Source organism: Oncorhynchus masou, chromosome 9, assembly GCF_036934945.1.
Source record: "Oncorhynchus masou masou isolate Uvic2021 chromosome 9, UVic_Omas_1.1, whole genome shotgun sequence".
In the NCBI taxonomy this organism is placed as follows: domain Eukaryota; kingdom Metazoa; phylum Chordata; class Actinopteri; order Salmoniformes; family Salmonidae; genus Oncorhynchus; species Oncorhynchus masou.
The window spans coordinates 57,261,601-57,385,165 of record NC_088220.1 but is presented as its reverse complement, the minus strand read 5'-3'; the positions used below and the strand labels follow the sequence as shown (position 1 = coordinate 57,385,165).

General features: G+C 43.5%; 2 protein-coding genes and 1 long non-coding RNA gene across 4 annotated transcripts; 2 read left to right on the top strand and 1 right to left on the bottom strand.

Moving 5' to 3' along the window:
- The first annotated feature begins 23,628 nt into the window (after positions 1-23,628).
- Positions 23,629-31,711, top strand: LOC135546303 (carotenoid-cleaving dioxygenase, mitochondrial-like). Its single transcript, XM_064974633.1, has 13 exons — positions 23,629-23,716; positions 23,976-24,177; positions 24,297-24,508; positions 24,629-24,744; positions 26,284-26,386; positions 26,565-26,702; positions 26,943-27,103; positions 27,274-27,441; positions 29,233-29,367; positions 29,729-29,911; positions 30,054-30,164; positions 30,264-30,386; positions 31,345-31,711. Exons 1-13 carry the CDS (start codon positions 23,695-23,697, stop codon positions 31,348-31,350), a joined length of 1,680 nt encoding a protein of 559 aa, XP_064830705.1. The 5' UTR covers positions 23,629-23,694; the 3' UTR covers positions 31,351-31,711.
- On the bottom strand, positions 31,387-32,909 carry LOC135546304 (uncharacterized). Its single transcript, XR_010456561.1, has 4 exons — positions 32,812-32,909; positions 32,341-32,440; positions 31,669-31,720; positions 31,387-31,423 (listed from the first exon to the last, which is right to left on the bottom strand). It is a non-coding gene; the product is annotated as an uncharacterized LOC135546304 (long non-coding RNA).
- A 5,348-nt stretch (positions 32,910-38,257) lies between these two features.
- On the top strand, positions 38,258-111,488 carry LOC135546302 (sortilin-related receptor-like). Of its 2 annotated transcripts, none has more exons than XM_064974632.1 (48): positions 38,258-38,637; positions 51,566-51,682; positions 53,142-53,276; positions 56,285-56,446; positions 56,912-56,979; positions 57,832-58,012; positions 72,747-72,848; positions 73,204-73,373; positions 74,627-74,819; positions 75,954-76,071; positions 79,521-79,594; positions 80,488-80,576; positions 81,077-81,255; positions 81,515-81,701; positions 82,705-82,833; positions 84,297-84,382; positions 86,126-86,298; positions 86,519-86,650; positions 89,632-89,723; positions 89,976-90,222; positions 90,758-90,896; positions 91,133-91,306; positions 92,713-92,826; positions 93,149-93,271; positions 93,470-93,589; positions 93,778-93,903; positions 94,117-94,227; positions 94,568-94,699; positions 97,409-97,540; positions 97,663-97,797; positions 98,830-98,982; positions 99,288-99,458; positions 99,770-99,898; positions 100,287-100,413; positions 101,283-101,452; positions 102,479-102,591; positions 103,052-103,153; positions 103,285-103,351; positions 103,697-103,779; positions 103,871-103,961; positions 104,115-104,305; positions 104,800-104,919; positions 105,159-105,323; positions 106,365-106,539; positions 106,854-106,960; positions 107,097-107,289; positions 107,599-107,811; positions 108,514-111,488. In XM_064974632.1, the coding sequence occupies exons 1-48, from the start codon at positions 38,260-38,262 to the stop codon at positions 108,579-108,581; spliced, it is 6,756 nt and encodes a 2,251-aa protein (XP_064830704.1). In that variant the 5' UTR covers positions 38,258-38,259; the 3' UTR covers positions 108,582-111,488. The 2 variants fall into 2 exon arrangements, with proteins under 2 accessions (XP_064830704.1, XP_064830703.1); XM_064974631.1 differs by having other exon boundaries at positions 99,285-99,458.
- Positions 111,489-123,565: the final 12,077 nt, after the last annotated feature.

Below are 123,565 nucleotides of genomic sequence, written 5' to 3'. Positions count from 1 at the left end.
TTTAAATTCAGAAAGGATGTTTGCGACAAATCTGACACATTTTTTCAAAGCTTGAAAAAAATGTGCAAATGTAAGTTTGTTCCAATTGAGCGAGTCTGACCACAAGTCAGAGACCACTATGATAACACACCAAATGTGTTTGATGGATCACAGGGAAAAAGAGCAGGTATAGACTTTTGTAGGCTACAGTCCAAGCAATGTAGTTGCTACATCCAATTTTGGATTTATAAATTATATTAATTGAAGATTAAATTTTATCATATTACATGTAATAGAAAGGGATGGGTTAGAAGCCTACATAATCAACCCATAAAGTAAAATGTAACATCCATATATGGCCAGCTATGTCAACTTTAACATTGATTTATCCTGCAATAGATGTTGTTCCATTGGTAACATGTGTCTTATTCTAATGCCTCTTAAGGGGAAAGTAATCTAAAAGTAACTGAATGTAATCAGATTACGTTACTGAGTTTGGGTAATCCAAAAGTTACGTTACTGATTACAATTTGGCAGGTAAAAAGTAACTAACGGATTACATTTAAAAAAGTAACCTACGCAATCCTGTTTCTGTGCTATACTTTGAGGGCCAATTCAGGGGTTAAAGCCCCCCAAAAATGCCATGATTTGAGAGGCAGACTCAGCTAAACCCTTGTGCAGACTACCAACCCTTGTGCATTTGAAATGCACAAAATTCAAGACTTCAGTCACACAGAATCTGCACATGTGCAAAGGGTCGCTTTGCGCTGTTACAGCAAGGTAGCCACTGGACCAGAACAGAAGAGAAGTTGAGCCACGCGCTTCAATGCTCTTAGTTGTTGCGGAAATTTACCCAGAATGCTGCTTACTTTCTGCATCTAAGTCATATCGCTGTCAATCTCAGATCGATTGTCTGTGGAGCCAAGTTAACCTCCCCTTTCATGTAAAAAGTAATCACAATCATGCTTTTAGGGAAAGAGGATAATTTTGTACATGCATTAATCTGCCAATTTGGCCAAATCCATGTGACGGAGAACTTTAAACCCCAGCAAATTGGGTTCACTGGGTACATTTACCTGCTTTGCATTGCTCCTTATTCCCCTCTTCAAACTTGAGACATTCTTCATCTACAACCAGGAATTGGTGACATTTGATTTGAATCATTTTTTGGAAGCATTTATTAGTCTTTTTCAAAATCATCTGACTACAGTTGACAGTGTGATACACTGAGTACTGATATACACTGAACTTTTACTTCCATTTCACTACATTCCTAAAGCAAATAGTGTCATCATTCTTACTCCATACATTTTCCCGACACCCAAAAGTACTCATTTCGAATGCTTAAAAAGGTCAAATTCACACACTTATCAAGAGAACATCCTGGGTCATCTCTACTGCCTCTGATCTGCTTCCATTTGTAAACCAGAAGCCATGGACCCAACCAGAAGCCATGGATTACAGGGAACATTCGCACTGAGCTAAAAGGGTAGAGCTGCCGCTTTCAAGGAACGGGACTCAAACCCGGAAGCTTATAAGAAATCCCGCTAAACCCTCCGACGAACCATCAAACAGGCAAAGCGTCAATACAGGTCTAGGATCGAATCATACTACACCGGCTCCGATGCTTGACGAATGTGGCAGGGCTTGCAAACTGTTACAGACTACAAAGAGAAGCACAGTTGAGAGCTGCCCAGTGACACGAGCCTACCAGACGAGCTAAATAACTCCTATGGTTGCTTCGAGGCAAGTAACACTGAAACATGCATGAGAGCATCAGCTGTTCCGAACGACAGTGTGATCACGCTCTCCGCAGCCGATGTAAGACCTTTAAACAGGTCAACATTCACAAGGCCGCTGGGCCAGACGGATTACCAGGACATGTACTCAGAGCATGCGCTGACCAACTGGCAAGTGTTTTCACTGACATTTTCAACCTCTCCCTGTCTGAGTCTGGAATACCAACATGTTTCAAGCACACCACTATAGTCCCTGTGGGGTGTGCCTCTTAGGGGTGTGTGCTCAGTCCCCTCCTGTACTCCTCCGCCTTTAGGGAGGAGGTCAGAGACCTGACCGTGTGGTGCAACGTCAACAACCTCTCCCTCAACGTGATCAAGACAAATGAGATGATTGTGGACTACAGGAAAAGCCGGACCGAGCACGCCCCCATTCTCATCAATGGGGCTGTAGTGGAGCAGGTTGAGAGCTTCAAGTTCCTTGACGTCCATATCACCAACAAACTAACATGGTCCAAGCACATCAAGACAGTAGTGAAGAAGGCACGACAAAACATATTCCCCCTCAGGAAACTGAAAATATTTGGCATGGGTCCTCAGATCCTCAAAAGGTTTTACAGCTGCACCATCGAGAGCATCCTGACAGGTTGCATCACTGCCTGGTATGGCAACTACTCAGGCTTCGACCGCAAGGTACTACAGAGGGTAGTGTGTACAGCCCAGTACATCACCGGGGCCAAGCTTCCTACCATCCAGGACTTCAATACCAGGCATTGTCAGAGGAAAGCCCTAAAAATTGTCAAAGACTCCAGCCACCCTAGTCAGACTGCTCCCTCTGCTACCGCACGGCAAGCAGTACCTGAGCACCAAGTCTTGGTCCAAGAGGCTTCTACCCCCAAACCATAAGACTCCTGAACAGCTAATCAAATGACTACCCAGACTATTTTCATTCATGTGACATGTGACTTCTGATACTTAAGTATATTTTAGCAATTACATTTACTTTTGATACTTAAGTATATTTAAAAGGAAATACTTTTAGATTTTTACTCAAGTAGTATTTTACTGGCTGACTTTTATTTGAGTCATTTTCTATTATGGTATCTACTTTTATTCAAGAATGGCAATTGGGTACTTTTTCCAGCACTGGTAGTAGGTGCCAGGCACACCAGTTTGTGTCAAGGACTGCAACGCTTCTGAGTTTTTCCACACTCAACAGTCCCGTGTGTATCAAGAATGGTCCACTACCCAAAGGACATCCAGCCAACTTAACAAAACTGTGGGAAGCATTGGAGTCAACATGGGTCAGCATCCCTGTGGAACACTTTCGACACCTTGTAGAGTCCATACCCTGACGAATTGAGGATATTTTGAGGGTAAAATGGAGTGCTCAATATTACTCAATATTAGGAAGGTGTTCCTAATGTTTGGTAACCTCAGTGTACATGTTAAAAGTAATTGTTCAGTGTTTACAGATTTCTGTGAGATATGACCTATAATTAATTACAATATGAGTGAAATAGTTTTCCTTCAAAATAATGGTAATTAAGGTGTTGGTGAGAGAGAAAGGCGAAGCGAGAGGGTCCACTCCGGTCAATCTATCCACATGGGAATAAGGCAATAAGCAGACCGCCTGCCTTCCCGCCTTTGGGACAATTACTCCCCTTGTTAGGGCGAAGACCATTGATTATTATATACAGCATCTGATGGCATCATCCTCTAAGAGGAAATAGCAAGTATTTTTTAAATGTTCTGTTTGAGATACAAGTTTGAGGTTTTTTTTTTAGTTTTTTTTTCTCCAATTTATGCTTTGCCACAAATACAAGTATAGGATGAGTCAACAACATTATTTGGGTATGAGTTAACAGAACGTGAGACTTTCTCTGGACAGTTACATTAACATTCTATTATTTAAGCTGGACCTAAAAAACACACGGTCTAGGTAAGACGATCCACATGACTTGTAATTGTAAGAAATGTATATTACCTTTATTTTTGACATAACAAGGAATCAGTGCACACAGACAACATGAAGAAAACACAAAGACACAAGGAGCAGAGGTTGAAATCTCTGTCTGAGAAAGCTATGGACATAATTCACATTTAAAATCAGTAGTTTACACGTTGATATAAAAAAAACAAGTTGTCAACCTTTCAAAGCACCACTTTACCTTGAAAAAAATAATGTCCTCCTTGCCTACTACCGCAAACTCAACTAAAATTCTAAAATGGATTAAAAAAATTAAAAAACATCCTCAGCAATCTACACACAATACCCCATAATGACAAAGCAAAAACAAGTTTAGAAGTGTTCAAACCCCTCGCTCTGAGACTCGAAATTGAGCTCAGGTGCTTCTCGTTTCCATTGACCATCCTTGAGATGTTTATACAACTTGATTGAAGTCCACCTGTGGTAAATTCAATTGACTAGACAGGATTTGGAACGGCACACACCGGTCTATATAAGGTCCCACAGTTGACAGTGCATGTCAGAAAAAACCAAGCCATGAGGTCGAAGGAATTGTCCGTAGAGGTCCGATTGTGTCGAGGCACAGATCTGGGGAAGGGTACCAACATTTCTGCAGCATTGAAGGTCCCCAAGACCACAGTGGCCTTCATAATTCTCAAATGGAAGAAGTTTGGAACTACCCAGATCCTTCCTAGAGCTGGCCGCCCAGCCAAACTGAGCAATCGGGTGGTCACTGACTGAGCTCCAGAGTTCCTCTGTGGAGATGGGAGAACCTTTCAGAAGGACAACCATCTCTGCAGCACTCCACCGATCAGGCCTTTATGGTAGAGTGGCCAGACGGAAGTCACTCCTCAGTAAAAGGCACATGACAGCCTGCTTGAAGTTTGCCAAAAGGCACCTAAAGGACTCTCAGACGATTGAGAAACAAGATTCTCTGGTCTGATGAAACCAAGATTGGAGGAAACCTGGCACCATCCCTACAGTGAAGCATGGTGGTGGCAGCATCATGCTGTGGGGATGTTTTTCAGCGGCAGGGACTGCGAGACTAGTCAGGATCGAGGGAAAGATGAACAGAGCAAAGTAGAGATCCTTGATGAAAACCTGTTCAGGACCTCAGCCTGGGGTGAAGGTTCACCTTCCAACAGGACAACGACCCTAAGCACACAGCCAAAACAAACCAGGAGTGGCTTTGGGACAAGTCTCTGAAGGTTGTTGAGTGGCTCAGCCAGAGCCCGGACTTGAACCCGATCGAACATCTATGGAGAGACCTAAAAAATAGCTGTGCAGCAACTCTCCCCATCCAACCTGACAGGCCTTGAGAGGATCTGCAAAGAATGGGAGAACATCACCAAATACAGGTGTGCCAAGCTTGTAGCGTCATACCCAAGAAGACTTGATGCTATAATCTTTGCCCTAAGTTGCTTCAACAAAGTACTGTGAAATGGTCTGAATACTTATGTGAATGTGATTTATTTTTCGTAAATTAGCAAAAGTCTAAACCTGTTTTTGCCTTGTCATTATGGGGTATTGTGTGTAGATTGAGGTGAAAAAACAATTGAATCTATTTTAGAATAAAGTTGTAACATAACAAAATGTTTAAAAAATCCTTGTCTGAATCCTTTCCCGAAGGCACTGTATGGCCAATATACCACAGCTGTATCCAGGCACACCTTGAGCTGTGGTATATTGGCCATATACTACACCCCCTCAGGCCTTATTGCTTAAATATGGAGCCCTCCGCAATGTAACCAAATTTGGGAGACGCACTGCGTTGCAATATGGAGCTAAATTTGGGTCCTGCATGCCTCCGGAGGCTTCGCCATTGCATCACACCCTCCATAGGGAGCCTCCGACCACATTTTTGGATCAAGAATATATTTCCATTTAGTAGGAAACAACTTTGCCATCATGTTGTCAAATTTACTTTAGACAGGTGGCAATTTTGCCATTAGCTTGCAAAGTTGGTAAAACAAATATCTAGCACTGCTAATGCTAAGGTAGCTAACGTTATACTATACCTAAAGTCAATGTGGCAAAATCAAAATGACAAGGTTTTCCTAAATTTCATAGTATTTTCAAGCCACAGTAATGCACTTTAGACAAATCACTGCACAATGAGGATGCATTGAGTAGAATGCTCAGTTGGGCATCAGTCCTAAAACGAATGTTCAAAAACAATATTGTGACGCATAGTGCAATTTATTAATAAAATGATAATGACTGAGAAATCAGTGTCAGGGGGATATTGGCATGGGTGTTCGTCTCGGGCCAGCAAACTGCGCCAATATACAGTATCCTCTAAACACCAATTGAGGGCATTTTCTTTAAATTTATTCATATTATTTCATCCTTCCATGAGATATTGTCCAGACACAAATCTAGGGTTGCTACCCAAGCCGTTCGGTTGCCAGATACACGACCCAGTCGTTCGTGCTAAATGTTCTATTGTCATACTGGCTGGCAACTTTCTTATCCCTTGCTTGCGAGCTAGCCAATTACAGCTCATTTACAGTGCATCCAGATTATCGGCAAAGTAGCGGCATTTGCATTCATTTAAGCTGTTTTTAAAACATCCATAACGAGCTAATGATGCACGATTTCGCTTGGCATAGAAAACGTGCTCTCTCTTCAGGACACTGTTCAGAGGAGCTAGCCAACTACACAGTTAAATTCACAAAAGTAGTGCCATGGGCCTTTAATAGTCTTGTATTAGCAGACCGATATAGACGTCTGCAGCGCAGGCAAAACGTTTTTTTCCAGATCGAATTTCAATATTGAAAGTATGTTGCAAATTTCGAGTAACAGACAGCAACGTTTGTATACTGAACAAAAATATAAAACGGAACATGCAACAATTTCAAAGATTTTACTGAGTTACAGTTAAGGAAATCAGTCAATTGAAATTAATTAGGCACTAATCTATGGATTTCTCATGACTGAGAATACAGATATGCTTCTGTTGGTCACATATACCTTTAAAAACAACTAGGGGCATAATCAGAAAACCAGTCAGTGTCTGGAGTGACCACCACTTGCCTCATGCAGAGCAACACATCTCCTTCGCATAGAGTTGATCAGCCTGTTGATTGTGGCTTGTGGAATGTTGTCCCACTCCTCTTCAATGGCTTTGCGAAATTGCTTGATATTAACGGAAACTGGAACACGCTGTCATACACGTCAATCCAGAGCATCTCAAACATGCTCAACGGGTGACATATCTGCAGAGTATGCAGGCCATGGAAGTACTGAGATATTTTCAGCTTCCAGGTATTGTGTACAGATCTTTGCAACATGGGGCCATGTATTATCAGGCTGAAACATGAGGTGATGGCGGTAGATGAATGGCACAACAAGGGGCCTCAGGAACTCGTCACGGTATCTCTGTGCATTAAAATTTCCATTGATAAAATTAGTGTTTATTATCCATCGCTTAGGCCTGCCCATACCATAACCCAACCCCCACCATGGGGCACACAGTTCACAATGTTAACACCAGCAAACCGATCACCCACACTATGCCATACACGTGGCCTGGGGTTGTGAGGCCGGTTTTACGCATGACCAAATTCTCTAAAATGATGTTGGCGGTGGTAGAGAAATGAACATTAAATGCTCTGGTGGACATCCTTGCAGTCAGCATGCCAATTGCACACTCCCTCAAAACAGTGGCCTTTTATTGTCCCCAGCACCAGGTGTGGAATGTAATGATCATGCTGATTAATCAGGATCATGATATGCCACACCTGTCAGGTGGATTGATTATCTTGGCAAAGGAGAAATGCACACTAACAGGGATGTAAACAAATTTGCGCACAACATTTGAGAGAAATTAGCTCTTTGTGCATTTGGAGAATTTCTGGGATCTTATATTTCAGCTCATGAAACATGGGACCAACACTTTTCATGTTGTGTTTATATTTTTGTTCAGTGTACAAACAAAATGGTAGGCTAAAAGCAAGGAGAAATAATGTCTAGATGCCTTTTACAGTGGAGATCAAGTTAATGAATTGGCTGGCTGGGCTGATGGGGCAGTGGATGACCAGGGATTTCTCAGATGGAACAGAAAATAAGATTCCCATTTTTGAGTCACAGGCTTATTTATACGAAACATGCTTTTTAGTTTGGCCTAGAATGCGTCTCAACCAATCACAACGTTTGTTTTGACCAACCCATTGTAGAAATATTTATAGGTCGAGATAGTTGCCAAAAAGGTTGAAGGTAAGTATCGTTAGGATCATAAGAAAATCCATATGTAAATTGTTAGGACGGTAAGAAAAGCCATGCATGAAACATGAAATATACACGTTAAATGAATGAACATTTACACATTAAATTCTTACTTTAGTCTCCCTTTACTCGGTTACAGGTATTTTTCATATGTACAAACTTTTGTCAGTAATGTGGCACCTGCAAAGGGCATGAACCAAAGTTATCTAGTCAATCAAGCAACTCTAGCCCAGACGTTAGTTGTTTTGCAGCTTCTGGTTTTATTTCCAAAATAAAAGTCTCGAGCTTGTTTCAGATGGCATTCAATAACAACGTTACACCAGTAGATGGCGTAGTATAGGCTTGGGCCTTCAGAAAAGGACTTGTGTGAGAATGATACCATAAAGACACAGAAGAGCCTGGTCTAGAATAAACACTTGAGCTGAAAAATAGAAAGTAAATATGATTTAGGCTAGGCATATTCCGCTATCTAAATATGCCATGCTGTTGTGTGTTATTTAATGGCCTTATAATTGCATAATTTATTTTTATAACCGCTTGGGGCTACTCTGCACATCATGTAACCTAATGAAATCACACTTTTTCCCAATATTTGAGAGCACGGACTGCAGGCCTTATATTACTCATTTTGACTGTTGTATTAGTGAATTCCACTCTTATAGCAATTTGCATTGCACAACCCCATCATGCAGAGGCTATATCAATATGTGAGACAACACAAAATATTGATTAAGTCTTGGCTATAACCTGTCCTGAGTGAAATAGCCAAGGGGTCCCAAATGGTCAAGACTATCTATAGGCTATTCTTACTGCCAGGTATGTTTCTCTATCAGCCACTGCATGTGCTTCTTCAACTATTTTGTTAGCCGAAATTGCAATGCCTACAAATTGAAGGCCTATTTTTTATTTGGATTGGCCTAAATTAAACATTGAATTATTAAAGTGATAGGCTAAAATACTTGAGCATTTAGATAATTTTGAATACACACATGATTTCAATAAACAAATGGATAATTCAATAAACAAATGTTCTATTCTCTTTAATTTATTCTATTCTCTATTGCAACTTAGACAAATGACTGAATGGATGACATATTGACTGAACTGAATGAAGGATGACTTGAATGTTAAAATATGTTGGAATTTAACATATGCTCTGTACTTTATTTGGCAAATAGGCCTATATTAGGGTATAATGACTATGGCTGCATGCCCACAGAAGGGCATCTCCTGAGGTTGAGGGTCCCACCTGTTTAGCAAAAAAAGCCTGTTTTACATATTATTTTGGCATTAATACATGTCACATATCAGTTTGCAAACAATGTAAAGAAAAATATATATAATTGAGTTAATAAAGCTGCATTTAAACATGGTCTCCTTTTTTATTTCTTGAGTAAGGCAGTTCCAAAACGCAGGTGTTTCAGCCGAGCTCAGTGCTTTTTGTAGTGATGGGGCAGCCAGCGGAAAATACGGAGCGGAGGTGTTGGTAATGTTCTCTAGTTGCACCATGATTGGCTCAATGTTGGGAACACTATGTCACCACAAAATCTACGGGGAGAGCTCGAAACTTCAAGCCCCTTGGGTGCTGTCATGGATTTACATTAGACGTGCCCATCCAAGAAGGCTCAAGGAAGGAAGGAATCCGGTCCAAGTCTGGATTTAAGGGTCTCCTTTCCAACCTTAAAAAGATAACCATTCAATATTGGCCATGATGTCAATCCACCATGACTTCTGTATCATTTCAAAACAACTGGAAACTCAGAACTAGGAAATCTCAGACTTCAGTGAGTACAAGACAACTGGGAACTCTGAAAGAAGCAACCGACTGGGAAAATACATTTTGAATGATCATCTAACTCGGAATCTTTCTAGAGCTCCGACCTGAAGATCACTAATGTCATGATTCAACCTTGTTTTTTGAAAGTTCCCAGCTGTCTTGAAAGTACCATAAATCCAGAGAATGCCAGACTTTGATGATAACATTTGCAGACGAAGGACTGCCGCACCACCTTCCTTTTCAAGTGAGCACAGCACAATTCAACGGCTCAGACACGAGAGGTATGTGGCAGGGTCTACAGTCAATCACGGACTACAAAAGAAAAACCAGCCCCGTTGCGGACCAGGATGTCTTGCTCCCAGACAGACTAAACAACTTTTTTGCTCGCTTTGAGGACAGTACAGTACCACTGACACGGCCCGCTACCAAAACCTGCGGGCTCTCCTTCACTGTAGCCAACGTGAGTAAAACATTTAAACATGTTAACCCTCGCAAGGCTGCAGGCCCAGACGGCATCCCCGGCCACGTCCTCGGAGCATGCGCAGACCAGCTGGCAGCTGACATATTCAATCAATTCTTATCCCAGTCTGCTGTCCCCACATGCTTCAAGAGGGCCACCATTGTTCCTGTTCCCAAGAAAGCTAAGGTAACTGAGCTAAATGACTACCGCCCTGTAGCACTCACTTCCGTCATTATGAAGTTCTTTGAGAGACTAGTCAAGGACCATACCACCTGCACTCTACCGGACACCCTAGACCCACTACGCAATCGCCATCACACTCCACACTGCCCTAACCCATCTGGACAAGAGGAATACCTATGTAAGAATGCTGTTCATCGATTACAGCTCAGCATTTAACACCATAGTACCCTCCAAACCCGTCATTAAGCTTGAGACCCTGGGTCTCGACCCCGCCCTGTGCAACTGGGTCCTGGACTTCCTTACGGGCCGCCCCCAGGTGGTGAGGGTAGGAAACAACATCTCCACCTCGCTGATCCTCAAATATCTGGGTCACCATAAGGGTGCGTTCTCAACCCTTTCCTGTACTCCCTGTTCACCCACACCTGCATGGCCATACACGCCTTCAACTCAATCATCAAGTTTGCAGACGACACTACAGTGGTAGGCTTGATTACCAACAACGACGAGAAGGCCTACAGGGAGGTGGTGAGAGCCCTCGGGGTGTGGTGTCAGGAAAATAACCTCACTCAATGTCAACAAAACAAAGGAGATGATCGTGGACTTCAGGAAACAGCAGACGGGGCAGTAGTGGAGAGGGTGGAGAGTTTTAAGTTCCTCGGCATACACATCACGGACAAACTGAAAAGGTCCACCCATACAGACAGTGTGGTGAAGAAGGCGCAAAAGCGCCTCTTCAACCTCAGGAGGCTGAAGAAATTTGGCTTGTCACCAAAAGCACTAACAAACTTTTACAGATGCACAATCGAGAGCATCCTGTTGGGCTGTATCACCGCCTGGTACAGCAACTGCTCCGCCCATAACCGGAAGGCTCTCCAGAGGGTAGTGAAGTCTGCACAATGCATCACCGGGGTCAAACTACCTGCCCTCCAGGACACCTACACCACCCGATGTCACAGGAAGGCCAAAAAGATCATCAAGGACAACAACCACCAGAGGCACTGCCTATTCACCCTCTATCATCCAGAAGGCGAGGTCAGTACAGGTGCATCAAAGCGGGGACCGAGAGACTGAAAAACAGCTTCTATCTCAAGGACATCAGACTGTTAAACAGCCATCACTAACATTGAGTGGCTGCTGCCAACATACTGACTCAACTCCAGCCACTTTAATAATGGAAAAATTGATGTAATGAATTTATCACTGGCCACTTTATATAATGTTTACATACCCTACATTACTCATCTCATATGTATATACTGTACTCTATACCATCTACTGCATCTTGCCATCTTAATTTACTGTATCACTAGCCACTTTAAACAAAGCCACTTCATATAATGTCTACATACCCTACATTACTCATCTCATATGTATATACTGTACTCTATAACATCTACTGCATCTTGCCTATGCTGTTCGGCCATCACTTCATTTATATATTTTTATGTACATATTCATTCCTTTTCACTTGTGTGTATAAGGTAGTAGTTGTGAAATTGTTAGGTTATATTACTTGTTAGATATTACTGCACGGGTCGGAACTAGAAGCACAAGCATTTCGCTACACTTGCATTAACATCTGCTAACCATGTGTATGTGACAAATACATTTGATTTGACAAGGTGATTCCAAAAATGTCTTGTATGCTGCTGCATAAATTATGTAATATGCCAGGGAGACATGTATACTGTAGCTAAAAAAGTAATACTAAGTATATGCTGTGTAATAAGCTGTTATTAGCGCATGTGCCTCACCCTAATAATTTGGTATCTTTTCCTCTCATTTTGACCACTGTTCTGACTTGGTGGTGCACATGTAGCCTATAACCTGTTTTAAAGAAATGTCATCATCGAATATTGTAAGAGCTTTCATTATTTATCCTACAGTTCTGACTTGGGGTACAGGGAGAACACTAAGAATGGCCCATGTTCTGAATTCTGTCGCTGTATATTTCAAAAGTGCTGAACAAATAGTTACTTTGACTACGTCCCTCCTAGCTCGCTCATTAATGTCTTAATCGAAATTACGGATTGCTTCTTATCCACTCGTCGTCCCCTTATGCCATAGTTTGCACATCTCAATTGTCAGTAGAAACCACATTTGTTTAAGCAACTTAGCCATATCGGCTATGTGGGCACCGTTTGTCACAGTTATAGTGCAATTCATATATTGTTTAGTATGGTGTAGTGGCTTTGCTGGCATGTATCTCAACATTTTGGGGGGAGTTTACCCCACCAAGATTTACATGCTAAAATTGCCACTGCTTTTCAAATATTCGCAGGCAAGGTGAACTTTGTACAATATGTTGCAAATGAGATTACAGAACATGAAAGAGAAGATGTATCAGATGTTGGTGATAACAATGTACATGTTACCATTGGTGTTCCTGTCAAAGGTGCACAAGGTATTACACCTATGATGGGGCGGGGGGCTCAGTTGGCAAGCATGGTGGAACATTGTGATAGAGCGAGTCCTGTTACATACCCAGCAGTCAGTAATAGAGGACCAAGTGTTAGCAGTAGACAACCAGAGAATGATAACAGTGAAGAGTCTCAGAACCCCACAGGGCGGTGAACATGAAAACCAAACCCAGTTGCGAGTCCATAGGAGTTAGTCAAACAACTGGGCAGTTAAATAGGATAGCTGTGGAGTCACTCTTCATTTCTTGGTGGTTCTGTGGTACCGATAAAGACCGCTAAATATACTGTTAATTGAAATGACCATTAAAAGGAATTAAATATTGCCGATTGTACATCAAATCAAATGTTATGTCACATGCGACAAATACAACTGTTACTTACAAGCTCTTAACTCTATTTCTTGAACTGCATCGTTGGTTAAGAAAATTGACTAAACAAACAAAAGTTTTTAAAGTTTTTTTTTTTAGTTTGAATAAAATAAGACTATATACAGTGGGGCAAAAAGTATTTAGTCAGCAACCAATTGTGCAAGTTCTCCCACTAAAAAAGATGAAAGAGGCCTGTAATTTTCATCATAGGTACACTTCAACTATGACAGACAAAATGAGAGAAAAAAATCCAGAAAATCACATTGATTTTTGCACATTCTTGGCATTCTCTCAACCAGCTTCATGAGGAATGCTTTTCCAACAGTCATGAAGCAGTTCCCACATATGCTGAGCACTTGTTGGCTGTTTTTCCTTCACTCTGCGGTCCAACTCATCTCAATTGGGTTGAGGTTGGGTGATTGTGGAGTCCAGGTCATCTGATGCAGCACTCCATCACTCTACTTTTTGGTCAAATAGCCCTTACATAGCCTGGAGGTGTGTTGGGTCATTGTCCTGTTGAAAAACAAATGATTGTCCCACTAAGCGCAAACCAGAAGGGATGGCATATCACTGCAGAACGTGTTATTTCACAGCTTTGAGGTCTTCACTATTATTCTACAATGTAGAAAATAGTAAAAATAAAGAAAAACCCCAGAATGAGTAGCTGTGTCCAAACTTTTGACTGGTACTGTACATAAAAAAATAAAACATGTTGACAGCCCAATATTATTTATCAACCAGGTTGTCCACGAAATAATACAATAGTAGACTTTATTTTATTAATGCCAAAACTGATTTCTATGCTTGTTTTCCCTTAATACTTTGGGATACTGGTGCACTTGTAGTCATAAAGGCCCTATTTTGTGTAGGCAACAGTAGGCCTACATGATATTCTTCATAAGGTATTTCATGGAGCCGACATTACGCAATTTTCTTCGTAATGCACTTAATACAAGGCTCTACTTTTTTTGTGCATTACACAATTTCTTACATAATGCAGTTTGTACAAGGCTACTTTGAATGTTATGAGGGTTGCCAGATTGAAGGTATTTGGATTGGTAATGGGATTGGTAATGGGGGATGGGGGATACATTTTATGATGGTTATGATGATTTTTATGATGGGAAATTATAATACACACACTCACTTTATTATACTCATGACTTATGTATGAATTATTTGTCGTCAAGTATTTATTATCTTTAACTGGTTAAATGTTTGTAGTTTCAGTAATGATTAAACAGTCGGAAATGTCTGCTGATTTAGCTTTTGGTATATATTTGGCACTTTTATATATATTCTGTATTTCCACTGAAGAAAGCAACAATTAAATCAACACTACTGTAAATAAATGGGCACTACCTGTATAAAACAGAAATTGCTCTCTGTAAATAAATGGTGAGAAACACTCAGTCTGAAGCCATTCAGCTATGGGTTTCACAGCCCTATAATAATGATACAAGTTATATCAGCTTTTAAAAGGTTTATTTACAACCTTTGGGGTATAACATGTTGGGAAAAGTGGTGTTGGAGAGTCTGACATATAACCCCTAACTTCAGTTCAGTCTTTGCCAATGAGAACCAAGAGGGGCCTAGTTTTGTCCTTCATGACTGGGAAAGGCCTTGATTCTAGGCCCTAGGAAATCCTACATCCATCTCATTAGATCAGAACAGGATGGATCAACAGTGATTCATGTTACTGGTTTGCATCCTAAAAAAAAGGATAGTTGTGTTTTGCTGCGTAACACACTTACATTATTTGTCTATTATTTGTCTTACATTATTTGATATACAAGCTTCCGTAACAGTAACAATAATAATATTGGGTTGTTAACATTTTTTGAATGTAAATAAATGTGGGACACAAAAAAGCCAATGTAGAACACCCTTGCCTAAAATGCATTGCTCCAATAACTTTCAAAAGATTGTTCTGAAGTTTGCCCCCCCAAAAAAGTTTTTTTCCCTATAAATGAAGTCACACAAATGTGTATTTTCCTACGAATTAGGTCGCACAAGAATGTGAGACAAGATCGAAATGACATTTGATTGTTTTATAAACTCTAAAACAGTAATATGGCAATGAAATGGATATTTACATGTGTTAACCTTAGGATCAACTAATTCATTATAAGGATGTGGGTACAAGTTACACCACACTTTCAAAACAAATGTGCCTTGTTTAGAGAAAAATATTGTGAAATACACAATGTTCCTACAAATTGCTAATATTGTATGTACAGTACCGTTCAAAAGTTTGGTGTCACTTAAAATGTCCTTGTTTTGAAAGAAAAACTTTTTCGTCCTTTAAAATTACATAAGATTGTTCAGAAATACAGTGTAGGTATTGTTAATGTTGTAAATTACTATTGTAGCTGGAAAGGGCAGATTTTTTATGGAATATCTACATAGGAGTACAGAGGCCCATTTTCAGCCACCATCACTCCTGTGTTCCAATGACACGTTGTGTTAGCTAATCCAAGTTTATCATTTTAAAAGGCTAATTGATCATCAGAAAACTATTTTGCAATTATGTTAGCACAGCTGAAAACTGTGCTGATTCAAAGAAGCAATAAAACTGCCCTTCTTTAGACGAGTTGAGTATCTGGATCATCAGCGTTTGTGGGTTCAATGACGGGCTCAAAATAGCCAGAAACAAATAACTTTCTTCTGAAACTCGTCAGTCTAGTCTTGTTCTCAGAAAGGATGGGTTATTCCATGCGAGAAATTGCCAAGAAACTGAAGATCTCGTACAACGCTGTGTACTATTCCCTTCACAGAACAGCGCAAACTGACTCTAACCAGAATAGAAAGAGTGGGAGGCCCCGGTGCACAACTGAGCAAGAGGACAAGTACATTAGTGTGTCTAGTTTGATAAATAGACACCTCCACAAGTCCTCAACTGGCAGCTTCATTAATTAGTACCCGCAAAACACCAGTCTTAACGTCAACAGTGAAGAGGCGACTCCGGGATGCTGACCTTCTTGGCAGAGTTCCTCCAGCTACAATAGTCATTTATAACATTAACAATGTCTACACTGTATTTCTGATCAATTTGATGTTATTTTAAAAGGACAAAAAAAGTTTCTTTCAAAAACAAGGACATTTCTAAGTGACCCCAAACTTTTGAACGGTAGTGTGTATACACATAATGAAAATATGTCTATCTATATACACAATAAACAAGGCACATTTATTTTGAAAGCATGGTGTAATTTGTAACCAATTTGAAATGAAACAGATTGAGATTATCATCAAGATGTTTCCTGTTAGGATAATGGCCATGGATACAAAAGGAAACTTTATTCCATATTTCGTTTTTTAGTGAGGGACATAATTAGCATAGCTGATCAACTCAAATCTGTAGTCTCAAGGCTGTTGATTTAGTATGGCATCAACACCATACTATGTAAATGGTAATTGGTTTGTAACTTTTAAATATTTATTACATGCTAAATAGAGGGTTTGCTATATTGTGAACATGTATTAATCAAAACTATCACTGTGCAGTACACATCATATAATTGACCATCAACCGTAGGATAAATAACAGGGCGATATGAGAAGAAAATGAAAGCTCTTACAATATTCAACAAAACATACACTTAGTGTTACTTTCTTAGCTACAGTATACGTATCTCCCTGGCATATCACATCATTTATGCAGCAGCATACTAGAGATTTTTGGACTCACCTTGTTGTGCCGTCTTCCTTCCAAGCCACTCATTGTTGAATTTGAGATTTCCAACTTGTTGTGTAACGTTATTAATGTCCAATGGCCGATGGGCACCGACACGTTTTATCTATAATTTCTCTTCATTATTTATATTCATATAAGGATTGAAAAGGATTTGCCAGTCGATTGTCGACTTGATTCATGATGATGACTGCTAGCTAAGATTTTGAAAGTATGATGTTGACATGATCAGTCCAATCAAAGCTACTATAATGTGATTTGATGTCATTTTATCTGTGGCCAATGACCTTGAGCCTTCTTGGATGGGCACTTCTAATGTATCTCTATGTCAATACCCAAAGGGCTCAAATTTTTTAAGCCTCCCCTTAGACTTCACGGTGACGTAGTTTCCCCATGAGTGACAGAACACTGAGCCAATCACAGCGCAACGCTCCATATTTTCTGCTGGCTTGCCCCACCACCACAGAAAGCACTGAACTGGGCTGAAACACCTGCATTTTCAAGGTGCCTTACTCAAGAAAACCAAAAATAGACCATGTTTGTGTGTGGTTTTATTAACTCATTGATATGACACGTATGAATGCCAAAATAAGTATTTTTCAGCAAAAAATGTGGGGCTCAAAACATGGGACCTGCCCTGAATGACAGGTCACCACTGGCTATGGTGACCTGTCACACAAAGACATTGTGGTCACAGAATGCAAGTCGACTGAGCTCTGCATCTTGCAGCTTTGCATATTTAGGATTTTGATTAACATCCTTGGGTACCCGAGAGCCTAAGCGTTGCCTATGAGTGATGCCACCGCACATAAAGTGGTAGAAGAAAGTACCCAATTGTCATACTTGAGTAAAAGTAAAGATGCCTTATGTTACGGATACAGGTATCCTGTGTGTGTATCCTGTGTGTGTGTGTGTGTGTGTATTTCTTTTCTCTCCTTCTCCCCTCCTCACAGGTGGCAATCATTCCCCAATCAGTCATCAATCAGTCGCTAATCAGAAGACACACCTCTTCCTGTTTACATTACCTAATCACATCCCCTTTACCTTGGTTTAAAAACCCATTCAGTTGTTTCCTCTTTAGCTTGATCTCTTTGTGTCTCAATCTCTCAAAAATATCTTCTCTCTCTGGATTGAGTGATTTTGTTTTGTTTGAGCACCTCCATATCACTTTGTCCCCACCTGTGAGTATTGTTTTTGTTATGGTGTTTGACGGTGGGAAAAGGGGGAACCAGGACAAGTTGCCCCCGGGCATACACTACCCGTAGGACTACTTTGTCTAAAAACACTAGTTAGAACTGGGCAGACCACCCACTGTATTTTTGGTTAGTTAGTTGGCTGTATGGAAGTAGGCTAGTCTAGTTTAGGGGTATTTTTTCCTGCCCCCCCCCCCCCCTGCATGAGTTATGTAACGGGTCTCGATACCATCCCCTCCTAGACTGCTGGGCCAAAGGGATTCCTAACACCTTAACAGAAAATGACTCAAGTGAAAGTCACCCACTAAAATACTACTTGAGTATTTTATTTTAAATATACTTAAGTATCAAAAGTAAAGGTACAAATAATTAAAAAATTCCTTTATATTAAGTGAACCAGATGGCACAATAGTTCTTTTCTAACCCTTATTTTACCAAGTAAGTTGACACATTCTCATTTACAGCAACGACCTGGGGAATAGTTACAGTGGAGAGGGGGGGGACGAATGGGCCAAGTGGAAGCTGAGGATGATTAGGTGGCCATGATGGTCAAGATTGGGAATTTAGCCAGGACACCGGGGTAACACCCCTACTCTTACGATAAGTGCCATGGAATCTTTAGTGACTAGAGTCAGGACACCAGTTTAACGTCCCATCCGAAAGACGGCGCCCTATACAGGGCAATGTACCCAATCACTGCCCTGGGGCATTGGGATATTTTATTTTAGGGCTTCTGTTTTTGTCATTCTATCTATTTGGGGTTCTTGCAGTCAATTTGCAGTGTACAAATTATGTATAACTATTTCACGTCCCCGACCATGGCTGAATGTAATTGGGGACTCATGCTATAGGTATTTGACCCAGGTCTATAGTTCATAAAGGCTACATTGTGACAAAATGCCATGTCATGATAAATTGCCTGAATTGATGCGATAATGATAAATACAACGTTAAGTTTATAACTTGAAAGTGCACCACAGTTTAATTTAAAATACTACTACCACCACCAACACTACTAGTAGTAGTAGTTTGATTGTTGTAGCCATCAATTGTACCATTAATAATCACCCATATTAGAAAACCTGTTTCATTTCAAACTTCACATTTCTCTAGCATAGGCTACTTATAATGAATGATATCAAAATGCCAGTGATAAGTGGCTATAATTTTCAGTTTATCGTTCCATCTATAGGCTACTAATGTACAGTAGTTATGTCAAAGGGACTGTGCCAATTCAGACAGTTTCAGCGGCAGATGGCGCCTATCATGTATATTGCCATCTCCCAGTTGGTTTAGGCTTATCCATCATGAACAGGTCAACACACGACATAGTTATATTATCTCTACACTGCGATAAATTACATTTATCAGGAATGATCAAATGAACAAGGATTTAATTAGCTTTTTAAATTACCATCCAATCTTGGAAGACTGAAAGAGTATGTTTAAATGCTGTACATAGCTGCCTGCACCTGCCCGCCTGTCCAACATCACTACTCTGGACGGCTCTGACTTAGAATATGTGGACAATTACAAATACCTAGGTGTCTGGTTAGACCGTGAACTCTCCTTCCAGACTCACATCAAACATCTCTAATCCAAAGTTAAATCTAGAATTGGCCTCCTATTTTGCAACAAAGCATCTTTCACTCATGCTGCCAAACATACCCTTGTAAAACTGACCATCCTACCAATCCTCGACTTAGACGATGTCATTTACAAAATAGCCTCCAATACCCTATTCAATTAATTGGATGCAATCTATCACAGTGCCATCCGTTTTGCCACCAAAGCCGCATATACTATCCACCACTGTGACCTGTACACTTTCATTGGCTGGCCCTCGCTTCATACTCATCGCCAAACCCACTCCAGGTCATCTACAAGACCCTGCTAGGTAAAGTCCCCCCTTATCTCAGCTCGCTGGTCACCATAGCAGCACCCACCTGTAGCACGTGCTCCAGTAGGTATATCTCTCTGGTCACCCCCAAAACCAATTCTTCCTTTGGCTGCCTCTCCTTCCAGTTCTCTGCTGCCAATGACTGGAACAAACTACAAAAAACTCTGAAACTGGAAACACTTAGCTCCCTAACTAGCTTTACGCACCAGCTGTCAGAGCAGTTCACAGATTACTGCACCTGTACATAGCCCATCTATAATTTAGCCCAAACAACTACCTCTTTCCCTACTGTATTTATTTATTTTGCTCCTTTGCACCCCATTATGTCTCTCTACTTTGCACATTCTTCCACTGCAAATCAACCATTCCAGTGTTTTACTTCCTATATTGTATTTACTTCGCCACCATGGCCTTTTTTTGCCTTTACCTCCCTTATCTCACCTCACTTGCTCACATTGTATATAGACTTTTCTACTGTATTATTGAAGGTGTTTGTTTTACTCCATGTGTAACTTTGTTGCTGTATGTGTCTAACTGCTTTGCTTTATCTTGGCCAGGTCGCAATTGTAAATGAGAACTTGTTCTCAACTTGCCTACCTGGTTAAAGAAAGGTGAAATAAATAAAACATGACTGTCTTATTGGCTAAATGAGGAAAGTTGCCAGTGAGACCAAACGTTCCAAGCTGATAGAATGTAGCTCAACCGCAAGTGAAGAAAGGTTCAGAGAAGTTGACCACCACTGACCCAGCTTGAAAAGGAAGATGAGGACCATGAGCAAGTTAAACCATCATACACACTAATTATGGAGACATGGACAATGGTGACAGATAAACGCAATCTCAGGAAATTCCCTACAATACTGGCAAAGACAGCTGGAGTTTCCGCTTTTTAAAAACAGCCTTATTCTCATTTCAGTGTACAGCGCTGGAGGGGATGTTCAATATTATGAGAGCATGGATGCTTTTTGTGTTGTGGGAATTTCCTGTACTGAAATCAGCTGATTTAACCAATTATTGACTTTTCAAATGTTGTGACAGCTAGAGATAATAACAAAACACAGATTGTAATAAGATATAATGGGGGGGGAATATAACACAGTAAATTCAGTGTACTGCAGAGAAGGTAACAGTAAATCAACATGTACGTGTTGATGCCAGAGAAGCCATCCACTGGGAATGGACGTCAGTTCAACATACGTTATTGTCAGCTAATGTGAATTCAAAGTGAAATAAACAAACATTTTTACCAGGTCAATGGATTTAGGTTAAAAGTTGAGTAAAGACAAATGCCAGGAAATCAAATTCCTTTATGTTGATGACTTCTTGCAAATCCAATAGGTTTTCCACGTTGATTCAATGTCATCAGAAGGAACAACGTAAAATAGATTTAAATTAAAACAGAAACATTGATTCAACCAGTTTGTGCCTAGTGAGCGGGTTTTATAGGATATATTGTCAAAGGTGTTGTTAAACCCGAGACAAAGTGAAACGCAATCAGACAAACAAACCTTATGCCAAAGCCAATCAATATGCCCAACTTAGAGTTGGTTAATAACCACAACCTTAGCCAATGAGTCAGGTGAATCCACATATTTGGATGTTTGAGTAGCCTACATACAAACTGCTGTCCCTCAGTATCACCTTTTATATGACCCATCTTTATGAGATGGTACAATGTCCATTGCAGTTAAGTTATTGCCTGGCTAGAGTCTAAGGTTCCAGGCATCCCATAATGTAACTTTTTTTTGTAATGACTGAATTACTTTTAGTTACTTTAACCAAATAAAGTGAAACCACAAATCTTTTAATCTCCACCTTTTCATACATCTGTCCAGTGAGGATGTGTTTGAGCTGTAACATGACATGTAATAATGATAAAAGATTAACAGCAGCTGTGTGACGTGCTGCCTGAGGTTAACTGAGGGACACATTTAGGTGATGCACTACTCAGGGGTCAGTTATCATACAATAGCAGTTCTTGTAAGTTAACATTTACTGTTCATGACTGTAAACGTACCCTAGTCTCGAACTTCAGCACTGTGCAATTGAGGTCAACTCTTAAAACACCATGGCACATATCAATCTCTTTGGTATTAAGGGTTAGATACAGTAAATTGTTCTACCAAATATGGCCATGTTTGTCCCTAGAAATAATAAAAAACTAAAATTATAACGATAAAATATTTCATAAGGACAGGATCAACTTTAAGGTCCCTGAAGCATCTTAGAAAACTGGATGAAACTTAAAGGTGAGGAACATGATGTCCAAGATGGATATCAGTTCACATAAAGTATGCATAAACATGTTATTTTTATCCACATTCATTGTCTGTAAATTATAAGCTTATATCTCTGAAAATCCCGACACACACAGCTTGTGTTGTTTATTAATAAAAACAGCCTAAGGATACAGAGCTGGAGCATGTCAAATATTATGACTGGATGGTTTATTCTGTTGGACTTTCCTGGCCTAGTGACATGTTAGTCATATTTTTCATTAAAAAAATCATTTAAAAAGTATATATTTTTCATACATAGGACACGGCTACAGTAACAGGTAGATAGCGACAATTGAAAACCTTCCAGAAAATAATAGTGCCTCATCAGCAGCATCTGTACCTTTTCAGACAGTAGAATTCTGCTCCTGCATAGAATGTTCAGCATTGTTTCCCTGACAACAAACATTGCTGATTGATGTGCTGTTGTTCTTTTTCTGTTTTTAAATGGTAGGGTAGATCAATGTGTTGTGTTTTCTACTAAATGTATTGGTACGCCATTGTATTTAACAAACTTCAAAATACTTTTCTTGCACGTAGGCAGCTCGAGGTCATTTGATTGGCAGTTCTGGTTGCCTGGAGACAAAAGTTAGTCCAGCTTCAGAATGGACATTCCTTTACAGACATGTTAAATAACCATTCAGTGGAGCTTCAAAACTATCTCCTGAGAAGGTTTCGTGGCGACATTTAAAAAGCCGTAGTGCATGTACCCTTTCAGACAAACAAACATGACATAGCCAAGGGGCCACATTCCATGTCTTAAAGGGGTATATGACAAACGGTTTTGTTATATTTCAGTCTTCTATGATGTTTATAAAATGTAATACTGGGATGCAAACGCAAAATTTAATACATTCAACTCTGACATGGTACAGGTCTTTTTTCTAAGCCCACAACCATGCGTGTGGTGGGGTGTATACTTTTGTTTCAAAGTACATTTGTTTAAGACGACCTTGAAACACTCTGTGTGACCTTGATTTAGCCCACTTCAGTAAAAGGTTAAGTAACAAATAATGTACACAGATGGCTAATGAACCTGGTCCAAAATATAATGTCCTGCATAGTGTAGTTACTGTGATGGGTTCCAGAAGTTGTAAACTATCTAGATATTATCCCCATGATTGGGTTATCAATCATGGGTCCTTTTTTGAACGCAGGAAGATGTTTGGGGTGGGGGTGCTGTGATTTGTTTCATTGACAGGGAAATACAGGACAAGTAAATGCCCAGTGCACTACTTTGTGTTATTCATATATATTTTTTTAAATGCACATTTTTGAGGGGTGCTGCTGCACCCTCAGTACCCCTACCTCCCCGGGCTATGCTTACAGAACTTCTGTTCTGCAAAGACTTATGTAAGAACCACCACGTGGTCTAAAGGGTTGTGCTACAGCGACCGTATAAAAGTTCAGCCCGTTACACTAAGCGGCACACAGGAGCTTCACATGAGAAGAGTCCTATCACTTGCACTCCCTTCAAGCAAGACCGCCACAGACATTCTCAACCCTGACAGCAATGTCACCTCCAAGCTCTACAGGTAAGTTGATGTTCTCCAATGAGGGTTAAAGCATTTTTGCAGTCATACATTGCCTAATGACCTTTCATCTCATCTTTAAAGCATAACTATGCAGTTTGTAAAAAAGATTCTCGAGAGTCATTTATTTTCGGCCTATTAATCCTCACAAGCTCCTTTAATACAATTTCTAGTTCTGCTTTTGATATCCATCTGCTGTTTTTCTTTGTAGGTCTTCAGGTGTTTTTGAGTAATAATATTGTCTGGATGTTTCCCCTTGCAGACCTGAAAAAGACTAAGTCAAAGAAGAATAAGGATCATCATTACACAGACGTGCACGGCCTGCCATGCATTGAGAAGATCCTGACTTCTGTGGATGAGACCCCAGAGGCCATCAGCACTAATATCATTGGAACTATCCCAGAGTGGATTAGTGGCAATTTCCTCAGAAACGGACCAGGAAAGTTTGAGATTGGTAATAACAAGTGAGTATATTTTAAACAAGCTATATATGTTTAACCAGAATCAAATGAGGAGAAAACTGACTTGCTGCATATATGAAATGAATTACAGTACTATATTAACTATTTCTTCTGCTTCTCAGATTCAACCACTGGTTTGATGGAATGGCCCTCCTGCATCAATTCAAAATCGCGGGAGGCCAGGTGACCTACAAGAGCCGCTTCCTGGGCAGTGACTGCTACACAGCTAACAGTGAGAACAGCCGCATCGCTGTGTCTGAATTCGGGACTGTGGCCATGCCAGACCCCTGCAAGAACTTCTTCCAACGCTTTCTGTCCCGTTTCGAACTGCCAAGTGAGGTTACAGTTCATGTCTGCATTTCAAGAGTTTGAGGTCAAAGAGTGAAGAATGTATGACAGACGGAGAATTAATTTACATTGTACTAATCACATGAAAACTGTCTTTGGTCCACAGAAGCGTCAGATAATGACAATGTGAGCTTTGTGACGTACAAGGGTGATTACTATGTGAGCACGGAGACAAACTTCATGCACAAGGTGGACCCTGAGACACTTGAGACAACGGAAAAGGTAGGCCTTGGCTAATAAAATATTGCATCGGATCGACTAGTGTGTAGCTTTTCCCTTTCTTGTTAAAGATCTACACAAACACTACCTACAGTAGCCTCATACAGTACAAAGGGTTCCATTCAGTATAAACAAATAACCAAATGATTTCGTTTAAATATTTAATAAGAGACCAATTACATTAAACTCAGCAAAAAAAGAAACGTCCCTTTTTCAGGACCATGTCTTTCAAAGATAATTCGAAAAATCCAAATAACTTCACAGATCTTCATTGTAAAGGGTTTAAACACGGTTTTCCATGCATATACCATAAACAATTAATGAATATGCACCTGTAGAACGGTCGTTAAGACACTAACAGCTTACAGACGGTAGGCAATTAAGGTCACAGTTATGAAAACTAAGGACACTAAAGAGGCCTTTCTACTGACTCTGAAAAACACCAAAAGAAAGATGCCCAGGGTCCCTGCTCATCTGCGTGAAAGTGCCTGCAAGGAGGCATAAGGACTACAGATGTGGCCAGGGCAATGAGTTGCAATGTCCGTACTGTGAGACACCTAAGACAGCGCTACAGGGAGACGGGGTGGACAGCTGATCGTCCTCGCAGTGGCAGACCACGTGTAACAAACACCTGCACAGGATCGGTACATCCGAACATCACACCTGCGGGACAGGTACAAGATGGCAACAACACCTGCCCGAGTTAAACCAGGAAAGCACAATCCATCAGTGCTCAGACTGTCGGCAATAGGCTGAGAGAGGCTGGACTGAGGGCTTGGAGGCCTGTTGTAAGGCAGGTCTTCACCGGCAACAACATTGTATATGGGCACAAACCCACCGTCGCTGGACCAGACAGGACTGGCAAAAAGTGCTCTTCACTGATGAGTTGGGGTTTTGTCTCACCAGGGTTGATGGTCGGATTCGCGTTTATCGTCAAAGGAATGAGCGTTACACCGAGGCCTGTACTCTGCAACGGGATCGATTTTGGAGGTGGAGGGTCCGTCAAGGACTGGGGCAGTGTGCATCATCGGACTGATGTGCGTTACAGGGAAGACATCCTCCTCCCTCAAGTGGTACCCTTCCTGCAGGCTCATCCTGAGATGACCCTTCAGCATGACAATGCCACCAGCCATGCTGCTCGTTCTGTGCGTGATTTCCTGCAAGACAGGAATGTCAGTGTTCTGCCATGGCCAGCGAAGAGCCCGGATCTCATCTCACAGCAAGTACTGGCAAATCTGGTACAGTCCATAAGGAGGGGATGCACTTGCAGTTCTTAATAGAGCTCGTGACCACACCAGATTTTGACCCCCCCCCCCCCCGTTCAGGGACACATATTCAATTTCTGTTAGTCACATGTCTCTGGAACTTGTTCAGTTTAGGTCGCAGTTGTTGAATCTTGTTATGTTCATACACATTTTTACACATGTTAGGTTTGCTGAAAATAAACGCAGCTGACAGTGAGGACGTTTTTGTGTGTGCTAAGTTTAGTATAGGATGATTGAAGGCCTATCAAGACATTTCATTTTTGTTGATGCTCAACAGGTGGACTGGAGCAAATTCATTGCTGTCAATGGAGCCACTGCCCACCCCCACACAGACCCTGATGGTACAACATACAACATGGGGAATTCTTACTCTGCTAAAGGTAAATAAGGAATCAGACCCTGCCCATTCACTAACCACCTTTACTTAAGTCTAACGAATTGCAGATTAAAAATGACAAAACACAAACCTCTTAAACCTGAAATCTGCCTGCAAAAATTGGCCAAAGGTCAGTTTTCCAGGTTCCAAATAAAACTAAAACCACCAGTGTTTTTTTTCAGGTGCAATTTACAATATCATCCGTGTGCCTCCGACAAGGACAATGCCAGAAAACCCAGAGGAAACCCTGGAGGGAGCTACAGTGGTCTGTTCTATTCCTTCAGTGGACAAGGCAAGACCTTCATACTACCACAGCTTTGGTGAGCAGACCACACAAAGCCTCCAGAGGCTCCATAGCTAATGACACATTTAATGTAAACAGTCTCTCATGTAAACCCTCTCACCAGTAGATGGTTCACTCTTCCAACCATCTTCAAATCAAAATGGTCATGTTTCATCCTTTTCTTAATCAGAATGCACAGCAATGATCTATCAATACTGATATGATCTGACTCAACTCCAAAAGAGTGGCAATTGATATACTGCTCATTCAATTTCAGCAATGTCGGAGAATTACGTGGTGTTTATTGAGCAGCCTATCAAAATGGACCTCTTGAAGATTGTGACAGGCAAGCTGAGAGGAAAGGGTATCAGCGATGGGATCTACTGGGACCCTAAACTTGAGACCATCTTTCATTTGATTAACAAGCAGACAGGCAAGGTAAGACCTTGGTTTAGAACGCCCTTGAATTGTTGGGAGTCTCTCAATTCGTGTTGAAAGTTTTGGTAAATGACAAGCTGTGAACGAGACAAAGGATACTAAGCCTACAGTAATTGCTTTTAAGTTATACATTTCATTTCTGATGACTGACATCCTTTATTCTCTTCCAGCTCAACTCAGTCAAGTATCATGCCAAAGCGCTGTCCACATTCCACCAAATCAACGCCTGGGAGGAGGATGGCTTCCTGGTTATGGACCTCTGTGCCGCAGACGATGGCAAAGCCATCAACAACTACATTGTTCAGAACATGCGCAAGTCAGGAGCGGCGCTGGACGAGGTCAGTATAAGTCTAAACTGAAGGGTATAACCACTTCAATGAATAATCATTAAAAAACTATTTACAAATACTATTACTAACTACAAATACATATACCATTATTTGTATACAGTTATATGCATTAGAATTCAGAAGAATATATACTTTTTTGTATAACTTATAAAGCATTAATAATGGCTTGTTCATTAGTTATACAGTGCCTTCGGAAAGTACTCAGACCCCTTGAATTTTAAAACATTTTGTTACAGCCTTATTCTAAAATTGCTGAGAAATTATTTTTATTTAATCAATCTACATAAAATACCCCATAATGACAAAGCGAAAAGTTTTACAGAAATACCTTATTTACATAAGTATTCAGATCGTTTGCTATGAGACTCAAAATTGAGCTCAGTTGCATCCTGTTTCCATTGATCATCCGTGAGTTGTTTCTACAACTTGGAGTCCACCTGTGGTAAATTCAATTGATTGGACATGATTTGGAATGGCACACACCTGTCTATATAAGGTCCCACAGGTGACCGTGCATGTCAGAGCAAAAACCAAGCCATGAGGTCAGAGGAATTGTCCGTAGAGGCCCGAGACAGGATTGTGTCGAGGCACAGATCTGGGGAAGGGTATCAAAATGTTTCTGCAGCATTGAAGGTCCCCAAGAACACAGTGACCTCCATAATTCTTAATTGGAAGAAGTTTGGAACCACCAAGACTCTTCCTTGAGCTGGCCGCCCGGCCAAACTGAGCAATTGGGGGAGACGGGCCTTGGGTCAGGGAGGTGACCAAGAACCCGATAGCCACTCTGACAGAGCTCTAGTTCCTAGAGATCCTTCCATAAGGACAACAGTCTCTGCAGCGCTCCACCAATCAGGCCTTTATGGTAAAGTAACCAGACGGAAGCCACTCCTCAGTAAAGGCACATGACAGCCCCTTTGGATGACTTTGCCAAAAGGCACCTTAAGAATCTCAGACCATGAGAAACAAGATTCTCTGGTTTGATAAAACCAAGATTAAATCATTTGGATTAATGTCAAGCGTCACTTCTGGAGGAAATTTGACACCATCCCTATGGTGAAGCATGGTGGTGGCAGCATCATGCTGTGGGGATGTTTTTCAGTGGGAGGGACTCGAAGACTAGTCAGGATCGAGACAAAGATGAACAGAGCAAAGTACAAAGAGATCCTTAATGAAAAACTGCTCCAGAGCGCTCAGGACCTCAGACTGGGGTAAAGGCTCACTTCCAACAGGACAACGACCCTAAGCACACAGCCAAGACAAGGCAGGAGTGGCTTTGAGACAAGTCTCCGAATGTCCTTGAGTGGCCTAGCCAGAGCCCGGACTTGAAACCGACCGAACATCTTTGAAGAGACGTGAAAATAGCTGTGCAGCAATGCTCCCCATCCAACCTGACAGAGCTTGAGAGGATCTGCAGAGAAGAATGGGAGAAACTACCCAAATACAGGTGTGCCAAGCTTGTAGCGTCATACCCAAGAAGACTCAAGGCTGTAATTGCTGCCAAATGTGCTTCAACAAAGCACTGAGTAAAGGGTCTGAATACTTATGTAAATAAAAATAAATACAACTGTTTTTGCTTTGTCATTATGGGGTATTTTAGGTATATTGGATTAAAAAAAAATACATTTTAGAATAAGGCTGTAACATAACAAAATGTGGAAAAAGTGAAAGGGTCTGAATACTTTCCAAATGCACTGTAAGTGTAACTAGCTGAAGTCACTAGGATCAGGAATCTTACATGTGAACTGCTTGAGGTTGAAAATGTTTATTTGTTCAAATTAGGTATACAACACTATGTGCAGAGTGTTTCCCCGGCGATTTGTTTTGCCTCTCAACGTAGACAAGACACCCTGTGGGCAAAATCTGAACACACGCCCTGACAGTACCGCCACTGCCACCAAGACTGCTAAGGACAAGGTGTGTGAATAATAATAAGTCTTGTTATACATCACTGCTGAAATGCATCACTAAGCTAAGCTCCCGAGTGGGGCAGCGGTCTAAGACACTGCCTCTCAGTGCTAGAGGCGTCACTACAAACCCTGGTTCGATCACAACCGGCCGTGAGCGGGAGTCCCATAGGGTTGCGCACAATTGGCCCAGCGTTGTCCGGCTTAGGGGAGGATTTGGCCGGGGTAGGCTGTCATTGTAAAATAAGAATGTTCTTAACTGACTTAGCTAGTTACATTTTTAAAAATGTCCAAGTTCAGTAAACAAAAGGTTGTGATTACCCTCATTATGTGAATATTCACTCAGAGCCTCATTAACTCGCTCTCTGCAGGTGTTCTGTACACATGAGGATCTGCACGATGAGGAACTCCATGCGTATGGTGGTCTTGAGTTCCCACAAATCAACTATGCCAAGTACAACACCAAACCATATCGCTACTTCTACGGTTGTGGTTTCAGACATCTAGTAGGAGACACTCTCATCAAGATGGACCTCCAAGGCAAAAAAATGAAGGTTGGATGTCATTCATTCCTTTTTTCTTTAAACTCAAGAATATCTGCATCAGTAACACAGTACTCTATTGCGATGCATGATGTAGGCCTAGGTAATAGGAATAGGAAATTCAATGCTGACCTTCACACTGCTGTGCTTTAAGGTGTGGGAGCATCCTGGACTGTACCCTTCAGAGCCTGTGTTTGTACCCTTGCCTGGCGCTACAGAAGAGGATGACGGTGTCATTATGTCTGTGGTCATCACTCCAAATAAGGTCAGTCCCCCTTAAACACCTATGCCCGTTTGTTAACAATTGTTGCTCTCCTAACTCACAATGTTAGCCTCCTAATGTAAGAATGTTCCCTTTCTCCAGGACAAGAGCACATTCCTGTTGGTTTTGGATGCCAAGACATTCAAAGAGTTGGGCAGAGCGGAGGTGCCTGTGAACATTCCCTATGGTTTCCATGGGACATTCAACTCCACTATGACTCAGAAGGTATCTATTAGAAAGAAAATTGGAGGCACATTAGAGTACTGTGTTCATCTTTCATTTCTTGCCAAGTATCCTTTCTGATTATTGACTGGATAACCATCAAAACACCTTATTGTGAAGTTTACTTTAAAAGCATCGTGAAAAACTTGTTAGTTCCATGCACACAAAGAAAATGTTTAATGTTCTCAAATAAGTGTATTTTTTGTAAGATTTACATCCACTCCTGTTTTGTGAATATATCAATCCTCTATATAAACAACTTATAATAAAAAAGATGTATTAAGAAAAGCCATGGGCAATTTTTTAAATAATTTGTTTCACTCACCAACGAAAAGCTTGTAATAAATATTTCAAAAATACTATTGGAAAAAGTGAAATATAGGCTATGATAACACCACGCAATATTCCATGTGATACACAGATTAATTAGTCCTACAGCCTGAACTGAATCCATTGAATCTTATGACTGTCTTGTGGTCACTCACAACACAGTACTACAATACTACCTAAAAGTTAGTTTCCTGTTTGGTAATGGTTAGACTATATTTCACTGTCTCAAGTAAAAAATCATTGATTTTTATACATTTTCAAAAACGACTGCTTAACTTTGGATATTGCAGACACTGAAACATCAATATGTTTAACCTATTTATTGTTTACAGTATGCTACATAGGTCTAGATCTACAATATTCCCAATGCTTCAATATAAATAGGTCATTTATAAAGAAATGAACCATAATGACACTCACATTGTGTTTGCCAGTGTGGGATAAAGGGTGAGGACAGTAAACCTAAAAAGCATACATAGGTCAAAATAAAAGTACTGACATGTTACTTGAGATCAATGAAGAAATATTTACAAATGTCTGTAGCACATAGGCCCATGTAGCATGTCTATCCCTGCAGTTTGTTAGAAATGAGAGCCAAGGTACGCCTCAAGTGATCTTTCTTCTCTTTCAGGTGTGACTCCAAGTTTCTGGCCTCCATCAATATGTCTTCCAACTCCCTAACTTGTGAAGCATCTATTGCAGCCCTCTCACTGTAGGAAACAAAGGCACTATGTATGATCGACATGGTGTGTACAGATTTCAAGAAAAGCATATTCACCTAATGCTTGTTAATCATAATAAAAAAATGTGTGTATGCAGTAAAATTGCCTGGGTACTTAAAGTAATATGTGATGTGGGCAAAGCACTGAAATTTAAACTCATGTGGTCTGACATTACAAAGAATGGAATGAAAACCTGTTCAACACGTTTGTCACGTTACCTTTGTTGTACCTACCTCAACATTTCAGAGTATTTGGAAAATAGCATGTTGACCTCTCTATTTGCACCTATCATTTGAAGGAAAATAAAGAGCAGTAATGTCAATTTCTCTGTAGCAAACACAAAAAAAAAGATAATACATGCCATTTACCAGACACTTTTACCCATAGCAAGTCAATGAACTTATGAAAGGCTGATTCCAGGAATTGAACCCACTATCCTGGCGTTGCAAATGCCATGCCCTACCACCTGAGCTAAATTCTATTATTAGCTATAAGTGATGGTATCAATTGAGCCAAACATTTATCATTCTGATCTATGAAACAGAGAAATTATTCCTAATGCAAATATGTGCATACCTGCAAGTGCACCCTCAAACAAATCTGAAGAGATTGAAGCTGGTGTTTTACTACTGTGTGTTTTTTTATTTTTTGCTGGAGAACTGTCACAATATGCAGATGTTTGTTCAACCTATTGCAATGAAAGAGAAAAGACAACTCTCAATGACTACAACACAATCAATATGGATTTGCAGGGACTAGCTAATATAAAATTGATATGGCTGAGTTGAGAACAGATTGAAATACGTAAATTAGCTATCCCAGTGGTTGATGGAAGACATGTTTTTCTGATGGCCCCAGGGAGTACTTTTCTAGCAGATAACATCAAAACTGCAGCATTTTCTGACCTCTTGTGCCAATTTTTTGGGGCCTTTGTTGTCCATTCCCCTCCCTGTCGGTGGCATCACTCTGCCTGGCAATGGTCACTTAAAAGTTCCTCACTGCTTTCTAAAATGTTATGTGGAGAGATGTGTGGTTAGCTACAATTGCTGATGAGACTACATTTTAACACAGTGTAACATGTTAACGTTGGGTAACGTTTATGTGCCTGTCTAACTGAACAATTGCAGCTAACTAACAACATTCTACCAGCTGCAGAATCAGCACAGCTGACCTCAACTAACAAACACTGCTAACTAGCTAGCTAAAGTTTGGTTAGCCAACGGTAGCTGGCAGGGCCTTATCACTAGTTAGCTAACATGTTTAACTTAAACACATCCTTAATTTATTTAAAGGTAATCTATCGAGGTAATTAACAAAAATGATGTTATGATAAATTGATTAGCTAGCTACCTAAAACATTTGAAATGTATACTTACTTTTGCGTATCCGTTTGGTTTGCCAAATTCGAATTCCGAGTGTTTTGCGCGAGCCAATCAGAACGTTCCATCAATTTCACGAACCAGGACGTGCTCCAGTTCACACTATCATGATCTACCGCCACCTACTGTCTCTAGACAGCGAAAAATATGACATAGTTTTTTGGACAAAATCCAATATCCCAAAATAATCCAATATCTTGATGGCAATGTCTGATTATGCAACGAACCTCTGGTACTTTATGTTCAGCAAGTCTTGAATTGCATGATGTTTATACGTGTGTGTTGTCAGTCCATGTGCTGCCTGGTTGTCTTGTCTATAATAAAGGAAGTCTGATTTTTATTTTATTTAACTAGGCAAGTCAGTTAGGAGCAAATTCTTATTTACAATGAAGGCCTACCCAAGCCAAACCTGTCCTATGGGACTCCCAATCACGACCAAATGTGATGCAGCCTAGATTCGAACCAGGTACTGCAGTGACACACATCTCTTACGCAGTTGTAAATGAGAACTTGTTCTCAACTGGCCTACCTGGTTAAATAAAGGTGAAATAAATAAAATAATTACACTGCGATGCAGTGTCTTAGACCACTGCACCACTCGGGAGCCCAAAATTCCCTTATGTTAGCTGTGAATTGATTTAACTACCTCTGTTTTTGAAGATAAGTGTTTTTTATATGTGAAAACGAATTGCCTTTAAAATGTGTGTCTGCTGTATGAACACAATGACGATCCTTTTGATCACTGTTTCCAAAAAAACCTGTGCCTGGTCAGCACTATTGGTATAGGGTAGCTGCACCTCCAATCACTCTCAATGACACATAACCATAGATAGAACAATGAGCTGTTGCAGACCAACCTGCTACTGTAGAAGCTGCTATAGACCACCAAGAGTTAACAGTCAGTATCTGGATAACATGTGAAATGCTTGATAATGTATGTGATATCAACAGAGAGGTATATTTGGGTGAATTAAATATTGACTGGGTTTCATCAAGCTGCCCACTCAAGAAAAGCTTAAAACTGCAACTAGTGCCTGCAACCTGGTTCAGGTTATCAGTCAACCTACCAGGGTCGTTACAAACAGCACAGGAATAAAATCATCAACATGTATTGATCACATCTTTACTAATGCTGCAGGAATTTGGTTTAAAGCACTATCCAAATACATTGGCTGTAGTGATCAGAATATACAGTAGTAAGCATATCTAAGAAGTTCCAAAGTTCCAAAGGCTGGACCTAATATAGTGTGTAAGAGGTCATACAATATGTTTTGTAGTGATTCCTATGTTGTGGATGTAAAGAATATTTGTTGGTCTGTGGTGTGTAATGAGGAGCAACCAGACACTGAACTTGACACATTTATGAAATTGCTTATTCCAGTTACTAATAAGCATGCACCCATTAAGAAAATTACAGTAAAAATGTTTAAATCCCTGTGGATGGATGAGGAATGGAAAAATTGTATGGTTGAGAGGGATGAGGCAAAAGGCAAATAAGTCTGGCTGCACAACCGATTGGCAAACGTACTGCAAATTGAGAAACCATGTGACTAAACTGAATAAAAAGAATAAGAAACTATACTATGAAACAAAGATAAATGACATAAAGAATGATTGTAAAAAGTTTTGGAGGACCTTAAATGAAATGTGGGGCAAAAAGGCAAACCCAGCACCATTGAATCAGATGGCTCATTCATCACATAACCCACTGATGTTGCCAATAACTTAGAAAACTTAGGCATGACATGCCAGCAACAAACGCTGACACTACACATCAAAGTATAACTGATCAAATGATGAAAGACAAGTATTGACATTTTGAATTCCGTAAAGAAGTGAAATTATTGTTTGCTATCAACGATGACAAGCCACCGGGGTCTGACAACTTGGATGTAAAATTACTGAGGACAATAGTGGACGACATTGCCACGCCTATTTGCCATATCTTCAATCTAAATCAACTAGAAAGTGTGTACCCTCAGACCTGGGGGGAAGCAAAAGTAATTCCACTACCCAAGAATAGTAAAGCCCCCTTTACTGGCTCAAATAGCCAACCAATCAGCCTGTTACCAACCCTTAGTAAACTTTTGGGAAAAATTGTGTTTGACCAGATGCAATGTTATTTTACTCTAAACAAATTGACAGCAGGCATTCAGCACGCTTAAAGGAAGGACATTCAACAAGCACGGCACTTACACAAATGACTGATGATTGGCTGAGAGAAATTGATGATAAAAAGATTGTGGGAGCTGTTTTGTTAGACTTCAGTGAGGCTTTTGACATTATCGATCATAGTCTGCTGATGGCTTTACACCAGCTGCTAAATTGTGGATAAAGAGCTACCTGTCTAACCGAACACAGAGGGTGTTCTTTAAAGGAAGCCTCTTCAACATAATCCAGGTAGAATCAGGAATTCCCCTGGGCAGCTGTCTAGGCCCATTACATTTTTCCATCTTTACTAATGACATGCCACTGGCCTTGAGTAAAGCCAGCATGTCTATGTATGCGTATGACTCAACACTAGACACGTCAGCTATTACAGTGAGCTATTACAAGAGCTGCAGTTAGTTTCAGAATGGGTGGCAAGGAATAAGTTAGTCCTAAATATTTCAAAAACTAAAAGCATTCACTAAACCTCAACTAAATCTTGTAAAAAATAATGTGGAAATTGAGCAAGTTGAGGTGACAAAACTGCTTGGAGTAACCCTGGATTGTAAACTGTCATGGTCAAAACATATTGATAAAACAGTAGCTAAGATGAGGAGAAGTATGTCCATAATAAAGCGCTGCTCTGCCTTCTTAACAACACTATCAACAAGGCAGGTCCTACAGGCTCTAGTTTTGTCTCACCTGAATACTGTTCAGTCGTGTGGTCAGGTGCCACAAAGAGAAACCTCGGAAAATTACAATTGGTTCAGAACAATGCAGCACATATTATAATATGCATGTAAATCTCTCATGGCTCAAAGTGGAGGAGAGATTGATTTCATCACTACTTGTGTTGACATGCTGAATGCACCAAGGTGTTTGTTAAACTACTAGCACACAGCTCAGACACCCATGCATACCCCACGAGACATGCCAATAAGGATCTCTTCACAGTCCCCAAGTCAAGAACAGACTATGGGAGGCGCACAGTACCACATAGAGCCATGGCTACATGAAACTGTATCCCACATCAAGTAACTGATGCAAGCAGTAGAATCAGATTTAAAAAAGGATAAAAATACACCTTAATTGAACAGCAGGGAATGTGAAGAGACACACACACAGGCACAGACACACATACACATGATAAGACACGCACTCTATGCATACGTACACATGGATGTTGTATTGTAAATATGTGATAGTGGAGTAGTGGCCTGAGGGAACACACTAAATGTTTTGGGTTTTATGAAATGGAATGTCAAGTAATATTTTTAATTGGACATAACTGCCTTAATGTTGCTGGACCCCAGGACGAGTGTGTAAATGGGATCCTTAATAAAGAGGATCCTTAATAAATACAAATATAAAAACCCAGCCAGAGCTAGTTATAACAATATTTGACATACAGTGCTTTCAGAAAGTAATCGGACCCCTTGACCTTTTACACATTTCATTATGTTACAGCCTTATTCTAAAATGGATGACATTTTTAAAAATCCTCATAAATCTACCCCATAATGACAAAGCAGAAACAGGTTTTTAGAAATGTTTGCAAATTTATAGAAAAATCTATTAAAAAAATACCTTATTGGCATAAGTATTCAGACCCTTTGCTATGAGACACGAAATTCAGCTCAGGTGCATCCTGTTAACATTGACCATCCTTAAGATTTTTCTACAACTTGATTGGAGTCCACCTGTGGTAAATTAATTGATTGGACATCATTTGGAATGACACACACCTGTCTATATAAGGTTCCACAGTTGACAGTGCATGTCAGAGCAAAAACCAAGTCATGAGGTCAAAGGAATTGTCCAAGACAGGATTGTGTCGAGGCACAGTTGGAATCACCAAAATTCTTTCTAGAGTGTTCCAGTCAAACATTTCCTGTAAACTGTGATCTCTGTAAGAGGGAGAATCTTGGAACCACATAAATTCTTCCTAGAGCTGGCCGCACGGCCATACTGAGCAATCGGGGGAGAAGGGCCTTGGTCAGGAAGGTGACCAGGAACCCGATGGTCACTCTGACAGAGCTCTAGAGTTCCTTTATGGAGATGGGAGAACCTTCCAGAAGGACAACCATCTCTGCAGTACTCCACCAATCACGCCTTTAAGGTAGAGTGGCAAGACGGAAGCCACTTCTCAGTAAAGGCACATGACAGCTTTCTTGGAGTTTGCGAAAGACACCTAAAGACTCTCAAACCAGGAGAAAATATTCTCTGGTCTGTTGAAAACAAGATCATCTCTTTGGAATAAATGCCAAGCGTTACGTCTGGAGGAAACCTTGCACCATCCCTATGGTGAGGCATGGTGTTGACAGCATCATGCTGTGGGGATGTTGTTCAGCAGCAACAACTGGGAGACTAGTCAGTATCGAGGCAAATATAAATGGAGCAAAGTACAGAGATCCTTGATGAAAACCTGCTCCAGAGCTCTCAGGACCTCAGACTGGGGAGAAAGTTCACCTTCCAGCAGGACAACAACCCTAAGCACACAGCTAAGACAATGCAGGAGTGGCTTTGGGACAAGTCTCTGAATGTCCTTCAGTGACCCAGCCAGAGCCCGGACTTGATCCCGATCGAACATCTCTGGAGAGACCTGAAAATAGCTGTGCAGCAACACTCCCCATCCAACCTGACAGAGCTTGAGAGGATCTAAAAAACATTTTTTTTTCTTTGTCATTATGGGCAGAATGTGTAGATTTCTGAGGGGAAAAACAATTTAATCCATTTTATAAAAAGGCTATAACCAAACAACACTGGCTCTGGTGTGATGGCGGTGAGAGCCTCTAATGAAATTAAAATAACAAGACAGGTAACTGGGGGCAAGTTCTTTCATGTACAACAAGATTAAGACCAATGTGCGTCCTACGGCTGAGCTTGAGTAGGCCTATACTTCTCATTAGTTTATTTTGGAACGTTTGAACGTTTGAACGTTGTCCTTGAGACTTTTTAGATTTTTGTAATTCAGATTTTTTTGGGTTGGTACATGTGTAAGGATTTGCCATGTAGTGTTGTATACAATTATTTAGATATATATCATTGGTTGTATATCATGTTGTATATCATATTTTTCAAGTGCATCCACAACTGTAAACTCATTCAATATACCAAAAAGTCGCTAACAACGGGTAAGTTCATTTTCCATTGCCCGGTGCCCGTGAAGTCCGGAGTTTATACATTTTAGACATTCCATTGGTCCTTCGGTGAAATCTCCACCCACACGACGCACCGAGACATGCGAAACGAACTTGCCCAATGCAACTAGCATACTTTGCTTAGGAGAGGGGGATGATGGGGGTGCCTACGCTTACTCCAATCGCCTCTCGAAGGAGCACTTCTAGTTACCCAAACGAAACCTACACAAACATGGCGACAAGACAGACAGTCAAGATGCTGTCACCTCTTAGGTTTACAATATATTTGTTATTTTTCTTCGCTCCTGGTACATTTTCCTCCACCCTTCGTCTTCATCGAGACCAGCGGTTATTGCTACTGCAGGACAGGGGTTTTTCTACGGTGAACGCAAATGAAGAATGTATCCATGGAATAGGCGCCGATGCGAAACGACGAGCTGCACGTAATGCAAGGGAAGACAGAGTTTCGGGCATGTATCAGCATCGCATTCGGCGGAGTGCAGTCCAACCACCCGTGCCAAAGGTGTATGGACAGGTAATGCATTACTTTTCCAGTGTAACGACAATTCTACTGAAAGCAGCTTGCTAGCTGATCTCTCATCAGGCTATCTACAGTTAGCTACAGTAGCTAGTTAGGTTTAGCAGCTAACGTTAACTACCTAGCTAGTTTAGTAACGGAACTCAGTATACCTCAATGTCAGGGATCGTCAACTATATTCAGCTGCGGGACGATTTTTTTCTTGTGTGGATGGTCGGGGACCTGAACATAATTACAAATAATTTGTAAACTGCAAATTGACCGCAAGAAGCCACAACATATATAATGTTTGACTAAAACATCATTTCAAACCTGGCTTACGTTTGTATACGATCAAGTGTATCTATATTATATATGTGAATACTTGAGAACAGATTTCTTAAATAAAAATCACTTGGAGCATTTAATAAAAAACAAAAACAAACTTGGGGCCAAATAAAACCACCCGTGGGCCAAATTCGGCCCGCTGGCCACCAGTTGGGGAACCCTGCTGTATGGCTCTCATTTCATGCACGACCCTTGACGAGGAGAGGTGAAGAGCAAATAGCCAAAGCCAGGCTTTCGAAGTCAATAGTCAGTGCGTGATTATCAGTACCACTGTAGCGAGATAGCTACTCGACTTTTTAACACAGACCGTCCCCTTTCAGCATATGATGCCATGGCGGGCGCTTTTCTCCCCGATGTAAGGCTCGAGCAACCATAGAAAGCACTGGCATAAAGAAAGCACTGCCTATTCAATGACGTCAGTCTATCTAGTAAACAAACCCTCCGTTTTACTGTCTACCAACAGACTGTTACACACACATGTATTGCACGAAGTCATTGAATTATCTTCTTGACCAAACTAATGCAGTATTTTTATTTGACCAGTTTTTCAGAAACCCGTGATCACAGCATGTCACCACAATCACACAGTTGATGACAGTGAACAACAACACAATTCGAATTAGCCAAGACTGCCACTATAGTCTTCCCCATGTGGACATGCTTGCCATATTGGATGGTGGAAATATTGCGAAGAGCCAATAATGGCAGTCTTTGTATATTATATTTTTGTTATTGATTTCTGTAAGATGTTGGGGCTGTTGTGTATGATGAATCAAATCAAATTTTATTGGTCACATAGTCATGGTTAGCAGATGTGATTGCGAGTGTAGTGAAATGCTTATGCTTCTAGAGCCGACAGTGCAGCAGTATCTAACAGGTGATATCAACAATTCCACCACAAAACCTAATACACATGGGGCGGCAGGGCAGCCCAGTGGTTAGAGCGTTGGACTAGTCACCGAAAGGTTGCAAGTTCAAATCCCTGACCTGACAAGGTACAAATCTGTTGTTCTGCCCCTGAACAGGCAGTTAACCCACTGTTCCTAGGCCATCATTGAAAATAAGAATTTGTTCTTAACTGACTTGCCTAGTAAAATAAAGGTAAAATAAAAAACACAATCTAGTGAGGGAATGGGATTAGAATATAAAAATATATGGATGAGCTGTGACAGAGCAGCTAAGATGCAATAGATAATAGATAGTGTAGTATACATTATATACATATGAGATGAGTAATGTGAGATATGTGTAAACATTCTTAAAATGGTGTTATTAAATTGGCTAGTGTTCCATTTATTAAAGTGGCCAATGATATCAAGTCTGTAAGAGTCAGGTCACACTGCTGAATAGCTCCATAATGTGATTTCTTATTTGTTAAGGTAGTCAGCTCTTCAGTATTCCTTAAAATGAAACTAAAAGACACTGGTGGTTGCACCGCGTTCCACACAACCTCGAATTGGAACAGACAGGGTTGCTTATGTGATCAACTTTGGAAATAATTCCTCTGCTGGTCAGATGTCATGTTTTGTTCTGGACAGTCGGTGTCTCTTCTGTGACAGTAGAGGAAAGCCAATATCTTCAGGGATTAAATAGCTTTGTTCACTAGACAGGGCACTCATGGGATTCAGCCTAGATGTTTCTAAAGGTGCTGCAGCGAAATTGCACAAATCGTTTGCCAAAAATGCACAAAAAGGTACTTTATTTGTTTATAAATAAATAAGGTTGGCTATTTGTAGCAACTAGTAATAAGGTAGGCTATTTGTAGAAACTGTATGCCTGTTATTTTGGCATTTAAGTTTTAAGTAAGCTTTCAGTCCCCCATCCCTAGCCATATCAAATCAAAACAAATCCAATGTTATTGGTCACATACACATGGTTAGCAGATGTTAATGCGAGTGTAGTGAAATGCTAACCTATATAGATATATCCTATATAGATATAATTCTCTCTTTAAATTAAATTATTGTACAAATCTGTATTGGGTGTTGTCAGTGTGTGTGAAATGTGGATACAATTAATCAGTTTCTTAGTTTAAGTAAGGAATGTGGAATGTTGGTTTAAAGTTCATTCCTGATAATGAGCTCAAAAGAATGAGGAAAGGAAGTAGAAAAAACAATCTCTGAGACAAAGAATGGCGCCCAATGGGATGGCTGCCATTTTACGGTCTCCTAACCAATTGTGCTGTTTTGTGTTTTTTCGCATTGTTTGTAACTTATTTTGTACATAATGTTGATGCTACTGTCTTTTATGACCGAAAAAGAGCTTCCGAATATCAGAACAGAGATTACTCACCTAATAACTGGATGAAGATAATTTCATTAATGAGTCTGAAGCGAGGATATAATGCTGCTTCCAGATGAGGACCAAATCCCCACCATTCACATGAAAAAAATAAGGAAATAAGGAAAATAAATATTTTCCAACGTGCAATCACTGGAGAATAAACTGGATGAGCTCTGTTCGAGACTATCCTACCAACAAGATATTTTAAACTGTAATATCTTATGTTTCACCGAGTCGTGGCAGAATGACAACACAGATAATATACAGTTGTCTGAGTTTTCCGTGCATCGACAGGACAGAACAGTTACGTCCGGTAAGACCAGTGGTGGGGGTGTGTGTCGTTTTGTCAATAACAGCTGGTGCACAATGTCTAATATTAAGGTAGTCTCGAGGTACGGCTCGCCTGAGGTAGAGTACCTCTTGATAAGCTGTAGACTTTCTTCTTCTTGAACTACACTGTTGGTTAAGGGCTTGTAAGTAAGAATTTCACTGTAAAGTCTACACTTGTTGTATTCGGGGCATGTGGCAAATAAAGTTTGATTTGGTTAGACCACACTACCAAGGGATTTTTCATTTATATATTTCTTAGCTGTCTATATACCACCACAAACCGACGCTGGCACGAAGACCGCACTCAACGAGCTGTATAAGGCCATAAACAAACAAAAAAATGCTCATCCAGAAGTGGTGCTCCTAGTGGCCGGGGACTTTAATGCAGGCAAACTTAAATTAGTTTTACCTCATTTCTACCAGCATGTCACTTGCAACCAGAGGAGAAAAAAAACTCTAGACCACCTTTACTTCACTCACAGAGATGTGTACAAAGCTCTCCCTCACCCTCCATTTGGAAAATTTGACCATAATTCTATCCTCCTGATTCCTGCAAAAACTAAAGCAGGAAGTACTAGTGACTCGCTCAATACTGAAGTGGTCAGATAACGCGGATGCTACGCAACAGGATTGTTTTGCAGCACAGACTGGAATATGTTCCGGGATTCATCCAATGGCATTGAGGAGTATACCACCTCAGTCACTGCTCCATCAATAAGTACATCAACGACGTCGTCCCCACAGTGACCGTGCGTACATATCCCAACTAGAGGTCTACCGATTAATCGGAATGGCCGATTAATTAGGGACGATTTCAAGTTTTCATAACAATCGGAAATCGGTATTTTGAGCAGTGGTAGGCAGAAGCAGGCGCGTAAACATTCCTTCAAACAGCACTTTCGTGCGTTTTGCCAGCAGCTCTTCGTTGTGCGTCAAGCATTGCTCTGTTTCTGACTTCAAGCCTATCAACTCCCGAGATGAGGCTGGCGTAACTGAAGTGAAATGGCTGGCTAGTTAGCGCGCGCTAATAGCGTTTCAAACGTCACCCGCTCGCTCTGAGCCTTGGAGTGGTTGTTTCCCTTGCTCTGCATGGGTAACTGCTTCGAGGGTGGTTGTTGTTGTGTTCCTGGTTCGAGCCCAGGGAGGAGCGAGGAGAGGGACGGAAGCAATACTGTTACACTGGCAATATTAAAGTGCCTATAAGAACATCCAATAGTCAAAGGTTAATGTAATACAAATGGTATAGAGAGTAATAGTCCTATAATTCCTATAATAACTACAACCTAAAACTTCTTACCTGGGAATATTGAAGACTCGTTAAAATGAACCACCAGCTTTCATATGTTCTCATGTTCTGAGAAAGGAACTTAAACTTTAGCTTTCTTACATGGCAAATATTGCACTTTTACTTTCTCCAACACCTTTTTTTTGCATTATTTAAACCAAATTGAACATGTTTCATTATTTATTTGAAGCTAAATAGATTTTATTGATGTATTATATTAAGTCAGTATTGTTGTAATTGTCATTATCACAAAAACAATCAAAAAAATCGTCCGATTTAATCGGTATCGGCGTTGAAAAATCATAACCGGTCGACCTCTAATCCCAACCAGAAGCCTTGGATTATAGGCAACATCTGCACTCAGCTAAAGGATAGAGCTGCCGCTTTCAAGGAGCGGGACACTAATCCGGACGCTTCTAAGAAATCCTGCTATGCTTTCAGACGAACCATCAAAGTCAAAGCGTCAATACAGGACTAAGATTGAATGCTACTACACTGGCTTTGATGCTTGTCGGATGTGGTTGCAAACTATTACGGACCTCAAAGGAAAACCCAGCTGCAAGCTGCCCAGTGACGCGTCACACTCCGTAGCCGATGTGAGTAAGACCTTTAAACAAGTCATAGACTGTTCTCTCTGCTACCGCAAATCAAGCAGTACCGGAGTGCCAAGTCTAGGTCCAAAAGGCTTCTTAACAGCTTCTACCCCCAAGCCATAAGACTGTTGAACAATTAATCAAATGGCCACCCGGACTATTTGCATTGATTACCCACCCCTCCTTTGTTTTTACACTGCTGCTACTTGCTGTTTTATTATCAATGCATAGTCACTTTACCCCTACCTACATGTACAAATTACCTCGACTAACATGTACCCCCGCACATTGACTCAATACCGGTACCCACTGTATATAACCTCATTTTATTGTTACTTAAAACAACTTTGAAAATTATACTTTAGTTTATTTTGTAAATATTTTCTTTACTTTATTTTCTTAACTGCATTGTTGGTTAAGGGCTTGTAAGTAAGCTTTTCATGTTAAGGTCTACACCTGTTGTATTTGGCAAATGTGAAAAATACAATTTGATTTGACTTGCGGAGTAGGCAGCATTTCGAGGGGGCTGGATTGTGAAATTCAAGTGCGAAGTGTGACTGAAACCTGTCTCGAGCATCTGCCAGTTGAGATTCTCACTCAAAACAAACAAGTGAGCCAAGCCTCTAGTCTAATGTCTCGGTTGTGTTCAGCAGAGACAAAACGTCTTGAAACAGAGCGAAACGCGGAAGTCATAACTGAACTTGTCCAATAGTGATTTTGTTTTGCTAGGGCGTGCCTTACTGAACACGCCCTGAAGTTGCTCAATCTATCCAGTAAATGGTTTCCCACAGTTCACAAACATCTCTAGAGAAATTACATGACACACTCTGAAGGTGTACTGCAAGCAGGATCTGGTTCCCTGCCACAGGACACACAGTCAACATATCAAACAGGGTTTGTGCATAAGAACACTATTTCAGTGCCATGGTGATGTTTGGTCTGGCTTGGGGAATGCTTGGCTCTACTCATTTTCCTCATTAAATAGTGGTCATCATGTCACACGTAAGGAGCCTTGATGAATACATTTGACTAGACTTGTCTGGTGCCTGGACTCGTTCTGATGCATGTCATCTAGCCTACGTCTATGAGCCTGTGTGAGCAAGGAGGATACATATGTTTGCAGTTATGTGTTGAGTTTCAAGAAATCAGGCCTAATGTAGTAGAACAATTACTGTTTGCTAACTGCAGTGAAGTGAGTGCCGGTAAAAACAAGTGGAGTTGGAGTTGGGAGTTAGGAGAACACTATTTCTATGGGAGTTAGGAGTTGGTGTGAATTCACTGCAAGTTGCAGTAAAGAAGGTAAACAATACAGGTGTGGAAAAGGTATGTCAAAAAGGGCATTTTCAATGCTCTGGTGTGTGTGTGTGTGTGTGCGCACTGTATTTCAGCTCACTAGTCTGTCAAGGCCAGATGAAGTCGGAAGTTTACATACACCTTAGCCAAATACATTTAAACTCAGTTTTTCACAATTCCTGACATTAAATTCCTGACAGTAAATATTCCCTGTTTTAGGTCAGTTAGGATCACCACTTTCTTTTAAGAATGTGAAATGTCAGAATAATAGTAGAGAGAGTGATTTATTTCAGCTTTTATTTCTTTCATCACATTCTCTGTGGGTCAGAATTTTACATGCACTCATTTAGTATTTGGTAGCATTGCCTTTAATTGTTTAACTTGGGTCAAATGTTTCAGGTAGCCTTCCAAAAGCTTCCCACAATAAGTTGGGTGAATTTTGGCCCATTCCCCCTGACAGAGCTGGTGTAACTGAGTCAGGTTTGTGTGCCTCCTTGCTCGCACACGCTTTTTCAGTTCAGCCCACAAGTTTTCTATGGGATTGAGGTCAGGGCTTTGTGATGGCCACTCCAATACCTTGACTTTGTTGTCCTTAAGCCATTTTGTCACAACTTTGGAAGTATGCTTGGGGTCATTGTCCATTTGGAAGACCCATTTGCGACCAAGCTTGAACTACCTGAGTGATATCTTGAGATGTTGCTTCAATATATCCACATACTTTTCCATCTTCATGATGCCATCTATTTTGTGAAGTGCACCAGTCCCTCCTGCAACAAAGCACTCCCAAAGCATGAAGCTGTCACCACCGTGCTTCATGGTTGGGATGGTGTTCTTCGTCTTGCAAGCTCTCACTTTTCCCTCCAAACATAATGAGGGTCATTATGACCAAACAGTTCTATTATTGTTTCATCAGACCAGAGGACATTTTCTCCAAAAAGTACTATCTTTGCTCCCATATGCAGTTGCAATCCGTAGTCTGGCTTTTTTTTCTGGTAGTTTTGGAGCACCTCCTTGCTGAGTGGCCTTTCAGGTTATGTTGATATAGGACTTGTTTTACTGTGGATGTAGATACTTTTGTACCTGTTTCCTCCAGCATCTTCACAGGGTCCTTTTGCTGCTGTTCTGGGATTGATTTGCACTTTTCACACCAAAGTACGTTCATCTCTAGGAGACAGAATGTTTCTCCTTCCTGAGTGGTATGACGGCTGCGTGGTCTCATGGTGTTTATACTTGCGTGCTATTGTTTGTACAGATGAACGTGGTACCTTCAGGCGTTTGGAAATTGCTCCCAAGGATGAACCAGACTTGTGGAGGTGTACAATTTTTATTCTGAGGTCTTGGCTGATTTTCCTTCCCATTTTCCCAAAGAGGCAGTGAGTTTGAAGGTAGGCCTTGAAATACATCCACAGGTACACTCAAATAATGTCAATTAACCTGTCAGAGGCTTCTAAAGCCATGACATCATATTCTGGAATTTTCCAAACTGTTTAAAGGCACAGTCAACTTAGTGTATGTAAACTTCTGACCCAGTGGAATTGTGATACAGTGAATTATAAGTGAAATAATCTGTCTGTAAACAATTGTTGGAAAAATTACTTGTGTCATGCACAAAGTAGATGTCCTAACTGACTTGCCAAAACTATAGTTTGTTAACAAGAAATTTGTGGAGTGGTTGAAAAACAAGTTTTAATGACTCCAACCTAAGTGTATGTAAACTTTCGACTTCAACTGTACTATAAATCACCTGGAGCTGAATGAATGTTTGTGCTGAACCAACTTAACCTTCCAAGGAACGAACACACCACACACACTGCTACAGTACAAGTCCAAGGTTTGGACACGCCTACTCATTCCAGAGTTATTCTTTTGTTTTGACTGTTTTCTACATTTTAGAATAACAGTGAAAACATCACAACTATGAAATAACACATGGAATCATGTGGTAACCAAAAAGGTGTTAAACAAATCAAAATATATTTTGGATTCTTCAAAGTAGCCACCCTTTGCCTTCATGACAGCTTTTTATACTCTTGGCATTCTCTCAACCAGCTTAATGAGGAATGCTTTTCCAACAGTCTTGAAGGAGTTCCCACGTATGCTGAGCACTTTTTGGCTGCTTTTCGTTCACTCTGCGGTCCATCTCATCCCAAACCATCTTATTGGGTTGAGGTTGGGTGATTGTGGCGGCCAGGTCATCTGATACTGCACTCTATCAGTACTCTCCTTGGTCAAATAGCCCTTACACAGCCTGGTGGTGGATTTGGGGTCACTGGCCTGTTGAAAAACAGTCCCACTAAGCGCAAACCAGATGGGGTGGCGTATCGCTGCAGAATGCACACCATCACACCTCTTCCATGCTTCGCGGTGGGAACCACACGTGCAGAGATCATCCGTTCACCTACTCTGCGTCTCACAATGACATGGCAGTTGGAACCAAAAATCTCAATTTTGGACTCATCAGACCAAAGGACAGATTTCCACTGGTCTAATGTTCATTGCCCATGTTTCTTGGCCCAAGTAAGTCTCTTATTCTTATTGGTGTCCTTTAGTAGTGGTTTCTTTGCAGCAATTCGACCACGAAGGCCTGATTCACACATCCTCCTCTGAACATTTTGATGTTGAGATGTGTCAAACTTTCAAAGTTTTGACATTTTCTGAATTGAATGACCTTCATGTCTTGATTTAATGGTGGACTGTTGTTTCTCTTTGCTTATATGAGCTGTTCTTGCCATAATATGGACATAGTCCTATTTGGTAAAAGACCATCTTCTGTACACCACCCACACCCCTACTTTGTTACAACTGATTGGCTCAAACTCATTAAGTTGTTAAAACTTCTTTCCAAGGCACACGTGTTAATTGAAATGCATTCCAGGTGTCTACCTCGTGAAGATGGTTGAGAGAATGACAAGAGTGTGCAAAGCGGTCGTCAAGGCAAAGGGTGGCTACTTTGAAAAGTCTCAAATATGAAATATGTTTTTTATTTGTTTAACACTTTTTTGGGGGTTACTACATGATTCCATATGTGCTATTTCATTAGTTTTGATTTCTTCACTATTCTACAATGTAGTAAAATAAAGAAAACCCTTTGAATGAGTAGGTGTGTCCAAACTTTTGACCGGTACTGTATATATTTTTGTGGACCGACAATTGATTCCCATTCAAAATCCTATTTTCCCTAACCCTAACCTTAACCAATAACCCAAAATCTAACCCTAAACATAACCCCTATGTCTAAAATTGTGGATCTGCAAAATGTTCCTCACTTCTCTGAATTTGTGTTGGTTTACTAAAGTGAATACTTCTGGTACTCACAAGTATAGTAAAATGTGTACGCACACACACCAAGTTCACTTCAAGTCTCATTTCAAGCTTGTTTCTCACATTTTACCCCAAAAGAATGTGCCAGGCACTCACTAATGTTTTGATGGCTGGCTACTCTTCAGCTGGCAACAGCATTGAGACATTCACCATGATCTGCCATGTTAACCCACTTATCATTCAGCCTTGTGAAGAAGGACTCTCTAGTCTCTGTCAAGGAGCCCACTTCAGAGATTCCACAGAGCAGGGCAGGCCTTTTATATAACATAGCCGAGCCCAGACTACACCATGGGGAGATAAACATCTAGCCTATAACACATTTACATCAGGTCCTGTCCCAGCTAGCTGGCCATCATCCAGTGTGTGTGTGTATGTATGTATATATATTAAATAATGTGTGGCATGACTGTCACAGAGGACAGTGGCTTGATTGTGCTGCATTCAGCCAAAAATACACACTGGTAGTTTGAAAATGCAAATGTATCATCGGCGGTTCAGCGCCGCTCCAACAGTGCCACTCTTTCAGCCTTGGTTCATTATGCTCTCTTGAATAATGAGGGAAAACATGATGGGGGAGATGTATACTCACCCTATTTGACTGGATTTTGTTCTTTGCTTGTTGTTGAGGAAACCGATTTGACGTAGTAGCGCCAGGGTTTAGTAGGGCACAAAACCGCTTTGCCACGGTAAAAGAAAAGGAGTGTTTCTTGGACAAGTTCAGGTATTAGCCAACCTCCCTGTTTCACTCGTTTCAAATCAATTTCTCTCCACTGAACACAACCATGCTTCTCAAAGAAAGGAGGGTACATGAGAAGAGAAAAGGAGAGAATGTTGTTTTTGGTACCACGAAAGTGTCTCCTGTCTTTTGTAAAGCATGGTTTGCATACTTCCTTTTCCATTCTGATGATGTTTTGCAACTGATATTAATCTAGCTTCGCCCGGTTAGTGCAAAAGGAGCATGAGCCTTGAGCTATGGACAGATTAATTTACTGTTCCTTCAAGGTTTCTTTCAAGGTTTGGCCAAGTCTATAAAAAATAAGTAAATAAATAAAGGAGAAATGGGCCTGCGTTCTTCCTGACTTGGTGTTGAATAATTTTGGGCTTGTCTGGTGATACCAGAGCTTACGTCAATGCACTAATGCAAAGGAATTTGTATTGTTAGAATCCCTGGGACTTGCTTGGTGAAGACTGCTGGTTGTCTTTTTAATGTACAGGGTCACTTCTTTCTTTGCAACTTTCTATCCTCCAACTAGCATACTAGCAATCATGACTATCTATGCTAAAAATCATTTGGCAGTGTTAAACAGGACGCTATTATCAAAGTTAGGCACATTTTCGGGCCCAACATTTACTTCAAGGCCTCTGTGACATCAGAGGCATTCGGGAACGCTTGCGAAACAGACCAAACAGACCAGACTGGTATTTGGGGTTTGAGAAGTCAATGACCGAAGTGAACATTTCTTCCTTACTTGTTAATTTTCTCAATCTAAAGGCAAAACCTAGATCCGAGCCAATGTCTTAAGTAGTTAAATGTTATTATTCCAACCTTATGAAAGTGACAAACTGACACACGTTTTAATTTTTGTCAAAAACAACTCTATCGAAGGAGTGCCTTTTGATTTGAGGGTCTGCACATGCTCAGTTTGGCACGAGACGACCAATTGACCCGATTACGTGTTTCTAAGCATGAGCTTTGTTCGCCAACGTCGCCATGACATCGCCTACAAGTGTGATCTGGGATTTATTTTGGAGAAGCAGTTATAGCCTCTTCATGCTGCACTGTCTTTGGTAATAACGCCAATCACTTGCAAGACCACAAGCAATAGGAGATGCCATTGTGCTCGAGGTAGCCCAAAATGTCTACACAAAAAGACTTTAAAGACACAATGATTAGACCTATTATTAATTAATCACAAACCTGAATAGAAGGCAGTTACAGTCAGTCCCATCTACCCTAAAAGTTGTGTTGTGAGATTTAGCGAATGGTAGCCAAGCCTTTTGGGACCAAACGGACAACAGTGAGTTTATGAGGCCCTAACCCCAAGCATAGTCCAATGCTTCACGTAGCTGGAGATGGTTTGAGTGACGCTCACGTCATTAACCTGTTAATAGTTGATTTGTTATCGAGCGCGGCGAGATTAATAGATTGTGTCTCACGATGCCATTTGCAGCAGTTTACCAGTGCCATCACTCTCCCAATTCAGCTGTGTCAGGAGGACCACACCGGCACCCTTTTACATGGTCCGCCGGCAACGAGGCTTAAACTGCTCTGAGATTTACCGCAGAGTCATCTCAGCCTTGAAGACGGCCTTGCCTTTGACTCAGCTGACCTCATGGGATGTGTTCAGTAGGGCACACCATAGTGAAATGTTTTAACACGTTCTGAATGAGCGTTTCTTATTAGACAAGTCCAGTTAGTAGAAGTGTTCTTCTACTATTTTGGAACTCTGATCTCAGCGAATGAGAATGTTATTACATGGAATGGGTTACCTTATTACAATGTTCCTGCTGAAATCATGCTTATACACACATAACAAACCCTTGCAGGCTGTTTTGTAGCACTTTGCGGCAGAAATCACATTCCATTACTAAGTCTACAAGCCGTAGTACCAATAGTGGGTGTAAAGTTACCACTGAAAGAAGAGGAACGTCTGTTCATCATTTAGACAGAAATTACAGTCTTTGTGTTGTCAACAGTGCAAGTCTGTAGAAATACTGTAGTAAAGGGAGAAAACCGAGCTTTTCAAAGAGCCACAGCCCCCTGCAGAATGATAAATGAAGAATGAGAGAGAGGAGCGCTCCGATGAGAGGCAACGGCAGTGGGAATTAAAATGACATACTTTTTTGTGGACTCACACTTCACAGATCTTAATGTCAGAGCTGCACCAATGGAGCGTTAGCATTTGTTTGACCTGTGCCTTCTGCTTTTACACTACTACATCTACCACAAGCACTTAGTATAGCAGCATTGTGTTGTTTCAATGGACACAGTGAATGCCTCTGAAAGTGGGCGATGTGAGGTAAAGCTGCTCACTGTCTCTCGCTCACTGTCTCTCTCACACACACACACACACACACACACACACAGATAGGAGCCTTTAGCCAGGTGCTCTTCACAAGGTCATAACAATAAGACCACGAAGTCCGTTGCCATAGTAACATGCGCCAGTGAGCTTAACTGGTTAAAAGGATGAATAAAGAAAAGCACAGCAGCTCTGTTCAATACACCAGACACAGCCAGGCAAGGTATAGCAACCTTTCACTGATTTCCACCAGCTAAGCAGGTGCTGCGAACCCAGCAAAATCATTACAATGTCTAGCTGATAATAGCATTTCATAACACATTTGATATGGTCCAAGGATGTTTATCAGATATAAAAGCCTCTGTAATTTATCAGATAGTCGCTTAATTCATTGGACTCTGAGTTGAGCTGCATTTTGACCAAACAGAACAAAAATACAACAGGTCAGTTGCATGTTCTTTTCTTTGCAGGCCAACCTGAACGATTCCCACAACCAGATGGTGGTGCACTGGGCCGGGGAGAAGAGCAATGTCATTGTGGCGCTGGCCAGAGACAGTGTCGGAGCCGCAGGTCCCAAGACTAGCTCGGTGAGTACACAGTAGTACACTTCCTGCGCATACAGTAGTACACTTTCTGTAAGTACAGTAGTACACTTCCTCTGTGTACCGGAATACACTACCTGTGACTACAGTAGAACACTTCCTGCGAGTACAGTAGTACACTTCCTGTGAGCACACTAATGTAGTAGCCTACGTTTCCTGTAAGTACAGTAACATACCTTCTGTGTTGGATGGTGATCCACAATCGCACCAAAATAACATATCCATGAACCTATCCACCACCACATAGCCTGACGCCTACATGTTGTTTTGAACCACTTTTGAATCTTCTTCCCTCTCAATTCACATTTCCCTCTATTCAGATAACACACATAGGATTCTGCCATTTCAAATGTAGACTCCTTTTTTTCGAGTTACCATGGCAGAAATGGTAGTGCCATGTTAATCACAGTTTGACTGTGCCATGTTGTCTTTGTGTATCCATGTGTGTTTGTGTGCTCGCATGCATGTGCGTTGTGTGCGCGGGTGCCCATCTGGTCAGTGACAGTGACAGGCCACGTGTTGTCAGTGCTGCGGGGCCCGGACCTGTTCTCCTTTGCCAAGGAGATGGCGCCGTGGCCTGCCAGCCGGCCGTGTGCTTCCTCTCCTCTCACAGATCAGATTCACTGAGCCACGGATGAATCCCTCCATCTGTTACACCACCAAAATAGTTCTCTCTCTACTCTGTCTTCTTTTGATGTAATCAGCTCCCTGTCCTGCCTGTTACTCACACTCAGCTTACAGTAACCCAAGCACCTCCCACTGCTTTTGTGCACAGTGTAAGAAGGACCTCCTGCGCACCTCAAGGGGTTAATGAAATTAACTTTAGATGTAATGCCATTTGCAAAAAAAAGTGTTTGATACTAAACCGCAGAGATACCACTGGTGAAGGTCAGTTTATTTGTACACGAATTGTTAGTTTTGTGTCTCTCTCCTCTCCCAGTTCAGTACGCTCCTCGATATAACTTCCAGCCAGCATTGTGGATTCAGTGGTCTTTGTGTGCTGTTCTCTGTGGTCTGAGATCCTTGGTCTCTGGCACTCTGACGGGAATCTGAGAGTTCTGACCTCACTCGTATATTGTCTTTGGTAGAATCTGCAGGACAGGAGGGAACAGAACGGAACACTAAACTCTCTAGTCACTTAACATGGACAAAGCTTTTTCCCAAGTATTGTGTTTCTCTCCGTAGATAAAGTCTGTAGCTGGAAAGTCTAGCTACTGCCGAAATGCTTTGATTCTTTTTACTGAGTCAGTTCATGGCCTCCCTCCCAATACACCCATTCTAAAATGATTTTGTCCTCTACAAGAAATGTCCTTCATCAAAAATAATTTTTCCTGTCCAAAAAGCATCATAACAAAAAGAACAGTGATAGTGGATTTAATTTGTTTACCATGTACTGTGACTTCCATGTTCTCACCTCGTTCCTCTCTCCTCTGTCACATGGTAGGTGTACGTGTCTTACGACTATGGAACCAGCTTCTCCCCCATCTCAGAGAGGTTTCAGCTGAGTGGGGAGAAGGAGAAAGAGGGGAACAAGCAGGTCATCTCCCAGTTCTACCACAGCCCCGCTGACAATAAGAGGGTAAGTGGCTGAAGACCATAGAGGTACTGACACTGAGTGTACGAAGCATTAGGAACACCTTCCTAATATTGAGTCACATCCCCTTTGGCCCTCAGAATAACCTCAATTCTTCCGGCATGGACTCTACAAGGTGTCGAAAGGTGTTCCACAGGGATGCTGACCCATGTTGACTCCAATGCTTCCCAGAGTTGTCAATTTGGCTGGATGTCCTTTGGGTGGAGGACCATTCTTGATACACACAGGAAACTGTTGAGCATGAAAAACCCAGCAGTGTTGCAGTTCTTGACACACTCGAACCGGTGCGCCTGGCACCTACTACCATACCCCGTTTAAAGGCCCTTAAATGTTTAGTCTTGCCCATTCACCTTCTGAATGGCTCACATACACAATCCATGTCTCAATTGTTTCAAGGCTTAAAATCCTTCTTTAACCTGTCTCTTCCCCTTCATCTACACTGATTGAAGTGGATTTAACTTCATAGACTGACCAGGTGAAAGCTATGTCATGTTTTGTCTACTCAGTGTACAGTATGATAAGACACACTGTATTAAGACCTTTCTCTATATTGAAGACTGCCCTGATAGGAGTTTTATTATGTTTTCTACGTTTTCTAAGTCTCCCATCTCCGCACAACCAGCGCAAGGCACATAACATTATTGAGCTTGTGGTTTATTAGGTTTGATTTACCTGTATAGTGTGTGTGTGTGCTTGTGTACATGCGTAGTTATCAGTCATGAGCTCGAGATTGTTCGATGCAGTGCCTTGAGGTTTGGTGCGGTGCCGTGTTCGATTATGTCTCATTGTGTGCCGGTGAGTCATAGCCCTGGCCCCGCCCCCAGCCGTTTCCCCTGGCACTCAGCCCAGTGGAGGTTATTGCAAGGTGTAAGGGTGCATGGGAAACGCAGTTTGTTCCATTAGCAGGCAGGCAAGCATTTGCGTGTGGCCTGCCTTGTGAGCCCTGCAGGCTTGGGCCATCAGTCTGCAGACAGGTGGACTCCAGAGAGCGAGGCAGGGCGGCCTGGTATAACAGCTGGAGGACTCCACCCTCTCAGTCTGCAACATGTTCCCAACATCATGGAGATGGGAAATGAGTGGTTTCTTCTCATCTGCACATTGAGTTGTGAGCTTTCCCTTTTGAATTCAGGGCCCGTATTTAGCAAGCTTCTCAAGAGTAGGAGTACAGATCTAGGATCAGTTCCTCTCTGTCCATAATACCACTTAGGTCTGACTGGTTACGGATCTGCGTATTTAAAAGAAAGAGTCACCCATTTTGAATGTTTTATTTTTAAAAATCTCTGACCGATGTTCTATTCCCGGGGTCATTTCATGTTTCCATGTGTACAAGTATTCACACTCACTGAGTCAATACGTTACAATCACCTCTGGCATCGATTACAGCTTTCAGTCTTTCTGGGTAAGTCTCTAAGAGCTTTGCACACCTGGATTGTTCAGTATTTGCACATCATTATTTTTATTTTATTCTTCAAGCTCTGTCAAGTTGGTTGTAGATCATAGATAGACAGCCATTTTCAAGTCTTGCCACATATTTTCAAGCCGATTCTAAGTCAAAGCTGTAACTTGATCACTCATGAACATGCAATGTCCTCTTCAAGTGTATATTTGGTCTTGTGAGTTAGGTTATTGTCCTTCTGAAAGGTGAATTTGTCTTCCAGTGTCTGGAAAGCAGACTGAACCAGGTTCTCCTCTAGAATTTTGCCTGTGCTTTGCTCTATTAATTTGATTTTTATCCTAAAAAATAATCTATAGTCCTTGCTAATGGTAAGCATACCCATAACATTATGCAGCCACCACCATGCTTGAAAATATGAAGAGCGGTACTCAGTGACGTGTTGTGTTGGATTTACCCCAAATTTCTTTGCCACATGTTTTGCAGTTTTACTTTAGTGCCTTATTGCAAACTTTTGGAAAATGTATTCTGTACAGGCTTCCTCCTTTTATCATTTAGGTTAGTATTGTGGAGTAACTACAATGTTGTTGTTCCATCCTCAGTTTTCTCCTATCACAGCCATTAAAGTCACCATTGTCCTCATGGTGGAATCCATGAGTGGTTTCCTTTCTCTCCGGCAACTGATTTAGGAAGGATACCTGTATCTTCATAGTGACTGGGTGTGTTGATACACCATCCAAAGTGTAATTAACAACTTCACCATGCTCAAAAGGGATATTCAATGTCTGCTTTTTTTTACCCATCTACCAATAGGTTTTTGCGAGGCATTGGAAAACCTCTGGTATTTTTGTATGAATCTGTTTGAAATTCCTTAATCGACTGAGGGACCTTAAAATTATCTGTATGTGTGGAATACAGAGATGAGGTAGTCATTCAAATATCATGTCATACACTATTACTGCACACAGAGTGAGTCCATGCAATTTATGACTTGTTCAGCACATTTTTACTCCTGAACTTATTTGGGCTTGCCGTAACAAAGGGGTTGAATACTTGTTTTGTTGTAATTGTTTTCTAATTTGTAAAAATGTATTTGTACCGTTTCCAAGTGGAGGCTGTTGAGAATATAGGAGTTATTGGGAAGGCAGTTAAAAAATAGATCAAAGGAAGGACCGACAAAATGGGATTATAGCTCCTGTCTAATTACGTAATTTGAAATTGCAATTAGGCATTTCAAATTAAATATCTCTGAATATTTATTTTGAATTCCTCATGATTTTTTGGGGGGTGTTTGCAAACAGTCTTTTGAAATAGCTAGACGAGAGCTATTTGGAGGTGAGATATTAGGTCAGTTCTTACTATTCTAGTTTGTTGAAATCAGTCAGACTTGACGTTTTAGCAGGTTTATTCAGTTTAGAAAGTTGCAGGTACAAATACAAATGCTATGTATAGAGCAAGAATGATTCCCTGTTCTACAGGAAAGAATGTCCTATCTCTTCTACGCAATATATTTCTATCTTAACATTCCTTAACACTCCTAAACAGACCCCAGTGGGTATTTAGCCTAACCTTGGTCCGTCTTGTCCTTCTCCTGTTCCAGTACCTCTTTGCAGACAGCACCAACAGCTACCTCTGGAACTCCTTTGACTTCTGCAAGACCATCCAGGGGTTCTCCATCCCCTTCAAGCCCACAGACATGCTGCTGCACAGCAAGAGGGCCAACCTGGTCCTGGGCTATGACAGCTCCCACCCCAACAAACAGGTACTCAACTGACTGCTATAGAATTGACTGCTATAGAAATGGAGATCTTTGTGCAGGAGGTGTCTATTATGATGATCAGCACTTTGCCTGTAGCTCTGTGGCCACCATTTTGGTTTGGGGTTAGATGCCTATGTGGACTAATGGCTCTACTCCATACGCTGGATTGCCATACTATAGCCCACAGCATTTGGTTTATAATACAGTGTTCTTGAGAAACACAACCAATATTTCTGAATGCAAATAGTAATGAAATGTCACAGCTGCATATACTAAACTGTCTCTCTGAAAAACACAATACATTTTGTGGAATTTTTCCTAACTACTTATTCACGTTTCAGCTGAACAGAAATGATGGAAAACGGTTAACTCTCAAACATTCTGCCAGTTATATGCAGCCTGGAGTCAACATGTGCAAATGAGCCCCTGACCTACATTTACCCCCCACCGCCTCTGTTATTTTTGCAGCTATGGAAATCTGACGATTTTGGAGAGACATGGGTGTTGATCCAAGAGCACGTGAAGGCCTATTTCTGGTAAGATCAATGCCTCTGTGATTGTGTGAGGAGAGGCAGAACGTACAGTCATCAGTATAACCAATTGTCGATGTTTAGTACAAGACTGTCTGCAAAACATTAAAGCATCGGTCTGTGCGAGGGATGGGTGGGATGTGCGTGTGCGTCTTCATTTCCTGTTTACTTCCTGTTTTTCTGTGACTGCCTGCCTCCTCCATCATCTGGCCCTCACTAGACCTTAATGTCTTCCGATTGCTGTCTGCTTACCAAGCATGCAGCTCGCCAGCTAACCCCCTGCCTCTCCAAGTTAAATATATGGATTAGATTGGCCCTTGTAATTGAATGACAATGCAAAGAAAATGCCACTACGATCCCTGAGGAAGAGAGAGACTGATTACAAGATTTTTATTTGGGGCTCACTATGTGTGAATGGCTTAATAACTCTGGTAACACCTAAAGGATTTTGAACCTTGCTATCAATCAGATCTGGGTTCAAATACTGTTTTAAATCTTTCAAATACTTTGAACGTTTGCTTGAGCCTGCCTGGAGTGCCAGATGCGCAGAGTTTGCAGAGAAAAGGTCTATCAAGCACATCAAAAACAACAAACTTGCTTAAAACAATCTGATAACGATGATGATTGCGACACTTTCAGTGCCATGTGTCTCTCACCGTTTGACCGATCTGTTAATGATTTAAAGGCGTGGATGTGGAGGGTTAGCTAGGGTTAGACGTCCAGACCATGCTATCTGAATGGGAAGAATTCCAAGGCCCTTGGCCAATAAATTCTTCCAGTTCAGTTCACATGATCAACAAAGAAAAACTTTTGGCCCTACCTATGTCCCACTTGCGGCCATTTTCTGCATATTTCCAGGGGTGTGGAACCGTATGACTCCCCCACCACGGTGCTGGTCCAGAGGCACGAACCCCAGGGGGTGTCCAGCATCCTCAGCAGCACCGACTTCTTCCAGAGTGAGCAGAACCGCCGAGTCGTCCTAGAGAGAGTGGACAACTTCCAGCTCCGGGACAAGTACATGTTCGCCACCACTTCCACAGTAAGTGAGGTTGATTTGCAGGGGGAATTATACATGACAGGCATTCTGTTGCTCTTGCAGTGTTGAGAATGCCCACATTGATTATTTTAACAACACAAACATTGGGTGGTCTAATCTTAACTATGTTCTAATACAGTGCCTTCAGAAAGTATTCACACCCTTGACTTCTTCCACATTTTGTTTTTAAAACCTGAAGTTGAAATTGATTAAATAGTGCAGTAATAGTGTTTAGCATGTTGTTTTAGGACTACCTCATCTCTGTACACATACAGTTATCTTTAAGGTCCCTCAGTCGAGCAGTGAATTTCAACCACGGATTCAACTAAGACCATAGAGGTTTTTCAATACTTCGCAACGAAGGGCACCTATTGGTAGATGGGTAAAAAATGTATAAAAAAGCAGACATTGAATATCCCTTTGGGCACGGCAAAGTTATTAATTATACTTTGGATGGTGTATCAATATACCCAGTTACTACAAAGATACAGGTGTCCTTACTAACTCAGTTGCCGGTGAGGAAGGAAACCACTCAGGGATTTCACCAATGGTGACTTTAAAACAGTTACAGATGTTGTGACTTGACCTTCATTAATCTGATGACTGTTATTTATTCAGTCTACTAACTATGTTTAATTATTACCCCATTTAAATGATTCATTTAACAATGAACTCATTAGGAATTTTGTTCACCACGCAAGAAATTGTTTAATGAGTTACCATCTCCTGAATTAAACTCTAGATATATATAAGTTGTATATCGATAACAGTCACTTATTAATCATTACCTCATATCAGTCTCGTTTGGAACGTCGCAGACTTCTTGAATCCGCAAGAACCCCATCCTTTTCGGACTATTCAGTACTAAACAAATTTATTTAATTGTTTATTTAATAACTAACTAAATAGTAATACCGAATACATATACAGTCGTGGCCAAATGTTTTGAGAATGACACAAATATTAATTTTCACAAAGTTTGCTGCTTAAGTGTCTTTAGATATTTTTATCAGATGTTACTATGGAATACTGAAGTATAATTACAAGCATTTCATAAGTGTCAAAGGCTTTTATTGACAATTACATGAAGTTGATGCAAGGTGTCAATATTTGCAATGTTGACACTTCTTTTTCAAGACCTCTGCAATCTGCCCAGGCATGCTGTCAGTTAACTTCTGGGCCATATCCTGACTGATGGCAGCCCATTCTTGCATAATCAATGCTTGGAGTTGTCAGAATTTGTGGGGTTTTGTTTGTCCACCCACCTCTTGAGGATTGACCACAAGTTCTCTATGGGATTTTAAGGTCTGGGGAGTTTCCTGGCCATGGATCCAACATATTGATGTTTTGTTCCCCGATCCACTTAGTTATCACATTTGCCTTATGGCAAGGTTCTCCATCAGGCTGTAAAGAGCTTTGTTCGTCACCAAACTGTTCCTGGATGGTTGGGAGAAGTTGCTTTCTGAGGATGTGTTGGTACCATTCTTTATTCATGGCTGTGTTCTTAGGCAAAATTGTGAGTGAGCCCACTCCCTTGGCTGAGAAGCAACCTCACACATGAATACAGTCGTGGCCAAATGATGCAGGATGCTTTACTGTTGGCATGACACAGGACTGACGGTTGCGCTCACCTTGTCTTCTCCCGACAAGCTTTTTTCCGGATGCCCTAAACAATCGGAGGGGGGACTTTAGCCCAGTCCTCAGCAGTCCCTGTACCTTTTGCAGAATATGTTGATGACATCATGTCAGTGATGTTTTTCCTGGAGAGAAGTGGCTTCTTTGCTGCTCTTCTTGACACCAGGCCATCCTCCAAAAGTCTTCACCTCACTGTGCATGCAGATGCACTCACACCTGCCTGCTGCCATTCATGAGCAAGCTCTGTACTGGTGGTGCCCCACAGTTGAATCAACTTCTGGAGATGGTCCTGGCTAATGCTGGACTTTTTTTTTCTCTCTCTAATCTTGTGGTATCCAATTGGTAGTAGTTACAGTCTTGTCTCATCGCTGCAACTCCCGTACGGACTCAGGAGAGACGAAGGTCGAGTGCCATGCGTCCTCCGAAACACAACCGAAACACAACCCAACCTAGCTGCACTGCTTCTTGACACAACCAATGTGTCGGAGGAAACACCGTACACCTGGCAACCTGGTCACTGCGCCCGGCCCACCACAAGGAGTCGCTAGTGCGCGATGAGACAAGGATATCCCTGTCGGCCAAACTGTCCCTAACCCAGACGACGCTGGGCCAATTGTGCATCGCCCCATGGACCTCCGCTCGAACCCAGAATCTCTGGTAGCACAGCTAGCCCTGCTATGCAGTGTCTTAGACCACTGCGCCACCCGGGAGGCCTTGTTGGACTTTCTTGGGCGCCCTGAAGCCTTCTTCACAACAATTGAACCGCTCTCCTTGAAGTTCTTGATGATCCAATAAATAGTTGATTTAGGTGCAATCTTACTAGCAGCAATATCCTTGCCTGTGAAGCCCTTTTTGTGCAAAGCAATGATAACGGCACGTGTCTCCTTGCAGGGAATCATGGTTGACAGAGGAAGAACAATGATTCCAAGCACCATCCTCCTTTTGAAGCTTGTTATTCGAACTCAATCAGCATGACTTTGTGATCTCCAGCCTTGTCCTCGTCAACACTCACACCTGTGTTAACGAGAGAATCACTGACATGATGTCAGCTGGTCCTTTTGTGGCAGGGCTGAAAAGCAGTGGAAATGTGTTTTGGGGATTCAGTTAATTTGCATGGCAAAGAGGGACTTTGTAAATAATTGCAATTCATCTGATCACTCTTGATAACATTCTGGAGTATATGCCAATTGCCATCCTGCAAACTGAGGCAGCAGACTTTGTGAAAATTAATATTTGTGTCATTCTCTCAACTTTTGGCCACGACTGTACACACTTACATGAGACAAAATTCCCTAGTGGACTGACAAGATATGACAGCTTGTTACACAGGGATGGAGAAGGGGGTGGGGAAAATAGAGAGAGAGGGAGAAAGGGACATTTATCGTGGATACATTCTAGGACTGTTCTCACATTAATCCTATACCTTGCACATGAAATGCCACCCGTTTGGGTAAGAAATGCAATGTATTTATGTGTAGATGTCCTTGTTTGTTGTGTCTCTGTTGAAACCAATCAATCCTTCTATGGGGAAAGGCTCGATAATGTAAGGCTCTGATTTTTCACCAGAAGTCGCAATGTCCTTGTCCTGGCTTGGAGTGGAGTGTTTCTTCGGAACAGATACTCAGTGATTGTCTGAGATGGAATTTTCTTCTTTCCCACCTCGTGTCTTTAGTCAAAGTTCTAGGACCACTTTTACATGCCCAGCTGTAGACTGGAGATTTTAGTGCCTAGTTTTTACCTCCTTTGAGTTTCCAACCGTTTGTAACGTTTAGCTCATGCTTCATGTCTGCTGGTCTCAAGGTTGATTATTCAGTGTTCAGCTCCCGACCACTTTACATGCCAGTAGCAACCCGGCAATGTTTGGGTCTGTTGTAAATTTTGTTACCAAGGCTTTTTATCCTCAGGGATAAAGGGGTCATTCAATCACGCCGACACGATGTCTGTGCTCACTTGGGGCGTGGCTACTGACTGGGCAAAAGTTTATATGAAAAACAATTATCTCATTGGAAGACTAAAATCACATTCCTATCTTAACAAAAAAACTCTCATACTTAATCATATATTTTATACAACATTTAGATGTAAACTTGATACTTTCAGAGTTATTTCTTGATACCATCCTTAATGACATCAAAATAATAAACAATATGACAATATATTTTCTTTAAGTCTCCACTGATCATTCTAAACATTCAGATGTTCCAATGTTCACTTTCTGGGCAAAAAGGTTTTGGCTGCAAAAGTCTTCTGGAGACAAAGCACATTTCTTTCCCAATACTGAGGAGCAAAGGGAGAGATTCTCCTCCTGCCTAATTTACGACCGAGTGTTAAGGTGTCAAAACCGGCCCACTCCCCCCTTCCCCTCTTCTGTGGGTAAGATGGTCTGGTTGTTGTCAGCTATTTACCAAGCAGATCTGAGGCCTTTATGTCATGACTCTCCTGGGTGAGGAACTGAGTTTAATGGCTGTGGTAGGAGAAAACTGAGGTTTGATCTACAACATTGTAGTTACTCCACAATACTAACCTAATTGGCAGAGTGAAAAGAAGGCAGCCTGCACAGAATAAAAACATTCCAAAACATACATCCTGTTTGCAACAAGGCACTAAAGTAAAACTGCAAAAAATGTAGTGTTATATTTGGGGCAAACACAACACATCACTGAGTACCACTCTTCATATTTTCAAGCATGATGATGGCTTGGTGATGACTGCATCATGTTATGGTATGCTTGTCGTTGGCAAGGACTAGGAAGAAGAGCTAAGCAGAGGCAAAATCATAGAGTAAAACCTGGTTGTCTGCTTTCCAACAGACACTGGGGAAAAAATTCACCATTCACCAGGACAAAAACCTAAAACACAAGGCCAAATATACACCCTGGTTGCTTACCAAGACAACAGAATGTTCCTTAAGTGGCCTAGTTAATGTTTGACTTAAATTGTCTTAGAAATCTATGGTAAAACTTGAAAATGGCTGTCTAGCAATGATCAACAACCAACTTGACAGAGCTTGAAGAATAAAATAAAAATAATGATGTGCAAGTATTGTACAATCCAGGTGTGCAAAGCTCTTAGAGACTTACCCAGAAAGACTCACAGCTGTAATCGCAGCCAAAGGTGATCTTAACATGTATTGATTCAGGGGTGTGAATACTTATGTCAATTTGATATTTCAGTATTTTATATTTCAAAAAATTGTGCAACAATGTCTACGAACATGCTTTCACTTTGCCAGTATGGGGTATTGTTTGTAGATGGGTGAGACATTTTTTATTCCGGCTGTGACGCGACAAAATGTGGAATAATTTAAGGGGTATGAATACTTTCTGAAGGACTGTAAGTCATTAGTCAAACCCATCATATTGAACTGCTAGGCTTAAATACCTGATAAGTCCACCACATGCATAGAATCGTTCTAAAGGTAGTATCTCTTATCCCTAGCTAAAGTATTTGGCCTCCTATAACCCCAGCAGTGTCTGTTTGCGATAAAGTCGCACGTTGTTTGGCATATGGAAACTACAGGCACACGACTGCTGCTTTTTGAAACAGATGGGGACGGTTTGATCCCAGGCTCCTTCCTTGGCTGTGAATCTGCGTCACAAATATCCAGCGTGCTTTGCCTGGGCGCATACAGACCAATAAAGCGTCATACAATGAAAGAGGAACTTAATTATTGACTCCTCCATGAAAAGAGGAATATCTTTTGTGTACACAATGTGGACTGGAGAGATGGGCCATGTCATGTACTGTGGAACACTGGGGTTAATGTGGTCTGATACATACCGATCCCATCAAAACAAGGCTGAAGTATTAGTTTGCATTTGATAGCACACATGTCTATTCTGAGCCAATTATGGGTAATGATTTCTGTCTGTACTCTGAATAACCACGCAGACTCACTGCAGTCAACTCTGTGTTGTTAAACAGCCATAGCCAAACACACGTATCTGAATCCTGGCATTACTACACACACATACACACGTAGCGGAAAGGGGAAAGAGAGAGACTGAAAGTACAATTGCAGAGGACCGCTGTTCGGGGCATTTTCGCTATGAGAAAGTGGTGTTTCTGTAAAGAAACTGAATGGAGAGCTGAGGTTTCTGCGCTGCTGCTAAGCTTCTTAAACCCCTATAAATATGCACATTGTGTATTGTGAATGTTTGTACATTGTAACTACCATATCTTTATTCATATCAGTCTCTTATAAACCAATTGACTCAACATTCACAGCTACAAGCATACTTCATAATGTCGTCCCTACCAGAGGTGGGACCAAGTCATTGTTTTACAAGTCACACGTAAGTCTCAAGTCTTAGCACTCAAGTCCCGAGTCAAGTTCCAAGTCAAGACAGGCAAGTGAGACAAGTCTCAAGTCCTAAACAAGTCATAACGTGCTCTTCACCAAATGTAATACCATTTCATGTTTTTAACAAGAGTAATAGTTAGTATTAGTACATTTACGCAAATCATGAATGCTTTTAAAAATATCTATATATTTATTACTTTGCAAATAAATTTTATATTGCCATGGAAATACATGGGTAGCCATGAGAACGAACCCCCCCCCCCCCCTCTGTGACAGCGGGAGAGGAGTGGTAGGCTGGGTCGTGTGGGGTGGTTGCTCTCCTGTAGATGAGTTAAGCAGCAGATGGCCAGTATCTGCTGGCCATCCAACATGGCAATTCACATAGAAAATACATCGCCTACAACAGCCGTGGCCGTGTAGAATAGAGAATCGAGTACAGATCTATGTATTGCATTTCTATCTGTAAGACTGTATCTGAATGCGATGCCTCAGATGAAATAAGCCGCCGTTCTTCATTCATTATCAATGGAGAAAGCTCAAAACTGCGGAGGACAGCAGAGACCGGGATGGGGGGATTTGTGTAAAGCATAAACCCAACCAGAGGTTCAAGCACTTGCTGTAATCAGCAGGTTAGGAAGAGTACACAACCATTCTAGGAGGCACTCTGCCACAAATGTGCTCATTTGATCTATTCCAGCTCCAAACAGGCGTGGTGGCGAGTCAATCTGCAAATCTAATCTAGGCAAGCAGTGAGGAGCACACATAACAATACAGACTCCAGACATCACAAGCAGTGAGGAGCGCACATAACAATACAGACTCCAGACATCACAAGCAGTGAGGAGCGCACATAACAATACAGACTCCAGACATCACAAGCAGTGAGGAGCGTACATAACAATACAGGCTCCAGACATCACAAGCAGTGAGGAGCGCACATAACAATACAGGCTCCAGACATCACAAGCAGTGAGGAGCGCACATAACAATACAGACTCCAGACATCACAAGCAGTGAGGAGCGCACATAACAATACAGGCTCCAGACATCACAAGCAGTGAGGAGCGCACATAACAATACAGGCTCCAGACATCACAAGCAGTGAGGAGCGCACATAACAATACAGGCTCCAGACATCATAAGCAGTGAGGAGCACACATAACAATACAGGCTCCAGACATCACAAGCAGTGAGGAGCGCACATAACAATACAGGCTCCAGACATCACAAGCAGTGAAGAGCGCACATAACAATATAGGCTCCAGACATCACAAGCAGTGAGGAGCGCACATAACAATACAGGCTCCAGACATCACAAGCAGTGAGGAGCACACATAACAATACAGACTCCAGACATCACAAGCAGTGAGGAGCGCACATAACAATACAGACTCCAGACATCACAAGCAGTGAGGAGCGCACATAACAATACAGGCTCCAGACATCACAAGCAGTGAGGAGCGCACATAACAATACAGGCTCCAGACATCACAAGCAAGTGAGGAGCACATAACAATACAGGCTCCAGACATCACAAGCCAGGCAAAAAACAACAACCATGAAACAAACAAGTTACACACTCATAGACACACAGCCTCGTGTGATGGATAGCTGTCAGCTATATTAGCCACGACTTTCCGTTCTTTGTGCAGCTTCAAATGTCGAACAAAGTTGGAAATGGTTGCGCCTCCGTCTGTAATTTTCTTCCCGCATGTTTTGCAAGTTGCAATCCGTTTTTTGTTGATACAGCATCGTCTTGATAACCAAAATTATTTATTTTCGGATATAATCTTTCCAAGGGCTCCGTCTGAATTCACCTGCCGACGTTACTCTACACTGCCACACACAATCTGATTGGCTGCTGTCCAATTCAAACTGTAATCCGTTAAATGAAGAGTTGATGCGCTGCACACTTTTTTTCATAGCATACTTTTTAATATTTGGGCTTGGGGAGGGTATCAAGTCAGGTCGAGTCAAAAGGCTCAATGCCAAGTCAAGTCACGAGTCATTGGTGTTAAAGTCAAAGTCGAGTTGTAAGTCATCATATTTGTGACTCGAGTCTTACTCGAGTCCAAGTCATGTGACTTGAGTCCACACCTCTGGTCCCTACTCTCTTTGGGTAAGGCTAGCAGACTTTAACAACACATTTGCATGTGACAGAATGCACGACCTTGACGGTCTCCATAGAGGCGAGTGTATGCTTAGGTGGGTCGCTCAGATTGTCAGAACAGCGAAATGGGTTATGTTGTGTCTCGTCTGCATACACAACCAACCTGTTGGCCAACAGCACTCCTGTTGGTCGGGGCTCGAGAGTGCAACTTGTCAGACATGACCGATCTATGTGCTGTTAATGATGTTGTGGTTTGGTTGTTGCTTGGTGTCACTAACCACTCATGCACACCCTCATCAGGGTTCTGTTGCCCAGTGCTGCCGTGTGCTGCAGTCTCAAGTACTGTTGCTATTCCCAATGGGCTGATTTGTTCCATAGCCAAAGGATAGTACGGTGTGTGTTTTTTTTCTGGCTAGAATTGTATCCCAAGCGATATCATTTCATACTTCCACTCGTAGAAAGTGATATTCCCACTTCCATTATAGATTTGGATTGTTTTTATAGATGGTAATGAGGCTAAATACAAAAGGCTAAACACAAACGAATGGTTGGATTGTAGTTTATGTTAATCAACAACACCATCCACATGAATCCAAAATAGGCAAATTAAAAAACAATATGGAAAACTACAGAAAACATTAGGAACACCTTTCTAATATTGAGTTGCACTCCCCTTTGCCCTCAGAACAACCTCAATTCGTTGGGATATGGACTCTACAAGGTGTCAAAAGCATTTCACAGGGATGCTGGCCCATGTTGACTCCAATGCTTCCCAGAGTTGTGTCAGGCTGGCTGGATGTCCTTTGGGTGGAGGACCATTCTTGATACACACAGGAAACTGTTGAGCATGAAAAACCCAGCAGAGTTGCAGTTCTTGACACACTCAAACCGGTGCGCCTGGCACCTTCTACCATACCCCATTCAAAGGCACTTAAATATTTTGTCTTGCCCATTCACCCTCTGAATGTCATACATACACAATCAATGTCTCAATTGTCTCAAGGCTTAAAAATCCTTTTTTTAACCTGTCTCCTCCCCTTCATCTACACTGATTGAAGTGGATTGAACAAGTGACATCAATTAGGGATCATAGCTTTCACCTGGATTCACCTGGTCAGTCTATGTCATGGAAAGAGCAAGTGTTCCTTATGTTTTGTACACTCAGTGAATGTGGTTAAATTAATCACCAGTGCCTTACATTTAATAAATATAAAGCTATGTTAGTTCCTATCTAAGAGCCTCTGTTGTCATATCTTTGCATCATTAGCTTAGGCACTCAGTTAATTAAATAAAACTACTACAGTCTGTGACCCCACAGCCTGACCCAACCTACAGAGCAGCAGCCCCCCCCCCCCAGATACGGTTGAGCCGTGAGCATGTGAAATGCTCAGTGACGCAGCCCAGTCGCAGAGCATTAGCAACACCGTGTCAACGCTAACTCGTCACTTTCACTCACTCTCATCCGTCTCTAGTCATACCCACTACCCAGCCCCTACTAATATCTTCGGCTGGAGCTAATAGGATTACCGTAATGAATATCACGAGCTTTTGGCAGCACCGAGCTTCTTAGGCCAATTAAAAGCCCCAGAAAAAGCAGAGTTTTATCCCAGGCCTGACAATATAGATCCCTGAGTAATGATTGATAATCAGACCTTAAGACCTCTACTCCTTTCCATAGTCCTCCGGAAGATAACTGGCTTAATTAATATAAATGGACGTCAATAAGAGGTTTCTTAGGTTTTTCTTTTTAACACATTTCCTTGTTATTTGCAAGGTGTCTCAGTGGCGACGAGAGGAGGGGGAGTGTAACAAGATCAAGGACTTCCTTTTCGAATGGTTGCCTGTGCTTTCCCTGATGCGTCAATACCCCCAATGTGTTTAATGTAGCCATAACGGCATAGAGCAGACCAACAACCACATTGAACAGGAGATTGCAATGCCTATTTAAGCTGCTGCTTGGACTTTTTTGTTTCCCCTGTAAAATAGATTTAAGTGTTGCGACACCCAGAGAACAAGACTTAGCTTTATTCCTTTGGGAAGCCATATTGGTCGCAATGGCCCTTAACGCTGTAGTGGTCCTTTACTTTCTTCCTTAACGTGTGATGCCAAACCCCACATTTCCCCAGCTCCCACTGCAATGTGTGACGCATCACACACACACACACACACACACACACACACACACACACACACAAACAACAGGGCACTTCGCTGTAAAAAACAATGCAACATGTCCAGTGTGAGAGAAGGAGGGCGGAGATAAACATGCCACTTAAAAGCAATGGGAGGTCTGGGTAATGGCTCTATGTCCCTCAGATTAACAGTTACCTTCTGGCTGGATAAACAAACCACAACGACAGCTCCCATAGGCTCGGCTCTGCAGGAGGACTGGAGAGGACAGGGTTTCATGTGCCCCCCCCCCACTACTATTCTTCTAGTTTATTGGTTTAGATATAGAATGTGAAAAGGGAGGGGGGTTATCCAAATATCATCATTTGCATTGGAAGCACAGTGCTTCTGTTCTGAGCAGCTAGACTGCTGAAGGTATATACTTGCTATGAATATGTACAGGTGAATCAATTCAATAAGAATGCATAGTGCTCAGTATCTGTTCCTGGTATTTATATTAACATAATGACGCTTCATAATGACTTAACCATCCATCCAACTATCATGACATTATTATTAAGACACCATACATTTGCTAAAGCAAGGTTTGATATGAATCCCTGGTGGATAGAATCCATTTTCCACAGATCGTCAGACCTCTCTTCTGTCATGGAAGCCAGTCAAGCTACTGTGGTTGAAATGACCCCCCTGGCCTGCTGTCATTGAAGCATTGAAGCAGTAGTCTTTTCCGAGAATACGTTTCTCTCCCCTTGGTATTCTCCATGCCCACATTGTGTTGTTGTGGCTGCTTGGCTTTCAGAACACGGCAGACTCTGTCGCGGGGACGGGACGTTAACAGCAACAGTAGATAAATCAATAGGTTGAAAAGCACTGTGAGGACCCAGACTTGCGGACAGACCTGAAGGCAGGCAGACAGACGGACTCACACGCAGGCAGGCACATTGTGTCTTCGGGGAACAGGGAGTCACTTTGTTGCGCCTGCTGGGTCATCAGATAAAAGACAAGACTACATGACATGAATGCTTGCCTAGATCCATCAGTCATCAGTGGGGGGACTGGGAAAGCTCTCATGTTTTTATTGATCATCTTGGCTGCCTTGAGGGCGCTCTCTGCTAATCCAAGATGATGCCATGAACCTGATTACCGTCCTATGCGGTGAATAATTCTGTGACGTTCTGGGGCTCTTATTTGCTGCCTGCTTTCCAACTGTGCACCACTAGTGTAGCTGTGTTTTGCCTGTGTGTGTTTGTCTGTGTGGCCCGTCAGACTGAAGTGTTATTTCAGGTCATTACTGAAGCCATCTGTCCTCTTCATTGTTAGCATCATCGTGGGACTTCCATGTCTGTCTGACACATCTCTTCTCCACAAACTGTTGGCTGCTCTATGATGTTAACACTGACCTTTGTAGTCATATTTTATAGCATTGTTTTGTCCCAGCTCGGTAAAGATACTTGTATTAATCGGTGTGTGTGTGTGTGTATTGCGTGTGCGTGCGTGCCTCAATAACTACAAATATAATCATATTAAACTGTGTATTTGGCCTCCCTAATAAAGTGTACTCGCTTGACATTTATTACCTGCAGCTTTTAATGACGAGAATATTTCTGTTAGTTGTTAATGGAGGGTGGAAGGCCAGACAGGCTGTTAGTGGTCCCATCCTGCTGATGTGAGCCTAGCTTAGCCAATCCCTGGGAGGCAGATCACATGGTGTCGGTGTTGCCAGACTGACACGTAAGAGGAGACACATCACTGGCTGCGTCTCAAATGGCACCCTATACAGTGCACTACTTTTGACCAGGCTCCATTAGTCTCTGGTCTAAAGTAGTGCATTTTGTAGGGAATAGGGTGCCATTTTGGATGCAAATAGCGTCTCAGGTCTCTCTGGGGATCCGGAGGGCGGCGAGACTCTGCGCTTTGGTCTTCCTGCTTGTAATTCATTAGAGTACAGCCCCTTTCCCCTCTCTTGAACAAAGTGGTCTCGCTGACATAACAATGAGATTTGGCCTTTGATTGTTCTCATTGGCCCACTGAGCTTACAATCCTCCCAACAGTACAGATAGATGCATCACTTGAGTTTTTAAATTCCCTATGAGACCATGGCCAGAGCTTATCCATGATTTTTCACAATTATTTAAGTCAATAAGTCATAGTTTCCACTTCGTGCAAATCCTTGTGAGTGCGGTATCTTTTCCTATGATATGACATACAAATTATCTTCAGCCTACCATTCGTTTCAGGGCTGGGGTTTATTTGAATGTTACCACCCACCAGCATAGTGTTGTTTATTATTCAGAAATAGCTGCAAAGTTGCTCCTCTTCGTGACTGAGATGAGCCAAATAGCCTTGTGTTCACTTGGCTGCCTGAGCAATGGAGGAAATTATTTTCTACATTGTAGAATAATAGTGAAAACATCAAAACTATGAAATAACACATATGGAATTATGTAGTAACCAAAAAAGTTACCAAAAAAATAAAAAATATATTTTATATTAGCCACCCTTTGCCTTGATTACATCTTTGCACACTCTTGGCATTCTCTCAACCTGCTTCATGAGGTTGTCACCTGGAATGTATTTAAATTCTTAATGTGTTTGAGCCAATCAGTTGGGTTGTGACAAGGTAGGGGTGGTATATCAATTTCAAGAACTTTTGAAAGTTTCTTCAAGTGCAGTCGCAAAATCCATCAAGGGCTATGATGAAACTGGCTCTCATGAGGACCGTCACAGGAAAGGAAGACCCAGAGTTACCTTCGCTGCAGAGGATAAGTTCATTAGAGCTGCACCTCAGATTGCAGCCCAAATAAATGCTTCACAGAGTTCAAGTAACAGACACATCTCAACATCAACTGTTCGGAGGACACTGCGTGAGTTAGGCCTTCATGGTCAAATTGCTGCAAAGAAACCACTACTAAAGGACTCAAATAAGAAGAAGAGACTACTTGGGCCAAGAAACACGAGCAATGGACATTAGACCGGTGGAAATCTGTCCTTTGGTCTGATGAATCCAAATTCAAGATTTTTGCTTCCAACTGCCATGTCTTTGAAGCATGGAAGAGGAGGTGTGATGGTGTGGGGGTGCTTTGCTGGTGACACTGTCTGTGATTTATTTAGAATTCAAAGCACACTTAACCAGCATGGTTACCACAGCATTCTGCAGCAATATGCCATCCCATCTGGTTTGTGCTTAGTGGGACTATCATTTGTTTATCAAGAGAACAATGACCCAAAACACTCCTCCAGGCTGTGTAAGGGCTATTTGACCAAGGAGAGTAATGTAGTGCTGCATCAAATGACTTGTCCTCCACAACCAGTTTGTGATGAGTTGGACCGCAGAGTGAATGAAAAGCAGCCAGCAAGTGCTCAGCATATGTGTGAACTCCTTCTTGTTGGAAAAGCATTTTTCATGGCTACTTTGAAGGATCTCAAATATAAAATATAATTTTGATTTGTTTAACACTTTTTTGGTTGCTACATGATTCCATATGTGTTATTTCATAGTTTGATGTCTCTACTATTATTCTACAACGTAGAAAATAGTAAAAAATAAAGTAAAACCTTTGAGTAGGTGTGTCCAAACTTTTGACTGGTACTGTATATAAATGTTATAATTGCTTGATGTGATAGTATTTTGCAATCCCCGTCGCCCCAAGATGGATTATTTTGACCACTAACGTTTTGCCTCACCACACACTCCACTGCTTTGATTGGTCTAACATTACCTCGACACCACAACTGTCTATCCAGATAATGAAACGGCACTCTTGAAAAAAGTTCAAGGAAATTATAGTAACATGTCATTTGCTGCGTGGATGATCATGAGCAAAGTCATTGTAGCCTATCATTTCACTTCCCCTGTGAGAACCATGTACCGCAGCCAAAGCCTGCCAGCAGCCTACTTACTACCAAAGGTTGTCCATTAAAATGTAGAAAAACACATATCAGCTATCTTTCAATACTTATCCATATTACCGGAGCTTCATCTTATAAGCATTTCGATGGCGGATTCGCTGTCATCATTTTTTGGAAGATGCGAAAACTTTGGAGATAACAATAGATGGTGAAGTCAACGATAGGCCAGTGGTTTCCATCCGTGAGAAGGTTTTCCCTAAATCAATGCTCATGACAAATCCAGAACCAGCCATTACTGGCTAATATTTTGAAAATAGTATTGGCCTAGTAAAAAATGATTAACAGAACATTAGCTAGCTAGATAAGGTTAGCATGCTAGCTAGCTACACTGCCAGCTGCCAGTGCCCTATTTGCTGATGTTTATAAACGCCACGTGGAAAATCCCACACCCAATTTGTGAATATGAATAAGTAGTTAAATCTTCGAAGGTGGAACCTAAACGTGCATTTCCTCTCTAGGACAGTTAATTACGTTGATGTAGTGTTGTCAACTTTCTTTGGGGGGTCCTTTTAATAATAGCAGATTCTATAATAATTTTGTCACATTAGTCATAATTAGGAGGTGGTCATTAAGCCGTCTCCATGGCTCTTTGTGTTTCTTATTTATTGATTCATTGATTGATTTATTAATTGTACATCTGTTGGTTCCAGACTTTGTTGGGGAGCCATGAACCATCCTCCGTCCAGCTGTGGGTGTCCTACAACCGCCAGCCAATGAAAGCTGCCCAGTTCATGACCCGCCACCCAATCACAGTGAGTCTCCAGGCCTGCTTCGCCACACCAGAACATCCTCTCTGTGGCTCCTAGTTGATTCCTAGTCTAGAGAACAAACCTGCCACTGTATCGTTGATGAAATTGGGAAAATGTGTTTGTAAGGAAATGTTGAAACTATACTATGTAGCTAGTATGTAGTTGACAGCTCAACATGAGCCAGAAATCACAAGGACAATACTGTAAGGCGTTACACTCCACTCACAGTAGAAAGATTTTAATTCCATGACATTTTTTATCTTAAAAATTAACCTGTTTTTGTGTAATAAAAGTTTAATAACAATCATCAGCTTTTAGTTGTGAGAGAATCACACCATGCCCTTTTCTTCTCCTGCAGGAGTACTACATCGCTGATGCCTCGGAGGACCAGGTGTTTGTTTGCGTCAACCACCTCAACAACGTCACCCACCTGTACATCTCAGACACGCAGGGCCTGTCCTTCTCCCTGTCCCTGGAGAATGTGCTATACTACAGCCCAGAGGGTTCAGGCAGCAACACCCTCATCAGGTAGGTACAATATTCCTAGTGCTTCTCAATACTCTACTGGGGGGTTGCACAATTCTGCTCCAGGCCAGCACTTACACACCTGCTTCCTCTATATGACCTAATCAACCAACCTCGGGTTGCTCATTTTTGTTTCAGGCCGGCCCAGCACTAACCCACCTGATTTGATCTATTAACTAATCGCAGGTTGCACATTTTTGTTCCATCCCAGCACTAACCCATTATATTCAGCTAATCTGCTTATCACCGTGATTAGTGGCTTGTTAGTGCTGGGGTAGGACCAAAATGTGCTCCACCTTTGGTGTATCCCCCCAGGAACAGATTTTACTAAGCAACAATGGATCTGAGATCTGGGTTCAATTAGTATTGGTATCTTTCAAATACTTAAGCTGTCCTTGATTGAGCGTACCTGACACAACAGAATCAAAATAAAAGTCCCAAAAGTGCAAACCATTCCCGTCTGACACTCCAGGCAGGCTCAATCAATCACCCAATGCATTTCAAAGAAAACAAGTACTATTTGAAGTCTGCAATATTCTGATGTGACGCACAGTTAAGGCAGCCTAATTAGTAGGAAACACTATGAGATCTGTAGTGTCTTGCTTGGAACAAAGTAACAGAACTCACCTTGATCAAGTACACACACCCTTGGATCAATTATACCCACCTTGATCAAGCGCACCCACCCAACTTGATTTATTTTGGAGAGAGAGGAGGCTGTTCTACGTCTGATCATTGCAGCACTGGGGGACCTCCTGGTGTGCATTCCTAGTGACGACGATGAGTCAGTGTGTGTGTGTGTGCGCGCGCGTTTTTTCCTCAGAGTTGGTAAACAACAGTAGGGCCTTTGCATGTGTTCACATGTTTAAATCCCAGGGACCAGGATGTTGGATGTTTGCTGAGTCCATGTTGTCACGGTGCTGCAGTGTAGCGTAATGCGTCCAGGGCCTATAATTAGTCAAATGACTAGGTTCCCAACACGTCTCCAGCTACCTGGAGTTTTTGTGTTGTGAGAGCAGCTTGATTGCTTCTTGATAGTGAGGCGACCTCATGACAGGAGCAGAACACGTGTTTCCTTTAACCAATATAGCCACAAGATACACTGAACGTGATCCTGTATTGTTGTTGATGCTAATCATGTCTGTGTGTAAATGTGCATCTGTCTGTGTTTGTGTACCTACTCCGTGTGTGTGTGTGTGTGTGTGTGTGTGTGTGTGTGTGTGTGTGTGTGTGTGTGTGTGTGTGTTTCATCCCAGGTACTTTACCAATGAGCCCTTTGCTGACCTGCACCGTGTGGAGGGTCTGCGTGGCGTCTTCGTGGCCACGCTCATCAACGGCTCACTCAGCAAGGACAACATGCGCTCCGTGATCACCTTCGACAAGGGGGGCACCTGGGAACTGCTTCAGGCCCCCTCCGCCGACAGCCTGGGAGGAACACTGGACTGCCAGGTAGCTAGCTAGCTGTTACAGTAACACCTGACCCTGTATCAGTGGTTAGAGAAAGCGTTCACCTACTCCCTGGTGGGTTTCCCCTAACCACTGATACAGGATACTGAAACACAAACTAGGTTATAGCTTCCTGACAGACCATTGCTGGCAGCTTCAGCAATGTGACATCATACACACCGGGGCGACAACAACAGGATTACACGAAGCAGACCATTCTATTTGTTCCTTTAAAAACCTGCTGCATGTAAAACAGTGTGTGCTATAGCTTGGAAAATAAATAAATGTGAGTCTGGATGAGAACGTAATGTTTGTTTCTAACATTAGGGCTGTTTTCCTAAATAAGTCATATCTGCTTTGGGTTTTGTTTCCTTTCCACGATACTAGCCTGTGTCGCGATACTATTATCATCCCAGCCCTAATTAAGATCTGCCCAAGACTCCCACTGTTGGCTCTTGTTAATGTAGGCATGCCTGAAGGGAGGGCAAAAATTGGGAAGAGACATTAAAGTGACAGTCTTGGCAGAATGTAATTATTTTCTTGTTGATGTCTGTAAGCAGGAAGTTGCCTCGTTGTGTGTAACACTGTCAAAGTGTTGAGTCTATGAGTCCTTTGAGGTAGGAATTGGGGGTGGGTTAATATGAACCTACATTAGTGGTTAGGAACAGCAGCCATGAGGCCACAAGGTGTGTTTGCATTCTAAAAGGGAAGTAAGTTTGGATGCAAATAGGTGTGTTCTGTTTGGTTTTAGAAAGTGGTTGTGTCCCTTGTACTAAAATGTATGCACTCACTACTATAACCCGCTTTGGATAAGAGTGTCTGCTAAATTTACTATGATGTAAATGTAGCTTCACTTCTGAGAAAATAGTTTATATTTGTATTTATTTATTTTTGGTTTTGCCAGATTGTTGTCTCCATTGACCTAACACTTCTCTCTCCATCTCTCCCTTCTCCCTCCACGCCTCTCCATCCCTCCCTCCCTTCCCCCCTACTCGATCTCCCTTCACCTTTCCTATCTATCCCTCCATTTTTTCTTTCTATATCTCTCTCCTCTCTATCCCTCCCTCCCCTCCATCCCTCTTCGATACCCTCTCGGTACTTCTCTATCCCCCCCATCCTGTCCCTCCCTCTCTGTAGCTCTCCAAGGGCTGCTCCCTCCACCTGGCCCAGCGCTGGAGCCAGCTTCTCAACATTCAGCTACGCAGGATGCCCATACTGTCCAAGGAGTCAGCACCAGGGCTCATCATGGCCACAGGTGGGGAGGCTTAGACTAGCATCATACCACTACAATGACTATTTACTTTAAGATACGTACAGTACCAGTCAAAAGTTTGGACACACCTACTCATTCAAGTTTATTTTTATTTTTAAATTTGACTATTTTCTACATTGTAAAATAATCGTGAAGACATCAAAAAAACTATGAAATAACACATATGGAATCATGTAGTAACCAAAAAATATATTTTATATTTGAGATTCTTCAAAGTAGCCACCCTTTGCCTTGATGACAGCTTTGCACACACTTGGTATTCTCTCAACCAGCTTCATGAGGTAGTCACCTGGAATGCATTTCAATCAACAGGTGTGCCTTGTTAAAAGTCAATTTGTGGAATTGCTTACCTTCTTAATGCGTTTGAGCCAATCAGTTGCGTTGTGACAAGGTAGGGGTGGTATACAGCCCTATTTGGTAAAAGTCCAAGTGCATATTATGGCAAGAACAGCTCAAATAAACAAAGATAAACAACAGTCCATCATTACTTTAAGACATGAAGGTCAGTCATTCCAGAACATTTCAAGAACTTTTAAAGTTTCTTCAGTCGCAAAACTATCAAGAGCAATGATAAAACTGGCTCTCATGAGGACCACCACAGGAAAAGAAGACCCAGAGTTACCTCTGCTGCAGAGGATAAGTTCATTATAGTTACCAGCCTCAGAAATTGCAACCCAAATAAATGTTTCACAGAGTTCAAGTAACAGACACATCTCAACATCAACTGTTCAGAGGAGACTGCGTGAATCAGGCCTTCATGGTCAAATTGCTGCAAAGAAACCACCACTAAAGGGCACCAGTAATAAGAAGGGACTTGCTTGAGCCAAGAAACACGAGCAATGGACATTAGACTGGTGGAAATCTGTCCAAATTTGAAATTTTTGGTTCCAACCTCCATGTCTTTGTGAGACGCAGAGTAGGTGAACGGATGATCTCTGCATGTGTTGTTCCCACCTTGAAGCATGGAGGAGGAGGTGTGATGATGTGGGGGTGCTTTTCTGGTGACGCTGTCTATGATTTATTTAGATTTCAAGGCACACTTAACCAGCATGGCTTCCACAGCATTCTGCAGCAATAGGCCATCCCATCTGGTTTGCGCTTAGTGGGACTATCATTTGTTTATCAAGAGAACAATGACCCAAAACACACCTCACGTCTGTGCAAGGGCTATTTGACCAAGGAGAGTAATGTAGTGCTGCATCAGATGACCTGGCCTCCACAACCCGTTTGTGATGAGTTGGACCGCAGAGTGAATGAAAAGCAGCCAACAAGTGCTCAGCACATGTGTGAACTCATTCATGACTGTTGGAAAAGCATTCCAGGTGAAGCTGGTTGAGAGAATGCCAAGAGTGTAAAATATCTGTTATCAAGGCAAAGGGTGGCTACTTTGAAGAATCTAAAATCTAAAATATATTTTGATATTTTAACACTTGTTTTTTTATGTGTTATTTCATAGTTTTGATGTCTTCACTATTATTCTACAATGTAGAAAATAGTACAAATGAATAAAAACTCTTAAATGAGTAAGTGTGTCCAAACCTTTGACTGGTACTGTATATCTTTAAAGATGGAGAGAGACGAGGACAGTGGGGAAAGAAGGAGGATGGTTGCGTTAAAGGGAGCCCATACTGCTACGGCATTACCGCTATACACGCCAGGCCACTTAATGACCATTTCTATGGCGAATACGTGACTTCCCTTATGGTGGTGCAACTTCCACTGTTGTCTGATCTGATAGAGAGGACCACTTCCTCCATCAGCCAATCACACAGGAAATGAGACTGAGATGTGAGATGTGCATAGAGAAGCTGCCTAGTCTCTCCTTCCTGTTGTTTGTTTGCGTCTGTGTTCATTTAAAAAAAAAAATCTTTTAACCTTACTTAGAGGTTAACCTTTATTTATTCAGGCAATTCAGTTGAAAGCAAATTCTTATTCACTGAGTGTGTGTGTGTGTGTGAGTGGTGTGTGGTTGTGCGTGCGCGCACACGCGTTTTTCTGAGTGCTCATTTTTGAGTGCTTTTTTTCTGAGTTTGTGTGTTCATTGTTTGTGCGAACGTGTGTGTGTGTGTGCATGTATAACTGCGTGTACTCAGGTCAGAGCAATAGACTTTGTCTGGAGCTACACGAGGAGCAGTTGGACACATCCATTGTGTTTCATCCACTAAAATTGTCTCTCTGTCTCTACCTCGTCGCGCTTCTGCCTGCTTGGCCGAGTACATTGATTTCCTTTGTAGCTGTGTCTGGAAGGAGGAAGAAGCCTCTACACCCTGCGAGCTGCTAGAACCCTTAATTAAATTATTAGTAGATAATGGCCACGGGGAGAAGTGCAGAGAGGAGCAGGGAGGGAGGGCTGCGGAAACACTATGCCCCTCTCGTCCATGTTATCGCTCACACACAGATGCACTAATTACTTCTGCATCACCCAGCGGGTACAAGCAAACGCACACACAGACCGTCTCCCTCTTTGTGTGGACCCAGCCAGCCACACACAACCAGCATCCCCAACCCACCTATCAGGAGGAGCGTTTCCAACGAAACGTTTTGTTTTGTGACTGGTTCCTGTATACATTAATATGGCCTCCAAGAGCGACAGTCATTAGTGGTGGTGCAGGGGAGGAGAACATCATTCACATACAGTGGCTTCATTAAACAGCTCTCAGGATGAGTGTCACATAGAGAGAGAGACTCGTACACAACTACATAAAACAATAAGGAGTTGGAGTCAGAGCTTTGATACCTGCTGTAATCCATATTGCACTGGTGAATTGTACAACAGGTACCAGTACGCGCACACCGTTAGGTGCAACATGGTAGTCTACATCCACATAGGATAAATAGATATATGATGTTAGACATTAGACTCATTACACTCGTTAGGGACTTCCCTCTAGAATGACTGCAGACTGATTTTGATATTATTCATGCCTATATGTTCAGCACATGGTATGGACAGAGTATTGACACTGCAATCTAATGTTGACAATAAAGCACACGAGAGAATAGGAACTTTTCGGGAACATAGGTCTATCGCTTGATCTCAAGCATTCGTTTAAAAACCCTGGATAGAATCTATCCCTATATAGAGCCACCCAGCTATAGGACCATGCTACACTAGCCCCTTTCTCCATGGCCTGCGTCTCAAGTCACTTTGTGTGCTCTGGGCTTTGCTCTTATGCGTCCCAAATCGCACCCTATTCCCTATGCATGTAGTGCACTTCTTTTGACCAGGGCTTTGGTCGAAAGTAGTGCACTATGTAGGGAGTAGGGTGCTGTTAGGGACAACGCCCGGGATACTGCTGGCACTGGAGACTACCTGAAGCTGCAGTAGTGTTCCTACTGAATCACTCTCTGTGTGTAATGTTTAATTCATCACCTCCTCTCTCACAGCCATTCCACTGATCATCCTGTGTCTGTGTCTGTCTCCCCTGCAGGCTCTGTGGGTAAGAACCTGGCCAACAAGCCCAATGTGTATGTGTCCAGCAGTGCTGGGGCCAGATGGAGAGAGGTCAGTGTCTGTCTGTGCGCGCCTTGTTTTTGTGTGTGTGCTGCATATACGTAACTATGCACATGATGAGCATGCTGTAAATCATGACGTTGGTTATTCTTTCCTGCCGATGCCACCCCCTCATATGCCAAAGGGTTTCTGTGCAGCGCCTCGCCATAGTGCTGAATGGCCAGCGGAGGTCACTTTCTTTGACAGCATATTATTAAGCAACCACAAAGCCACACGGGGGAACCCTCAAAAACAGAAACAATGGAAAAGCAACCACAAAGCCAAACGGGGGAACCCTCAAAAACAGAAACAATGGAAAAGCAACCACAAAGCCACACGGGGGAACCCTCAAAAACAGAAACAATGGAAAAGCAACCACAAAGCCACACGGGGGAACCCTCAAAAACAGAAACAATGGAAAAGCAACCACAAAGCCACACGGGGGAACCCTCAAAAACAGAAACAATGGAAAAGCAACCACAAAGCCACACGGGGGAACCCTCAAAAACAGAAAAATGGAAAAGCACAAAGCCACACGGGGGAACCCTCAAAAACAGAAACAATGGAAAAGCAACCACAAAGCCACACGGGGGAACCCTCAAAAACAGAAACAATGGAAAAGCAACCACAAAGCCACACGGGGGAACCCTCAAAAACAGAAACAATGGAAAAGCACCCACAACATTTTCACCTGCTCTTTATGTCTACGATGTGACATTCCACAAGAGCAGAATGACTTTAAAAAAAAAAGTTTTACATTCTTTTAATCTGAACATAGTGTCATATTATTTGTAATAATACGGCCTGACAGTTGTACTCGTCTTATTATGGTAACTATATCAATTGACCAGCAATCTTATGGAGTGTGGCTTTAATGGGTGTTCTTCACATTTCCCCTTCTCAAGGCGCTGGCCGGTCCTCACTTCTACACGTGGGGTGACCACGGGGGCGTCCTCATGGCCATCGCCCAGGGGGGCTCCAGCACACACCTCAAGTGAGTCTCACAGCAGGGGCCTTATTTAGGGCTGTTGTATCTCCACTGTTAGAACAGAACAGTGTGCTGTGTATCACCCCCTCCTCATTGCACCCCTCTAGTCCCCACTAACTCTGCCCTAGGATGTTGACTTTCAGTCTGCTTACCTTGTCAAATAAAGTTTCAGTGAATTATACCCGTCTCAACCCACTGTGTCACTGCCAACTCGAGCAGTACTGTGCTGGCTCTGAAATGGTATTTTCACATTGTCCTTTCCAGCACGGTTCCATCTACAACAGGTCATAGGATACGTAACCAGGCTAATGCACTACAGCTTGGCTTGGCTCAGTAGTGTAAAAAAGGGTATACATATTGTAACCATGCTAATTCTGATCTGTGTACTGTCTCTGCCGGCCCATCTATAGACTAGCATCCTGTTCAGATGGTGAATTAGGGGCCATTCCTTACGGGCCATTCTGGCTCGGACAAGGCTACCTACCTACTGTCTCTCTGTGTCTCAGGTTCAGTACCAATGAGGGGGAGACGTGGACAGACTTCCGTTTCTCTGACAGGGAGGTGTATGTCTACCAGCTGCTGACGGAGCCGGGGGAGAAGAGCACCATCTTTACCATCTTCGGCTCCTACGCCGACCAGAGACACAGCTGGCTCATCCTGCAGGTCAACGCCAGCGACGTGCTCGGTGAGGGGACTCTCATAATATTACTATGCTGGGCAGAAGTCATGACTGAAGTATGCTCAGCCTGGTGCTTTTGCATCTGTTTGTCTTCCATTTTCACAACAAAATGAGAAACATACGCCCACTGACCCAGAGTGTCACTGAGGTGTGTGTTTGTGCGTCCGCGTGTGTCCGCTGTCCAGGCATATGTACTCTTCTGTCCCCATGCTACTGTAATAAAATATCACCAAATCCCAAATCAAGTATTTGTGTGTCTCTTCAGGCGTGCCGTGTGCCGAGGGAGACTACAAGCGCTGGTCCCCGTCAGACGAGCACGGCAACGACTGCCTTCTGGGTAGAGAGATGGTGTACAAGCGACGCACGCCCCACGCCACCTGCTTCAACGGGGAAGACTTCGACCGCCCCGTCACCGTGTCCAACTGCTCCTGCACACGCCAGGACTACGAGTGGTGAGACCAGAGGCATCATTGCCAAGCCCAAATCCACCCTTTGCCTCTACCCCTAAACTCTATCTACCCCGAGGCGCCTTATATAGATCTGAAAGGATTGGATAGCTGCTGTCTAGAAAGGTGACAGCTCCATGTTTCCTTCTGTTAAGCTCGGACGAGGTGGAATGTTTCTCCCTTACTTACAGCTATGTTATCCTTTCAGGGTAGGAGCTAGGGGTTGATTGGAATTGGGCCACGGTCTTTTTCCACTCATCTCTATCTGTTCATAGTTTCATAGTTAGGTCGGCGAACAGTGGGTCTCTCTGTTTCTCTCTTTCTGTTTCTGTCTCTCTGTTTCTCTCTTTCTGTTTCTCTCTTTCTGTTTCTCTCTTTCTGTTTCTCTCTTTCTGTTTCTGTCTCTCTGTTTCTGTGTCTCTGTTTCTGTGTCTCTCTTTCTGTTTCTGTCTTTCTGTCTCTTTCTGTTTCTGTCTCTCTTTCTGTGTCTCTCTGTCTCTCTCCCTCTGTCTCTCTGTCTCTCTCCCTCTGTCTCTCTCTCGCTCTCTGTCTCTGTGTGTTTCTTTCTGTTTCTGTCTCACTGTTTCTGTCTCTCTCTCTCTCTCTCTCTCTGTCTCTGTGTGTCTCTCTCACCCTCCTCTCTCTCACGGTGTCTCTTTCTCTCACCCTCCTCTCTCCCTCGGTGTCTCTCTCTCCCTCTCTCTCTCCCTCCCTCTCTCTCCCTCTCTCTCTCTCTCTCTCTCTCTGTCTGTCTATCTCTCTGTCTCTCTCTCTCACACTCTGTCTCTCTCTCTCTCTTTGTGTCTCTTTCTCTCACCCTCCTCTCTCTCTCTCTCTCTCTCTCTCTGTGTGTCTCTTTCTCTCTCTCTCTCTCTGTCTCTCTCACCCTCCTCTCTCTGTCTCTCTTTCTCTCACCCTCCTCTCCCTCTTTGTTTCTCTCTGTCTCTCTATCTCTATATCTCTCTCTGTGTCTCTCTCACCCTCCTCTCTCTCTCTCTCTCTCTCTCAGTGACTATGGCTTCAAGCTGAGCGAGGACCTGTCCCTCCAGGTGTGCCTGCCCGACCCCGAGTTCTCCGGGAACCTCTACGCCCCTCCCGTGCCCTGCCCCGTTGGCACTACCTACCGTCGCAGTACGGGGTAAGTCAATATCCCTTTGGTATTAACATATTGTCACTTCATCAGAAACCAGGCTTTACCCTTCTCATAATTATAGGCTTTACCCTTTTGTTAAGGTGACTGATACGGCCTTGCAATGTGGGATGGGTCAGGATTATATGACCTAGCTGAGCTGAAGGGGTTTGGACTGAATTCATAGTGTGTCCCAAATGGGACTTGGTAATAAAAAAAAGTAGTGCACTATAAAGAGAAGGGTGCCGTTTGGGGCGTACAAACAAAGGTTGAGATACACTTGTCCTTGGTGGCAGACTGGCAGTGACATATGTCTTGCAAAAACAAATGGCATTACCTGGCGTACCAGTCTTCACCTCAGTCTTCTATGTTTTTTACTGCCACCAGGAGATGAGCGTTCGATATCAGCATGGTTATTGATGAATATGATAGGAACTCTATGTAATTGACGTCTTTTGTTGTCAGGGGGGAACTCTCTTTGTTCTTTTTTGTGGGGAAGAGGAAGGAGTGACGTCATGCCATTACATAGCCCTCGTTATCATGGAGAACAGCCCCACCTAGTGTCATAAGGAGAGAAATGTCCCAGCAAAATCTTGACATACACTGAGTGTACAAAACTTTAGGAACACCTTCCTAATATTGAGTTGCACCCCCAGAACAGCCTAAATTCATTGGGCATGGACTCTACAAGGTGTCGAAAGCGTTCCACAGGGATGCTGGCCCATGTTGACCCCAATGCTTCCCACAGTTGTGTCAAGTTGGCTGGATGTCCTTTGGGCAGTGGACCATTCTTGATACACACGGGAAACTGTTGAGCGTGAAAAACCCAGTAGCATTGCAGTTCTTGACACAAACCGGTGTGCCTGGCACCTACTACCATACCCCATTCAAAGGGTATGCCACCATTTGGGGCGGCTGGGTAGCCTAGTGGTTAGAGCGTTGGACTAGTAACCGGAAGGTTGCAAGTTCAAACCCCTGAGCTGACAAGGTACAAATCTGTCATTCTGCCCCTGAACAGGCATTTAACCCACTGTTCCTCAGCCGTCATTGAAAATAAGAATTTGTTCTTAACTGACTTGACTAGTTAAATAAAGGTAAAAAAAAAAAAACACTTAAATATTTAGTCTTGCCCATTGACCCTCTGAATGGCACACATACACAATCCATGTCTCAATTGTCTCAATAATTAAAAATCCTTCTTTAACCTGTCTCCCCCTTTCATCTACACTGATTTTGAAGTGGATTGAACAATTGACATCAACAAGGGATCATAGCTTTCACCTGGTTAGTCTATGTCATGGAAAGGGCAAGTGTTCTTAATGTTTGGTATACTCTGTGTATATAAAATGGGGAACATGTAAACGTTTGTACGTCCTCGTACACAACTACGCACAAGATACACTTTATGGGTGGTGGGTGTTTGTCTGACCATATTGTTAACCAGTTTGTATGTGTGTGTCTCTCTCTCTCAGGTACAGGAAGGTGTCTGGGGACAGCTGTAGTGGAGGGGATGTAGAAGCCAGACTGGATGGAGAGATGCTGCCCTGTCCTGTAGGAGGTAAGCCTCCCCTCTCTCAATTCAGTAACCGTCATTCGAGCTGGACCAATAGCCATCATGGTGGATGGGCCAATAAAAGAAACCATCATTAGTGCACAACTTACTTACCCACATACAATCAGACGATGGGCCGCAGGTATCAAGCACCTGGAGGTATGCTGATTTAAGATAAGTTTAGTCTTTTAGATCACAATGCATAAGAGACACCTGAATGAATGAATAAGAGACACTCTGAGACGACTGGCTTCACAATTATTTTCCCTTTGAAAGGGAAGAACCTTATTCCTTTTTTGCCATTTATGAATGTGTTATTCCTTGTGTTTCTATGGGCTATAGTAGTAAAGGCCAAATGAAGTACTTTAATATTACCTAAAGGGCCTAAAATTCATAATCAAATAGCTAAATTATCCAAATCTAATTTTATTGGTCACATACACATGTTTAGCAGATGTGATTGCGGGTGTAGCGAAATGCTTGTGTTTCTAGCTCCAACAGTGCAGTAATATCTAACAAGTAATATCTAACAATTTCGCAACATATACACAATACACACAAATCTAAGTAGGAATGATGAATTAAGACTATATAGATACAGTGGGGCAAAAAAGTATTTAATCAGCCACCAATTGTACAAGTTCTCCCACTTAAAAAGATGAGAGAGGCCTGTAATTTTCATCATAGGTAAGGAGAGGGGTACCAGTACAGAGTCAATGTGGAGGCTATATACAGGGGGTACCGGTTCAGAGTCAATGTGGATGCTATATACAGGGGGTACCGGTACAGAGTCAATGTGGAGGCTATATACAGGGGGTACCAGTTCAGAGTCAATGTGGATGCTATATACAGGGGGTACCGGTTCAGAGTCAATGTGGATGCTATATACAGGGGGTACCGGTACAGAGTCAATGTGGAGGCTATATACAGGGGGTACCGGTTCAGAGTCAATGTGGATGCTATATACAGGGGGTACCGATACAGAGTCAATGTGGAGGCTATATACAGGGGGTACCGGTTCAGAGTCAATGTGGATGCTATATACAGGGGGTACCGATACAGAGTCAATGTGGAGGCTATATACAGGGCTACCGGTACAGAGTCAATGTGGAGGCTATATACAGGGGGTACTGGTACAGAGTCAATGTGGAGGCTATATACAGGGGGTACCGGTACAGCGTCAATGTGGAAGCTATATACAGGGGGTACCGGTACAGAGTCAATGTGGAGGCTATATACAGGGGGTACCGCTACAGAGTCAATGTGGAGGCTCTATACAGGGGTACCGGTACAGAGTCAATGTGGAGGTTATATACAGGGGGTACCGGTATAGAGTCAATGTGGAGGCTATATACAGGGGGTACCGGCACAGAGTCAATGTGGAGGCTATATACAGGGGGTACCGGTACAGAGTCAATGTGGAGGCTATATACAGGGGGTACCGGTACAGAGTCAATGTGGAGGCTATATACAGGGGGTACCGGCACAGAGTCAATGTGGAGGCTATATACAGGGGGTACCGGTACAGAGTCAATGTGGAGGCTATATACAGGGGGTACCGGTACAGAGTCAATGTGGAGGCTATATACAGGGGGTACCGGTACAGAGTCAACATGCGGGGGCACCGGTTAGTCGAATTACAAAATAAAAGGCTATTTGTTGCTATTTTGTTACCAGTTGTTACTCTTCACATGGATGTAGATTAGAATGAATTGTTTTAAGTGTTTTTCCCCCCCTGGTCTTCTCCAGAGAGTAATGAGTTCATCCTGTACGCTGTGAGGAACTCCATCCATCGCTATGACCTGGCCACAGGGACCGACCAGGTCCTGCCCCTCTCTGGGCTCCGCGAGGCCGTGGCCCTGGACTTTGACTACGAAAGGAACTGCCTCTACTGGGCCGACATCTCGCTGGACATCATACAGGTCAGGGCCTTCACAGAAGGCACTCAGCTGTAACCATGACTTACCCTATTCCCTATATAGTACATTACTTGTGTACTATATAGGGAATTAAATGCTATTTTGGACACAGAATCTATCCTACACACACTTCAGTGACCAAAAGTACATAGTGAATTGTGATTAGTGAAAACCATATACACACACTTCAGTGACCACATCCCTCCCTTTTCTCCCCCTCCAGAGGCTTTGTCTAAATGGCAGTACGGGACAGGAAGTGATCGTTAGGAAGGACCTGCAGAATGTGGAGGCCCTCACCTTTGACCCCATCAGCAGGCTTCTCTACTGGGTGGACGCCGGAGCGCAGAGGATTGAGGTAAACATGAGGAACAGGGATTTGTCCAATATTTTATATATACTGGGCAAAAATATAAACACAACATGCAACATTTTCAGTGATTTTTCTAAGTTACAGTTCATATAAGGAAATCAGTCAGTTGAATACGTTCATTAGGCCCTAATCTATGGATTTCACATGACTGGGCAGGGCAGCAGCCGTGGGTGGGCCCGGGAGGGCATAGGTCCACCCACTTGGGAGGGCATAGGTCCACCCACTTGGGAGGGCATAGGTCCACCCACTTGGGAGGGCATAGGTCCACCCACTTGGGAGGGCATAGGTCCACCCACTTGGGAGCCAGGCCCACCAACTGGGGAGCCAGGCACAGCCAATCAGAATGAGTAGTTCCCCACAAAAGTGCTTTATTAGAGACAGAAATACTCCTCAGTATCCTCAGCTGTCTGGGTGACTAGTCTCAGAAGATCCTACAGCTGAAGAAGCTGGATGTGGAGGTCCTTGGCTGGCGTAGTCACATGTGGTCTGCGGTTGTCATGCTGGTTGGAAGTACTGCCAAATTCTCTACTGCCAAATTTTTGAGACATCTTTGGCATTGTGACAAAACTGCACATTTTAGAGTGCACCTGTGTAATGATTATGCTGTTTAATCAGCTTCTTGATATGCCACACCTGTCAGCTGGATGGATTATCTTGGCAAAGGAGAAATGTTTCACTAACAGGGATGTATAAAAAAAATGTGCACAACATTTTAGAGAAATAAGCTTTTTGTGCATATGGAACAGTTCTGGTATCTTTTATTTCAGCTCATGAAAAATGGGACCAACACTTCACATGTTTGCGATTATATTTTTGTTCAGTGTGTGTGTGTGTGTGTGTGTGTGTGTGTTTATTTATTTATAAATGTGTTTATTTATTTATAAAGATAGATATATATATATATCTATATATTTAGATTATGTATATTTCTAAACTGGGTGGTTCGAGCCCTGAAATGCTGATTGGCTAAACGCTGTGGTGTATCAGACCGAATACTATGACAAAACATTTAATTACATTGTTAACCAGTTTATAATAATAGCAATAAGGAGTTTGTGATATATGGCCAATATACCACGGCTAAGGGCTGTGTCCAGGCACTCCGCGTTGCGTCTTGCATAAGAACAGCTTTTAGCCGTGGTGTGTGTGTGTGTGTGTGTGTGTGTATATATATATATATAGGTATTTATTTAACCTTTATTTAACTAGTCAAGTCAGTTAAGAAAAAAATCGTATTTACAATGATGGCCAAACCCGGACGATGCTGGGCCAGTTGTGTGCCTCCCTATGGGACTCCCAATCACGGCCGGATGTGGTACAGCCTGCATATATTGATTAAATACCACACCCCCTTGGGCCTTATTGCTTAAATATTTAATATTTTTTCTCCATCTTATTGAAGCCTTGTTTGATTTAGATGTGTTTCCTCACCTGATAAATAGTGTCAGGCAATATAGTGTGTGATGATGTTGACCCACTCCATGTGTTGTGTAGGTGTTTAACCATGATGTGACCCACTCCATGTGTTGTGTAGGTGTTTAACCATGATGTGACCCACTCCATGTGTTGTGTAGGTGTTTAACCCTGATGGTGACCCACTCCATGTGTTGTGTAGGTGTTTAACCCTGATGGTGACCCACTCCATGTGTTGTGTTGTGTAGGTTTTTAACCCTGATGTGACCCACTCCATGTGTTGTGTAGGTGTCTAACCCTGATGGTGACCTACTCCATGTGTTGTGTAGGTGTTTAACCCTGATGTAGTGTGTTGTTTAACCCTGATGGTGACCCACTCCATGTGTTGTGTAGGTGTCTAACCCTGATGGTGACCCACTCCATGTGTTGTGTAGGTGTCTAACCCTGATGGTGACCTACTCCATGTGTTGTGTAGGTGTTTAACCCTGATGGTGACCCACTCCATGTGTTGTGTTGTGTAGGTGTTTAACCCTGATGGTGACCCACTCCATGTGTTGTGTAGGTGTCTAACCCTGATGGTGACCTACTCCATGTGTTGTGTAGGTGTCTAACCCTGATGTTGACCCACTCCATGTGTTGTGTTGTGTAGGTGTTTAACCCTGATGGTGACCCACTCCATGTGTTGTGTAGGTGTTTAACCCTGATGTTGACCCACTCCATGTGTTGTGTAGGTGTTTAACCCTGACGTTGACCTACTCCATGTGTTGTGTAGGTGTTTAACCCTGATGTTGACCCACTCCATGTGTTGTGTAGGTGTTTAACCCTGATGGTGACCCACTCCATGTGATGTGTTGTGTAGGTGTCTAACCCTGATGGTGACCCACTCCATGTGTTGTGTTGTGTAGGTGTCTAACCCTGATGTTGACCCACTCCATGTGTTGTGTTGTGTAGGTGTCTAACCCTGATGTTGACCCACTCCATGTGTTGTGTAGGTGTTTAACCCTGATGTTGACCCACTCCATGTGTTGTGTTGTGTAGGTGTCTAACCCTGATGTTGACCCACTCCATGTGTTGTGTATGTGTTGTGTAGGTTCTTAACCCTGATGGTGACCCACTCCATGTGTTGTGTAGGTGTTTAACCCTGATGGTGACCTACTCCATGTGTTGTTGTGTAGGTGTCTTAACCCTGATGGTGACCCACTCCATGTGTTGTGTTGTGTAGGTGTTTAACCCTGATGGTGACCCACTCCATGTGTTGTGTTGTGTAGGTGTCTAACCCTGATGGTGACCCACTCCATGTGTTGTGTTGTGTAGGTGTCTAACCCTGATGTTGAACCACTCCATGTGTTGTGTATGTGTTGTGTAGGTGTTTAACCCTGATGGTGACCCACTCCATGTGTTGTGTTGTGTAGGTGTTTAACCCTGATGGTGACCTACTCCATGTGTTGTTGTGTAGGTGTCTAACCCTGATGGTGACCCACTCCATGTGTTGTGTTGTGTAGGTGTTTAACCCTGATGGTGACCCACTCCATGTGTTGTGTTGTGTTGTGTAGGTGTCTAACCCTGATGGGGACCTACGTCACACTCTGCTCAACTCCTCAGTGCTGGAGCATCCCAGAGCTCTGGTCCTCATGCCAGGAGAGAGGTAACACAGTCTAATAACCTTGAATAACTACCATACATGTTTCAATCAAATACATTTGGAAAGCTTTTTTTACACAAAAATGTCTCCCTCTTGACCGACTGGTAAAGGGGCAATCTGTGATCGCTACATACATCTTGGACTGTATCGCTTTGTTTTTGTTTGAACTGCAGATTGCCCCTTTACTGTAAATAACATCAAAGCTAATATCTGTCTGATATACTTCCTTAATCTGTGATGCGTCTCTCCTACCAGCCTGATGTTCTGGACAGATTGGGGCGACCGTGCAGCCGGCGTGTACCGTGGCTACATGGACGGCTCCAACGTGTCTCGCATCGTGTCCGAGGGCGTCCGCTGGCCCAACGGCATCACGGCTGACGACAACTGGCTGTACTGGACCGAGGCCTATGGCGACCGCATCGAGCGGGCCGACTTCGCCGGGGGGCAGCGCAGCGTGGTCATGGAGGGCCTGCCTCACCCCTATGCCATTGCTGTTTTCAAGGTACTTTAGAACGGTCGCTGCTTATGGACTATTCAGGCCCACTGTGATATTTATAGCCGTTTTTGATTATTTAAATGAATGTAAACCCGTTGATTCTTGAAGAATATCACTTATAAATGCCTTTACAAGCTCAAGTTCATTTGTCTTAACGTCTTTCGATGTAGACTCTGCAGTAGGACATCATCGTACACAGCCTGACAACTTCCTTCTTGCAGATGTCAACAACAACAGATTTAAAATCTGCCCAGAACTGTCCCTATTGACTTTTTCCAAATGTGCCCCCTCCCCTGAGGCATGTCCACATTGGAATTAGCCAATAGAGGCAGTCTTGGCAAATAAGAATGTAATTGATGGCTGGAAGCAAAACATTGGCAAACTGGGTATGATGATGTCATATCCCCAGTGTTGAGTGTGCAACGCTGGGCATAAGTCTGGCACACACTGTAGCACAGTCCCACTGTAAAAGATATCCAGGTTTGTTTTCATAATCTCTCAGTTACTGGGCAAATCCTCATTGGCCTGTGTGTGTTTTCAGAATGACCTGTACTGGGATGACTGGTCAAGGAGGGGCATCTTCAAGGCTCCCAAAGCAGGTTCCCAGGACAATGATCTCATAGTGGGTAGACTGACCGGGGTCATGGACCTCAAAATCTTCTACAAAGGCAAGACCAGAGGTGAGAGACGAGCAGCAAAATCATATTTAAGAATCAATGCCCATTGTAAGTACACCTTCCAAGAACTTCACTTGTCAGCATTAAATAGATATTGTCAGAATACTGCTCTGTAAGGGACAATACTGGAAGCTTTGTTTGGACAGCCAAACTACTTCAGCAGAGTTAGATGAATGGCATGATTGGATCTAAGTGTACCTGTCTGCTTATGACAAACCCGTGTGTCTCCACTATTCCAGGTCATAATGCCTGTGCAGACCAACCCTGCAGCCTACTGTGTCTGCCCCAGCCCGGGCACCGCCACACCTGTGTATGCCCTGACGGCACGCCCACCACCACCCGACCCGACGGACAGCTCCAGTGCCAGTGTCCCACCGGCTACCAGCTCCACAACAGCACCTGCGTCAAGACAGGTGAGGCCTGGCACACACACACTAACATACGTGCACACCGGCTCTCTGACAGACAAACAAGGACACACACACAACAACACACACACAATGGTCTCTGTGGGCACAAAATACTACTGATCAAATCACATTTTATTTGTCACATGCGCCGAAAACAACAGGTGTAGTAGACCTTACTGTGAAATGGTTCTTTATGAGCACTTAACTAATTCATGCCATGTGATTAACCTACAATGCAGGTGGAAAAAAGTAGGTAAGAAAAATGTTGTAGCTAAAACTAAAGAAAAAATAGTAACCCAATTAAAATAGCAATAACGAGGCTATATACAAGGGGTACCGATACCAAGTCAATGTGCAGAGGTAGGGGTTAGTCGAGGTAATGGAGGTAATATGTGCATGTTTATAGGGGTAAAATGACAAAATCATGATAAAGTATTGAGGTTCTCGACATAGTCCTTCAGGCGACCCTATCACAGATCCACAATGGTGCAGGCTTTTGTTCCCACCTAGCACTAACACCTGTGTCACCTAATTCAACTCATCGCCAAGCGATGAGTTGTATCTGGTGTGTTTGTACTGGGCTGGACCAAAAGCCTGCAGAGCCTGCGGTGGGCCCGTCGCCAGGAATCGGGACTGAAGATCCCTGCCTCAGTGAATGCAGAGAACCACTGCCCTCCTCCCCCTCACTTCCTGAACTGCCCTCCTCCCCCTCTCTTCCTGAACTGCCCTCCTCCCCCTCTCTTCCTGAACTGCCCTCCTCCCCCTCTCTTCCTGAACTGTGCCCTCCTCCCCCTCTCTTCCTGAACTGCCCTCCTCCCCCTCTCTTCCTGACTGCCCTCCTCCCCCTCTCTTCCTGAACTGCCCTCCTCCCCCTCTCTTCTTGACTGCCCTCCTCCCCCTCTTCCTGAACTGCCCTCCTCCCCCTCTTCCTGAACTGCCCTCCTCCCCCTCTCTTCCTGGACTGCCCTCCTCCCCCTCTCTTCCTGAACTGCCCTCCTCCCCCTCTTTTCCTGAACTGCCCTCCTCCCCCTCTCTTCCTGAACTGCCCTCCTCCCCCTCTCTTCCTGAACTGCCCTCCTCCCCCTCTCTTCCTGACTGCCCTCCTCCCCCTCTCTTCCTGAACTGCCCTCCTCCCCCTCTCTTCCTGAACAGCCCTCCTCCCCCTCTCTTCCTGAACAGCCCTCCTCCCCCTCTCTTCCTGACTGCCCTCCTCCCCCTCTCTTCCTGAACTGCCCTCCTCCCCCTCTTCCTGACTGGCCGTGTGACTGGTGGTTGTTCCGCAAGGACCCCTTTGGAAAGAAGTGTTTTCATTGACACTTTTAGTTGCTGTCCTTCAGGATTCAGATACACTTCTTGATGATGTGCGTTTTATTTGCAATCCAAAATGGAATGAAATTCAACTCCCCCAGAACACACGTGCCTGCCCAACCAGTACCGCTGCGCCAACGGCAAGTGCATCAGCAGCATCTGGAAGTGCGACAGCGACAACGACTGTGGCGACATGAGCGACGAGCAGGAGTGCCGTGAGTGAAGCCAAAATGGCACCCTATTTCCTATATAGTGCACTACTTTGGGTCAGGCCATTTCAGACACACAGCTAGACAAGGGACAACTCACTCAGATTATTCTGTTTATTATTATTGTTGTAAAAAATGATTTGGTGCTGAATTCTTGTTTGTGTACATAGTGAATAAAATGGATCCAACAGATAATGATCAATAGAGTCGGACTAGAGTTTGTTGCTGTCACTGTCACAATACACTCTGCTGCTGTTCTCTCTCTGTCCTTCTGGGCTCAATGTCAACACCCTGTCATTCTGTCTGCCTCCTGTCCGTCCCCCTCCAGCCACCACCTCCTGTGACCCGTCCATCCAGTATCGCTGTGTGGCGTCCGGCTCCTGCATCCCGCTGGCCTTCAAGTGTGACCACGAGGACGACTGTGGGGACAACAGTGACGAGGAACACTGTGGTACGAGGACGAGAGAGAGAGAGTGTGTGTGTGTGTGTGTGTGTGTGTGTGAGTGTGAGTGTGAGTGCGTGTGCGTGCACTTCCATGCATGTTTTTTTCCCTGACAACGTGTGCTCTAGCCTGTATGACTTTTGAGATTGTATATAGCCTATGTGATTCTTCCTCTGATTACTGGCCGACTGTGTGTGTGTATCCCAGAGAGTCACCAGTGTGGATCAGGGGAGTTCTCGTGTGCGCGGGGCGTGTGTATCCGCGAGGCCTGGCGATGTGACGGAGACAATGACTGCAGGGACTGGTCAGACGAAGCCAACTGTACAGGTGCGACCAGGAACATGTTCAAACAGAATCCGCTGTGGAACGTTGCACAAGTCTCTCTCTTACTCTCTCTCTCCCTCCCTCCCTCCCTCCCTCCCTCCCCTCCCTCCCTCCCTCCCTCCCTCCCTCCCTCCCTCCCTCCCTCCCTCCCTCCCTCCCTCCCTCCCTCCCTCCCTCCCTCGCTGTCTCAGTGGGTCACCACACCTGTGAGGCCAGTAGTTTCCAGTGTCTTACGGGCCACTGTATCCCTAAGCGCTGGGTGTGTGACGGTGATGACGACTGTCAGGACAGCTCTGACGAGGAGCGAACACATTGCGGTGAGGACACACACACACACACACATGCACAGACACAGCCCTCTCTCTGCTTGACAACAACAGCCATGATGTTATGTCATTGTTATGACAATGCTATGACAGTGTTCAGGAGCCTTTATGAAGGACAGTTCAAGCAAGGTGTTACCCAGGTTTCTATGCCCAGCCTTTGATAGGAGGGCTTGGCACTAACACATGCTGTGTTGTTGTTGACAGTGGGGGATCGCTGTAATGGCTTCCTGTGTTCCAACGGCACCTGTCTGCCTGCCAGCGCCCACTGCAACGGAGTACAGGACTGCCCAGGGGGCGCCGACGAGCAGCACTGTGGTGAGTGACCAACTGAAAGTCGAACGAGAACCCCTGCAAACTATAGAAATAGAATCTATTTCTATGCTGCAGACATTATGTATGCGTACCGTTAGTGTTGTTTTTCGCCTGCTACCCCAGATGCACTTTGGTCTTTCGAAAAACGGAAACATTTGAGGGCTATTGTCGTAGAAAAGAGTTAAAATGATATGTTTGTTGAGACGTATATCCCATTGTAATATAGTAGTGTGTGTGTGTGTGTGTGTGTGTGTGTGTGCGTGTGTGCGTGTGTGCGTGTGTGTGTGTGTGTGTGTGTGTGTGTGTGTGTGTGTGTGTGTGCGTGTGTGTGTCCTCCTTGCAGATCCCCTGTGTACGCGCTACATGGATTTTGTGTGTCAGAACCGAGCCCAGTGCCTGTTCCAGTCTCTGGTGTGTGACGGCACCAAACACTGCGAGGACGGATCCGATGAGGACGTGACCTACGCCGGCTGCTGTGAGTCCTACTCCGCTAACTCCACCTTCACAGAAAACACTACAACGTTGCTGATATCTACAGTCACTAAATACATATATATTTTCCTGTGCATGTGACCGAACCTGGGTCATGTTGGAAAGGCAAAATCCGGAGGGTTTAAAAACGTGCAACGGAAAAGGAACAAGCATATTCCTTATTTGGCTTCACTGCGTTTTCTCCGTGAACCAGGAACATGTTTTGGCCGGGTCAGGAACATGTTTTGTCCGGGTCAGGAACATGTTTTGTCCGGGTCAGGAACATGTTTTGTCCGGGTCAGGAACATGTTTTGGCCGGGTCAGGAACATGTTTTGGCCGGGTCAGGAACATGTTTTGTCCGGGTCAGGAACATGTTTTGTCCGGCCAAGGAACATGTTTTGTCGGGTCAGGAACATGTTTTGTCCGGGTCAGGAACATGTTTTGTCCGGGTCAGGAACATGTTTTGGCCGGGTCAGGAACATGTTTTGTCCGGGTCAGGAACATGTTTTGTCCGGGTCAGGAACATGTTTTGTCCGGGTCAGGAACATGTTTTGTCCGGGTCAGGAACATGTTTTGTCCGGGTCAGGAACATGTTTTGGCCGGGTCAGGAACATGTTTTGGCCGGGTCAGGAACATGTTTTGTCCGGGTCAGGAACATGTTTTGTCCGGGTCAGGAACATGTTTTGTCCGGGTCAGGAACATGTTTTGTCCGGGTCAGGAACATGTTTTGGCCGGGTCAGGAACATGTTTTGGCCGGGTCAGGAACATGTTTTGGCCGGGTCAGGAACATGTTTTGTCCGGGTCAGGAACATGTTTTGTCCGGGTCAGGAACATGTTTTGTCCGGGTCAGGAACATGTTTTGGCCGGGTCAGGAACATGTTTTGGCCGGGTCAGGAACATGTTTTGGCCGGGTCAGGAACATGTTTTGTCCGGGTCAGGAACATGTTTTGGCCGGGTCAGGAACATGTTTTGGCCGGGTCAGGAACATGTTTTGGCCGGGTCAGGAACATGTTTTGTCCGGGTCAGGAACATGTTTTGTCCGGGTCAGGAACATGTTTTGGCCGGGTCAGGAACATGTTTTGGCCGGGTCAGGAACATGTTTTGTCCGGGTCAGGAACATGTTTTGTCCGGGTCAGGAACATGTTTTGGCCGGGTCAGGAACATGTTTTGGCCGGGTCAGGAACATGTTTTGTCCGGGTCAGGAACATGTTTTGGCCGGGTCAGGAACATGTTTTGTCCGGGTCAGGAACATGTTTTGGCCGGGTCAGGAACATGTTTTGGCCGGGTCAGGAACATGTTTTGGCCGGGTCAGGAACATGTTTTGGCCGGGTCAGGAACATGTTTTGTCCGGTCAGGTCAACATGTTTTGTCCGGGTCAGGAACGGGTCAGGAACATGTTTTGTCAGGAACATGGGTCAGGAACATGTTTTGGCCGGGTCAGGAACATGTTTTGTCCGGGTCAGGAACATGTTTTGTCCGGGTCAGGAACATGTTTTGTCCGGGTCAGGAACATGTTTTGGCCGGGTCAGGAACATGTTTTGGCCGGGTCAGGAACATGTTTTGGCCGGGTCAGGAACATGTTTTGGCCGGGTCAGGAACATGTTTTGTCCGGGTCAGGAACATGTTTTGTCCGGGTCAGGAACATGTTTTGTCCGGGTCAGGAACATGTTTTGGCCGGGTCAGGAACATGTTTTGGCCGGGTCAGGAACATGTTTTGGCCGGGTCAGGAACATGTTTTGTCCGGGTCAGGAACATGTTTTGTCCGGGTCAGGAACATGTTTTGTCCGGGTCAGGAACATGTTTTGGCCGGGTCAGGAACATGTTTTGGCCGGGTCAGGAACATGTTTTGGCCGGGTCAGGAACATGTTTTGTCCGGGTCAGGAACATGTTTTGGCCGGGTCAGGAACATGTTTTGGCCGGGTCAGGAACATGTTTTGGCCGGGTCAGGAACATGTTTTGGCCGGGTCAGGAACATGTTTTGGCCGGGTCAGGAACATGTTTTGGCCGGGTCAGGAACATGTTTTGGCCGGGTCAGGAACATGTTTTGGCCGGGTCAGGAACATGTTTTGGCCGGGTCAGGAACATGTTTTGGCGGTCAGGAACATGTTTTGGTCAGGAACATGTTTTGGCCGGGTCAGGAACATGTTTTGTCCGGGTCAGGAACATGTTTTGTCCGGGTCAGGAACATGTTTTGGCCGGGTCAGGAACATGTTTTGGCCGGGTCAGGAACATGTTTTGTCCGGGTCAGGAACATGTTTTGTCAGGAACATGGGTCAGGAACATGTTTTGGCGGGTCAGGAACATGTTTTGTCCGGGTCAGGAACATGTTTTGGCGGGTCAGGAACATGTTTTGGCTTTTGGCAGGTCAGGAACATGTTTTGGCCGGGTCAGGAACATGTTTTGTCCGGGTCAGGAACATGTTTTGTCCGGGTCAGGAACATGTTTTGTCCGGGTCAGGAACATGTTTTGTCCGGGTCAGGAACATGTTTTGGCCGGGTCAGGAACATGTTTTGGCCTGGTCAGGAACATGTTTTGTCCGGGTCAGGAACATGTTTTGGCCGGGTCAGGAACATGTTTTGGCCTGGTCAGGAACATGTTTTGTCCGGGTCAGGAACATGTTTTGGCCGGGTCAGGAACATGTTTTGTCCGGGTCAGGAAAAACAAAATGAATCTGTCGGTCCGGGAAAGGCATTGAAACATCTCTCCCTCTAGCCACTCACCCGGAGTTTGAGAAGACGTGTGACCCCTACAGCTTCCAGTGTGCCAACGGAGTGTGTGTGAGCCTGGGGTGGAAGTGTGACGGTATGAACGACTGCGGGGACTACTCTGACGAGGCCAACTGTGGTGAGTACACACGTTGTGTGTGTTTGCGTGTCACATGCATCAGTTGTGTTCACTGCAGCGCTTTATAAATGAATTGTTTGTATCTAGAAATGAGATTATTGCAGAGTGTGTGTATGTTTCAGGCTCCCCCACTGAGGGGCCAGGCTGCACGCGGGACTTCCAATACGAGTGTCGTAACGGGCGCTGTGTGCCCTCCTGGTGGAAGTGTGACGGAGAGAATGACTGTGGAGACTGGTCTGACGAGGCTCAGTGCTCTGGTACACCCTCTCTCTCTGTCTCTCTGTGTCCATCTCACTCTCTCTGTGTCCGTCTGTTTCGCTCGCTCTTTGTCCGTCTGTCTGGCTCGCTCTGTGTCTGTCTGTCTCGCTCGCTCTGTGTCCGCCTGTCTCCCTCGCCCTGTGTCCGTCTGTCTCGCTCGCTCTGTGTCCGTCTGTCTCGCTCGCTTTGTGTCCGTCTGTCTCCCTCGCTCTGTGTCCGTCTGTCTCCCTCGCTCTGTGTCCGCCTGTCTCCCTCGCTCTGTGTCCGTCTGTCTCTCTCGCTCTGTGTCCGTCTGTCTCTCTCGCTCTGTGTCCGTCTGTCTCTCTCGCTCTGTGTCCGTCTGTCTCTCTCGCTCTGTGTCCGTCTGTCTCTCTCGCTCTGTGTCCGTCTGTCTCTCTCGCTCTGTGTCCGTCTGTCTGGCTCGCTCTGTGTCCGTCTGTCTTGCTCGCTCTGTGTCCGTCTGTCTTGCTCGCTCTGTGTCCGTCTGTCTCGCTCGTTCTGTGTCCGTCTGTCTTGCTCGCTCTGTGTCCGTCTGTCTTGCTCGCTCTGTGTCCGTCTGTCTCGCTCGCTCTGTGTCCGTCTGTCTCGCTCGCTCTGTGTCCGCCTCGCTCGCTCTCTTTGTCTCTGCCTCTCTCTCTCTCTGCCTCTCTCGCTGCCTCTCTCGCTCTGCCTCTCTGCCTTTCTCGCTCTCTCTGCCTCTCTCTCTCTCTGCCTCTCTCGCTCTCTCTTTGCCTCTCTCGCTCCCTCTCTCTCTCTCTCTCTCGCTGTCTCTCTCGCTCTGCCTCTCGCTGCTTCTCTCGCTCTGACTCTCTCTCTCTGCCTCTCTGCTTTTCTCGCTCTCTTTGCCTCTCTCGCTCTCTCTCTCTCGCTGTCTCTCTCGCTCTCTCTCTCTGCCTCTCTCGCTCTCTCTCTGACTCTCGCTCTTTCTCTCATTTTCTCTCTCTCTTACTCTGTCACTCCTGCCAGATTTCTATTACCAAACCATTTGAAGTGCTATGTGTATCTACACCTCTTCCTCTCTGTTTTCTTAGGAGGAGTCACGCCCCACACCCCTGCCCCAGGCCTGTCGTCCTGCGCCCCTAACCGCTTCCACTGTGGCTCGGGAGCCTGTATAGTCAACTCCTGGGTGTGTGACGGCTATGCTGACTGTCCCGATGGCAGTGATGAACTGGGCTGTCCCACAGGTGAACCACCGTCTCCATCTACACCAAAGGGCTTGTCACCTTGGCTACACAGCTCAGGACTAGTTTTATAGCTTTATGTAGGTAGGGCCAGGTGGTTATTCCTGACCATGTGACTTGGCCAGAAAACACTTTGGAGCTACTTGTCTCCTTTCATTCATCTGTAGCGATTGGAAAATACTGATGGTGGTATCTCAACATTAGGCAGGGTACGTTAAGACAGAGGAGCGCTTTCTTTGCTCGCTCAGAAGCTCTCTTCTGTGAGACAGTTTCAGACGTGTGGTTATGTTCTGTTTCCATGGCAGCAGCCAACGGCACGGCGACACAGGCTCCGTGGCTCACCCAAGCCCCTCCCCTGCCCCCTGGCCACTGCAGCAGGGGCCAGTTCCTCTGCCGGAAGCCCCCCACCTGCATCTCTGACTGGCAGCGCTGCGACGGCCACCAACACTGCCTGGACGGTTCGGACGAAGCCCACTGTCGTAAGTGTTACACACAGAGTGTGAAGGTCCTATGCTCCTCATGGGGCCACAGGTCTAATTCAGCCAGTCAGATTTGAGTGGAAACTTTCAAACTGGCCAAAAAGGTGTGTCTGATGCACATCGCTAACCCAGTAACGGTTCCATCTTGAATCAGTACCACAAAAAAAAAAACAGACTATAAGACACTGGAGTGTTGACGTTTCACTCTGCGTTGCCAAGTAAACCTTGAAAGGGGATGTGGTTCTCACACTCCTTTTCTCTCTTTCCCTTCCTCCCCCTGTCTTCTTTCTCTCGCTCTCTCCGTCTGGTAGCCACGCGAGGGCCTCTGACGTGTGTGAACGGCACACGCTGCGCTGACGGGGAGGCCTGCGTGCTGGACGGTGAGAAATGTGACGGCTTCATGGACTGCTCCGACCACAGCGACGAGGACAACTGCACCAGTGAGTCTTCAGTAGCCAGGCTTCTTCCGCACTTAAAAGGGAGACGAGGGAATGTGCAACCATCACACGTTGCGGGCAACTTCCTGCTTTACAGACGTCAACAACAACAGAATTAAAACTCTGCCCAAGAAAGACTGCCCCTATTGGCTCTTGAAACAGACCCACACCAAGCTAATAGAGGCGGTCCTGGCCAATTCTAATGTTATTGTTGTTGTTTATTTCTGTATTCGGGAAGTGGCCCTGCTGTGTATTACGATGTCACGAACTCATGTCACAGCCCCAATCAATGTACAAAAGCAGAGGCTTCAGTCATCCAGGCGAGGGTGATGGCGTAGTATCTCTCCTCTCTAACGTTTGTACTGTGGGTGGGTTTCTGACCTGTCTGTAGCAGACTCTCTGGTCTACAAGATCCAGAACCTGCGGTGGACGGCAGACTTCTCTGGCGCCATCACCCTCACCTGGTCCAGACCTAAGAACCTGCCCCTGACCTCTTGCTACTTCCTCATCTACTTCAGGTTAGTCTGTGTGTTCCGTCTGTCTGTGTGAGAGTGTCGTGAGTGAGTGAGTGTGTGTGTGTGTCTCCGGGGCCAGCTCTAGCCTTTTGGGGGCCCTAAGCAAGATTTGCCCCCCCCCCAACCTTGCGGCAAACATTTTTAGTGGCTCCTCTCTTGACAGCGTAGAGACGAATTTAAGTTTTTAGTTAATTTCCTGCAATTTTACACATTTTGCCATGGGGCATAGAACATTTTTGCAGTTTTAAATCAAGTTTTCTGTAATTGTATAAATTGTATAACAACAATTTTATATAGCAATTCTACTAATTTTTCCATGGGTTCCTGTAGTATTTCACATTTCCCCATGAGTTATGCCATATTAATATGATGTCTGCGTGAGGATGACTAACAAAATAAATGGGGGGGCCCCCTGGATGTCAGGGCCCTGGTCACATGTCCTGCGTGCCCGCTCAATATTCAGCCTTGATTACTACAAGTTTAGATAGCTAGCAAGCTAACTACCAAACTGAAAATTGTCAGCTGACGTGGCTAATTGAGTGACAGTCTGTGACATTACAATAGAAACTGTCGAGTGACGCACAACCAATTCAAATTACATCTGGTGTATTCTAATATTCTTACTCTCAATTGTAAGTTGAGACCCCCAAAAATAAAAAGTTTGAGTTTTTAGGGCTTTGGGGCCCCTAGCAGCCGGGGCCTCTAAGCAACCGCTTATGTCGCGTATGTGTGTATGTGTCTGACTGTGTATGTCTGACTGTATGTGTCTGACTGTGTGTGTCTGACTGTGTGTGTCTGACTGTGTGTGTCTGACTGTGTGTGTCTGACTGTATGTGTCTGACTGTGTATGTATGTCTGTCTCTGTGTGCTAGGCTGGTGGGCACACAGCAGTGGACCTCTATGGACACACACAGCAACAAGAGCAGCTACACCCTGTCGGTGCTGAAGCCAGACACCACGTACCAGGTGAAGGTTCTGACCCAGTGTCTCAGCAAGCAGCACAAGACCAACGATGTGTTGACCCTGAGGACGCCCGAGGGATGTGAGTACCGTCTCGTGTGTGGACTACACGACTTTACAAATCCTAAGATCGCCGAGCCTCTCGTTCAACCACCGTCTCTCCTGCAGGGGCTTGTCTTTCTGACGTAGTGGTGCGCTCGCTGAACGATGTGACACCGACGGGGGGACGGGGGGGTCGCACACTACAAGATTCTTCACTTGGCCGCGATGATTCTCGACACCACGCTGTCTGGCGAAAACAACGATGTGATTCGATTGTTAATGTTAGCTCTGGCTAGTCAGACATGCCGTACAGAGTTGAAATACCTGCTCAATCCATTTTTGAGTTGAACGACATCGCTCGTGGCGAGCTCTCATTGGCTATTACTGATCACTGTTCTTAAAATGGAGAGGGTAGAGGGGAAGGGGAGCGATGGGTGGGAGTGAAAGGGAGAGGGAGCGAGACACGCGATCATTTCACTGTGTCCATTCACAGCAGAGGATTTGTCTAAGGTTTGATTTCACACGTTGTAATTATTGTGGTTGTTTTGCTCACCCTAGTTGAATGCACTACTTGTAAATTGCGCGGCTAACTGGCAGGCAAAATGAGTAACAGAAGGAATACAGGTAGGTTTTTCTGGACCCAGATTAAGCCCCCGGACTGATGCTCAGTGGAAGGGTCTTGGAAATACCTCTTTAGTGTTTATATATATGTGTGTGTATATATATATATGTGTGTGTGTGTGTGTGTATGTATATATATATATATATATATATATATATATATATATATATATATATATATATATATATATATATATATATATGTGTGTGTGTGTGTATATATGTGTGTGTGTGTGTATATATATATATATATATGTATGTATATATATACATGTGTATATATATATATACATGTATATGTATATGTATGTGTGTGTGTGTTACTTTTGAAGTTTGTATATGTATGTGTGTGTTCCTTTTGAAGTTTGTGGCCTGCCCGCTAACAGTGTTTTCGAATGGAATATTATGGTGGATCGACAGTACTGTTATGTAATGTTTGTTGCAGTGCCCGACCCCCCCAGAAACCTGCAGCTGTCGTGTGACCACGGAGAGGACGGCACGGTGGAGGCCTCGTGGAGCGCCCCGGACAAAGCCCACGGACTGATCCGGGAGTACATTGTGAGTTAGCCTGCCCAGACACTCGATGTCGTTTCCTCTGGTAGACCTATTAACCTCCTCTCCGCTAGTGTCATGTCCTGAGCAGTAGGGCTATAAGAGGAGATAGAAACATACGCACAACCGTTGGCTTTGCTGGATAACAACCGTTGGCTTTGCTGGAAAACAACCGTTGGCTTTGCTAGATAACAACCGTTGGCTTTGCTGGATAACAACCGTTGGCTTTGCTAGATAACAACCGTTGGCTTTGCTGGATAACAACCGTTGGCTTTGCTGGATATCAAAGTAGATGTTCACCAGAAAAATATGAATGACTTTGAACATGAAAAGAGTTTCGACCCTGTATTTCCTGTTTTGTTTCTCTCTGTGTGTGTGTGTGTGTGTGTGTGTGTGTGTGTGTGTGTGTGTGTGTGTGTGTGTGTGTGTGTGTGTGTGTGTGTGTGTGTGTGTGTGTGTGTGACAGGTGGAGTACAGTGAAAAAGGTGTGGAGTGGTTCTCTCAGCGAAGCACCGGTAACAGTGTGGAGGTCAAAAACCTACAGCCCAGCACTCTGTACAAGTTTAGAGTAAGAGACCTGTCTTTCAGAGCAGCGTCATATTGACATTTGGGTCCTTAGCATTAGAACAAGGTAACATGAGCTCTTAGAATTGTTGAGTTGTGAGCCTGTCTGATGAGTTGTAACCTGTGTGTTTTCAGGTGGCAGCAGTGACGGGTCGAGGTATGGGGAACTGGACTGAGGTTAAATCCATCATCCCCAAGAAAGGTATGGCAATCTCTCATGATCATTGGCCTGACAATATATCATTTGGCAATGTGATAGTTTGATCAATTTGACCAATTCACTAATCCAGGGTTTCTTAAAGTATGTGAGAGGTGGGTCGCAAGTTAGAAGAATGTATCTGTAATCACACGCTATTTCCTTTTAGTTTGGGTCACCGGAGGATGGCACATTACTTATATGGGTCTCGAGCTGTCATCCTTCAGTGCTCTTTCTCCACTGGTTGCGTTGTGGAGATGTACAGTGTTCTATCGCCCTCTGCTGGCCACCACTGTGTAGGTGCCTTATGTATTGGAGCTGATGCTTATTGTGTCTCTCCCTCTCTCTCAGCTCTACCACCTCCCTCAGTTATCACCGACAGCATCACAGAAGACTCCATGAGCCTGTCTTTCAGCTTTAACTCCCAATATGAGGTCAGTTGGTGGCGTCTCTGAGTGACTTAGTGCTTGTCTATGTATTCTAACTTGCCCTATAATTCTACCGTTGTTCCGTGGGTGTGTGCAGGTGAGGCAGTATGTGGTGGTGCTGTCCTGGATGTTTGATGCTCACGTGAAGGAGAGCAGGAACTACACTGTGCGAGGCAGCGTACTGAAAGGTAGGCCCCTGTCTGCCACGAGTGTCCACACATTTTCAGACAACAAAACAAGTGTTTTTCAAACATAACTTTGTGTTATGCATCACAAACACACATTTAAGTGTTTTCAATATCCTAATCCAACTCTGTCTGTATCTACCTGTACACTTGCAGCTGCCAACCTGACCACGGGTACCATCTACGAGGTGGCTGTGTGGGCCCAGACCAGTGTAGGAGACAGCCCCACAGCCCTGTCCCGCCAGCAGACCACAGGCACTCAGCCGGAGCCTCCCCTCCTCAAGGCCCGGGCCCTCAACCAGAGCTCTGTGGACTGCAGTTGGACTGTGACCGGATCCCCTGCACAGGTAACACGGGTACAGCATGACAGCTACTGTATTACAGACATGGGACATGTTCATTTGGTCACGCAACGGAAAACATCATACAACATTTTTTTGACCCGAAAACGAGCGCTTCGGGTAGTCCCTACTCTAGTCTGTTTTCTTCTATTTGTTACCTAATGAACATGGCCCTGGGTTTAAGTAGTATCTGTAGTATAATTTCAAATGCTTAAAGCATTTGACTAAGCCTGTCTCGAGTGCCCGATGGGCGGGGTTTGCACTGTTTCATTGGTTCCATTACGCAAGAGCAATAAAGCGAGTCCCCACAAACAAAATATAATAAGGAATTACATAAATGAGTCATAACTGATTGGATGTATTTTCTAGATGCTCAAAGCTCTTTCCATAGTAAGGGGGGAACTCTCCTCATCCACCGCTACTGTGAAGCACCCTGCTGGAGTATTCTGGCTCCCTGTGCAGCCAGTGATGTACTGTGTGGTTGTTGTCTGTCTGTGCAGGTGTATGGCATCTTCTTTGCCACCTCCTTCTTGGACCTGTACCGCAGCCCTCACAGTGTGAACACCAGCGCTAGTAGCCGGACCGTCACTGTGGACAGTGATGAGCAGTACCTGTTCCTCGTGAGTTCACCCCTTATTCCTCTTCACCCTGATTCCTCTCTCAATGCCTCAGAGACAGAATCCGACAAATTTATTAGACTGATTCATTTATCGCCACTGATTCCATTTTGGTCCCAACTGTACTGAACTGTAAAATGATCGACTGCAGAACATCCGCTCACAGTTAACCAATGTGTACATTTTAGTTTCTGAAGAACAATATCTCAATGTGTGTGTGCTTGTTCACGTGTGTGTGACAGGTGCGGGCCATCTCTCCCTACCTGGGCCCTCCCTCGGAGTATGCGGTGGTTAAGATGATTCCCAACGAGCGGCTTCCTCCTCGTAACCTGCACAAGGTGCGAGTTGAGAAAACCCAGGCTACGTTGAAGTGGCAGCCTCCCTACGACTCCCCCAGCGCCCCTCTGGTACGGCCAACCTCAAGCGTCAGCTCTTTCAGATACAGTTAATGCGATGGGTCACTTTTTTAAACTAAGTTGAAGCTTAAACTTCAAAACAGACCCAAATTGCAGTCTCTCCTTGTCCATTGACTTCTTTCAGTGTAAGGATACATTGTTTGAAACATGACTGGGAGTACAGATATGCATCTGTTGGTCACAGATACCTTAAAAAATGGCATTCACATTGGGCCTCAGGATCTGGTCACAGAATTTTTGTGCATTCAAATTGCCATCGATAAAATGCAGTTGTGTTCGTTGTCCGTAGCTTATGCCTACCCATACCATAACCCCACTGCCACCATGGGGCATTCTTTTCACAACGTTGACATCAGCAAACTGCTCGCCCACACGATACCATAAATGTGTTCTGCGGATGTGAGTTCTGTTGGACGTACTGCCAAATTTTCCAAAACAGCGTTGGAGGTGGCTTATGGTAGAGAAATTAGCATTCAATTCTCTGGCAACAGTTCTGGTGGACATTCCTGACGTCAGCATACCAATTGCACACTCCCTCAACTTGAGTCATCAGTGGCATTGTGCTGTGTGACAAAAGCGCACATGTCAGAGTGGCCTTTTATTGTCCCCAGCACAAGGTGCACCTGTGTAATGATCATGCTGTTTAATCAGCTTCTTAATATGCCACACCTGTCAGGTGGATGGATTATCTTGGCAAAGGTGAAATGCTCACTAACAGGGATGGAAACAAATTTGTGCACAAATTTGAAATAAGCTTTTTGAGCGTATGGAAAATGTCTACCTTTTATTTCAGCTCATGAAGCATGGAACCAACACTTTACATGTTGTGTTTATATTTTTGTTCAGTGTAGTACTATGAACAGTTGTCCTTCACTACTTTTGACCAGGGCTCTGGTTAGTCGGGTGCCATTTTGGATGCCAACACGTCTGACATTCATTGTTCTTGTGCTGTATTATATTACTGTAAACTCTGTTGAGATTGTTAAATGCACTTTCAATAAAGTTTGATTTGAATGTGTCCGTCCCATGCAGACGTACGCGGTGCACCTGAAGGACGTGGTGCGTAAGGCCGAGAGCAGCTACAAGCTGACCACCCAGAACAACACGGTGGAGTACTGCCTCAAGGGCCTGGAGCCCGGCGGCCACTACAGCGTCTCCGTCCGCCTGCGCAACATGAGCAAGGAGGCCAGCTTCACGCTCAACACAAGTACAGCTTATGTCCCGGAGACGGGCGCGTTCCAGGTCATCTTTATTGCAGCCGACCACCAGCTGTTTCTTTTTCCCACAATCCCCCGGAAAGAGTTAAAACATCACAGGGGTCATGTTAATGTAATGTAGCGATCTTCTGGCATGTGCAGCCCGACTGCAATATAGATAGACGACCTGGAACGCGCCCACAGTCTGTTATATAGTGGCTGGGGGCTAGTCAAGACCACATTCAAAACCTAGTGTTTTTACATGAACATAGTTGTATGAATGTATGTTGTTAAAACGTTCTCCTTCTACTCTGTGTGGACATAGTGCCCCTGCCTGCTCCAGAGGCTCTGAAGATCCTGACAGAGAAAGACCATGTGTTCCTCTTCTGGAAGAGTTTGGCCGTGAAGGAGAGGAGCTTCAATGAGAGCAGGGTGAGGGACACACACAGCTGTCTCTCCCTGTGACGACAGATCTACCCCATTGTATTTTAGTTCCTCTGATATTCACCATCACTGTCAATGTCTGTCTGTGCCTGTCTGCACATCCGTGCTCGGTGTCTCTCCGCAGGGCTACGAGGTGCACGTGTACGACAGCCTGTCCAACTCCACCGTGCTCCTGGGTAACACCACAGAGACCTTCTTCCGGATCAGCAGCCTGCTGGCGGGCCACAACTACACCTTCTCCGTCCAGGCCCGCTGCCTGCTCAACGGACAGCTGTGTGGCGAGCCCGCCCTGCTGCTCTACGACCAGCTGGGACAAGGTGAGGCGGGGAGGGGACACTGGGGAGGATGGGAAGTTACGGGACAGATTTACTACCAACATCATAAATCCTCAACGTCAGTTTCAGTAACAAGGTGTGGTGACATTCATACAACAGAGGTATACGAGGTGGATACTGATATGATGAATATGATGATTGTTTTCCATGTTCATCTTACTTCATCAATCAACTTTGTGAGATAAAAGTATATAAAGAATCTCTCATAATGGCTCCTTCATGTGCTGTATATGCAATGTCAACCACGTCAGTCAGTTAATGTCAGTCACCAGGTGTAACTCCTCCCTGCAGGTCCCAGTGACGCGGTGCGGAGCTCGGGTCAGTCAGGGGACATGGCGGTAGTGGTGGTTCCGGTGCTGTTCCTGCTGCTGCTGGGGCTGTGTGGGGTCCTGGTGGTCCTGTACCTGAGGCACCGCCGCCTGCAGAACAACTTCACCGCCTTCTCCAACAGCCACTACAACTCCCGCCTGGGCTCGGCCATCTTCTCCTCGGGGGACGAGCTGGGTAAGACTCCTTTGTTAAGTTCTATATCGAAGTAGCCACATACGTCCGTAATTGCGTCGCTCCCTTGTTTTGTGTTGACGCTTGATGTTACCGTTGACTTTGCCTGCGTGTGATGGCTGCTAAGGAGCCTTAATGTTATCAGTCTACACTGTGTTGGACTTGAACCACGTTGTCTTTATTTGTGAACTAACACCCATCGGGTATCCCGCTCTGCGTCCATCTGATTGGCATGCCTTTTGGGGCGGCAGGGTAGCCTAGTGGTTAGAGCGATGGACTAGTAACCGAAAGGTTGTAAGTTCAAATCCCCAAGCTGACAAGGTACAAATCTGTCATTCTGGCCCTGAACAGGCAGTTAACCCACTGTTCCTAGGCCGTCATTGAAAAAATGAATTTGTTCTTAACTGACTTGCCTAGTTAAATATAGGGAAAAAATAAAATAAAAATCACTTGTAGGGCCCGGAGTTTCTCCTGATGGTGTGACCTGACCATGAAAACTCTGGTCCCCAATTAAAGGCTGTGCTGCTCGGGACCGTAGTTTGTCTTTGTCAGGTCCCATTGTCCAGAGAAACTCCTGGCGCCACTCATTTCTCATGGGTATGACCAGGATCATAAACCACATTTTAGCATGAGCCGTTCTGAATGCAACTATCATGTCATTCTTCCCCCCTCCCTTGCTCTCTTGTTTACCCGTCCTTCTTAAAGGTGACGATGACGAAGACACCCCCATGATCAGCGGCTTCTCAGACGACGTTCCCATGGTGATTGCGTAGCAGGACCACCCCTCCTCATCCTCTATCCCTCTACTATACACTCTGCCCTGCCTGTCCCAACCCGTCACCTACACACGCCCGTGCCCACGTGGTACGACAAAAGGTCAGAGGTCAAGAAAGAAGGTGCGCCAACACTTTCGTCAACCAACCCCCTCCGAGAAAACAGTCTTAATACGATTCCGGATCAAAGGAAGAAAAAGTGAAACGCAACGAGAGATATTTTTTAAAAGAAAAAAACGATGCACTTTTTTGGGATGCGCAATAACTTATTTTTTTATACATAATATATATATATCGGTCAAAGGACTTTATTGGTCGGGAACTGATGCTAACTGTGAAGGATTAGGAGTCTGTCTGTTAGTCGCTCTGGGAGAATAGACCCAACTAAAAACTAACTCCATAAAGAGCAGTTCATTGCTTGAAGCCAAAATAAGTACCTAGCAACTGGAATATCCAATGCATAAAAAAACACACCTAAGGAAAGAAAATATACACATAATCAATATACTGTATGTAAAAAAAAAAAAAAATGTTCAAAAGTTACCAATAAAAGCTTCTTGAAGGGAGTGAGGAAAACAAGCTCTTGACACAGCATAAATTAACAGTCTTTATGGTATTTATTCAGGATTTATGTCACTTTATAGAGTATACTATTTGCCCATGGTACGTTTAGTGTCCATACTGAAATCGATCTGAATATGTTGCTGTCTGCTGGAATGAGATGACTTTAATCTGTCGTCGATATTTGATTTGAAACTGTCCGTTGGCCTGAACACAGCATTCGGCGTCCGCGTAACCAACCAATGAGTAGCGATTAGATGAAATTGATGGCACCAGGCAGTGTCATATAGATCCATGTTCCTCCTACCACCAGCACAGGAGTTGCTGTAGTCTACTCAGCAGTAACAATAACACAGAGGAGTTCTTCACATTTATTAACTCCAAAAAGTCAGCTCGATCATTCTGTTGTGTTTCTCTACTCCCAATGCTGCATCAATAGGAAAACAGTTTGATTTTAGTTGGGGTTTTTTCAGGACCACCACGATGTAAATATTCTTGTTATTCAAATATTATTATGCCCAATCTGCTGCCGTTAGTTTGTAGTGTTTGGAACCTTTGTCTCTGATGTTCTCAGGGAACGGGGTCTTTGTCTGGTCTGACACTGGCGTGGTACCATCATCTGAGTCTTTCGCCAGAACCCTCACTGAGGTACTATAGTAACCCTAGAGACAGCATTTGGAGCATGACGTAATGTTGTTGTAAACTGGTTTTCTGGTTGAAAATATAAAACCAGATGACAAGGAACTGGTCTGTGTTACAGCAAGATATATTTTTCATGACGAGAGCAAGATGTCATGGGGAAATACGTCGTATTTGGGTTGTTATCTGGTCAGATAACCAGATTATTGCATTTTGTGGTTGCTGTTTGTTTTTTTGTTTTAAAAAAAGGACACGTCTAATCTACAACCTGATCATAATTTAATAACAGACATCATAACGATGTCATTGAAACCACTTTTGCTTGCTGGGATAACAATATGATGTTTAGGTCACAGTGAATTGGACTGTGTGTCCGGCTCTCTCTCCCTGTTTAGCAAAACGCTTCACGCCAGTTTGATGCGCCAAGAAATGTTTTTGTTTTTACTCTTCCCCATCTCATCCTATTGTGTAGTCATGAACTGAAACGTGTATTTTCCTCTATGCTAAAGAGCCATTTCAATTGATGTGAGGTATGCTTTTATTCATTGACCTGTTTTGGGGTTTTGTTCATGAATGTATTTTATATCTGTGATTTTATGGCTATGAGGCAATGTCCCCCCCCCCCCTCTCCCTCCCACCTCTCATGTGAAATGGGTACACTCGCAGTCCTCTCACTTTGTATAGCCAAGAACTCTACTTTGAATGGTTCACCCCTATACTCTTGGAAGAGAGACCTGATAATGAGTTTTGATAGTGTCTGACTGTAGACTGGTTCAGGGCAGGCATCGCGCCCCCAGGCTCCAGGACCACGTCCCCATCCCACTCTGGGGGTGACATCACAACAGCCCCCCCATCGCACTCTCCGGCCCCCGGCCACTGCAGGGCTGCTTTCAATACATTGTTTTGACATTCTTTCCTTAAGGTACTTGTGATTTTATCTCCCCCTCTTCTGTTTTCCAGGCCTTAAATAGTGCTGTAAAGTTACTGATGGGACTGTTTATTTTCTGTGGACTTTGATTTGCCACATATGCCTTAATAGAACACATTGAGTTTGTATGTATGTACTGTATTTATGACGACACGAGTGCACACACACACACACACACACACTCAGTACCCTTACACAATTGCTAAAGAGAATGATCTGTACTGAAGAGAGAGCAGTAGAAGTCGCTTGTTGTTGTTCTATTCAGGTCACTACTCCTGTCTGCATTGGCTGTTTTAAACAAGGCACATATCTACAGCCACCTGATGGATTTTATCTCATGTAGTCCCAAGTTTTGACAATTGTACAAAATATAATTCTTGATTGTTGTGACCTTTTCAACCCCCAACCCTTCCAAAATGTACTTTTTCTTTCTGTAAAATAGTATGCTTAAAAAAGTTTTTGCACAGAATATAATGATATTGGACACCGCCATATTTGAATATGTTGATCTTGCTTGCTTATGGGGGTCTCAAGGAAGTGAGATGTTTGAGGTACAGTGTGAAGTGTTTTTAAAACCACTTCTACTGAAATAAACTTACTGGAAATGTGCCGAAGCCTCATGTTCCTCTTCTTTCACAGAGAGGATGGATGGATGGACAAAAACAACACTGAAGATCTTTCTAAAATGATTGAATTATTTTTGTTTAATTTACTGTCTTTAGTCAATGTCCTTCCAACTTCCAAATGCTTTTGATATAAATAAACAAATCCCCTATCAAGTCTCCTCAAAGACCCTTAACAAAGCAACGACGAACTCAGCCTTGGTTAACCACAATGCTATGAGTAAGTCCTTCAGTATTTGGCAGCGTGAAACAGGAAGGAGTGCATGTAGACAGTGCGGTGTAGTGTATGTGTGTGCGTGTAGAGGTTCTAGAGTACGGACGTCCTGGAGATGAACTGGGATCAGTCCTTAATCAGGCCACTCTCACTGTGGCTTTTGACTCGCGTCTCATCTCCTGGTCTTTTCATTCTCCCTCGTTCCTCCAGTCACGCAGAACGACCACAGCTCCACTGACGCTCATAAGGCTTTTATGACTGTTGAGTGAAGGGCATTGTCCATGCTCTCAGGGGAACCTCTGAGAAAGAGACAGAGGGCTAGAAAAAAACAGTGAGGTCATTCCAGATTTAATGCAGGCTGCACAATTCCCCAGACAGCTCTATGATTAAGTAAAGAGGCAGGTGTGCTTCTCAGAAGAGTAGACTGTCAGGCGAGGTGCTTTGAAGGTACAAAGTACAGTAATCAATGGAATAGACATCCATGAAATGAAAAAACAGAACAACACAATAACCGCAAAAGAGAGTAATATCTTTTGTGTTTTTAATCAAAGTTTTGAAGTGCTACCTTAATCAAGTGTACATATTGAGGGGAGGGGGGGATAATTGTGTACTTAAATAGCGCTGTTCATGATTTTACTAAGTTTATCAAGGTCATTAGCAAGACGCTCTTCACACTTCTATACTGTATGTCATGCTTTCAGTATATCAACAGCAGTTCAAACTTCATCAAATAAATACTATAAGACTTAAATACGAACGCTGGAAGTTGAATATGGAAGTTGAATTGCTCTCTGATTACAAGGGGTTGAGTTAAATGTGGAAGACACATTTTGGTTGAATGCATTCAGTTGTACAACTGACTCGGTATCCCCTTTCCCTAATTGTTTGCTAAATTTTGACTTGAATGTTGGTTGTATGGTTCATATACAGCACATTATCACACACAATATTTTTATCATAACAAGGTGCACTTCTAGATATATTTGTCCACTTAGCCCTTTTTTCTCAAGAGCATCCCCAAGGGCAAAAGTTCTGTATGACCTCTTCTTTAATCTCTCTCATTCCTTTGCGCCAGCTCATTGTTGTGTTCCACCTGAAAAGAACCCTCTGACATTGCCGAAAGAAACGCTCCCAAACATAGTTAATAATCTTGAACTTCAAACATGACTTCAAACAACACGGTTATAGTACAGGGAATTAAATCCTGAAAGGGACATTATCATATATTGCCCAAAGAGTAACCAACTGGGCAGTCTCCCTCAGCAAAAATACCCTGTCGGGAACCGCTATTAGAAATGTTTGCTCTTTCTCAACTGTCTCCTCTCTGTTATTCCTCTGACTAAACTCGTCTGGCTGTATTTATTTTCAGATCTGACTCGTCCTGGTCAACCACAGACAGTGGACCCAGACACGCTGTGCTCGGATGAATCCAAGTATATTTGTTGTGTAGGCTACAGATTCTTTTAAAAGCTCAATGATGATGTACTGTAACAGACTTCTCTCCTTTCTTTCTTTCTCTGCTCCAAATAGAAAGCACTCCACTCTTACGACGTTCTAAATTGAGTTGCGGTACACCTCTCTCCTCACCTCTCCATTCTCATCTGTCCATCAGATTCTGAGGGCAGCTCAGACAGAGAGCACTGACACCACAGAGTGTCAGGATTTATCTGACGCTGTGGTGCATTTAGCCCCCACTGTTGTTCAGAAAACACAGACCTGCAGTCAGAAAAGCTCCTTCCTCGGCTCAACTGTTCACAGTAACTGCCGTCATACCAGGGATGCTCTTGTCTTTGGCTTTTTTTGTTTGCCTTTTTAGAGTGTAGGGCTCCATTTGGGATCCAGACAAGCTTTTCTTCTTTTGTGGAATCGCTTCGTCGTTCTCAAGGCTACCACTAGAGGTCTCACGTGTTCGGTTTCAGAGCTGTCAGAGAAAGACCTGCTTGTTGAAGAAGTTAACTCCTCCCTGTTTCTCTTTTCAAGTCAAAGTTATTCATCTCTTTCCAAATCACAATCACTGTTTATGTGAGTAACGGATGCCAATGCACTGAGAAAACTACATTGTTCAAGATTTGAGACCATCAGTTCTAGATTTTGTATGGAATATTCCACATCGTGGTATCACTATCGACCTTTGTAGACAACAATGATTTGCTAAACAGTGTTTAAGAATTGTCCCCAGACTTAAGCGGCCAGGCCCTGACCCTCCCTTCAACTGGCGTAATTTCATGTCAGTCACAGATTTGTCTCTCCCTCCCACTCCCCCCTATACAACAGCCAGTTGTTGGTGACCTGTCAGTGCATCCGAGGGAGCAGCATTGAGGTCGGTGCCTCTTATCAGCCCCAGCAGACGCAACAGTGGGCTCCAGTGTGTACTGCAGCCAGGAAAAGGCCCGGGACTTGGGAGGACGATGAGCAGATGCTGGGGAGGAGGGGGGTGAGAGGGGTAGTCTGGATAAACAGCCTGTACTGTCATGGCCAGGCAGCGTTCACCGTACACAGCACAGACTGGACAGTGCAGAACACACACACATCCCAAGGTATTTTTAAACCAATAGGTTGCCCAGTTCACAAATGTGTGCATGTCACAGTTTCGGATGAACGTCTTCCGATTTAACAATTGTCAGCCCCATATATAGTAATTTTCCGGCACCATGGTTCTCAGATTCCTACATTGCTTCTGGTAAGTACTCAAACAACCCTGTTACATAGTCCTGTAGCCTACAGTACCCCTCTAGTGGGCCTCAGATTGCTAAGGATTCTCACTGGCCAGAGATTTGGGAGGAGGAAACTTGAACAAGTGTTTATTTCTCTCCTCCAGCAGAGGGGATGCTTGATATAACACCATCTGTGTTGCCTCCTCAACAAGACATTTATTACTGCCACATTACAGTGTTCCAAGACCCAATCAAACTGATAAACATCATTAGTCAACTACTTTGTCGAACCCTCTTGTATAGAGAGGTGAATGACCTCAAAATCAAAGAGAAAATGATTGTGTCCCGTATGCTGGGACTTAAGATATATTTTTACCTTTTATTTAACTAGTCCAGTCAGTTAAGAACAAATTCTAATTTTTGATGACAGCCTAGGAACAGTGGGTTAACTGCCTTGTTCAGGAGCAGAACAACAGATTTTTACCTTGTCAGCTCAGGGAATCGATCCTGCGACCTTTCAGTTACTAGTCCAACACTCTAACCACTAGGCTACCTGCCTCTCAAACCACTAGGCTACCTGCCTCTCTAACCACTAGGCTACCTGCCTCTCTAACCACTAGGCTACCTGCCTCTTTAACCACTAGGCTACCTGCCTCTCTAACCACAAAGGCTACCTGCCTCTCTAACCAATAGGCTACCTGCCTCTCTAACCACTAGGCTACCTGCCGCTCTAACCACTAGGCTACCTGCCGCTCTAACCACTAGGCTACCTCGAGAGAGAGAAGGGAGATCTCCTGCTTAGTCATAATTTTTTATGTATAATACAGGCTATATTAGCCTGTATTATATAGAACTTAGACATTACCAACGTTTTTCACTTTATTTGAATTATACAAAATAGGGGCCTCCCGAGTGGTGCAGCGGTCTAAGGCACTGCATTGCAGGGGTTTGATCCCAGGCTGTGTCATTACCGGCTGTGACCAGAAGTCCCATAGGGCAGCGCACATTTGGCCCAGCGTCGTCCAGGTTAGGGGAGAGTTTGGTCGGGGGGGGTGTTTACTTGGCTCATCGCACTCTAGTGACTCCTTGTGGCGGGCCGGGTGCCTGCAGGCTGACTGCGGTCGTCAGTTGAACAGTGTTTCCTTTCAACACATTGTTGCAGCTGGCTTCCGGGTTAAGTGAGCAGTTGTTAAGAAGCGTGGTTTGAGGGGTCATGTTTTCGGAGGACGCTTGACTCGACCTTCGCCTCTCCCGAGGGGTTGCATCAATGAGACGAGATCGTAATCCCGAAATTGTGGAGAAAAAGGGGGTGAAAAACAAAGTAGTGTGGATATATTTTATACATTGAACATAACACAAAACTGTGAGACAATACCATTCATGGCATAATTGCACATGAGACGAAATTACCATAATCAGTCAAATTTGCAGTCTTTATGTTAAGATGTCAATATCATACACATCAATACCATTATCGACCTAAATATTAAAACAATATGCCACTGCAGTTACTGAATGTAAAACTACAAATCTAGGCTAACAAGAAGACATCTGAGTTAAATTCATAAGATGGAAACATGACAACATCAGAGTTACTGCTGGCGATTTCTCAGTTTGACTGTTAGTTTAGCTGTGAAAGATCAGTCGAGGAAAAGGGAGGGAAACCTCCAGCAAATGGAGGAAGCTATGCTAAGCGCGTTATGATAGCATTACGCCGACAATCCAATTGGCGGGACGAGTGAGCCTCTCATGTATGTCGATGATAACATGTTTATACGCTGCGCGGCTATACGTCCCCATGACCACACACACGGAGTCATCATCTATATGACACCGCAATCTATATGATACCATGCCCTTCCTTCATAAGGAAGGAAGGGCACTCTCTTGTGTGTTCCTACCATTATCAGACCGTTAGACACTTCACACAGTGGGCTCTATCATGGCCAATCCAATCAGAGGACCATGGAGGCTCCTCAGTACAACTCAGTAGGAGGTTGAAGGTCAGCGACAGGCAGTGATCAGTGTGGGTGCACGTGTGTGGTGTGTAGTTTCTACAGCCACTTGACCAGAGGAAGAGAGTCCACCTTTACCACTTCACAGGGGTCAAGAGGTACCTGACCCACTGATTGGTTGGGAGCTGAAAGGTCATTAGGCTGGAAACTGATGGCTGGTCAAGGTCAAGGACAGACTTGCGATAGAGAAGGCAGGCCGTTGTGGACAGCAAGCCACAGCCATTGTGGTCTATTGTAACCACTAGTAGGGGGAACTCAAAAGGCACTTTCCCTCTGAGAAATCTTTGGATGTCCAGGTTGAAAGAGTTATCCTTGTGGACATGTCACGATAATGACATTTTAACTTGCATCATAAGGGTGCCTTGTTATTTATTTTTTATATGAAAACATCTGTCTCAATAGCTACTTTAGGTTTCCATCCATTTGTCGAAAGATTTTCAGGTGAATATTTTAATATTCACACAAAAAGAGATGCACATTTTCAGGCAGCGGTGTATTTCCATCAAATTGGCTTGTTGCGAATAAAAAGCTGTGCATGATTACTTAGTGTAAATAAAAAGCTGTGCATGATTACGTAGTGTAAATAAAAAGCTGTGCATGATTACGTAGTGTAAATAAAAAGCTGTGCATGATTACTTAGTGTAAATAAAAAGCTGTGCATGATTACGTAGTGTAAATAAAAAGCTGTGCATGATTACGTAGTGTAAATAAAAAGCTGTGCATGATTACTTAGTGTAAATAAAAAGCTGTGCATGATTACGTAGTGTAAATAAAAAGCTGTGCATGATTACGTAGTGTAAATAAAAAGCTGTGCATGATTACGTAGTGTAAATAAAAAGCTGTGCATGATTACGTAGTGTAAATAAAAAGCTGTGCATGATTACTTAGTGTAAATAGAAAGCTGTGCATGATTACGTAGTGTAAATAAAAAGCTGTGCATGATTACGTAGTGTAAATAAAAAGCTGTGCATGATTACGTAGTGTAAATAAAAAGCTGTGCATGATTACGTAGTGTAAATAAAAAGCATTTGTCATAGGACCACACAACATAGCATCATGTGACTGCACATTTACTGCGACATGATGGCTATTCTATCAAAAGATGTGCAGAACAAAAATTCACTGCCATTTGTCGCATTATCTATTTCACAGACAAAATAAGGATCCACCCTTTCAAAACGTATTTTGGTTTTGTCAACATTTAGGAAAGTTTACTGACAATTGCTTTTTCCAACAAGCCTGGCCTGAGTTTTTTTTTATCTGACAGGCAGCCTACTTTTTACTTGCATAAAAAGGGCTGGATGAAAACATGATTATTGACTAACCTGGCTCAGTAAGAAGGTGACATTTCTCTGAAGGTGAATGATGCTAAACTTGTAATAAGTTCTTTGCTAAGAAATCAATTGTCTGTGTACCATACCAAGTGGGCAACATTTGGCACAGGAAGTCATAATGATGTTTATTTGTAAGTCGCTCTGGATACGAGCTAAAGGACTACAATTGAAAGATGTAATTTCTGGTTGTAAACGTCAGTACCATGATATCACAAAAAACAAACAAACATCCGCCTTACGTCATTGCAACCAGTTCTGCCCACTGGGTAAAGTGTTGGGTGAACAACCAGTTCTGCCCACTGGGTAAAGTGTTGGGTGAACAACCAGTTCTACCCACTGGGTAAAGTGTTGGGTGAACAACCAGTGCTGCCCACTGGTTAAAGGGTGAACATTTACATTAGTATTAAAAGCAAAATGATTGCTGGGAATGTCTAGCAGGATAGGGTGCCGAAAGCCAAGTTCAAACTTTCAATCACTTCCCTCTGCTTTGGGAGACGTGTAGGTTGACCTCGTCAGGTTGACCTCGTCAGGTTGACCTCGTCAGAGAAACAGATGGGACACAGTTGGGACTTTTATTGTCATCTAATACTGGTTCTATTATTCCAAATCTTGGGAGTTAACCACTCCTTAGTGTGGAACCACTCCTTAGTGTGGAACCACTCTTTAGTGAGGAACGACTCTTTAGTGAGGAACGACTCCTTAGTGTGGAACTACTCTTTAGTGTGGAACCACTCCTTAGTGTGGAACCACTCTTTAGTGTGGAACCACTCCTTAGTGTGGAACCACTCCTTAGTGTGGATCCCACTCCTTAGTGTGGATCCCACTCCTTAGTGTGGAACCACTCCTTAGTGTGGAACCACTCTTTAGTGTGGATCCCACTCTTTAGTGTGGAACCCACTCTTTAGTGTGGAACCCACTCTTTAGTCTGGATCCCACTCTTTAGTCTGGATCCCACTCTTTAGTCTGGATCCCACTCTTTAGTGTGGATCCCACTCTTTAGTGTGGATCCCACTCTTTAGTCTGGATCCCACTCTTTAGTGTGGAACCACTCTTTAGTGTGGAACCACTCCTTAGTGTGGATCCCACTCCTTAGTGTGGAACCACTCTTTAGTGTGGAACCACTCTTTAGTGTGGAACCACTCTTTAGTGTGGAACCACTCCTTAGTGTGGAACCAACCCTTAGTGTGGAGCATGTGTGATGACTATGGTTTCAGAGAATACAAATCAGGAAAATAGCACCTTGCATTCTCAACATTTCTAATAACTCCCATTTACTACCATCACACACACACACACACACACACACACACACACAATCAGTCCAATCTTGACCTTTCCAATAAATATACCTTTCAATCCACTTCAGCCCCGAACTCGGCTACCATATTAATTGTCACGGTGGCTAGCACTGTCCTGGTGCTGTGTGGGGTTTTATTGGAGGATCATGCAGGTCTTTCTAGCCAATTGGAGAGATTGGTGCTGTTCCTCTCCTAGCAACAAGACTCCCTAGCTGTGCTGTGCTGCTAACTGACACCCAGAAGAAATGTTTTTTTCTTTCTTTTTCCTTTCAGTCCATCTGTCTTTCATTCTTGTTATCGTTGACGGTTTTATGTCATCAAACATACCGTAGCCGTCCACAATTTGTGAAGCTGCCTCTGGCCACAGTATAAATAACAGTAGACTAGAGTACACTCGTCCTTACTTGGTGTGAGTGTCATAAGATGCATCATTTTACCAGTCTTTTCTTTGACTTGAGTGAAACTAAAATCTCATGTACAATTCATTTTCTGTAATTTCTTTAAAAGCCTTTATCATTGATACAAAGGAGAGGACTTGAATTAGAATAGAGAAATGAAGTCAAATCTTCCAAGTCAAAGAAAGAGATGGGTAGATGAAACCATAGTCTGCAGTGCAGTCATATTGTGAGATAAATCATGAGACAGAACATCTTATTTATATCGCCGCAATAATGACAAATCCATTTCTGTCTTAGACTCTTCCTCCAACTCCCAAATGGCACCATATCCCCTATATACCTATAATGCATGACTTCTAACCAGAGCCCTATGGGTCCTGGTCTAAAACAGTGCACTTTATAGGGCATAGAATACCATTTCAGACTCATTCGAGGTGTGCTACCACTCCGGACAGTGGCCACTATCATATTCTCTCCATGGCGACTGCTGACCCCTTTCAGTGCATACTTCCTAATAATAGCGGGCCTGGTCAGGTTGCTATGTTTAGCTAGGTTTCAGTGAGTCTCCATCAGGACTGGGGCTAGCTGCCTATCTCCTCACAGAGTGGACAAGGTTGAGAAGGCTTACCCCCTCCTAGCCCTTCTGCTGTTTCAGCAACAAGCTCAGGGGTCAACCCTCAGCTCAACATACGCACGCACAAACTCACATGGATGTGCGCACACACAAACGTAATGGCCACTTAATGACAACTGTGAAGTGTGAGAAAGACCAACTTGACTTTTAAACCCTCTGGCTCAAACATGACCTCTTGTGAGAACATTTTGGAGCAATCCCAGTGTCCTGATATTCCTGCTGTCCCCCCATCAAACAAATTCATGAGCTGCATTTAGTCCTTTTCCTAGATGCCGGTTTAAGTTTAATTCAGCTTCCTCCCACTTCCACAGTTTTGGCCACTTGCCCTGCCCTGGCCATGTTTTAACACATTAATACAGATTTTTTTAAATTATTTGTAAATATTTGAAGAAGGCTGTTGGCACTCTACTGAATAATTTTCACCTCTTTAACACTGTGTCTAAGTACATACTTGTTTGCCAAAATCACAGACTCCCTTACGTACGGTGGCCTACTAAGCACAAACCATATATATGCATGTACGTATAAATCGTTTTACGCATATTGCTCATTGTAGATGTAAATGTCTCTTCCTTAATGTCATTGGTGCTTTTAAACATTTTGCATAGCCTAAAATGTGAGCCTTGTGAGTTCTTATTTTTTGGTCTCCAATGTTAGACATCTCCCCAGCATTGAACAAGGCTGGAGGTGCTCTGTAGCTGCAGAGACTCCCTGTGGCTTAAACCAATACAATCCCTTCCATGTGGCGAGAGGGTTATAGTAAGCCCCATAGGCATCTCTGAGGAGGGTACGAGTTTGAAATGAAGACGTTAACAGCACAGGCACAACCTACCGAGTCGATGCTTTGCTTGCATGTGCGTTTGATGTTCTTTTCCTGTGAACTCTTGTTTCTTCCGTCGTTGTGAGGGTTCTCTGGTCTTCAAGAGTGATTGTCTGTCCATCCATCTATCATGGGCGGGGCCTGGCCCTGGGTGACTACAGACAGGCCCAGTGTAGATATGATCATTTCCTCCTGTGAGTGAATAACCCCCAGGCACACGGTATCCTGGCAACATAAAAGCCACGCTTGTTGTTTGACCTGTGTTGCACCGTTGATCACCTATTGTTCTGGCACATTAATATCCGTTGCAAATCTGCTTATTCTCCAGATTCCATCAATACGACTCGGACAAAGGGATGGTTATTGCAGGGCCCTTCTGAGAACAAAAAACAAACAGAGGTTGCCAACGTGTTTCTTGATTCTCAGGAACCCCAACAATGGGAGGCTGTGTGGGACAGTAGGGTGATTGATGGGCATCGTGCTCTGCAGTGTGGGATGGCTGCAGTGAGTCCACGTCTCTCTCTCCCTTGCTCTCTGGGGTGAACACAGCAGAGCAGCTGCCATTCAAGCCCTTTTTTAGTCAGTCTCATCCACAATACCTAAAGCTAATGCTACCATGTAGGGTAAGGCTCTCTCCATCTAAGATGGGAAGTTGGGACTAGCAAGATTGCAGAGAGGCATTGAAACGGCCAAAGATGAAAGATGACTTGAGTGTGAACCAAAAATACACGGAATTGCCCCCCTCATAATAGGATGCGTCTGAAATGACCTATTGCCAATAAAGTGCACTAATTTTGACCAACACACTATGTAGGGAATAGGTTGTCAATTAAATAGGGAACGGTTGACCGTTTAAACCTCCACCCCATCACCTTGATGACTCCTCCGTCCTCATCAGGTCCATTTCTGACACTCCGCCCCAATCTGCCAACTTCCCAAGTTAATAAAAACACAAATGTTCTCTCTCTCTTCCCCCCCCTCTTCCCAGCCCTCCGCTACCATTCAATCACTGAGGCCATTACCAAACAGCGTCTGGGGATGTGGCTGGGGCAACGGGCATCCTGGGAGAAAATGTCTCTCTGGTCTGGACACGGTGCCACATTAGGCCGTGCCAGCTTCTTTCACATGTCATTACTGGTGAAAAGGAGGAAAACTGGGGCCCCCAGTCCCATGCACAGCCATGTCAAGCCAGGAGTGTGTGTTAGTGTGCGTGTGCGCATTTGCACGTAAGAGAGAGAGAGAGAGAGAGAGAGAGAGAACTGACATGTGTGGTCACTTTGTGATATAGATGGAAACCATCTGTTGGCTATTGCAGTGCCATTTGAATGGGTATTCTGTGGCTGCCTGTTGAGCGGAGCAAACCTCCCACATTGGCATGGCATTGGCTGGAAGTACAGTATGTGCATTCAGATGGCTACTTGTGACTACTTGACAGGGAAGAGAGGTGCAGGAAAACATTTTACACAGGATCAATGGAAGACCATTGAACGATCATGAAATCCTAACACAGAGAATCCCACATTCATATTAGGAAATATTTTCGTACATCTGTTTGAATTCTACTGAATTATTACCTGTTCACACATAAGTTTTACTGGCCTGGGTTGTGTCTCCAAGTGTTTTTGGCTTGCTGGTTTTGAAAAAGAGCTTTGTTTTCAAAAACAATGACTATTCTGTCGACTTGTTAAATGTTTGTAATGTCTTAATATAAATGTATTGTTTGTAATGTATTTATAGTTCTGTGTTGGACCCCAGGAAGAGTAGCTGACATTATTGTGTCAGCAAATGGGGATCCTAATAAAAAGTTGAATTCAAAGTGTAAAGTAAATACCTTCTGGACTGAAAGATTCTCTGATTGAATGGAATCCCGTCCATCATGTTATGTGCACAAAAATATCACATTATAGACTACAGCAACTGAATGAGATAGGTGGCAGTAGCATGTGAGGAGGAATGTCAACCTCCATGTACATTTTCTGCCCAGATGAATTTTTTTATAGGATTGAAATCAATCCAATCATGTGTATCGAGTATAACCTGAACTATATAGGTCCTTCTGACCAATGCTGACATCAACACATTATTGATTGCCAACCCAAAGAGGAATGACAGTTCTTTACATTCTAGACCAGGAAAAGAAACAACCCATTTTTGTTGACCCTGTCCGAGTACTCCGATAATAGAAAATGCAAGCATCTAAAAATAAGTTAAGCAACTGGACCTAGTGTATTTGCGACAGCTCTATTCTGAGCCTGGGTTAAATTATACAGACCCCAGAGACTAGTGGGTCAGGTGGTCTGAAAGATGTGCATTCCTCAGCAGTACACATACATACTGTACACACACCTCCACCCTCTCTGAACCCCCTGCAGGCAGGCGTAAGCCCCCATTGCTCTCCTAGACTTTCCCAGCTGCAGGAGTTGGAGGCTTTATACCCGTCAAGGGCTATGCCCCAAATGGCATCCCATTCCCTTTTTAACTGGGCTCTGGTTAAAAGTAGTGCACTATATTAGGAATAGGGAGCCATTTTGGACACAGCCATGATCAGATAGAGGTTCTGCTGCCCCTGATCCTCTTCAGCAGTAGCCATTCTGATAAGGAGATCATCGTAATGACACAACCTCCGGAGTCCATTTGTCGCTCACTCCGAAGTTTCGGAACAGCAGGAAGTGGCAAGTAGGAAATGGGGTGTCTGTTTTTTATACTGATGTGCCAGGATGTCCCTTATAGGCTACAGACAGTGAGAAATCTGAAAACAACACGATAGGTCAGTGCAACCATGAAAGATATATGTCAACGTTGTGTGTGTGTTATTGCTGTACTCTGATGGGGCAGCAGTTGGGAGGGAGGAGGGGGGACTGGAGAC

Coding starts and splice junctions, on each gene's coding strand:
- LOC135546303 (XM_064974633.1), top strand. CDS start 23,695: ATGTCACCTCCAAGCTCTACAG. Junction 27,442..29,232: donor CAGGAGCGGCGCTGGACGAG/GTCAGTATAAGT, acceptor TGTTCAAATTAG/GTATACAACACTATGTGCAG. Junction 29,912..30,053: donor TCCAAGGCAAAAAAATGAAG/GTTGGATGTCAT, acceptor CTGTGCTTTAAG/GTGTGGGAGCATCCTGGACT.
- LOC135546302 (XM_064974631.1), top strand. CDS start 38,260: ATGGGGGTGCCTACGCTTACTCCAATCGCCTCTCGAAGGAGCACTTCT. Junction 79,595..80,487: donor CTGGGGCCAGATGGAGAGAG/GTCAGTGTCTGT, acceptor CCCCTTCTCAAG/GCGCTGGCCGGTCCTCACTT. Junction 81,256..81,514: donor CAACGCCAGCGACGTGCTCG/GTGAGGGGACTC, acceptor GTGTCTCTTCAG/GCGTGCCGTGTGCCGAGGGA.